This window comes from Rhipicephalus microplus, chromosome 9, assembly GCF_043290135.1.
Source record: "Rhipicephalus microplus isolate Deutch F79 chromosome 9, USDA_Rmic, whole genome shotgun sequence".
NCBI lineage: Eukaryota > Metazoa > Arthropoda > Arachnida > Ixodida > Ixodidae > Rhipicephalus > Rhipicephalus microplus.
The window spans coordinates 96,900,489-97,042,781 of NC_134708.1; the positions used below are offsets into that span (position 1 = coordinate 96,900,489).

General features: G+C 45.8%; 3 protein-coding genes, 2 long non-coding RNA genes and 28 other non-coding genes across 35 annotated transcripts in view; 4 read left to right on the plus strand and 29 right to left on the minus strand.

Annotated features, from left to right (window-relative positions):
* Positions 1-8,291: 8,291 nt before the first annotated feature.
* On the plus strand, positions 8,292-14,548 carry LOC142771422 (uncharacterized). The gene is made up of 2 exons (XR_012885911.1): positions 8,292-8,387; positions 14,203-14,548. It is a non-coding gene; the product is annotated as an uncharacterized LOC142771422 (long non-coding RNA).
* Positions 14,549-20,576: 6,028 nt separating this feature from the next.
* LOC142772040 (uncharacterized) lies at positions 20,577-47,059 on the plus strand. Its single transcript, XR_012886264.1, has 2 exons — positions 20,577-20,906; positions 46,415-47,059. It is a non-coding gene; the product is annotated as an uncharacterized LOC142772040 (long non-coding RNA).
* Positions 29,349-90,515, minus strand: LOC119163143 (uncharacterized). Of its 2 annotated transcripts, XR_012886263.1 has the most exons (10): positions 90,351-90,515; positions 88,524-88,629; positions 87,537-87,670; positions 82,479-82,617; positions 74,980-75,128; positions 71,717-71,840; positions 66,677-66,864; positions 65,813-65,930; positions 49,274-49,443; positions 30,056-30,145 (listed from the first exon to the last, which is right to left on the minus strand). XR_012886263.1 is itself a non-coding variant. In XM_037415088.2 (9 exons), exons 1-9 carry the CDS (start codon positions 90,409-90,411, stop codon positions 29,959-29,961), a joined length of 1,206 nt encoding a protein of 401 aa, XP_037270985.2. In that variant the 5' UTR covers positions 90,412-90,515; the 3' UTR covers positions 29,349-29,958. The 2 variants fall into 2 exon arrangements, 1 of the variants encoding a protein (XP_037270985.2); XM_037415088.2 differs by lacking the exon at positions 49,274-49,443 and having other exon boundaries at positions 29,349-30,145.
* On the minus strand, positions 52,596-56,014 carry LOC142772039 (sentrin-specific protease 1-like). The gene has a single exon (XM_075874118.1). It carries the CDS (start codon positions 55,394-55,396, stop codon positions 54,344-54,346), a length of 1,053 nt encoding a protein of 350 aa, XP_075730233.1. The 5' UTR covers positions 55,397-56,014; the 3' UTR covers positions 52,596-54,343.
* Positions 90,516-118,891: 28,376 nt separating the features above from the next.
* Positions 118,892-118,973, plus strand: TRNAS-AGA (transfer RNA serine (anticodon AGA)). The gene has a single exon. It is a non-coding gene; the product is annotated as a tRNA-Ser (tRNA).
* Positions 118,974-119,529: 556 nt separating this feature from the next.
* Positions 119,530-119,611, minus strand: TRNAS-CGA (transfer RNA serine (anticodon CGA)). Its single transcript has one exon. It is a non-coding gene; the product is annotated as a tRNA-Ser (tRNA).
* A 2,327-nt stretch (positions 119,612-121,938) lies between these two features.
* On the minus strand, positions 121,939-122,020 carry TRNAS-UGA (transfer RNA serine (anticodon UGA)). Its single transcript has one exon. It is a non-coding gene; the product is annotated as a tRNA-Ser (tRNA).
* A 2,785-nt stretch (positions 122,021-124,805) lies between these two features.
* Positions 124,806-124,887, minus strand: TRNAS-CGA (transfer RNA serine (anticodon CGA)). The gene has a single exon. It is a non-coding gene; the product is annotated as a tRNA-Ser (tRNA).
* A 152-nt stretch (positions 124,888-125,039) lies between these two features.
* TRNAS-CGA (transfer RNA serine (anticodon CGA)) lies at positions 125,040-125,121 on the minus strand. The gene has a single exon. It is a non-coding gene; the product is annotated as a tRNA-Ser (tRNA).
* Positions 125,122-125,273: 152 nt separating this feature from the next.
* Positions 125,274-125,355, minus strand: TRNAS-CGA (transfer RNA serine (anticodon CGA)). The gene has a single exon. It is a non-coding gene; the product is annotated as a tRNA-Ser (tRNA).
* A 152-nt stretch (positions 125,356-125,507) lies between these two features.
* TRNAS-CGA (transfer RNA serine (anticodon CGA)) lies at positions 125,508-125,589 on the minus strand. Its single transcript has one exon. It is a non-coding gene; the product is annotated as a tRNA-Ser (tRNA).
* Positions 125,590-125,975: 386 nt separating this feature from the next.
* On the minus strand, positions 125,976-126,057 carry TRNAS-CGA (transfer RNA serine (anticodon CGA)). Its single transcript has one exon. It is a non-coding gene; the product is annotated as a tRNA-Ser (tRNA).
* Positions 126,058-126,209: 152 nt separating this feature from the next.
* On the minus strand, positions 126,210-126,291 carry TRNAS-CGA (transfer RNA serine (anticodon CGA)). Its single transcript has one exon. It is a non-coding gene; the product is annotated as a tRNA-Ser (tRNA).
* A 152-nt stretch (positions 126,292-126,443) lies between these two features.
* TRNAS-CGA (transfer RNA serine (anticodon CGA)) lies at positions 126,444-126,525 on the minus strand. Its single transcript has one exon. It is a non-coding gene; the product is annotated as a tRNA-Ser (tRNA).
* Positions 126,526-126,677: 152 nt separating this feature from the next.
* TRNAS-CGA (transfer RNA serine (anticodon CGA)) lies at positions 126,678-126,759 on the minus strand. Its single transcript has one exon. It is a non-coding gene; the product is annotated as a tRNA-Ser (tRNA).
* A 152-nt stretch (positions 126,760-126,911) lies between these two features.
* Positions 126,912-126,993, minus strand: TRNAS-CGA (transfer RNA serine (anticodon CGA)). The gene has a single exon. It is a non-coding gene; the product is annotated as a tRNA-Ser (tRNA).
* Positions 126,994-127,145: 152 nt separating this feature from the next.
* TRNAS-CGA (transfer RNA serine (anticodon CGA)) lies at positions 127,146-127,227 on the minus strand. The gene has a single exon. It is a non-coding gene; the product is annotated as a tRNA-Ser (tRNA).
* A 386-nt stretch (positions 127,228-127,613) lies between these two features.
* Positions 127,614-127,695, minus strand: TRNAS-CGA (transfer RNA serine (anticodon CGA)). The gene has a single exon. It is a non-coding gene; the product is annotated as a tRNA-Ser (tRNA).
* Positions 127,696-127,847: 152 nt separating this feature from the next.
* Positions 127,848-127,929, minus strand: TRNAS-CGA (transfer RNA serine (anticodon CGA)). The gene has a single exon. It is a non-coding gene; the product is annotated as a tRNA-Ser (tRNA).
* Positions 127,930-128,081: 152 nt separating this feature from the next.
* TRNAS-CGA (transfer RNA serine (anticodon CGA)) lies at positions 128,082-128,163 on the minus strand. The gene has a single exon. It is a non-coding gene; the product is annotated as a tRNA-Ser (tRNA).
* A 152-nt stretch (positions 128,164-128,315) lies between these two features.
* Positions 128,316-128,397, minus strand: TRNAS-CGA (transfer RNA serine (anticodon CGA)). The gene has a single exon. It is a non-coding gene; the product is annotated as a tRNA-Ser (tRNA).
* Positions 128,398-128,549: 152 nt separating this feature from the next.
* Positions 128,550-128,631, minus strand: TRNAS-CGA (transfer RNA serine (anticodon CGA)). Its single transcript has one exon. It is a non-coding gene; the product is annotated as a tRNA-Ser (tRNA).
* Positions 128,632-128,783: 152 nt separating this feature from the next.
* Positions 128,784-128,865, minus strand: TRNAS-CGA (transfer RNA serine (anticodon CGA)). Its single transcript has one exon. It is a non-coding gene; the product is annotated as a tRNA-Ser (tRNA).
* Positions 128,866-129,251: 386 nt separating this feature from the next.
* Positions 129,252-129,333, minus strand: TRNAS-CGA (transfer RNA serine (anticodon CGA)). The gene has a single exon. It is a non-coding gene; the product is annotated as a tRNA-Ser (tRNA).
* Positions 129,334-129,485: 152 nt separating this feature from the next.
* Positions 129,486-129,567, minus strand: TRNAS-CGA (transfer RNA serine (anticodon CGA)). The gene has a single exon. It is a non-coding gene; the product is annotated as a tRNA-Ser (tRNA).
* Positions 129,568-129,719: 152 nt separating this feature from the next.
* On the minus strand, positions 129,720-129,801 carry TRNAS-CGA (transfer RNA serine (anticodon CGA)). The gene has a single exon. It is a non-coding gene; the product is annotated as a tRNA-Ser (tRNA).
* A 152-nt stretch (positions 129,802-129,953) lies between these two features.
* TRNAS-CGA (transfer RNA serine (anticodon CGA)) lies at positions 129,954-130,035 on the minus strand. Its single transcript has one exon. It is a non-coding gene; the product is annotated as a tRNA-Ser (tRNA).
* A 152-nt stretch (positions 130,036-130,187) lies between these two features.
* On the minus strand, positions 130,188-130,269 carry TRNAS-CGA (transfer RNA serine (anticodon CGA)). The gene has a single exon. It is a non-coding gene; the product is annotated as a tRNA-Ser (tRNA).
* Positions 130,270-130,421: 152 nt separating this feature from the next.
* On the minus strand, positions 130,422-130,503 carry TRNAS-CGA (transfer RNA serine (anticodon CGA)). The gene has a single exon. It is a non-coding gene; the product is annotated as a tRNA-Ser (tRNA).
* A 152-nt stretch (positions 130,504-130,655) lies between these two features.
* TRNAS-CGA (transfer RNA serine (anticodon CGA)) lies at positions 130,656-130,737 on the minus strand. Its single transcript has one exon. It is a non-coding gene; the product is annotated as a tRNA-Ser (tRNA).
* A 4,998-nt stretch (positions 130,738-135,735) lies between these two features.
* Positions 135,736-135,817, minus strand: TRNAS-CGA (transfer RNA serine (anticodon CGA)). Its single transcript has one exon. It is a non-coding gene; the product is annotated as a tRNA-Ser (tRNA).
* A 1,132-nt stretch (positions 135,818-136,949) lies between these two features.
* On the minus strand, positions 136,950-137,031 carry TRNAS-AGA (transfer RNA serine (anticodon AGA)). Its single transcript has one exon. It is a non-coding gene; the product is annotated as a tRNA-Ser (tRNA).
* Positions 137,032-138,786: 1,755 nt separating this feature from the next.
* Positions 138,787-142,293, plus strand: part of LOC119163142 (uncharacterized) — a 166,733-nt gene continuing 163,226 nt past the window's right edge. For both annotated transcript variants that reach the window (XM_075874134.1, XM_075874133.1), the window contains exon 1: positions 138,787-138,929. The gene's annotated coding sequence lies outside the window, so the exon portion shown is untranslated. The remainder of the gene's footprint in view (positions 138,930-142,293) is intronic.

Here is a 142,293-nt window from a genome sequence, read left to right on the forward strand (position 1 = left end):
CAGTGCTTTCGCAAGAAAAGATAGTGTCTCTTTCCTTTTCTTCGACCACAGACTCATCCATTCAGGGGAAGCTTGCTTGCCTTAACTGGTTTGTAAGGCAGGTAAGGTTCGCGGAAACTCACCTCACCCTGAGCTGCTAAGCACAAAACAAAGCTTAGCTGAGAGTCATGAGAAGGCGAGGAGATTACACAGCAAGATGGAAAGAGAAGATACTTTGCCTAATGGGTTATTGCGAAAGCCAGTGGGGAAACCCTTTTTTTTTAAACCATCCCCACTTCTAGTCGTACATTGAAGTAACGAGAAAACTCCAGCTAAAATATATAAAAAAAAACCCGACGTTTTGAAGCCAATCTCTCACCCCTGAGAAAGAAGCCGGACCAGCTTCGAAACATCGGGTTTTTTTTTTTTACCTAAATATATTTTACTTGGAGTTCTCATTCCTTCAGTTTCTATCCAAAACAGGCAGACTTATGTCGACCGTTAACCTTTGATTCCAGTCGTACGTTATATCCTCGCTGCTCCGACAAACCCCCTCACACTGAAACATTTAGAGAAAGAATGACAGGTGCGCAACCATAAACAGCCCCTATTCCTTCTTGGACGCTTATAGCTTTGGTGTGCGTGTGGGGGGGGGGGGGGGGAGGAGTACTGACGAAAAAAATGTTGCATCTTGGTTTGTTTGTTTTTTTTGCACCAGGTAGCTAACGACCTAGTCATTATTTTATTTTTGAGGAAGCAGCATACAATACAACACAATCATGCCCGCCTAAAAAGACGCAAACACAGGCGTTGTATTGCAACTGATGAGGTATTGTCGAAAGACTCAGCTTATGTAGGATAACACGTACATGTGCACTAACACCAGAGCATACAATCAAGACAAGTTTTTCTTGCAGTGTTTTGCAGGAAGACTTGATGAATGATGAACCATGAATGCACCTTACCTGATTTGAAACTCGGGACAGGTAACAGACTTTTTAAAGAACGCGACCCTGTCAAGCCATGGTTCTCAGATTTTATGCTGCAAAAATTTCATATTGAACCATTCACAGTGACCAAATTACAAGCGTAGGCGAATGTATTGACCAGCATAGTATCACCAAATTTCAAAATAGCACAGGTATTTACAGCAGCCAATTCATGTGGTACTCATTGTATATAGTGCTATCAGTGCGCACTCTTTAATATTAATATGTAGAGGCACGGGAAATCACTTGTTTTTGTATGTTGAAAGATTGATTGATATGTGGGGTTTAACGTCCCAAAGCCACCATATGATTATGAGAGACGCCGTAGTGGAGGGCTCCGGAAATTTCGACCACCTGGGGTTCTTTAACGTGCACCCAAATCTGAGCACACGGGCCTACAACATTTCCGCCTCCATCGGAAATGCAGGCACCGCAGCTGGGATTCGAACCCGCGCCCTGCGGGTCAACAGCCGAGTACCTTAGTCACTAGACCACCGCGGCGGGGCTATGTTGGAAAACTATATATATATATATATATATATATATATATATATATATATATATATATATATATATATATATATATATATATATATAGGTCGCTTGGCAATTCCAATTCTTTCACATGTGTTTTTTAATGGTCCTCCTTCAACGTTTATTGTATGAGCCGGACCACGTCGAATATTGCTCATTTTTAGTCCGAGTGAGTCCAAAGCAAAATATTTTTATATATGGTTATTGAGTTAGTCTGAGTAAGTTCCATTTATTTTGCCAACCTATGCCGTACATGGGATCTTTCCGTATTCCGCAGGGTGTAGTCTGAGTGTTGTTTGCGAAATTTACTATAACCTTGCTCGTTTGAAAGGCGAATTTGGTTTTCATGTTAAGCAAAATCGTTTGTTCCAGGTTTAAAAGCTGAACAATATTGCTGCTATTTTTCTGTCATACAAGCATCCAGAAATCTTGCCGAAATGATCTGTTTGCGTTCTTTTTGCAAAATCGCTTGATGCTGCTCTGGGCAACCCGGACAATGACGACGTTTCAATTTTTCGACAACGAATTGCACACAAGCTGTTTGCGATAAACAAGAAATCACTCTGATGTGCGATTGGAGGTAGAAAATATATAGTTTGCTATTTGTATGAAGGCTTGAGATAAATGTAAAGGGACAACTGCAAATGAGGGTGAAAGAGTGTGCTGGCGTAACCTCTAATTTAGGTAGGTACCTCATCTTCCAGTATAGCTAGTTGGCGCAGACAGTTTGATATTTCGGCGTTTCGGTAGTTAGGTGTTTTGAATTTTTGACTTGGTGCAGAAGACTAAGGCGCAAAAAACATATTGTGAACCGGGAAGAGCAGAAGAGAAGAAAGAACAGCGCCATTGACATTTTACACTTTCGGGGTCTTGTATAATCCGCTTTTTTGATTTTTCGGTGTTCTAAATTTCGGCATTCTAATAGTTCGTCCTTTTGATTTTCGGCGTTTCGAGTGCCACATTATCATAGCTTTAGTCAACAAAAAAATACGAACCCTACCCGGGTGCACTTAAACCACGTGCACCTCTCCGCTTACCGGGAAGTGATACCAACCTGTACAACAAAAGCAAAAATTCCATGAAAATAAAAAAAAAGTGTTACATGGCAGAGAAGCCACAGTTATTGAACTAACTCAATAGTATTTGAGTGACCATGTTTAACTACCCAGTAATCATGTGTTGGTTTATAATTGCAACTTATCCGTCGCGAAGCATACCTTTTTTATTTTCGTGGATTCTTTGCTTGATCGTTGTGCTCTATCAATTCATAAATTTTCGGGTGTAATTAGCGAGGTGCTTTACTCGTCGTTATCCTTTCACAGTGTTACGAGAGGTCCACGTGGTGCACTCTAAGGTATTGGAATTCCTCGTTGACTAAAGCTAATACTTGCGCGGAAATAATTTGAATAAGTACTTAGAGAGCTGGATATGCTGTCTAGATGTTTCTCGCGTCCACTCATCTTGTACTTAATGCTAGGATTGCACTTAATGCTAGGAACCACCACAACCAACCACCCTAATACAAACACATGCGAGTACTGAGATCAGTAGAACGCCAATTTAAAATTGTCTAGCTGACTAAAAACAAAAAAAGCTTTTTTGAAAAAAAAAACTTACAGTCGGTACACAGGGCAGGCTGCTAGCAAATGCGCTCTGGACACATCAATGGTAAATTTAGAACCTAATGCGGCGCGTCATTGGCTCAACATCATTCTGCAGAACACCACAGTCTAGATGCTGATGGTCTACAAGTCATTCAATTAGCAGAAGTGGTCTCTTACAACGTGCTTTATTTTTCCAACTGCGTCATGCGTATAGTCATCTATGCAGCCCCCTAGAATAGGTTTAATTGAAGGACTCATTGAAGAAGAGATACAAGCTAGCTAGTTTTCTTTTTGTACCAGCACCAAAAAGCACATCGGCACTACTGCTGCGTGCTCCACATAGCACCACTCAGTGAATAGACAAACGCCATGATGAAAAATAGCAATGAGCAATGTGCATGGTTAAACCCACCAACCTCAAGACTAGAGGGTTTCGTTACACCGGCCGTACAGACAACAGCATAAAGGCTTTTACTTGTCATCTTCGTGTTCGCGATGGTCAAGAGTTGTAGTGTGCAACATTTGTGCACCGGGCCCCAGTGCATAAACCGGGTTTTCAGCAAAAATATGTTGCTTCTTTTAATCAAAATATGCCAGAGAGAAAATGTCTGGTGATCGAATGCTTGGTAGTCTGTAGGAAGTCCTGTCACAGCGTTGATACGGCTTATTGTACACCATTCTATAGAAGCGGCAGTGGGGCTTAACATTCATGAACCATGGAAAAGCACGGACAGAGAACAAGTACTCCCACGTGCGTGCTTAGTTTTAAAAAAAAATGTCGGAGCGATTTCCTTTTTCTTGGCGCATCATTCAGGAGTATCATTTCCAGAAATCATGCGCGGCGAATAAATATATGTAGTACTTTAACCCAAATATATGCGACTAACAACCGCCTCATGCTTCAGCTATATAATGAAAATATACTAGAATTCCAAGACCAATAAAAGAAGCTATGGCATCCCCTGCACGCCTTTTTATAGCAGATGCACGTTACGTACGTTATTGCGACCACTAACAATTCCCTCTTGGAGTGAAACTGCGCGTGCTTGTGTGCGTGTGTCTGTAGAAGATGTTAAGATCGGCCTCCCTGGCTGGGCGCCGCTTGGACGCGGGGGATGATTGCAGCTAAGCCTACCCTAATTTCTTCCAGGTCAACGCTCTCGAGGTGCGCCAAGACGGTCATACTTCAAATTCTTCAACACAAAACGACAGTCATACTTCGAATTCTTTAGGGCTGTTGGCTCCCCTCGTCAAAAACTCTTTGGACACGCCTGACTGACTGACGGCCTAGGAAGAGCTGTTTGAAATCGAGGCTGCTTGATTTGTTTGACGTGCCAAGAGACGCGCTGAACAATTAGCCGAGAGCTTGAGATTCGTCATCAGGTATGTTTCCCACACTCTGTGGTGCTTTCAAGTCTTCCATTCTCAGAGCCCGTAGCCTGCCTAGCACTGCAGACCCTATTCTGCACGTGCGATGCAACGTTATTGCACTTTGCTGTGACCTATGTTGTGCTTCTCCCTCGCCATGTGACGAACTGAACGTGCACACTCTCCATTTCCTGGGTTGAAAAGAAGGCAGCCTTTGACTTTCTCCCTCTCGTTTTTTTTTTTTTTTATCCTTATTCGCTGCGCCGTGCTCCTTGCTGGGCTGCAGAAATTAGGCGCCTTCTTCTAACCATTACCCCCACCATCTGGGGTACGGAGATGAAGACGGCAATTTCTTTGGACTGCCCTGGACTGAATGGACATGCAATCTGTCCGTTTACAGTGATATGCAAGGCGGCTTTCCTATAAGGTTTATTTTTTAACCAAAAACTCTCGTTCACAGACTGCTTTTCTCCCTCATCGTGCCTTTACCTTTTCGAATTCCTGCGAATGCACGCGAGCACCCGAGTACAACAAAATGTCACCTCTCCAAATTCCAGCGAAGGCACGCGAGCACAACAAGATCTCAAAAAGGTGAATGGCAAAAATAAAATGAGCGAGAAAAGCAGTCTGTGAACGAGAGTTTTTGGTTGGAAAACTAACCTTACAGAAAAGCTGTCTTGCAGATTCTTGCAAACTGTCCATTTTGTTCTCCTGCAGAGAATTTTAGGAAGACCACGGCTTGAAACGCTAGCACCGTGACTCTCTGAATCAGCTCTTGGAAGCTCTCATCAAGCTTCCATGATGCTACCATCAACACATAGTATTACGCTACCTTTAGTGTGTAAATAGTGTATATAAACGTTGCTCTTATCAGCACCGGCTACTCTGCTTGACTTCTACCTGACACTTGGCTAGCTCTTTCGAATACATCAGGAGCAAGCAAAAGGGCACGGAGTTGCTAAGATGGAAATGTGCAACGTCACATCGTTTTTATTACGTGACCTATTCGTTCTCCGCCGCATTCGCCCGATCGTGTCCACATATAACTTTCCAGTTTTAATAGCGACGACATACCGTTGATTGCGGTCACGTCATTGAATGTCAATTAAACAGCGGTTGCATTATTTATTTGCAAATTACTTTTTCATAAAGTATGGTGAAGTAATTTATTATTTGGCCACCTAAGGAGCTTTCCAACCCGACTTACTTTTTTATCAAGACTTGAATATAATGATAAGTTTTATTTGGTTGATTTTGAGCATTACCTTCCCAACAGAAGTACATCTGTCAGCGACAATCATTCTTAACCTCTCCCAGTGCCAGTAGGTCCGTTCAGGTTACGTGATGAAAACCAGTTTGCTGGACTATGTCATATATGACATGTCGCTCAAATTTCGGTCTCTGCATTTTTTATGAATCCAGCCGTCTTTTGTAAAGTCTCTACTGGTAAGTTGTTTATAATTTTGTTTTGTTATTTTTAAAACTGGTGGCCTCAGACAAGCTTATTACGCCTCTTCTCACCACTGGATAGCCGTTGTTACGCGCGGCGCCTGGGCCGGCGGGGGAGGGCCGCGTTCTTTGTTCATCAAACAAGTCACCGAAGGGCTGCCAGCCTGCTGTCCGCCGTGTATCGTCCATCTTAGCCGGGAAGTGAGGTGGCATTCCGACAACATAATACGTTCGTCGAGACGATCAGAATGGTTTCTTGGTGTCACAGGTGCAAAGTGGTGGCCACGCCCCAATCAAAGACCTTGACTTGAGCGAGCGTGAGCGGCACCGTCACAAATGGTGTGTATGTCTCGTGATTCAACAGTGCATTCTGAACCCATTCCCTGATTTAGTCAAAACACACACTTTATAGTGAGCCACCCAGCTCATTCGCAATAGATCTCTTGCCCTGTCTGTACAGAATGTAATAAATCCTCTGTTAAGTTTGCCGTCTTACTCCTGAGTGCACATGCGTTTTCCTTTTTGTCTCTCTACACGCCCTTTCTTGCCCCTATTTCTCCACCCCCAGTGCTGGGCAGCAAACCGGATGCCAAGATATGGTTAATCCCCCAGCCTTCCTTTCTCTCTCTTGCCATCTTACTGCCTTGACATCTTCATCCCGGATATCCAATGTCTTAAAAGGCCGGTACAAATAGATATGTTAAAGAATAAAACAGATGGTGAATATTTTCTGCATGTTCAGACGCTGCATATAAGTGGTCATCCTCGATAATTATCAACTTTAACACCGCGGACAGGTGATGATATACGCTGACTAGGTTCGAGCAGGTATTATGCCACGACGCTTTTACTCTTCATTAAACTTCTCCCTTTCTATATCATCATTCGGGGCTTTGTGTAGTTCTTCATCTAACGCGCTGCATTCGTGCTGCACTGCTACCACTTCATTTCTTCTGTATATACGAACTGTTTCGGGCACAATTACAGGCTGCCATCTTGGACTGATAATGATGCCGTTTTGCATCCGTATGAATATTCGAATAGTGCTATGGTGAACTTGCACGCATCAAAACGCTGGGCCATTACATTCAACGTCGTATCACCATAATCATAGCTAATTACGACACAAAAAACAGATAAATTGCTTCTAAGCCTAAGATGACAGTGTCTATGCTTTACTGTAACTGTTACATTTATGTTTTGTCAATTTGTCCAATATGTCATTTCATGCAGCGGCCGCCGAACTCGTTCCGCTGTTCATAGTGGTACTCTCGGTCTCTGAAGCTCGATGAAGATAACTAAGAAGCCTGGTTTTTACTAGCTACATAAAATGTGAAACGAAGCTATAAATCACGATGAAAAAGAAGACAAATCTGTGAAAAGTCAGTACTGGCGCATAAATGGCGCGCCGATTGCGCCGATAAAAAAACGTCGTCGTCGTCGGCGGCGGCGGCGGCGACGGCGAAAACTATCGGCGGCGGCGCGCCGATCAGTCGGCGCACACCTCTAACTACCCATTATTTCCATGCTCGTTGAAGTGCCATGTTTTGCAACTCCCATGGATGGATGGATGGATGCTATGAGCGTCCCCTTTATAACGGGGTGGTGACAAGTATGCCACCAGGCTCGACAAAAAAAAAAAAAAACTTTTTTTTTTTATGTTGGCCTAATGCCTCTACTTCGATAAATTCTATCTTAATGGAAAAAAAGGTAAATTTTCAGCTTAAGTTCTCTGCCATTTACGGCACACTGTCCATATTTTTTTTTCCAATATTTATTTTTGTCCTTTCTCTCTAATTTTCTGCCACGATGAAAAAGAAGACAAATCACGATGAAAAAGAAAACAAATCTGTGAAAAGTCAGTACTGGCGCATAAATGGCGCGCCGATTGCGCCGATAAAAAAACGTCGTCGTCGTCGTCGGCGGCGGCGGCGACGGCGAAATGGACACTAGCGCCAAAGGTCCCTCTAGTAAGTATTGTGGGAAACTCTATGATACTGCTCGTCATTCCCATGGTCGCTGAACGATCGCAGCGCCAGAGTGCCCTCTAGCTATTTCGAGAAACTCTATGGCGCATTCAAAGCACTGGCGTTTAGAGACAGGGTGGGCAAAATAGAATTTAAGCGGGTAGAAATAACTAGAAGGAGGTTATCTGATTGGGGGCTAAAGTCAAGGCAGGAGTGAAAATTAAACCCTTCACTGCAAAGTACGAATCCTCAACCTCATCAATTAAAGGAAAAAAATAAATCTAGTTTTTGATTCATTAAGTATTACGGCTTAGTGGCGCTAGCTACCGCCTAATTTAAATGGTACAGTCATATCTATCCACCCATTTATTGTAAAGTCACTGGAAAAAATTTTAGAGTACCGCAAACCTTCCTCTGTGACGGCAAAGATAGGCTGCATGCGGACAACATTGAGCGGCGGTGGCCATTTTCCTTCCGAGCCGTTCGACGCATTGCTAGTAAGCGTTAAGGAGACCCGAGTTCTATGCTAGAATGTCGTGTTCCGTTCGATGCAACTGAAATATTTTTCGTGTGTTTCTGCAAGGGGATAGCACACGTGATTCAGGAGTATCGATTGTTATGAAAGTAACGATTGTTATGAGCGGTAGGCGCCGTAGCTGTATACGACATCTGCGGCGAAAGTTGCGATGCTCTCGAACGCTCTTCGTGGCATTACAAGGCTTGTTTTGCGTCAACTGTTCTGTTCGCAAGGTCCGGGGCTCATAACAATCGTACACCCACTCAGTGCATTCGTAATAAATGCTATGTACTTGCGCATTGGGTGGATCTTGAGGCTATGTTTGCGCGAGATTGTCATGTTTGCGGTTTGTGCGGTCGGTGTTCGCGTACTCGGCGTACTGAGATTGATTGTCTAAGTGTACAAGAAAGCAGATATACACAATGCTTGCTTGTCGGCAGGTTAATTTTGGTCATATCAGAGTCTTATTACGACACGGCTTCTCGTATTTACGTATCGGGGATGTACGACAGCAGCCGCTTATGTGGGCAGGTCGGAGTGTTGCGGTTACAGGCGTATTAGCTCTATGGGGCCGTAGTCGTGTGGCTGTGGGTGCTAAACACTAGTACCCTGGCAATTTGTCGTTCTCTTTAAAACGTGCCGCATGACCACATTCAATCTCGTTCAAGGTCGAATTTATTTACTGCGATCAGCTCCCTTCTGCGTCTCAGTGCGGATCAAGAAACCTGATCTAAAAAGCGCCGTGCAAAGCTCGTACTATTTTCGAACGCGCAGTTGCCGTTTACTCAGTTCTGTCAAAGAAATAAGCTATTTGAAAAGCTCATTATGAGAGATCTGGAATGTTTGTGGACGGACATGCGTAAACTGTGTGTGCAGTTGTGTGCCTTTATGACCAATTTATGCTCCTGATATTGTAAAAGTTGCAGTGTATTTGTAGCTATATAAATCTGTTTCACATTATTGTTTTGTCTGCATTCCTGGTGTGTGAACAGGAGTGCAGTTATTTTCAAGTCGCATAGTACTTTTGTAGATGACACACCTTCCCCCGAGGAGACAGGTTACCTGAATTACATAATTAACAGTACAGCATTTCAGATAATGGCCTGTAAGTTGATTGGAATGAGAGATATTAAAAGTGTAACCAAAGGAACACGCCAATTGGGATCACGTTTTTGGAGTTCACTCTCCTTTTACTGTACTATTGGTAGAAAATGACAGAGAAGAAAAATTAGAGACATAACGGCTATTGGGATCTTCAGGCTTTCAATATCTTGCTGAACCAGGTGTGGAAGAACAGCTACTTGCTTCTAGTACTTTTTACAGCTTTCTTTTGCTGGGAGGGCACCTTACTGATCTGCTCAATTGCTTTATGCAGCGGCCAAAGTTAGCACCTTCAGAATGGCAAGCGTATACAAACTGTGCATGCCGCTGTGTGCCTTGGCTACATTATCTGTTGCTTTTCATTAAGGATGCAATCACAAAGACATACGCAAAGGTAAACAGTCAATATTTATTTATTGATACACCAAGTACTCACATGATTGCGAGAGCACCTGAGAAAAGCAGATATTATCTGGACTTTCTCTGATATCCGCAGGCAACAAGGGTGTAAAAGCAAAAGCAAGATTGTGGGCAATCCACATGCACAGCGCAGTGCAGCTACATTGACACAAACAACAACAGCATTTTAACACAATGTCGAGCCATCTGTTGACAGCTACAGCTGTAGTGGTGGATCGAAGCTGCAGAAGTCATGGCCGAAGTTTATACATGGTAGCAAGCAACTGATACGAACATTATCAGACGTGCTGGCAGCAGTGTTTAACTCAGTAACATTACTACTGGAGAATTCTGGGCAAAACAAGGAAAGCATTGTCCTGGAGTTAGCATCTCAACAAAAGGACTACCTTGTTGAAATTTAGGGTCAAGGCTCTGGCTGCTCATGCTCGCCAGTTGTTATCCAAGTAAATCTTCTATGGAACTTCACGTTTTCTAAAGTGCAGAATCATGGTTAAAGAACACTGGCACAGTACGAGGTTCTAACATCACAATGGCCGCATATATCCTAGCTACAGAGCTCACTGTTAAGACCTGTGCAATGAATAACTTCTCATGCTTCAGTGATCATGGACATGCATAACAAACTCTTAAGATTAAATAAGTACCCTCGTATATTTTGCCCAGTACTATGCAGTTGCGAGTACTGAATAGTTTCCATTTGCTCATGTTACTGATTATTGATTTGTAAAGCACTGCCGGCTTGTGTGCTCTCTTGTCCCTTAGCTCAAGAGAGAGTTTGCAATCATTAAGCCCAACAAAAAATTTAATATCCAGAACATCTGCCCCAAACTGTGCAAATGCTTTTAAAGGTGCCATGTTACTGTAGCACTTCTATTCTCAGTCTAAGATTGTAACAATGTAGAGAGCCCAGCTTGATTATGCACAAACAATTCTGGACTCTAAGCTTACATTTTATGAAATTTCAAAATGCTACTACAACTCTCTTCTCACAAGCAGTAACTTCCATTTTGGCATGAAGCATCAAGGGTGTCACCCCTAAATTGTGTTGGCAATTCACTCAAATGCGTTGTGGAAGGCATAGAAAATCACTGAGAAAATACATTAAAATCAATGACGCATCATAGACAAGCTATTTACAGCTCTTGCAATCACTTCCCTTATGTGCAGTGTGTAAAAGCATGGCCTTCAAGAAAGGCTTGTGGTACCTGAGTTGCTTCCAATGATTTCTCAGAGTATTCGCTTCGCCACCACGCAGTGGTACCACGTCATTGTATGGTTAAATTGAAAAAATCAAACAGAAATTTGCTGCCGCAGCAACTTATGCTAATATTTTTTTGCTTGCTCTCAGATGTATTGTTTAACGTGCAATGCGTGAATGGAGTTGGCGAATTTGGTGCCATGGCCTCCTTAAATATAGGTTATCAATCTGGTTTTAAAATATCACATAAAGATGTAAGTTCACACCATTAATACTATATGCAAATGACACAGCTCTAAATAATCCTGTTGCAGAAGTAAATAGTATCAAAATGTCTTGCATGACGTACAAATAAAGTAGTGAAAATAAAACTGCAATAGTAATTAGCAATTTACAATGAATCAGTTAGACAATAAATGTGGAAGCTTCAGCTTTCTTCTAAAAACTAAAGTGGCTACATTAGTTTGAGAATAAGCCAGCTCATACACACAAAAATGCACAGAACAATGTATACCAAGCAATTCGCACAACTCTAAATAATGCTGTCAGCAGCAAATAATACTGATAGCTCTCGTATGACACTGTGCAAACAGAACTAGTCACACAGATAAAAAAAACCACAGATAAAAATCTTACAAAACACTACAAAAAATTATCTTACTTAACATTACTAACAGCTACACGCATTCTCACACTTTTTGATGCACGTTTTGCTTGCTGTGTTGCTTTCTTATGCATTTCTTCATTCTTTTTACGTAAACTAAACCTCAGTCTACACAACAAGCACTGCTGCACAACCTTATCAGCAATGTTATGGCATGCGGGTTAGGATGAAAATGCAGGTTCCATTGCCTGAATCACGTCAGCAACGTCCTTGAGTGGAAGTTTTCCTGCTACTACTGACTTCATTTTTTTCGAAAGTAACTCTCAGTGCATTCCATGAGGGACATGACTGATGCTGATGGTATGCATAAGGATTGCTTGTTTATTACATAATTCTTTAACTACGAAAGCAAGCCAGCCCGAGCAGCGTCAATTCCAGTCACAAAGCCCATACTTCTTACCGACGCTTCGAGCAATGTACCCTGCCAGGTACTCTAGCGATTTCTGCTCTTCTGGCTCAAGATTTTCAAGTATGGCAGGCATTTTCACATCATCTAGCTCAGCCCTCAAGTCTGGTCATGAGCTCAAAAATTTTGTTAAATGAACAGAGTCATCTGTGTCATAGCTACCATACTTGCTTGGCTTAAAAAACTGTGCAAGCACAATGAGCCTCAGCGTGTACTTAAATTCCCTAGCTCTGGGGACAGCGGACTTGGCTCTTATGGCACTAAATATATTCTCTAGGGCGTCCTGTGAGAAGCGACTCAGGAGAAGGAAATTCAAGCCTTTGGACTTGACAAACCACTGGCGAAGATTTAATGCTGTAGTAGTTGTTATTGTCATGCCAGTCTGCACTGGCTTCCACAATGCCTTAGGCCGGCTGTGGTCGAAAATGTCAAGTTTCCTGAACATCTCAATAAAATTGTGAAGAATTATTTCGATCTCCTTGCCCTTTTGTGGGCACAAATCACTCGAAGCCAAGGTTGGTGTCCTTGACGTCATAAGCGAAAACCACTTAAGCATCTGACCTAAAAACCAAGCCGTTGTTACAGCTTTCTCATCAATTTTTTTCTGCTCAACCACAAGCCGCAGAGCAGCAAGATACTGTGGTCCAACAAGGCACAACAACACAACATTTATTTTGTCAAAGTGGCTTGGGTTTAGATGTTTCTGCTTTAAACATGGGGCAAGCTTGAGGCTGTGCTGTTCATCAATTTTGCACAGCTGCTCCACATACTTTAAGCTGACCTGAAATGAAAACGGGTCATTATGGTCAAATTTGCTGCTTATGTAATCATAATTACACATGAATTTGTTGCATTATAAAAAATTCCAAAAAACTGTACATTACAATTTGTAGCTCATTTGAAACATAGTAAAAAAATTGCATAAATGAAACCATTTCTCTGCGAATCTTTACTATGTGTTTTCAGGTTCTCGCCATTTCAGACTAACCAGCAAAGTTCACAAGTAAGTTGAGAAATGCATATGACATGTAAGCTCTTATATTGTAGGCTTTTCCGAGTTGTGGCTGGCAGCTTACTAGTATCCCACAGGACTGAAAGTGCTGTATTCACCCTACTCGTATTTACCTATCGTGCATTTATTTCAAGCAAAGAAGCTCATGAGGAAGCTAAGGACTGCTCTGAAGGATAGAAAAAAGTATATAGATAACGTTTATCAATGCGAAGAGTAGTGCGAGTAGTAACCACTAACTGAAGAGAGTAAATCTTGTAAATCAGATAACAGAGGCAGTTTGAATTAGTGGCATGAAGTTGAGCAAGTTATGTCTGCAGTAGATAACAGGTCATCGATCGGTATAACAGAAGGGATGCAGTCAACAGCAGAGGAATAGAGGCAATGAAATGAGGAAATATTCAGGTATAAGATAGAGCCATATAATGCAACATGGGGCTCTCAGAATGTGCTGATCCATTTGATGTGTCTTGTTGACAGTTTGAAAGGCATAAACCATCAAACCTGCAGAAATGTGGATAGTGTGTGCTCTGTTTAGTTTTCACATTTCTCTTTCATGTACTTTAAGTTGTATTTGAACGTGGTAGAGCCCCTTGTGCAGGTATTCTGGCAGGGTTAGTTGGCAATTGCAAGCAGAAGCATTCATACAGCAGTGCAGCAGTGCACATTGGAGACATTGGAGGGAAACAGCTTGAAAGAGGGAAGACCAGGCAGAAAAGGACACATACAACAGCCTGGTCTCTGCCTGGTCTTCCGTCTTTCGCGCTGTTTCCCTACAATATGTCGTACCAACATGCTCAAGCAACCACTTTAGCACATAGGAGGCTTTTTATCTGCATTTGTCTTGAAGTGTTATAACACGTGGTCATTCAAAGAAAGCAGTCAAAGTAATTAGTTTCTCTTGGCGACTACGTGACCACAAAATGCCATGCACTGACTGCTTACCTAGCAACATTGTGCTTTACCTCATTCATTGGCAACTTGTTCTTAACCACAGTCTCATCATCCAGAACTATCTTCAGCTGCCTCACCAGATGACCGTGCAAGTTTTTCAGAAGGCGGGGTGCATCCGCAAGGAAGTGCAGGTTGCGGCCTTCATCACAGGCGTGAACACATGTGGTCCGAGGGCGCCCGTACTTGGTGGCCATTGTACTACACAGTCTCCAGACGCCCGGTTTCCACTCCCCATGTCAGAAGTTACACAGTCTACAGACAGACCAATTGCTTCACATTTCCTGATGATGTCAAAGAGTATGGCCAAGTTGACCTGGCTTGCATCAAAGGAGTCAGCTGAAAAAGAAATAAACATGTTATAGTTTCTGGTGTTTAATGCGCCAAAACTACGATATGATTACGAGTCATGGCCTAGCAGAGGGCTCTGAATAATTATGACCACCTGGGGTACTTTAGAGTGCACCAACATTGAAGAATACATGGGCCTTTAGTATTGCGCCTCCATACAAATGCAACCGCCGTGGCTGAGATCGAACCCGCATCTTTTGGGCCAGCAGTCGAGTACCATAATCACTGCTTCCCTGTGGTGGAAAGGCCTAAAGTTTTATGATAAGCTCGCTTATTTACTCTTGCAGTCTACTGAGATTCACTTAAATGGAAAGTGTACAATGAGAAAGAATGTGTCACTGTTGACTAGATAAACTGCTTTTGTTCTCTAGAAGTTACAGAGCAATGTGTTATTTACCTGAAAAGTGGTATGCTACAGTCTGTTTCCACTTGGACGTAACTCCTCCAAGCATGAACACCAGGGTGTGTGTTGCGAGACCGGCTCGTGCACTTGGGTCTGATGATGCTAAAGTAGAATGTCCTGAAAAGTAGTGCACAAGCATATATTTGTAAACAGCATTATAATATTCAGTAATCACTTAATAGATTAAAATAATAAATATACAATGCAGAAATGCTTTGTTGATGCAGGTAATGCCTGAACAAGACTAATAATTACTTGTGAGGTGTTATTTAACTGTCATTTAGTACCAAAACAGTACACATTAGCTGAAGGGTGCAGGTTCGGCCCCTATCAGTGGCAAGTTGTCTCTTGAAAACAAAATAACCTACTTGCCCTTTAGCGGAAATTTTCATACACATATTACCATGTGGCATTATGAATAGAAAGTGAGCTATTGATTTCACAGCTTATGAAAGAAGCCAGCTTCAGAGCACACTTTATGCCGAGCTGAAAAAATGTTGTTCTTTATTATTAGCTTAAGTTTCACACATTTTAAGCATTGCGCCTTTACACCAAGGTCAGACTGCAAGAAACAGAACCCGCATGAACACTTAGCAATGACAGAACTTGTAGTACAGTCATAATCGAGGGCTTGGGTGAGCTGCATTTAATCAAGCATTATGACAGCGTACGGATCCTCTGCCTTGAATGTTGCAACTTTTGCCGCAATTGCAGGAAAGACATCCTCAAGGATTCCTAGAATTATGCAGACTGTTGTCAACTTGCCATACAGTTTTAATGAGAGGCATGCATGAAGAGCTTTGGGACCAAATAAAACAGGAACTGAACTGTGCCAAAAGCAAGTCCGATAATAATAATAATAAAATAATAATAATAATAACTGCCAGGGTTTTACATGCCAAAACCACAATATCATGAAGCATGTCGTAGTAGAGTGCTCTGGAAATTTTGACCACCTAGGGTTCTTTGGCCTGCTGAATCCAATCGAATAAACTTAATAGTGAACACTCGGACAGTGATGTGCTGCCTTGTCACCACTAGTACAAAACCAGTTTTGCATTTTGGTATTTCCAACAACAAAAAGTTCACGATTACACTGCACTAATAACTTCCATTCTCATGCCCCAATTTTGATCATTATTTTTGTGCTCATCTCAGGATTCAGTACGACAGACACTCCACCGCTGCAGGATGCATATAAAAGGCATTTCAAGGCCCCTTTAGGTGAATAAAGAAGCCTTCTAATAATGTGGCTTGATATAGGCACTTCTTACATTTGTCGTACTGAGCTACGTATCATGTTCCACCCTAATTCCCCGTAGTGTATTATTCGCATTTGTTGGTTGCTTGAAGAAGACATACCATAAATTGCTGTAATGATGATCGACTGCTTCTTTTATACTGTTCCTTGTACGAAAAAGAAGGCACATACCTGGCAAGAGCTTGATGTTTTCAATGTTCTTCTGGAGCGTTCTGTCTGCGGGCAGTGGCCATTCATTGTCACGGAGGTATTCATATCCTCTCGATCCACAAGCAAGTTGAACTTTTACTGATTCTTGCACCGTACTATCACTTCATGCAGATCCCCTCATAGTTCTTTTACCAAGATAACGCAGTTGATCATCTGCAAAGATCTTCTTAAATGAGTCTTTCAGGCTTCTGCACTCTTTTTCGGCCTCTGCTCGTTTCTTCTGCTCCAAATTGAGCAGCTGCTTTAAAACCAAAAGCTCAATAAATGGGTCATTGTCTGCAAAAGTGCTCCCTCCCGTTATTTCGCCTTCTTGCACTGATGACGACTCATTCATTCGGTCATCTTCTGCTGCAAAATACGATTCCATTCATGACATTAGTGTTTAGTTCTAACACTAAAAACTATCAAGAATCTAAAATCAGGAAACAGGCAGCATTAAGAAGAGCACTTAAAGGATATTCGGGGCTACGTGCACAATGACCATTGTGATGGCTTTACAAATCTAAAAATAAAGTGCTTCAACAAGCATATTCAACTGAACCAGTTGATTCGTTTGTGGACGTAATGAAAACAGTGCAAACATTGGATAAAACAGTAACCACCAATTTCTATTTGTAACTTTACATTGAAAATAGAGAGAACTGATACACAAAAAAATTGAGCAGATAGCACACACAACTGCTATAGGTGTTGTTCAATCCACTGGCTGAATGATTCTCTACATTGTCATGCTGGCTGGAATATTGTTGGCGCAAACCAAAAACGTGGACAAAGAAGTAACACGGATCGTGCAAACATTGCTGCTTTAGCAAAGAAAGCTAGCACAAATAACACCTTAGAGCGTGACGACGACTTCAAAACCTGGAAGCTGTGGGAACTCTTGCACGAGGAATGCCCCATAGTCATTTGGCTGAATGCACAAAAGAACTTAAAATGCAATTACTGAATGCAGATTTAAAGCATACAGTGAGCAGCGCAAACTAGAGATTTTCAAAATGTGAGACTCAGACTTCATTTGATTTCTCTGTCTTAACAACTATAGTGCACAGCAGGGACAGGAACACAAAGATACAACGTGTATCTTTGTGTTCCTCTCCCTGCAGTGCGCTATTGTTATTAAGATCGATTACCAACATGCCCATGCTGACGTTCTTTCAATTTCTGCGGTTTCCTTGGTGTATTACAATGAAAAATGAAAACGAAAATGTTAAGAATAAATATTGCCAACAAATGCAGAAGACATCCATATTCCTCGTGTACAAGTAGCTGAACACCTTCCTAGCCCAACGCTCCTCCCTCATTTCTCTCAATTGCTTTTCAAAATGTTATCTTGCTGCTAGCTTCCCTGCCCTTAAATGATGTCCATTCCATATCACCCTGTTCTCCCTGATTTGGTGTATTCTCGTGAGCTCCTAAAGCAAGCCAATCTATTCCACATTCTTAATTTCTAACCTTGCTTGAACTTCTAATCTCATGCACAAGACCGCATTGGCAAACGTCAAACCAGGAACCATGACCCCTTTCTATATTCCTCTTACAACATCATACCTATTGTAATTCCACAGTACCCTATTTTTCATCACTGCTGCATTCCTGTTACCTTTAGTCGCTATGTATATTTCGTGTTCCCTTAGGTACTCGGTCCCATTGCTTACCCATACGCCCAGATATTTGTATTTATCTGTTATCTCTAGCGTGACCTCCTGTATTCTAAGCTCACTACCTAAGCCATTAATAAAAATCATGACTTTTGATTTTTCCCTACTGAATCTGAAATCTAACCTATCTCCCTCATTACCGCAGATGTCCATCAATCTCTTCAAATCTTCCTTGTTGTCGGCCATTATCATTATATCATCTGCGTACATCAATGCTCCTAGTGCTTGTTCAATGAGTTTTCCTTGTTTGACGAAAGAGAGGTTGAAGCCAAGTCCACTTCCCTATAATTTGGCCTCTAATCCTTGTAGGTACATCATGAATAATGAGGGAGACAGAGGACACCCCTGCCTAAGCCCCCGTTTTACCTCTGCAGGCTTGGATACCTGTTTTTCCCACTTTATAACTACCTTGTTACCTTTATAGATACCCTTTAAAAGATTAGTGACTACATGTCCCACGCCTAGTGTGTCCAGTATTCCCCACAATTCCTCTTGAACCACGCTATCGTACGCTCCCTTGATATCCAAGAATGCTAGCCACAGGAGCCCGTGTTCCTTTTCTGCTATTTCGATGCACTGCGTCAGTGAGAACAGATTGTCTTCCAACATCCTGTGTTTATGAAACCCATTCTGCAGTTCCCCCAGCACCCCCTCATCCTCTATCCATGCCTGCAGTCTTTCCTTTATATTCTGCATCGCCAGCCTGTAGACCACTGATGTCACTGTTATAGGACGACAGTTGTTTGTCAGCTTTGTCCCCCTTTCCTTTATATATCATGCTCATCCTGCTAACTTTCCTTCCATCAGGGACATGATCTATTATTGTTTTGCTTACTGCCTCTTTCAAAGTCTGTTTTAGACTTCGGGCCCAATGTCTTTATCAGCATAATTGGAATGCCATCTGGGCCTATTGACATACTACTACGAACCCTCTTCTCAACCCTTTCCCACCCTCATTTTGAAAATGGAGCCATTGCGCCACTTGATCCATCCTTGTCTATTGTGGTGCGTAAGGTACTTCTTTGTTGAAATTTTTCTGTCACGCTCATTCTCATATATTCAATAGCTTCGTTTATACATTGAATAGTGCCGCGGTTGATTTTTTCGTCCCCTACAGATGACCACCTGAACTTGAGAGTTTCTGGGGCTCATTCTCATATATTCAATAGCTTCGTTTATACATTGAATAGTGCCGCGGTTGATTTTTTCGTCCCCTACAGATGACCACCTGAACTTGAGAGTTTCTGGGGCTTGAAAGCCACTCTCACCCGCCACCAAGGCTTGCCTTCCGCCAAAGGTCCCCGCCACGCTACACTATGATGATGATGATAGTGGTGCCTACGTTAGAGGGATGAATGGATATGGCTGTACCCTTTAGATCAGGTGGTGGCTAGCACCACCAAGCCGTAATACTTAATGAACCAGAAACTAGATTTATATATATATTTTTTTCCTTTAAACAGTGAGGTTGAGGATTCATACTTTGCAGTGAAGGGTTTAATTTTCACTCGTGCTTTGACTTTAGCCACCAATCAGATAACCTCCTTCTAGTTAAGTCTACCCGCTTAATGTCTATTTTGCCCTCCCCGTCCCTAAACCCCAGTGCTTTGAAAAAACTCTGCGCCATCATCCTGAACTATAGGGTGAAGCCCGTTACAGAACATTATCAAGTGTTCGGCAGTTTCTTCTTCCTCTCCACACCCACTGCATACTGTGTCTACCCCTTCGTATTCGGCCCGATATGTCTTGGTTCGCAATACTCCCGTCCTGTCCTCAAACAGTGGAGAACTACCCCGAGTATTATAATAGATCCTTTGCTTGGCAATTTCCAGCTTAAAAGTTCGATAGATCTCTAGTGCGGCCTTCTTAATCATGCCGATTCTCCATATATCGGTCTCAGCTTCCTTCACCTTCTTCTTAACCGATATATATATATACATATATTTTTTTTTTTTTGGTTTGGCCCCTTGCTGTTTTCTAAGTATTTACCAGGCAATCTTCTGCTTCGCTTCCTTCATTTTGTATCGGCATTCTTCATGTGCAAGTAGCTGAATATCTTCCTAGCCCAAAGGTCCTCCCCCATTTCTCTCAATCGCTTCTCAAATTTTATCTTGCTGCTAGCTTGCCTGCCCTCGAATGATGTCCACCCCATATCACCTTGTACTCCCTGATTTGGTGTATTCCCGTGAGCTCCTAAAGCAAGCCTACCTATTCCACGTTGCTTTATTTCTAATGTTGCTTGAACTTCTGATCTCATGCACAAGACCGCATTGCCGAACGTCAGACCAGGAACCATGAACCCTTTCCATATTCCTCTCACAACATCATACCTATTGTAATTCCACAGTGCCCTGTTTTTCATTACCGCTGCATTCTCGTTACCTTTAGTCGACACGTTTATTTCGTGTTCCCTTAGGTACTCGGCCCTATTGTTTATCCATACGCCTAGATATTTGTATTTATCTGTTATCTCTAGCGTGACCTCCTATATTCTAAGCTCACTATTTTCGTTGTCATTAAAAATTTTGACTGCTGATTTTTCCTTACTGAATCTGAAATCTAACCTATCTCCCTCATTACCGCAGATGTCCACCAATCTCTGCAAATCTTCCTTGTTGTCGGCCATTAGCACTATATCATCTGCGTACATCAATGCTGGTAGTGCCTGTAACGTGATGCGGTTGTAGCGCCCTCCTTTGGGCACCGAACAAAACTGCAGAGCACATGACCTAAAGAAAATGAAGACGGCACTCGGTAGTGACACGTGAAGGCCCGGCTCCTGTTCCCAGATTCCCTGTAGTTTATCGAATGAGAAGAAGATGCCTTTTGTCTTCGAGTCGTCTTAGGTTGAATGCGCAACGGGCCCTGTGAGTTTTTATTTGTATTTATTTTGCAATAAGCCTCGATATCCAACCGTTCCGCTACAAGGACGTTGCACCAAGTGAACAGTCCTCTGTGTCCGGCTCCTGAACCGAAGGTCCCGGATTGGACCCCGGCAGCGTTGGTTGCATTTCAGCGGGGGCAAAATGCTTGAGGCCCATGGCTGTGACGGCCCGAAATTTGGGGGCCATTCATTACGGCGTGTCTCGTAATCATACGGTGGTTCTATGTAAAACCCACAAATTATGGCGTAGGACTCTGCTGGACCTTATTCAGGAATAGTCGTCCGGGGGGGGGGGGGGGTTAAGTATTGAGTGGCTGACTTTGGCAGCTGGTGTGGTCGATGTAAAGGCGTGTAAATATGGTATCACTCGAAACTAGCCCGTAGCCAGTTTTTTGTTTTTTTTTTTGGGGGGGGGGGGGGGTGACCTGTTGAAGGCTCAGAAAAACGCCTGTTTTTGTTAATGCCCTGTATAAAACTATAATTCTCTACAGTAAAACGCATGCCTCTAACCAAATTTCAGAAGCCCCCTCCCCCCCAAACCCTCTTCCTGGCTACGAGACTGACTTGGAAAGTTAAAGCTTGAAAAAATTTCGGGTGTCAGAACAGCCTCAATTCCCTGGCACTCTGCGTACGACTATATCGGAAGGGTCCTGCACAGGGATGGTCTGTCGGCATAGCGCCTGTATTGCGCAGCATTTGTCAAGGCTTCTTGATTCATATCAAATTTTTTGCGCGTCAATACATGGTAGCTATAGAAAGTTTTTGCTCCTGCCAACCACGAACTTTATTTGTGGTACGGGAAGGTAGGATTTTGATGCGGGGGGGGTTAACCCGTGTTGCATTGCAGCTTGGAGAGTGGGCGAGCACTTTCGAGCTGCGTCATGATGTAGCTTGCATGGAGGCAAGTGCCCCTTTGCATCCTCTGCTGACTGTCCCATTAAAAGCAGCTGGTCCCCAAGTTGCTGCAATACCGTCCCAAAGACCTCAATAAAAAAATGTACATACACTACGTATTCTCAAACGGTTTTGGTGCCATGCACACACTATAACCAAATTCAAAATGACTCTTTCTTAGGGAAGGAGTGCTTATGCACTGAAAACTAGGATGATGAATTTTTAAAAACTCATCTTTAAACCTAGGTAGTTGTATGTTTTGTTTGCCATATGAACAAAGCACAACATTAAGTGCCATAGAACATGCTATGGCATTTAATTACAGCAGAAAAAGTAAAGGTAATTATGTTCACAAGAACAAGGAAATAGATGCATGTAACTTCTTGTATTTCAATGATAAGGTCATTCAAGTTATGGGTCAAATTAAAACACTGTCATAAATTTGACTAACATAATGAGGACACACGCATAAAATACAGGTAGTGGCAAAGACTAAACTTACACTCAATAGATATTACAAAAATTATCTACTTTGAAGTAACTTATTTGTATTCAATACTTCTGTTTTGGGGTTACTATTGTGTAAAAAGTATGAGGTTACAGAGGAAACCTTTACAAATGAAAAAAAAAAGAATTGTTGCTATTAAAGCGTTTCAAATTTTTTTTTTAATATATAGAACAAAATCTGTCGGTCAACTTGATCAAACGAATATAACAACCATTGCCAGAGCCTCGATCACATAGTTGCAGTGTAAAGCGCTTATGCAGTGATGGAAGTGCTGCTCCGATTGCTCCAAAAAAAAAATGCCGCACCAAAGTGCAATATTTCCTAATAACTGTTCCAAACATGCACCGAAAGGATGTTGGCAAACTAAAAAGAATGAAGTCGAACCATGGGACTATCCCGTGAGCCTAAGCGAAACCAAGAGCAAGTTGTATACACCATCATACTAGTATGCTACTCAGTGGTGTAAATCCAGAAAAATCTCAAGAGGTGACATATATAAGGCCATGGTGTACAATTCATATTATTAATTTGGGTTGTATTTTTATTTATATAGAAGATAAATCATGCTTTCGAATAAAATTTAAAAAACGAGCATGGGGTCTGAGCTCGAGCAATTGCATTTATTCAGTCTCTTTTTCCATAGTTTCCATAGTTCACACAGCTGAGGTGCATTTAACACAGGTAACAAAAAGCCTTTTAAAAAGTTGATTGTGGTATAATCAACTGTTAACTCAGTTATATCACGAGCTAAAGCTGAATCTCAAGTGAGACACTTGCAAGAGGTGCGCTCCGCAGCCTCCAACACCAGAAAAGCTCGGACTTTTTTTACCCCCTCCCCCTTGATTTATACCAACTATACTGTTTGTACTACCTGCATACTAGCGTAATGCATGTTAATTAATAAATACATTTGTTAGATCCTTAAGTGATGTTTTAGACAGAAGGAGTTGTTAGGAACATGCATCTGTTCCAAAAACACCAATATCAACCTTAAGCTATAGCATTTTTTTCGGCTCCGAAGACACTCAAGGCTGCTCCAAAGCACCATTTTTTCTGCTCCAGAATCTGCTCCATAAAGCAAAGTGTCGCTTCCATCACTGCTAATGGAATGAAGGGCAAAATAAGAACGTAGCTAGAATAGATAAAAAGGACATTTATTTCACTTCGAATAAGGTATGCCAGCGGGTTAATTTACAGAGCCAGTGTGCATTAGAAATGCTACCTGCCCGGCCTATTGGCTCTCGATATTCTGCACTCGCGGTAAGGGAACATGCACGTATTTAATACCAAGGAATTTTAGGCCCGTGTGCTCAGATTTGGGTGCACGCTAAAGAACCCCAGGTGGTCGAAATTTCTGGAGCCCTCCACTACAGCATCTCTCGTAATAGTATGGTGGTTTGGGGACGTTAAACCCCACATACCAATCAATACCAAGGAATTGCCTTTTTACCGACCATTAAGTTTACTGTTTTGCAAGCTCTGAATGGCCCAGCAAACTGCTATTACAACCTCCCTCAACGGCTCAAAAACCACCGCGGCAGAATTTTGCAAGGAAAACTTGAGACGTCATGTTTGACATGATGCCGTCACATGGTGTAATTAAGTGACGTCATCCATAAAGCAGTTATGTATTTAATAATATATATATATATATATATATATATATATATATATATATATTCAATCTACAAATTAAATGAGGAAATGAAGCTTTGCCATTGAAAGGGTCGTACACATGTTTTTGAACACATTTTTACACATAAGGAAGCCATTTTCTGTGTGGGATGAGAGTTCCTTTTATTGAGACTTGACTAAGGTTGTTGAAATGCAGGGGATGAAAGGTTACGTGAAGAGTCAACTGGCAAGGCCTTTGACCAGGTGGTTCACAGCTAGATAGGAAATTGTGGGGTATAATCAAAAGTAGATTCTCAGGACTGTTATAAGTCACAATGTCAAACATGACAGGCCGAACATAAAGCCACATTCAAACGTATTCAATACAAGGGGAAAGGATGCAAATGAACACATTCAATTAATCCCTGTAATAAACTAGACAATAGGCAAGCAATTATCCTAATGGCTGGATCCCAGGGCCTCTCCAAATAAAAAATAAGGTTCTGAAGAGCCATTATAAGCAATTTGTATTAATGTTTTGCGTACACTGGGCAGTTGCTTTGTCGTATTTTAAAAAGGTGCTGCAACACTGTATATATAACTTGTCAATATTGTTGATTGGGCGAGTTGGTGATTCATGATTACTTGAAATACAAGTGCATAACATAGACAGGGACTAAGTCGGACAAGGACAAGTGCACACTACCAACTGAATGTTGATTCGAAAGCTGTGACATATATGTACTGACAAATAAAAGTTCCGTCTGCAGATAGGATAAGAGCAATCAACAAAGATGTTTAAAAAATAATGGGCTTTGGCAAGGTGGGGCACTTATAGTTTTAACTTCCCCATTTTGCCAAAGCCCGCCTTGCCTTGCCAAAATCATTTACCACCCCTTAGAGTTATTTGATCGAAGTGTGCTCATTCATATAGAATGCACCAACCAGTTCGGTGAAGTGGCATGTTTTGACAGCACGGGCATGAGTGCACACGGTTTTCTAGACTTATTGGGCGTGCATCCCAAGTCTATAAATGTGGATTGGAATGACAATGTGTATCTGCAAAAAAAAGGGTGTCGATTACGGTGTGTCTTCGCTTTTGAGCAATTTGTTGCTGACGAAGTTCGACAAAGTGGTTGATGAAGAAATAATGAGCACTGCCATGAAGAAAGTGTTTAGGTTTGTTAACTTTTTTAGTCTTATTGTGATATGCAAAGTTTTTTGTCTCAGGCCGGTAAGGTGCAGTCTGCTGTCCCTCTTTAGAGAACACCTGAATCCACTCTTATTGACTCACAAAATTCCATAATACTTATCCATCAGGTTTCTTGACCGGACGCTTACGTTTCATGTGGAACATACATGCTGGGTGTATGAGCAATGCGCAGGTAAACTGCTGTGGCTGTACACATCTGCTCATAGCAATCTTGTTAAAAGAGGCAATGTGAATAGCTGTTTCAGTGATGCAAATGACAGTTCTTGTGTTCTTGCGATAGAAGCCAGCTTCCACAATCGCATCGCTAGGCTTATGTCAGCAGAGTATCCTGAGCCGGTCTTGGTTTTCATGGCCGAAGGCATCCGTAGAAAGCAGAAGTATAAAAAAGGTGTAAGCAATGGTGCGGAAAAGCGAGACAACAGCAACCATGAAAAAGAATGAAATATCTGTTGTTCCTTACATGCATCATTTCACTATTCATTTGAAAACGATTGGGCAATGCATGGGAGGGCATAAAGTTATCTCAGCACAACACTAGCTTTCTCAGCTGGCAAAGTTGACGTGTGCTAGTAGATGCAATAATAAACAATTGTGCAAACCAAAGCACAAAACTCACTTTGTCAATTTATTTATTTATTTATTTTATTTATTTATTATACCTCAAAAACCCCAGAGAGGGGTGTTACATGAGGGGTGGGCAGTACAGGGTTTCTTCAATGTGCGCTTTGAAAAGAATGGGGCTGGAGTGGCGCACGACGTGGGACGGAAGGTCATTCCAATCCTTCGCTGTCTGAACGAAGAATGACCGAAGGTGAGCAGTTGTACGGGCATGCGCAGGGTAAACTGGGTTGTTGTGGTTCGTGCGGGAAGATATGCGATGCGCGGGCATGATAACAGATGCGTGGGACAGTGAGGGAAAAAATTTATGAAAAGAGCTAATCTAGCGACTTTGCGTCGCAGTTCAAGGCTGGGAAGATGGGCTTTAATCTTTAAGTTAGTAACGCTTGTGTGGCGCGAGTAATCGGAATATATAAACCTAGCTGCTCTATTTTGGACAGATTCTAATGTTTTGGATAGATTAGGTTGGTGGGGATCCCAGACGGTGCAAGCGTATTCAAGCTTCGGACGGACTAGTGTTTGATATGCTAAAAGTTTAACAGAAGGGGGAGCAAGTCGTAAATTTCTTCTTAGGTAACCAAGGACTTTGTTTGCTTCGTTAGAAATGTTTGTTATGTGGGAGGACCAAGTAAGATCTGGCGTAATGTTTATGCCTAAATATTTGTAGGAATTCACCAGGGATATTTCGCAACCAGAAAAAAAGTATGAAGTAGCCGGGTGAGATTTCCTGCGATGAAAAGAGATGACGGAGGTTTTCCTAATGTTCAAAGTCATGAGCCACTTTTTGCACAAGGTTTCTATAGTTATTAGATCATTTTGAAGGATCTGGGAGTCATTAGGGCAGTTAATAGGACGATAAATCACGCAATCGTCAGCGAATAGACGGATTTGGGACGATATATTGCTAGGTAGGTCGTTAACATAAATTAAAAATAGAAGGGGACCGAGCACCGTACCCTGAGGTACACCTGAAAGGACAGGACGCGTGTTAGATGATGTCTGGTTGGAGTAAACGAACTGTTCCCGGTTTGACAAAAAATTTCGTATCCATTCTAGAACTGCTGGGTCAATGTTTAAGCGGGAAAGTTTTAAAAAAAGGCGTTTATGGGGTACTTTATCGAAAGCTTTTTCAAAATCTAGGAAAAGGGCATCTACAGGAACATTCTGATCTATACTTGAGCTGATGTCGTTAATAAAGAGCGCTAATTGTGTGTCACAGGAGAGGTCTTTCTGAAATCTGTGCTGACTGGGATGAAAAAAGTTTACAGAAATCAGGAATTTGACTGTTTGAGAATAATTTATGTGTTCCATTATTTTACAGCACACGCATGTTAGTGATATGGGCCGGTAGTTTGAAGGTGAGGATGACGGACCTTTTTTGGGTATCGGAATGACCTTGCCAACCTTCCAGTCCCGTGGCACCACTCCAGATGTGTTGGATGCGTTGATTACAGAATCCCACTCTCATGTGGTACCTGTTATACTGGAAAAACTGGAAGATACCTCAATAAAAAATTGTGCGAGCATGCATGCAACGTGTGCAACAACAATAGTTTTCTAGCCCAACATGTCAGCAGATGTGGATGAAAGTGCTGCCTAACTGAACCAACTCTGGTTGGTATGCATAAAGGTGACCATACAAGAGTAATCATTGAGGCTGCAAGCATAGTGCGAGTCAACTCTACTTGTGTGAGTAAACTGTCAGTTGCTCTGTCTGATAAGAAGCTTTAATTTTTGTACAGTGGCAGATGTCATAGGCATTCAGCCATTTCGGCAAGGCAAAGCGGGCTTTGGCAAAGCGGTGCAGTTATATTTTTATTGTTTTTTGTACTCTTTTTGTTGTATGCTCTTATCATATTTGCTGACTGTTTTTATTTGTCAGTATGTAACAGCTTTCCGAACAAACTTCCAGTTGGTGGTACATGCTTGTCCTTGTCGGACTTGGTCCCCGTCTACGTTGCGCTCGTATTTTAAGTAATTGTATATAAGGATGAAGTTTCTTTTCTGCAACCTTATTTTTCTCGAACTTCTTCACTACAAACAATTTTTGCGTATCCTCAGAGCTACGACAACGCACCTCCTGCTCTCATCACCAATTTCAAGCCATTCTTGTATGTCTGAAGAAAACTTGCACTTGCAGAGTCACTTGCAGGCTTCAAAAAGGTATTATAATAAGCCATTTGCTTTTGAGGTCTGTCTCAACTTCTGATACAGAAGGTGGGTGCTGTAATTCCGTAAGCAATTTGTGCGTACTAAATGGTCTCACTGTTTAGGTCAGATAGATGCTATTAGTCAATGCTTTGAATAGTCTGCTAATCCTTTACAAATATACTTGAACAACTTCAACCACATAAGTAAGACTAGTGCAATCATACTATGAGCTCCATCTTGGTGTGCACAGCATAAAGGAATAAATCTCGACTTTAAGCAGTGTAGCAGGCTGCATTGCTGCACGGTTTCCACTTCATTAGACACTCAACAATCATTCCCACTCTGTGACACACTCAAGTGAACAATATGCATATTTATCTGGTGTTTGATATATTACTAATGATATAACTGCTACTACTATAGTACTAGAATGCAAGGGTTATTTCCTAATTGTAAAATCAGCTGTTCAATCAGTAAATCTCCAACAGTAACAAACTAATCAACACGCACCATTATAACGGTGATCGAATGGGTGTACCGCATAATATAGAGGAACATGTTTTCATGCAAGCTCCCATAGGATCATACACAATTACAAATAAACATGTATTCTTTAACCCCTAATGCACATTATCATTTACGAAGGTGAAGCACTGTCCCATTTATTGCAGCTGGTGCTGACTGGATGATTCGATATTCTAGGAGCCAGCGGCATGACATGTTCTTGTCCTTGACAGTGACGGTTGCATTGTACCAGTCAAAGATGCTATCATGTTCGTGCGCACGCTCAGCAATGCCTCTGTCGTCGCCAAGAAAAAAGAACATGTCATTCCGCCGGCTCGTAGAATCTCTAACCATGCAGTCAACGCCTGCTACAGTGAATAAGACGATAGAGACTATGCCTGCTTTCTATGCATGCTTGTTGAGCCACCTACTGGCTACATAATTGACTGCATAGTGTCCAAAACAAACACCCCATATGCGGTTATAGAATGTTAGATAATAAGAAGACTGTCAGTAACAGTGTTTTATTTCATCAAATGCCTGACCAAACAAACTTGCACTGAACTCTTGACCAGATTATCATTTACCGAATATCAATTTCATTCAAACCTCTGCTAAAAATCTGGCATATATTTCTTTTGCTGAACACAACTGCAGACAATGCTGCTTATACACACAGCTTGTCTCGAGCCAAGTCCTGAAATTACACTCACAATACCTTTTTCAAAATATTCATCAATTGCTTCTCTAGACTGAAGCCATAAACAGTGGCTAACATGCTCATTGTCAGCAATGTATTTGTACTTTCTTCAAAATCAAGGACCTTCAATGTGTTATGTCTTGTTTATTGTGAAAATGTCATACATATCTTCGTACCCACATGCAGGTAAAAACTCTACAGCTCACAGCATATTATACAACAATTGGTAGTTATGCCATGTTTATTGTGAAAATCTTCTACATATCTGCACTCCTATGCATTTTTCAGCTCAGAGAATTATACAACAATTGGTACCTTTGGGTACATCGACGACATTATTGCATGAAAAAAATCAGTGACTAGAAACTGTGGAGCAAGTACTTTCTCCTTCCCTTACAAAATAAACTGGGAGATCGCAGCAGTTGTCGAGAGCAGCAACAGCAACAGCCTAACCATTGGCGTTTCCGCCTTTGCTCTGCCTGGCCACCTTGCCAGAACCATCAATTGCTTCTGTAGACTGAAGCCATGAGCAGTGCTTAACATGCTCATTATCAGCAATTAATTCATACTTACTGTAAAATCGAAGAACTTCAACATGTTATGCCACACCTATTGTGAAAATCTTCTACATATCTCTGTACCCATATGCATATGGAAAACCTTACAGCTTAGCGTACTAAACAACAATTGCTAGCCTTGAGTACATCAAAGACATTAATTTAATGCAAAGACAGTTCGTGACAAGAAACTGCGAAACTACGTTTTTTTTACCTGATAAACAAAAAAACAACAACCAGGAGATCACAGCATTTGCCGAGGGCAGCCGCAACAGCCTAGCGACTGGGATTTCTGCCTTTGCTCTCTCTGGAAGCTTTGTTTCCTCTGGCAGAGCACAGAGACTCGTGCCTTGCCAACATCAGCTGCTCCATCGAATCCACGTGGCCATTCAGCTCCACTACCTTATCGCAGTGAGTGCGCAGCCGGCCTCTCTGCATGCACAGCTGGTACCGGGTCAACGCTCTGAAAATTTAGAAACAATATGTCACTCATCTAGTTCAAATCAAATCAATCTTCATTTCCTAATGTGTCTTTTTCTTCAACAAGTCGGGGGTCACGCAGGCAAAAGGCAGTTAAAAGAACCACTTGAGAATGCCCAAGGGCCCATATGTACATGACAGCAGTTTCAGAATTCAAACCTTTAACAAATGATAGTACAAGAACAGCAGGAAAAGAACAAAAAAATTTGCAAAATATCATATAAATAGAAGAATAGAACAAACAGACACAGCGCAAACTAAACTATGTATCAGCACTCAAGAATACAATGAACAACAAATGCGATAAAGATAAAGATCACAATACAAAGTGTCAGGATTTCAAAAAATTGACTTGAGCCAAACACAAGGCACATTCGTGTACACACACACCCTGGCATCAAAAATTCACAGCGCTCACTTCAGAATGATTCATTTCTAACACTATATACATGGGGAGCATGCGCGCATTAATGTCATAGAAAGCCAACAGCATACACTATCAAGATGTACAGTTTATCATCTCGCAGCCTAGAACCAATAGGATGGGGTTCACTAGGCAACAAAAATAGGGAAGGGGCACTTACACAATGATCCTTTTTTTTTTTTTTCTATGAAAAAGGCCTCTAACACTTCAGATGCAATTTTTCTTCTGCTTCTGCCTAGAATACTTGATTTCATTCTGGTGACATATTATACATATTAAAAAAAGCACTAAAAACAGCTTAAACACGTTACCAGGCATATTAGCCTACTCTGTGAAATTAGTTAATTAAGAATACTAGTGAACACAGACTACAGATGGACAGAACAACACAACAGTAATAATGTTGGGTGTTTTACATACCAAAATCATACAATTGCGAGATAAACTCTTTGACCATCTGATTTTCATTATTGTACACTGGCATCGCGCAGTACAGAGGTCCTTCCTATTTTGCCTCCATCAAAAGGTGTCTGCCACAGGGATCGAACCCGTGACATTCAGGTCTGCGGCTGGGAGCCATAACCACTGCACCACAGCACAGCTGTTTTTCAAGCACCAGCAATATGCGTGACAGTACCTACGGCGAATCTAAAACAGCGTGCAGTCAGCAACAGCTGTATTTTCTTGCATATCACCCACCTCTGCTTGTAACGCACACCCCTAATGCTAACTATACAAAAAGAAAAGAATATGCATCTAACTTTTACATCTAACCCATGCACCCCACGTATTAAGCAGATTTATGTTTTTTTTCCCAAATGGTTACATGCGAGAAAATATGCTATATCTGTAGTGCAAGCTCACATAATGAACAGCCTGGCTCTGCAAGATTTATGTACTTTAGAACACATAACATGGTGACACACAGGTCCATTCAACTACATGCCTCCACACAATCACTCGGACAGAAATGAGCATTCATAACTGTCACACATTTGCAACTGTGCAGATACCTCTCACTGCAGTAAAAAATATTAATAAATAAAAAAATGTTTTGTCATTTGATGTGCATGGCATTTACAGTGGCATAAAGTCCACGTGTATTACAAACACCACTGACCATTTGGAAATGGTCATTAATACATATGTTACTAAAACAGTGCTTCAAGATTACCTGAAATAGACTTGGTTTTGTGATTGCAAAAGTGTTGCTTAGGGTTATCTTGAGGCACATTACTATTAATTACCTAACAACTTTTTACTTATTAAGGGCAATAGGTTGAACATCAGACATGTCCAATTTTGGCTCAAGTAAAATGGAATCAAAGAATTAGGATGCCTTGAAGATGTCTATATGAGCAATGTGCTTTGCCTGATAACTAGCAATATATAGGTATACTTGCTCTAGAAAGGTAAACTTTTGCTAGCACCTTTTGCATGACCCACACTGTGAAACGGCTAAATTTGTCTAAAAATCGGAGGTCTCGTATAACTATCCTCGGTTTAACGTACCGCACAAGACTATGATATCATCATGAGTAATGCCGTGGCAGAGGGCTCCGGAAATTTCGATCATGTGCTGTTCTTTAATGTGAACTGACATTACCCGTTTGGAGTTTCGCCTCCACGCAACTGCAACCACCACGACCGGAATCGAAATAGCTACCTGTTAGGACAGCATCGTAACCCCTACATCACTGCGGGAGACACTTTTAGTTAAAAGGCTGCAGTAAAAAGTACATATCCTGCGAAGGCCTGGGCAGTCGAAAAAATGGTAGCAAGGTAGAGGAGAGGGGAGGGGGAAGAGTTTGATCAAAATGTCAGCTAATGTTGCTATTAGAAAAGAGTTTCTAAAATGTCATACATGGGTCAATTTTGAAGGGTATTCGATGTCAGGTTTAAAAAACTCTCTCGGTGCTGAGGTCCATAACTACTTAAAACTGGACACCAATTCTGAACTGCACAGCTTTTTTTTCTGTGGTATGACTTGTTTTAAAAGTCATTAATATCATGTGGTGTCTCTTGAAAGGAAAAATTTCTTATAACAGTCATGTCTCAATGACCCATTCATCGACATACTTAAGAAAATTAGGCATGCAAATCTGAAAAGAAAAATTTCCTAGAACAGTCATGTCTCAGTGACTCATTCATCGACATACTTAAGAAAATCAGGCATGCAAATTGCAGACCTCCCTCCAAGTGTGTGTCTGTGTCTGCGTGCACCTGTGTCTCCGTGCACAGGCCGGGCAACTTGTCTGTGGGTCCGTGGCATAATAAAAATCTATCTGGGAGACTTGTATGTAATAAGTACATCCAATTACTGTCCTCTAGTTATGTATAACTAGGGCCTCACATATGAATGCCCTTAGCGACCAGCGGTTATCCTGTCTACGCGCTACATGCCCGGCCCATGTCCATTTCTTCTTCTTGATTTCAGCTATGATATCCTTAACCCCCGTTTGTTCCCTAATCCACTCTGCTCTCTTCTTGTCTCTTAAAGTTACAACTACCATTTTTCTTTCCATTGCTCGCTGCGTCGTCCTCAATTTAAGCTGAACCCTCTTTGTAAGTCTCCAGGTTTCTGCTCCGTAGCTAAGTACCGGCAAGATACAGCTGTTATATACCTTCCTCTTGAGGGATAGTGGCAATCTACCTGTCATGATTTGAAAGTGCTTGCCTAATGTGCTCCACCCCATTCTTATTCTTCTAGTTACTTCAATCTCGTGGTTCGGCTCCGCGGTTATTACCTGCCCTAAGTAGACATAGTCTTTTAGAACTTGAAGTGCACTATTACCTATCTCGAATCGCTGCTCTTTTCCGAGGTTGTTGTACATTACTTTCGTTTTCTGCGGATTCATTTTAAGACCCACCTTTCTGCTCTCCTTGTCTAACTCCGAATCATGAGTTGCAATTCGTCCCCTGAGTTACTCAGCAATGCAATGTCATCGGCGAAGTGCAGGTTACTAAGGTACTCTCCATTAACTCTTATTCCTAACTGTTCCCATTCTAGGCTTCTGAAAACCTCCTGTAAGCACGCGGTAAATAGCATTGGGGAGATTGTCCCTCTGCCTTACACCCTTCTTGATTGGTATTCTGTTGCTTTCTTTATGAAGCACTATGGTAGCAGTTGATCCCCTATAGATTTCTTCCAGGATGTTTATATATACTTCATCGACGCCCTGATTCCGCAGTGTCTGCATGACGGCTGATATTTCTACTGAATCAAACGCCTTCTCGTAATCTATGAAGTCTATGTATAGTGGTTGGTTATATTCTGAGCATTTCTCTATTACCTGATTGATAGTATGAATGTGATGGATTGTTGAGTAGCCTGTTCCAAATCCTGCTTGTTCCTTTGGTTGATTGAATTCTAATGTTTTTTTTTACTCTGTTAGCAATTACCTTTGTAAATAGCTTGTATACTACAGAGAGCAAGCTGATCGGCCTGTAATTCTTCAAGTCCTTGTCATCTCCTTTCTTGTGTATTAAGATGATGTTAGCATTCTTCCAAGACTCTGGTACCCTTCCCGTCAGGAAACACCTCGTAAACAGGGTGGCTAGTTTTTCTAACACAATTTGTCCTCAATCTTTCAGCAGATCTGATGTTACCTGATCCTCACCAGCAGCTTTGCCTCTTTGCATGCTCTCCAAAGCTTTTCTGAGTTCTTCTATCATCACTGGTGGGGTGTCATCTGGGTTACTGCTAGTTCTTATAGTATTAAAGTCGTGGTTGTCCCGGCTACTGTACAGATCTCTGTAAAACTCCTCCGCTATTTTAACTATCCTATCCATATTGGTAGTTATTTTGCCTTCTTTGTCCCTTAGTGCATACATCCGATTTTTGCCTATCCCAAGGTTCCTCTTCACTGCTTTGACGATTCCTCCGTTTTTCAGTGCATGTTCAATTCTCTCCATGTTATACCTTGTTACATCAGATACCTTACACATATTAATGAACTTCGAAAGCTCTGCTAGTTCTATTTTGTCTGTTGTACTTGAGACTTTCATGATTTGACGCTTCTTAATGAGATTCTTCGTTTCCTCGGAAAGCTTGCCAGTGTCCTGTCTAACTACCCTGCCTCCAACTTCCACTGCACACTCCGTAATGATACTCATCAGATTATCATTCATTGTATTTATGCTAAGGTTGATTTCCTCACTAAGAGCCAAGACCTGTTCTGAAGCGAGACTCTGAATTCCTGTACTTTCCCTCTCAGTGCTAGCTCATTGATTGGCTTCTTGCGTATCAGTTTCTGTCGTTCCTTCCTCAAATCTAGGCGAATTCGAGACCGTACCATTCTATGGTCACTGCATCGTACCTTGCCAACCACTTCCACATCCTGACGATGCCTGGGTGTGCACTCATTATAAAGTCTATTTCGTTCTTATTTTCGCCAGTTTCCTCGTTTTCGGTAGAAGGTATTCAAAATCCGTAAATTATTGCGTTCTGCGAATTCTACTAGTAGCTGTCCTCTGGCGTTTCTAGTGCCGATGCCATAATCTCCTACTGCCTGGTCTCCAGCCTGCTTCTTCCCTACCTTTGCATTAAAGTCGCCCATCACTATAGTATACTGTGTTTTTACCTTACTCATTGCTGATTCCACGTCTTCATAGAAGCTTTCAACTGAAGCGTCATCATGGCTGGATGTAGGCACGTAAGCCTGTACCACCTTCATCTTGTATCTCTTATTCAGTTTAATTATGATACCTACCACCCTTTCATTAATGCTATAGTATTCCTCTGTGTTGCCAGCTACATTTTTGTGAATTAGGAACCCCACTCCCAGTTCTCTTCTGTCAGCCAAGCCCCGATAGCAAAAAACCTGCTCATTCTGTAGCACCGTATAGGCCTCGTCTGTCCTCCTAACCTCACTGAGCCCTATTATATTCCATTTAACACCCTCTAGCTCCTCGAACAGTACAGCTAGACTTCCCTTACCAGATAAGGTTCTAGCGTTAAATGTTGCCAAGTTCAGGTTCCAATGGCAGCCTGTAGTCCAGAGATTCTTAGCACCCTCTGCTGCGTCGCAGATCTGACCGCCGCCGTGGTCATTTGCTTCGCAGCTGCTGGGGACTGAGGGCCGGGAGTTATTTGACGTATGCATGTGGGAGGTAGTGGCCAGATACTGCTCCAGGGTGGCCAATCTTTCTCTGGTGAGGGAGTGCGTTCCCGGCGGTGGTAACCGGTGAGGCCGCACCCCAGGCCTCGTAATGCTGTTCTATCACCACGCGGATTTTTTTTTTATCCGGTTGGGAACTGCGCGGCACTGGGGTTTGAACCACGGACCTTTTGCATGTGAGGCGGATGCTCTAACCAAGCAAGTGGGTTAGGGGGAGACAGAAGGTTAGGTGGGCAGATGAGATTAAGAAGTTTGTGGGTATAAATTGGCAGCAGCAAACACAGGACCAGGTTAACTGGCGGAACATGGGAGAGGCTTTTGTCCTGCAGTGGACGTAGTCAGGCTGATGATGATATGAATGCCAGCTGCAGCTATGTTTCCATTTTTTATAATTATGCAACAAAAAGACACACATGCCAGAAAAACTCACACCTAGTGCATTTACTGCAAACACTAAGACTGTGAAGGCAAGACTACATTATCCGAATAAACAGTTGAATGTCTTTTCTATCAGAGAGGTTCTTTGAGGTGACACATTTCAAATAAAGAACATACTAAGTAATAATAATATTGTGGTTTTAGTATGCTAAACCTCGACAATTGGTATTACTTCTAATGGGGTGACTCGAGTGTAAGAGCCTGATTAGGAATCCCTATTTTATCGCTGCTCTATGGCATGAATGGAGGGAATTAAAGCACCGCAAGGCGAGTTGTGTCAAGCAGAGAAAGTATCTCAAAATATGTTTGGCCCAATCAATAAAGCACATGGCAAGGAGGCAATTTGCAAATCTCAAGCGTTCTAGTGGCACAAAGCCTGAATGAGGGGCTGGAAAACACGTGTGCGGCGATTTGTGTTCCAGTTGTCTATTAATGACAGTCATGGACAACAACGTCAATTGTGAACACTGATCAATGCTTAGGTATAGATGTCCATGTCTAATTCGTAAATGTTTGCCAACAAAATTTACTGGTAGCAGTACAGCTCTAACACACCATGTGTGGACAGCACACTGCTCAAAATAATGAGCACTCATCCAAATTTATATGAATTTCAGGTATTTTTAGATAAATATTTGTGACAACTATAGTTTTGCTTGTTAGTTGGCCCTTATTATGTTCGTGTGCAAAGAGTAGTGCCCTTCCTGTAACACACTTGAGCGAGAGTTAACGGTATGATTATATAAATAAAAATAGAGACCTGAATGACTATACTTTCCAAAGTACTGAAGTGAGTCAACAGTAACAGAAACATTTTTTAAAGAACGCCTAGTAATGTAAGCTCTTTGTTGGGATAAGACACAAGTATCTAAATATGATAAAGAAAAAAAAGGGTTCAGGCACCCGTGAAGGTGAATATCCTCAATCAAACAATGTGCAGTTATCATAAATTATAAAACATATTTTGTAGCAATAGTGTTCAGTGACTGCAATGGAATCATTCATAAGGAATTTGCCTCCTCCAGAAAAATTATAAATGTAACTTTTGACATTGAAGTTCTCCAGGGAGTGGGTCAACGCATACCAACCGTGCGTAAGAGCTCAACATTGCAGCTTTTGCGTCAGGATGGTACTCTGTTGCATACACAACTCACTGCCACGAAATTTTCGGCAAATCAAGTCATAACCACACTATCACCACCTTCGCCCACCTAACACCGCTCTCCCTGTGTGTTGTCCCCATTTAAGACGTTGAAAAAACAGCAATATGACACCGCAGAAGATAATCGGAAGGTCTGAGACAAAAGTGTACAAAATGAAGTTTAAGAGAAAAGGCTGGCAAAATGTCTACCAATATTAGGAATCTCTACGTAATCATGTTAAATGTCAACGTTCTCATTCTGGAGAATACTCGAAGCATCAAAATGTTTACCCATTAATGTTTTTTTTTAAAGGGGGGGCATTTTTAGTCTCTTTATAATTCAGGACATACTCTATTATGTGTTTTCTGTAATGCTGATAAAAAGCGAAATACACGAAAATGTGATTACTAAGGTTCCAAGCAATGCACCTCTCCTGAATGTTTTCATTTTTCAACCAAGGACTGGCAGCATGAATGAGATCCTTCTGAACCTTGAAATTCGAAGTATGGTATCATTGAGTCCGAGACTTGAGAAAAGGCACATCAGATGACCTTTAAAACAATTAATGCATGACAACATGTGAATATTAATATCACTTTTGCCAATTTCGTTATGTTTGTTCATAAGCAACGATGCTTTACGACCACAACAAAGAACACAGTTGACATTGAAAATCTATAGCCTGGATGTTAAGCAAATGAAATGGCGTTCAAGTCAAAGCAACGGCTCTTCAAAATAATTGTTCAAAGCACCCATTGGCTCACGTGTGCACACCTATTTAAGCATAGTTACCTGAACAGTAATGAAGCGTGCAAATTAATCATCGTAGCTATCTGTGCATGTACCCCTCATGTCAAGGTGGTGTGTGACTGCATCGCGATGACGCTCCCCTCCCGAGGCCATGATAGTGGTCTATCGCATAGTTAAGTAATCTTTTACTTCCAACTCACTTCACTGCTTCCTTTAATAAATAAGAAGCATCTCCTGGGTTCTTATTGGAGTGGTATCTCATGATCTGGAACAGCTAGAAAAGTAATGACCTTTTCACCACAAAGCCTAAGCTTCGTATCTTGGGTGCTGAGAGCAGAATTTTTCTTTTCGGCTCATAGATTTTTCTGCTCATAGCACTTTAGGGGCCCGTGATGTCATATGCTGTTGCATGCTGTCAGCATCGCCTGGCTTAACACAAATAAAACCATGCACAGCGTAGCCATCTGGAGGACATTGAGTGTGCAGTCGGGCTAGAGAGAAATCTTGCTCTTGGGTGAGTAATATTTTGAGTCCGAGTGAGTCTGGCTCGAAAAATTTTTTTGAGTACGAGTTCGAGTAAATTCAAAGTGCAAGACATATTTCATAAGTTTCTTGATAATATTCAAGCGCCTGGTTGCTGTCTATACTTGTCGCTCGCCGTCTCCTCTGCGTCGTTCTTCTTCTCCGCCACCAGGAAACTAGCATCCGCGGCCAATGGAGGTGAGGTCGCCGGATGATCTTTTCAAAATATACCTCTGCCTATTGTTATGCTGAAAAACAAAGTGAATGTGTTGATTGATGCCCCCCCGCGGTGGTCTAGTGGCTAAGATACTCGGCTGCTGACCTGCAGGTCGCGGGATCGAATCCCGGCTGCGGTGGCTACATTTCCGATGGAGGCAGAAATGTTGTAGGCCTGTGTGCTCAGATTTGGGTGCACGTTGAACTCCAGGTGGTCGAAATTTCCGGAGCCCTCCACTACGGCGTCTCTCATAATGATATGGTTGTTTTGGGACGTTAAACCCCACAAATCAAATCAAGCAAATGTGTTGATTGATGGAATACCGACAATGGCGTTAGTTGACACTGGGGCGACTGTGTCTGTGATGAGCCTCGCCTTCAGAAACCGCTTAGGCGGCAAAATTATGTTTTCATGGAACGATACAATCACTTTTCGTTAATCCTCTTTGTGTATGTGTTGTCAGCGTTTCATCGGCTGGAAAAGTATTTGTATCTGAATTTCTGGTTCTATCTCGTTCGGACGATGTCATTCTTGGTATCGATTTTCTGGAGCAATGCAGTGCTTCCGTTGACTGCGGTGGTGGGGAAATATCATTAAACAATTTGTTTCTACTGTCGCTTTCCGAAGAAGATTACCGTGAGAAAGACAGGAACCCACTTAGTGTGATTGATGAAGTGATAGCACCATCTTGGTGCCTGACACCCGTTCGAGTCTCTTCCACAGCGGTTGATGCTATTTGTGTTGACCTCGTAGTGGGGCCTCTACGCAAGAACTGTTTTAAGAAGGACATACTTGTACCTTGTTCTGTTGTGTGCATGACAAAAAAAGTAGCAACATTGTGGGCGCTGAACTGTTCTGCCACGCCGGTTGTGCTTCCTCGCAGGATGAAGGTAGCTCTCTTCGATGAAGCCTCATGCAACTCGATAGCAGCGCTAGTTACGCACCTCACCACCTCTTCCTCTCCTTGTGATATTCGCCATAAAGAAGATCTAATGCTTGGTATGATCAGCAAGACTCTCAGTACAATGGAACAGCAAGTTCTGGTGCAGGTCCTTTCTCGGCATCTTGCTGCTTTCGACTTCAAACATAGAGATGCAACCTTCAGTTACCCTCGTTCCACGCTTGTCACAGAATAGACACCGGCTCTGTACATACACTCCATCCGCCAAAAGTCCCACCGAGTGTCATCCTCTGAGCACAAAGTTATCACCGAACAAGTAAAGGACATGCTGAACAAAGGTGTCATGGAAGAGTCGTCCAGCCCGTGGGCAGCCCCGGTAATTCTTGTCAGCAAAAAGGATGAATCCTGGAGATTCTGCGTAGATTACAGGCGTCTAAACACTGTGACAAAGAAAGATGTATATCCCTCACCATGAATTGATGATGTCATAGATTGCTTGCATGCCGCTTCCTATTTTTCAACGCTTGATTTGCGGTCCGGTTATCGGCAAAAAGCTATGGAACCCGGCGACAAAGAAAAGACTGCTTTTGTAACTCTGGATGGCCTATTTGAATTTGATGTCATGCCTTTTGGCCTTTGTAATGCTCCAGCCACCTTTGAAAGATTTATGGACACAGTATTACGTGGTCTAAAATGGGAGATATATGTATGTGCTACCTTGACGATGTTGTGATGTTTGGCCGTATGTTTGATGAACATAACAACCGTCTCAGTTTTGTTCTCGACTGCATCAAAAAAGCTGGGCTGGTTCTGAATTTAAAAAAAATGTCGCTTTGGCAAACGTCAAACTCTAGTGCTGGGACACTTGGTCAACAAGGATGGCGTTAGACCCGATCCTCGCAAGATAGAAGCAGTGCGCTCTTTTAAACCACCACAGTCCGCACGAGAACTTCTTTTATTTGTCAGCCTATGCACATATTTTCGTGGTTTTCTTCCACGATTTGCGGAGATCATGTACCCGCTTACAAGCATCTTGCGACAGGATGCAACTTTCAGCTGGACACCACAGTGTGATGCCGCATTCTCACAACCTAAGTTTGTACTAACGTCAGTTCCACTGTTGCATTACTTCAATCCATCTTGCCCGACTGAGGTCCACACGCACGCTAGTACTATCGGTGTAAGAGCAGTGCTTGTACAACGTCACAATGACACAGAGCATGTCGTGGCATATGCCAGCGGATGCCTGAGCAAATCTGAACGCAATTACACAGTTACGGAACAGGAATGTCTGGCAGCTGTTTTCACCGTACAGAAGTTTCGTTGTTATCTTTATGGGAGGCCATTTAAAATAATTACCGATCACCATTCGTTATGCTGGCTGGTCGGTTTGACCCCTCTGGCCGCCTCGCCCAACGTGCGAGGCGGCCAGAGGGGTCACGCAAACCGACCTCAGGAATACAACTTTATGGTGTCGTACAAAAGTGGCTGTCGTCACGCTGACGCAGACTGCCTCGCCCGGATTTCTCTTGCGACTACCGACTGCGATGCTGAGAATTTTGACGATTGCCTCGCCACTGTTACAAGCACGTTCCCCAGCACGGCTGACTTCCAGAGAGAACAACGCAACGATCTCCACGTGGATCCTCTTTTTGCCGCCGCACGTGCCTCTCAACACAGTGGTCACTTTACGGTCCGAGACAAGTTGCTCTATAAAACTAACTACTCCAAACCTGGAGCACGTTTTCTTCTAGTTGTTCCCGAGAGCCTTCGCCCCAATGTTCTACGTGCTATGCATGACGATGCGACATCCGGTCATTTCGGCTTCATACGAACGCTGAACTGCATGCAGGAACGCTTTTACTGGCCCAAGATGTACGAAACAACGATGCGTTGCGTCGCTAGCTGTGAGACGTGCCAACGTCACAAGCGCCCAGCCACCGCTACACCAGGTCTCCTTCAGCCATTAACACCACCCAGCACAACTAGGAATTGACATTATGGGTCCATTTCTGTTATCTAACAATAAGAACTGTTATATATTCGTCTGCGTAGATCATCTTACGCGGTACGCCGAAACTGCAGCCATTCCCTCTTCTACCGCTGCATCCGTAGCAGCCTTCCTGCTCCACTCCGTGGTCCTTCACCATGGCCCACTGCATGTTATTATCAGCGCCCGTGGCCGACAGTTCACTACTGATGCCATTGAAGAATTACTACGCATGTGCACGACACAGTTCTGTCATTCCACACGGTATCATCCACAGACGAATGGCCTTGTTGAATGGACAAACAGCACGCTGACCAACATGCTTGCCATGTACGTTTCTTCCAATTACAAGTACTGGGATGAAGTGCTCCCTTTTATCACGTACGCGTACAACACGGCGAAACATGAAACAACGAACTTCAGCCCATTTTATCTTTTGTCACCAGGTTGCCATTAAGCCCTCTAGACACTTTCTTACCCGTTATTCTATACAATGACGACTCTGTATCGAATACCCTGTGCCTCAGGAAAGAAGCCCGTCGAATCGCTCGTCTTCGGAATCTGGCCTCTCAACGTCGTTCGAAGGAACGTTATGACGACCGTCACAAACCGGTATTATTTGAAAAAGGTGACTTGGTGTTGCTTTGGACACCGCAGCACAAGCGTGGATTGCGTCAAAAACTTCTGTCACGATATTCAGGCCCATTTGTAGTTTTGGAGCACCTCAGCCAGCTCACTTACGTAATAGCTTGTCTTTTGTCCAATGGTCGACGATCGAGCAGAACCCAGCCCACTCACATTGCTCGCCTGAAATCTTTCTACCCTCCTTGTGCATCATAACCCGCCCTACTGGCTTCGTCTGATTGCGGGAGAAAGTAACGGACTAGTAAAAGGCAGAGAAGGAGAGGAAGACGAAGAGTCTTGGCAAGATCGCAGTGCGCTGCCGCAAGCGACCATCCCTCAGCTCTTGTAAATAAAGCCATTTCATCACAGCTCGCTGTAACAATATAATAGTATCCATGCCACACGGGCATAGAAAATGATATTCGATTGCAAAATCATTCAGTTCCCGAATGACATTTGACTTGATTATGTCGATCACAGCACCATGCTTGTGAGCATTAAGTGAGTAGCACTAAAAAAACAAACAAACGTTTACAAGCTTCATATACATCAGATAATAAATAAATGTATAACTAAGCATATTACACTCCCATTAGACTTAGTTTGTTACTTTGTTTCACGATGTTGCAACTGACCATGCCAAGCTAGCCAGATCCACAGCGTAAAAAAAAAAATAGTGCCTGTTGCATTTATTTTACAGCATCTACCAGCTGAAGATAAGTTTTTAAGCACTTGTTTAGGTGATTAGTGTAAATAACATACGCGGGAAGTTTCCTTCCAGTCGAATCAAATGTCGTTTTATACAATTACTTCATCAGCTGTGCCATCCAGAGTACGCATTTCTCAGTCGAATGAGTTCTGGCGATGGCATTAGGTGACGAATGGTGTTTGGGCTAATGCCATTTCGTTCATTTGTGCGGCATCGTGCGAATGACATTCAATCTGAAGGCATTAAGAGGTAAATGCCGTTTTCTCTGCCCGTGTGGCATCGGGTATTAGGTGCCTGGGCTGTCGTATGTCGTATACTGTTGTCGCATGGTGCAGCGCAGGCAAAATCACATAAAAAAGGAAAGATGAGAAAAAGAAACAAATAAAGGGAAATATAGAAATACAAACAGAAATATATAACACTGAAATGAAGGAAAAAGACAGAAAAACTGCAAAATACAATGAGAAGAGGAAATACGTGAAACTGAAGAGAAACAAAGGCTGCTTAGCTTCACATTTCTTTTAGGCTTGCCATCACTACTGCGAGACTGGCTTAATTTTTAAATTTTCTTTAGTTTTTTCTAAACAGTATTCATGGGCAAAGACTCAATTTGAATAATCTGTTAAATGACTAGCTACAATTTAATCTGGAAACTGCTTACAGCATTGCATATTGCTTAATCTAGCTATCTGATCGTATGCACTTTCTGCTGAATCTTTTTTTTCTTGTCATTAGAAATAATAGGGAGGCTGCCTTGTGTGCCTCTTCAACCAAGTTACCTACAATATTATGGCATATTTAAAATAAGCATTAGAAGCTAAACAAGTCTATTCAGTTTAGTCAGATCAGGACATAATTACAGCAAATAAAGTCCCCAGTCATGTTCGTTACAACTTAAATGTCAGCTGCTGCACAAAGTGCTCTGTTCATTTTGGTGAAAGCTGTGAATAGTGTAGCCAATATACCTAGGCATTGAATAATGTTGATTATGTGATATGTACAAATCGAACTGCAACCTAGTATAAAGAAATGCAGTAAATTAGACACAAAAATTAATGTCACACTGGAAAGCAAATCAATGTATATTACTTAGTGAGAATAGCTAATTACTGGATTCATTGAAGATGCACATATCATTTTTAAACAAATTTCAGCATTCCACATAAAAACCATACAGAAATTATGAATGCAAAATTGGGAAACGCTGAATACATTTTTGAGCACAGTCGTAGATAAGGGGGAGTTGAGGAGGTTCTAAAACCGCCGAAGTTTTTTTCATCTATCTTTTTGGATGACGCTACAGCATTTACATACCTTCACAACGACCACCAGTGGCTAAAGTTAGCTGTTCCACACTGAAACCCCACCCCTCAAATAAAAATTCCTGGGCACAGCCCTGCTTTTGAGCACATGAAGTCTTTTGATGCGTCAGACTTCAATAGCGTATATGATCTCTCTAGTTCGCGTTGTTCCCCACAGTGATGCTAGCAGGTGGACTGAGAAAAAATCGGCGATCAGCAATGACAGAGACTTGTGGCACAGTTGTCCATGCCTTTCCCGACCTCCAACATGCAACTACTGAATAAGCTGAAACCAATGAACGCGACTCAGGCTTCTGGAAAAACTAGTCCATGCTTCTCCATCTGAATTTTCCTTTTTCAGCCCTCTGTCTCTATTGTGCCATTTAGTGGGATGGAACTAAAAATTGCTCAGCAGCACAATCTATAGCATCTTATTTTTAGTTCTCTGGCCACTATAGTAACTTGATGCTTATGCACTCATAATTTCTTGTAAGCCTTATAGCTGTCACCACGTGCCATGCTCATGTGCTTTCATACTGTTACAAAGAAAATCTGCAAATTACAAAGTCATCTTTAGGGGCTTGACTCAGCCCATCCGCTGGTCTTAAGTAAGCAGTGTGCAGAATCCTGCAGTGTAAATGATTTGAGATGAACACCACTGCACTTTCACGTAAACATAAGCCTATGCACACATTTTTTTTCTTTTAGCCCTCATCAAAACGCAGCAATCTAGACTGATATTGATCCCATCAGTCCACCCTATTGCTACCCTGCTGCTAGTGCCCAACTGTATTCCCATATACTCGGGCATGCATTTTAATTCTACATTGCATTTCTTTGCCTGCAAAGTAAAAATATCGCAATGCAGCATGTCTATGAATAACAAGAGAATATCTTATCCAGCCACTAATGCAAAGCGCTTTCTACGCCACCTATGGAGATATAAAACTAAATTATCATCTGGACCTCTCTCTACAGGCGACCGTGATGGGAAATGCAGATTGAAGCATATCTACAACAGCAAAAACTGCTGGAAGGGACATGTTTGTTCTTGTTTACTTCCATGCGACAATAATGCACACTGCTTCAATACACATTCTTCTAACCCAAACCACCCAAAATAAGGTGCAAGCTACAGAAGTTACCTGTTTCATTCATTTTGATTGGGTGGGTGAACATCAATATTTGGCAATGTTTTCCATGTGGACTATATGTCAGTCTAGAGCTATAGGTGCAATCTTGTGCAAATCTTCCGCCTTTGAGACTGAAATGTCACTGACTTCTGAAGTTGTACTCAGCTATAGAGCTTTAATGTGCAGATAATTTTTTTGTAAGACTTTCTACAACATTCTTTTTTTTGTTGTTGTTGCAAAGAGAACCCGAATTCATGAGCATTAGTGAAAATTTGCCAGAGTTGGCAAACATGAGATGCGTTCGATGTAAATAATGTGGTTCAGTGGGCACTTTAGCTGAACTGTTATTGTAATGGGCTGGCATACTTGCCAAGTTTTTGTTAGGGACTATGGCCCACTGTATGTAAAAATCCGTTAGCTTTTATAACTCAACATATACTAAGTGAAAATGGTGGACTTAACTATTACATGAAGGAAGAACACAAGCTGCGAGAAACACCAAGATTTTGAAAACTAAGCAATATTTTAAACGATAAGGTTTCATTGAAGTTAACTAACTAAATGAACATGAAACTTCTGTGAATCAAATTAAGGTTCAGATGACAGAACGTGTATATTTCAAATTTTGAATCAAGTCCTGTGTATTTCGCTGTCTTCATCTTCATTCATGTGAGCGTTGCATGAACTAAGAAATAAATACATAGAGACTAGCTATTTTTTTATTTATAATTTAACAACATTAACCATTAGTGATTTCAGCAGAGTCTCTGATACATAATGACAGATATTTAGCAGCTGTCTTTATTCCCGAGTTAACACATGGCCTAGTCTGTCCTGTCCTTTGTCTGAAGTTCTTTACAGTTAGCGGTGACAAATTATAGATTACCAATTAGCTTGAACCTACACGTAGCATATCGAAAGCTTTGTGATGTTCGATCTAAGATCGCACATTATGAAATTGACATATCTTTATTTTTGCAGACTCGTGAAGGATAACAAGCAGGCATCATTCATCATTGAGGTAACGGAGGATGTCCAAGCATGCTGCTTAATTTCGGGAGCACCCTACATACCAGCCCCTCTAAGCCGGTGGAATACGAGGTCTGAGCACTGCGTCACCAAGGTGCTGACGAGGTTTAGAGACAGACGAAGCGATAATTTTATGGGAAAATGAAAAGCATGTTGCAAGTCTCAATGTACTACCTTGCATGAGAGGTCTTGAATGGTATTCTGTTCATTTTATAGATGCATTCTATAGATGCACTGCCTTGTGGCAACATGTTAATAATGCAAAAAGTAGTGCGTGGCAGTGGAGGAAAAAAACAAGGGATGGCACTTGGAATCTTTGTTCTCTTTCGCTGAAATAAACGTCAGCGTTGGAATGCACTGCTTTATTTTTTCGGTCACATTGTCCTTCAACTTGGTTCATCCTAGAAAGACATCTTCGCAGATTTTACAGCATATGCATAGCAGAGTTCCAACCCTAGAAATGGAAATCCAAATGGATGCCTAGTTTAGAAAAGCTGATGCACACATGATAAAGTTTTGAATGACTTTCTTCCCAGTCTGTCTGGATGGAGCACCGCTGTATCGAACAAAGGCAATAAAGAAAGTAGGCGAAATGTCTATGCTCCAGTGCTTTGTTATTGGGTCCCCTGCATGAGTGATGCATTTGAGTTCTGCAAAAACTTGTAGTTGTAGTTATCTGGCTTGTTTTTGAACATCTATTCTGGGAATGAACATTTCCATAATATTGTTTATTTATAGCTGCATTGCACTTTCATTGTTAATTTTCGTTTACTTTCTTTTTCGTTTCTTATGTTTATAGTAAGAGATGTCTCCTGTTGCAAAAGGACAACTTAGAAATGTTTTCTAGTCCCTTCCCCGGTCACGAGGGGCAAATGCTGAAGTGTAGCTTCAAGTCTCGAGCAAGATAGAATGATAAATTTCAAGAAATTTCGAAATGACTCACTCTGCAAAGGTGCCACGGTTGGTGTACGCAGGCACAAATTTCCGGGTGAATTCCCAAAGAACCAGATACATTGGGAGTTCCCGGCTATTAGACAACTTACAAGAGGCTATAAAGATCACTTCATGAGGTGTTGCCAAGTTGGTCAGATCTAGCTTTCTCATGACGACCGCCCCTCACGCAAACACAGAGTTCGTTAGGAGGTACAAACATGAAGATGGTATCTCATGATTCATCCTCATGCCAATGACATGTAGCAATAGCCAAAAACTAGTGGTATGATAAAAAACGGGGGGCACAATTAGCTGTAGGCATGTTTTCATGGGTATAATAAACGAGTGCATCACCGACGCCCTATTTTGTACACCCAAATGCAATCTAAGTGCTGCACTCTCTAACACATGCCATTAAGTAACCTATGAAGGAAAGACGTGGAAATTTAGGGGCTCATTTTCCTTTGTTACACAAAATATGAATGAGAAGTAACAAACCATTCTATGCCAAGAGAAGTATAAGTGATGTCATTTGTAGTATATATATAATGTACGCGTGAAGAAAAAAAAGTGGATAAAAATGATAACCTTCCAATGGCAGGGAGCAAACCTGGGACTTTCTAATAAAGGGTTCAAAGCTCTCGCAACCAGCCACTGCAGCACAGTTGGTAGAGCATAGGACGCGTTTTTGATGATTGCAGGTTCGGTCCTCACCACCAGCATGTCATGTGGGTAAATTCTACACGTAAAGACCACAAGCAGAACAACGTGGCACAGGGACGCTCTTTCCTTCCGCTTTGTCGTTCTTCTAGTTGGTGTATTAGGCTTCTAGAATTTATCCTCGTAATGTACCAACTAGCCTAGCAACAAGTACATTTAAGCGACGAATTATCTTTCCATCCCTTTCTTTCTTCACACTAACATTACAATCACTACTTACATCCCCTACACTTTCCTAGGCATTATTGTAAGAGTTCGTTAATATTAAACAAAGTAGGTTACACTATATAGAAATGGTGGGAAAAGAGCACGGATATGATTCAAATATTTGAAATTCTTACAAACATTGGTATTAGTGAAAGAGAGGCCTGTATGAGTAAGAAATTGACTTTTCATCCCAGCTCTGCAAAAATAAATGTCCAGTAAAGTGCAGTGGAAAAGGGTGAATTATAATTACAACCAGCTGTTTGTACGAGTTTTTCATTTTATTACTTTGAAGACTTTGTTAGGGGTATTATATGCATAAGGGGTGGTTAGCATTTTTGTACAATAAAAGCAGGTTTTTCACTTGTTTGCACAGATGGAGCATGGTGGCACAGGTTGTTCGTCTCTGGCAGCCTGAGGGAAAAAAATGATGCTTGAAATGTCACTGTTTGTGTTCGAAGACAGGCTGACGACGCCCCGCCGCGGTGGTCTAGTGGCTAAGGTACTCAACTGCTGACCCGCAGGTCGCGGGATCGTCTCCCGGCTGCGGCGGCTGCATTTTTGATGGAGGCGGAAATGTTGTAGGCCTGTGCGCTCTGATTTGGGTGCGCGTTAAAAACCCCAGGTGGTCAAAATTTCCGGAGTCATCCACTACGGCGTCTCTCATAATCATATGATGGTTTTAGGACATTAAACAACACATATCAATCAATCAATCAACAGGCTGATGCACGTGAGATGCATCTGTAATGCAAGTTGATCTGACCATGTGCTGTCATCAGCTGCTATTGCTTTCCATTCTATCTAGATTAACCATCGAGTGTAGACGTGTTCAGCGTTGATGTCAAGTTACAGTAGCTCTCTCCTTTCTTCACGTCAAGTGGCACACACTTTCCCAGAGACGACAAAACGCTTACACTGAACCAATCAACAATAGATTGGGATTTTACGTACCAAGATCGTGATCTGATCATGAGGGATGCTGTAGTGGAGGGTTATGGAAGTATCTGCCAGCTGGGTTCTTTTAACGTGCGTCTTTCCGACGCTATCAAAGTGCGGCTGCCGAGACTGCGACTCGTCTGCAGTCGAGCACCATACCCACTGGAACACCATGGTCCGTCAATCTAAAGGAAGCACAACTTTTCCATTTTAAAAGAACGTAGGCAGGCAAACATGGATACAAAAGCTCTGAAAAGTTTACAATGACACAAATGTCGCCTCAATAGACGCAAAAACTTGACTGCACGTTGCAAGTTTTGTATACTTTCTTTTACGCTGCTGTGTGCCTACTCAGTCGACTATTAGCATTTGTGCCATCTTGGCCCCTTTTCATGCGTTTGTCTTTGCACGCGTACTTTGTATTAAGATAAACCCTCGACGAATAGTGTTGTACAGCAGTTTCGTTTTCAGTTATGAAACCTGCTTCATCACACCCAGAGGTTGCAATATCTGAATATGAAGCATCATCGCAAATAAAACTAGACCTTCACTCAGGACCCAGCTATGTCTATGATTGTGGGGAGGAGACTGTCTCGGTGGTTCACACCCGGTGCTTCATTTTGCTGGTGTCCCAGGCCGGCCACGCCGACACCACGACAAGCTCAACTTTCAGTCATTCCCAATTTTTCGCTGCATTCTCCACTTCCACGACATGTACCAGTTTAGGGAAGCGGGAGGTTATTTTGACGCATGTACACAATTATACGAATAAAACAAACTCCGCAGCCACATTTAGTCCGAAGTTTCTAATGTGAAAACTAAAAAACTAACCCAACGATTCGGGACCAATTGGGTCCCTTCTTTCTTCTGGGGTGGCTGTTTGGTCGACTCCTTAGCTGGCATCTTTTCTTGATGATGTCCCCCTCTCCATTGCTCTTATTTGTATGAACTTTCACCCAGTCAGACAGATCTCTGTCAAACATATTCACCTTTGAATGTACACTATTTGCGATAACTGTTGGCACCTTACAACCTAAAACCACAATATGATCACGAGGGACACTGTTGTAGTAGGCTCAGAAGTGTTTTTACCATCTGGCCTTAATGTTCACTTAAATCTTGCTACAAGGGCGTTCATTGTGCTTTGCTCTCATGTAAATGGGGCTGCAGTGCAATGGCCAGGAATCAAACCCCCACCACCGAGCTGAGCAGCCCGATTATTATTATTATTATTATTATTATTATTATTATTATTATTATTATTATTATTATTAATTATAATTATTATCACTATTAATTATTATTATTATTATTATTATTATTATTATTATTATTATTATTATTATTATTATTATTATTATTATTATTATTATTATTATTATTATTATTATTATTATTATTGTTATTATTATTATTATTATTATTATCATTATTATTATTATTATTATTATTATTATTATTATAGTGGGAAAATTCATTGGGCAAGTTGGTTAAGCTTCATATCAATAATGCCCGAACAACTAGGCAGTAAGATTACGAAGACTCGTATTACTGTGCCTGTGGCATAGTGGCATACAAAAATTTGTGCTCATTTTAATAAACTCTTCATCCGCAAGTACGCGACTGTCCAGTTTGTCTTCCCTCGTACGTAGGTTTGTTGTTTTGAATCATTATCATCACAATTATTGTTATATCATTATTATTGTTATTGTAATTGTTGTAGTTGTTGGTAAAGAGCATAGGACTTTCTTCAACAGGTACAGGGATCAGCCCTATTTTTTTCAACGAGGAAGTTGCCTAGACGCACAAGAAATATCAATCTACACCAACACAAATATATGACTCTGACTGGTAAAAAAAAAATCTGATTTACAAGTTGCTTGACTGCAGCAGATGAAACAGCATGTCATGTTCTGGGCGGCTACTAAATGCCACACTATCCTAAGGTCATGCCAGCAGTTCAAAGGTCAACCACACTTCATGCCTCCAGTCAAACTCCCTCAGTTTCCAAAGAATTCATGGCTCGACTAATTCATACAATAACTCCTCCTTGACATTAGCCATTGTGGAATTGAATACTTTACCGGACTGTGTTGTGACTGAACTTAACCCCATCAAATTTCTAAAATTTGTTGAGCGCTGATGCATAGCAGACAGAGATATTTTGTCTGTTTTTTTTTTGTTTTTTTAAGGTGTTATTCTTCACGTGCATTTTCAGTGCTTGGAATTTCACCTGTTTCTTTGCAAACACTATTTTTATTCTATTTGCCTAATTAATCACTGTTCAAACGTTCCTTTTCTTCTATGTATGCTCACCCCTTATGTAATATCCCAACCGGGGCCTTTAAGAGTAAATAAATGATGACAATTATGATAAAGATCATCATCATTAGTCCTAAGATGAGCTGGGGAAGGCAAAGAGTAAAAGAAGAAGCCATGCGACCTTACTAATTATACAGATTGCCAAGAGACGCTACAGCCATGCAGTAAGAGCTAATTTAGATGTTATGGAACCAGGAAAATTGTGCAAAGTAATTGAATGCCAAATTATTGAAGGCCTAAAAACAACCAATTAGCAACTGTCTATTACATCAATGCATTTGTACCTTCTTGATGAATACATAAACCCTGGTTTTACTTTGCATGAGTGTAAAAACCACAATTTGCACCACTTGTGACTTGGTTTGACAATGCAACCGCAGGTATAAAATTCGCTATCCTAACTAACCAGAAAATGTACTAACCCGGAACATTACTTGCCTAACCGTAAGGCTTCCGCTGACGACAGCGGTAATTTAGACTGCACTGCCTCGTTTCGGTTGCCTGCAAACACTTTTTTTTCACACCAAGTCACACATTTAAGGCACTTCAGGCTTGACCCGCTTCAAGGGTTGTCCTAATTAACAGGGCTGCGGTCAAATATGACTGAGTTAAAGGAAGATGCGCTTCGAAAAAAAAATTTCCCTTTGATCTGTAGCCTAAGGCAATGTAACTTTTTACTGTTTATGTAAGCTTTTGTGCTGATTATAAATATGTAATCAGTTTTATTATATAAGTTGTATAGTTTTCCCTTTGTACCATGACAATGTGTGAAATATAGCTCTTTTTGGGCACACTTCTTGTGCCACTAAGCTTTTGAAATATGAGTCAGTAATGGCTCATATTTCTCCACATAAACTGTAGGCTGCCAATAACTACCAAGTGGTATGATGCACATAAACAAACGAGAAAAAATGTAATGTTAAATGCTCAGCCCATACAACTGGTTACTTAACATTCATAATAGTTATAGATGTTATATCAACATTAAAAAAAAAATGATTGATCTATTCACATATTCAGAAGTATGTGGTGAAAATTTTATTTTGATCTGGCTCTCGGAAGTACCAAAAATATGACGTCGAAATTCAAGGAGTTGCCCCAAATTGCATCTAGATGCAATTTAATTTAGAATGACATTGAAAATTGCATAATAAGCCTTGAAATGACAGCTAATATGTATGGCAGAGATGCGCTTTTACAATAAATCTTCCGTTATGGAAGCTTGAGAGTTCAGTTTGTTTTTCTCCCTAAAGCCCCTGTTAGGGTATTACATTAGGGGTGGAATATATCGTGCAATGCAGAATTCAAAACATTGAAAAAAGAATTGGGAAATGTTCATACACTGTGCATATGAAAACATGCATTAAGTAAAGACACGCACTGAAGAGTTCATCAATTTGGCAAAAAACAACACATAATAATTGAACATATTTCGTGAAAATATTACACTGAAATAACACTGTACACAAGAATAAGACACAACGAACACTGTAGAATTACAGACACGTATTAAGTGATAACTGTACAATCAATGATAATAAATCAGGCAAAACAGAGCACTGAGCAGTTTTGAATGTCTATAATGGTCATTTGTTGCTACTATGGTTGTTTTAAGCATGTTGCATTGTGGTGAACTCCTCATGAGAAATGCAATGACAGACAGTGAGGGGACAAATTCCAGGTATCTGAAGACAATGATCTCTAACTTTTTTTTTTCTGCCAACACTGGGCTCTTTAAGAGCGATTTCAGCCTGAGTTCACAGCCTTGATATTTTTTCGTCGTGTAGAGGTACTATGCTCATGAAAGCAGTTAAAAACGAAAACACGTAATTTTGAAAAAATTGTTTTCCAACTTGCATCTCGCTTATTGAGTGTTTGACACCGTTGAAAATGCATATGCTGGCCAAGACCAGAGAGCTCGTTTGAATTATTTCAATTAACAAGTGTCAATGCTCAAGACATGACAAAAAAGTAAATTATGATTTACAGGCTTTTCAGTACCTTGGCAAAACTACTAACACAATAGAACTTTTTTACAACAGCAAAGTAAGCTTTAGTATTTTGCCGTATTAATGGCGACATTCGATTTTTATTGTGTGTGTAAACAAGATGCTAAAATGCAGTTTGCATTCTATATATAGTGAAAAATGTAGATAACTCTCTTGTCATGAGCACGCATAATCAACACACCCCAACATGTTCGACTAGAAGCTCGTGTCACCTTGAAGCACGACAGGCACAACCATTAAATGGGTGGACAGGCAATGCAGGGAAGCACACAAGCATTATGAAAGGGTCTATTACATGCAATATACATGAAATAATATAAGAGATATAACGACATCTCAAATGGTTGTAATAATCATGATATTCAAACGTTTCCTTTGACCCTTGAATATATTTTCATATTATTGACACCGAATTAAGAAACTCCACTATTCGAACATTTTTGGTTAACACCTATCAGCACTATATTTAACACAATGCCACTTCGAACAAATGTTTTTATATCTCCTAAATACATGCAGCCGTAGCAGATATCGCAGGAAAATCCAAAGTGAACTTTGGCATCGTGGTCTTCATTATTACTTTAGAATGCATGGAAACACATGAAACAACAAATGAGTAAGAAGCCCCAGAGGCAAAGAATACCACTCGTTCACAAGCAACTGATTGAGCTACACAAAGTACGCACTCGCGAATATATTGCACTCTTTATCCCAAAGACTGCTGCAGTTTTATTTAATTTTTTCTATACATGGTTCAGGCCAAGATGGTTTTGTGGAGCAGCTCGTACGCTATGCGCCTTCGAATGTACGGTACCTGCTCGGGGCCGAACGTGATCGGCGCGTCTCTGGTAAGGCACTCGGCATATTGACACAGGAACGCGCCGCAGTCGTCACTGTTGGTCTGAAGCGGCACCTTCGCGATTTCCGATCTCCAGTCGTTCCAGTCGAGCTCGCAGTCGCGCTTCAGCCGACTCTCGTCGTCCAAGTACATTTTAATCATCATGGTTGGGCTTACGGGAGACTTGGACGGGCCCAGACTGTCGTAGTAGACGATGCGACGCTGGCGGAAGTCCACTACAAGCAGGCCCCAATGACAAGTCATGTGCAGCGGGACGAGCAAGATGTCGAAGGCGAAAATGTCCACCGCTCGCGTCCAACGCGAGACGCCCCCGTATCCGCAGACCATCAGTTTCTCCAAGAAGAAGGTGCTGAAGGCGTACACGCTAGGAAGGTCGTCCCGCTCCGTAGAACGCGCCGCGATGAGGTTCAAGTAAAAATTCACCACCTCATCGTTGAGCCATTGCCCATCGGCCAACGTGTACAAGTCTCTTCTTTTGATCTCTATCCGAAAGGCCGACACAAGAACTTCGTCAGGCGGCGTCGGCACCATTGCACTTTGCACCTCTCGCTGCATCACCCGCGTTAACCTGGCCGGGATGGACGACTGGGTATCGCATTTTGTTCGACGTTTGGAAGCGCAGGACCTTTGCACCAGCTGACGCTTCAGCTCAATGAACGAGTCCACCGTGGCAGTCACAGACCATTTGCCGACGTAGTCCGGGTCCGGGTTTCGAGTCGACCGCACAGGGCGACTGCTCGGACGTCGCCCGAAGGTCTCGTAGACCGAAAGTTCCAACCCGTAGATGGCCATCGGGTCCACGCAGTCTCTCAGCTCCCGCAGAAGGCGAGGCGGCCGCTGCTGATCGTGCTTCAGTGCGGCTCCGACGCCTTCAGCACTGCTACGCCGGCTGCTCGGTTTAACGCCGTCGGGGCGCCGTCGGCTGCTCGTTGTCGCTTTCGCCGCCATTCGCTTCACTTAGACTGCCCAAAAAAGTCTTCTTAAATTCCGTCAGCCACGCGATCAGCGCACTGATTTTGTGGATCGAAGCGCGTCTCTTTCGGACCAGCTGAACTGGGAGACGCACTAGTGACCACGATCGACCAAATATGGTATGTGCGTGGAGAGACGCGGCATAATTGCGAGATTGATTGAGTGAGTCTTGAAAGGAGGGAAAGAGGCACTTAATTTATGGCTGCCTCATTGGCGACACGCGCAGTGCGATTGTTATAGGCATGTTGACGCCATCGAGGCTCCGCCCTCTACACTTCGCTCCAAACATGGCAAACGTGATGTCACACTTTTTTTTTTTTTCCACTAGCCTTTCGTCGTATTTGTACCGTTGTGCCGTTGCGATTAATGTGGCGAACTCGGATGCCGTCCAAGAACAAAGCGACCACGCTCGAAACTTTGCCGCGGTATCGGGAAACTTAGGAGCGTCAAATAAAGAAGAGTGTTTCGGTTTAACGTGCTCTCGCTCTTCGCGGTGCAGATTACGACTGAGACGTAGTGACTGTTTTTGCTTCTAGACTGATCTTGCCCTCCTTTCGATTGCTTGGCCGCCTCAGGAGAGGCCGACTACAGCTCACTGGAATGTAATGCGAAAGCATCTGTGTCGTAGGGTCGTGAAAATCTAAGTTGGCTGATCAAAAAAAAAAAAAAAAAGCAAGGAAGCTGCAAGAACTATCACTCCTCTATTCAACATGGTTTGATAAGGCGAGAAAGCTACGCCACAACGAATAGGTACTCTCGCGTTTCGGCCTCCGTCAGGTCTTCAAGGCTGTTAGGACCGATTGTTTGCTGTTGTGGCGAGGAAACTCTTGTGGTAGAAAGCTGTATACGTGTTAGGGGGTTATTAGACAATTAAGTATTGCACTTGCAGTGCTTAAGAAATCAGAGTGAAAATTAAGAGACACTGCATGCGTTACACGCAGGTTTTCTCTGTTGCTCTTTTTCTCTCTGGAAGTTCTTTATTTCAAAAGATTTGGAAATACGTCAGCTTTCTGGGCAATCGGTCCGGTGGAGCGCAAAAATGCTAAAAAGTCGTTTCCAATAACATCTTAGAAATCAGCTCAACTTTACGCTGCAAGAATTATTTCGTATAACGGAAAATTAACAGCTCGAAATGATGATTCATTGGCAAACCAACGCGCTTCCTTGCTTTTATCGTCCACAGAATTAATAGTTCCAAAGTGAAAAGAATTTCTCAAATTTGTTGCACGTGTACATTTTGTAGGTAGCTTCGGGACTACCTACCTCACTTTGTTTCAAGGCTTTGCATACTTGTAATTTTTATTTTATTTTTCAGTGGTCCATACCTTATTTCACGAGAATGCAGGTATAGATTTTTTCTCGGCAACCACTTCGCACCGTTTGTCGCATTTGACATTGTCTGGGTAGCTGCCTTCATTCCGTCACTCATCTGCGTTTTATTTTCAAACAATATAATTTAAAACAGCACAGAGAACAGGAGCTAAAGTGAAGTCGCTTCTCACTTTTAAGGGCGAAGCTCCACAGGCTGATGTTGAATTCCAATGGCGGAGTCGGTGCAGCCGACCGACTTCGCGAGCGAGCACTCGACTCTGGCGTAGAGCAAATCCTCCAAATCCGCCATCGAACACACAACCCGCCCTGTTGGAGCAAGGCGGAAGCTGCCGCGTTACCCAAGATACCTTGCGCGTGGTCTTTTCCGCTGTCTGTTTCCCACGTGGTTTACCAGCATCGCCGCATCGTTCGTTTGCTTGTTCAGCGCTGTTCACCTGTGTGGAATGGATATCACGCCAAGCGTGCAACAGCTATTGTCCACGATGTCTGCTGTCGCTATCGAGTAGCAGAAGCATTGCCGCACACTTTGCTGCCGAGCCGTCCACGCCGTCCGCCATTATCAACACAACTTGCGTGATGCTTGCGCGGCTGGCCGTGCCTCCAAGCAGGCAAACGTGTTAAAGGAAATGCGTCACGCTGAGTTCCGGTCCACTCCACCGATTTCGGCGGAGCAGTTTTTTCTGCTCCACGGAGGGACTCCCGCTCTGAATCCCCTCCTGCTCTCTCATTGGAACTTTTGACTCTCGCTCTCACTCTGTCATTGGAACACACTTGCTCTGAAAGGAGCAGAAAAACTTGCTCCGACTCCGCCATTGGAATTCAACATGAGAGTCGTGCGTTCCCGATGTATGTAGTAGTAGTAGTGGGTAGCCACCTCTAGTTTAGTCTTTGGAATGTCCGCTGGATGGCGGTACTTGCATATAATAAATCAACGCCTTCTCTAGGAAGATGCCTGCCGCATGAGAAAAAAAAAACAACTGCCACACCCTTTCCCTCCTTCATTTTGAAAATGTTCTCGGTTGCTAGCGTCATTTGTGGCAGACGGTGCAACAACGCAACACTTTGCATAGCCTCCGAAACAGTGATGCACAGTTGCAGGTCTCGAACAACTCTCGACTGACGCGCCCCTATGGGCCGCAGCTGAAAAACGCTAAGTTGGTACCGCCCGTCGCCGTAATGATAGTGTCGGTCGCGAGCGCCACCGCGCAGAGCTTGTTCAAAACTGAAGGCAGGCAGGCCAACTTCGCTGGGAGCGCGAGCCATTCCTCAGGCATCTTTCTAGAGGAGGCGTTGGATAAATATATGACCAAAAGATGCGAGATGGCGGTACTTGGAGTGTTACTAGATGGATGGACAGCAGCACGGACAGATGGACCGACAAATGGACGCTTCGCCCCACTCATCATCGTTCACTCCATAAATTTCTTTTAGTAGCGTTAGCTACACTGGCCAAGCCAAAGCGATTTCACGTGCACGTACAAGAGCCGTGCTGCGCATGCGCCTGGAACAGTGACTGCGCGCGCCTTGCCGGTCTGTGCATTCCAGAGGAGTACAATCAGACGCATTCTGATCGTACCCGTGGCTTGTGCACCGAGGCGAGCCACGCTGCTCACTCTGGTCGCGTCAGAACCCAAGGCAACGCTTGGTGGCACTGCGACTCTGGAAAGGGAAATTGGGGATGTACATCAGGCGTTTTTCCTTCTTTCCGCCGCACTATCGCTCGCTTCCGTTAATGGGCAGGGCTCTCGCGCTGCACTTCGAGCGCTGCGCACCGCTTGAAAAAAAAAAAAAAAATCTCCTAACTGGACAGGTACTTCGAAAAGTGAACGTAATCAAATCAGAAAAGTTTGTCAATCATGTTTACGTTGTGTAGCAGACGACAAAGATGCCCGACTTGACGTGAAATGCATTTCCGAAGCCCGCGGCATTACCATATACAATAGGGCGAGGGAAGCTTCCTTCTTTCCTTCTGACCTAAGTTAAAGGGGCCCTAAAACACTTTTCATGCATGGAATGAATTTACTAAACGAGCTTATTGCCTTACGAAAATTCCCAGAGGTGCAGCTTGCACTTCTGCGTCACGTCAGGCAGGCGGCGGCAGCCAGTGGAGCCCTGGACTTAGGGCCCCACCCATCAAGCTCATGACCCCTGTACCACACCCTTGCAAATAAAGTTTTTCCTTCCTTCCTTCCTACGAAAATTCAACGCCAAAAAAGTTTTGAGAATCCGTCCAGTACGAGCGCAGTTACAATGCCTTGTCACAGGCATTGTAAATCGCAGTCTTTCTTCTCTCGTCTCGACGAAAGCGCTCGAAGCTAAGCAAAGAGGGATGGAAGGGGCAAAAAAAAAAAAAAACGTCATGCGCGCCTGGTGACTTTGGGCACTTCTTTTTCACCGAATACACTGCTTTTTCAACGAGTTTATTTGTCGGTTTTATTGAAACGCCAGGCGCGCATCTAATGCGCGTCTAGTGCATGCCAGTTGGTACAAATACCCGCGCGTATGCACGTATACAGAGGAGCTGGAGGTTGTAATCAACGCACCTTAAACATTTCACGGTTGACCAGTTCACGCTTGAGCCGAAACGCACTATTTCGAGACACCTCACCAGCAAAACTCTCCGTTTTCAGGAAGTTCCGAGCACCGCATCACAATCGCCTGGCATCACGATTGTCCAAATTAAAAAAAAAACGTCATCGCAGTGCTGCTAGTCAAGCGTTCATACCAGTCTGGCTGTAGTTTTTTCTTGCGTGTGCACAAGCCGGCTGTAATCAATCGTCACAACGTCACTGACAGGACGCCACTAACCACGTCACTGGATCATGTGGTCACTGACAGGATCCAGCAAGAAGCGCCTTCACTGTATCACAGCCCGAACAAAACGCATTCGGAGAAGTGGACAGTTATAACTGGACGAACTACGATGTACGACGCGAGACGCCATGGCTAGTGGTGTAAAATCACGTCCTCTGTATGTTAAATATAAGCTACACAACGTTGCCAGTTGAGTAGCACACATCCCGCTTGCTCTTGTGTTGTGCCATTTATGTTCCTAAAGGTAACCATGTAATCTACGACTCATTTCGTTCCATTTCGTTTCATTTACACCTATTCACCGTAGCGATTGAACCCTAATTTTTGCCTTTTTATGAAAGTTTTGAACCTTCTAGGGGGCGCCCCAGGAACATAGGTAAAAAAGAAAGGAAAAGGTGACGTTACCTTCGAAACTTGTTTCATCTAGGGACTTTGCGCTGTGCCAACGCCCCCTAAAAAACTATGCCTGGGTCGTCGCTCTATTTTCAGTTGGGAGCCTCCTGCCAGCACGCTATCTCGGAGGCCATGCCTTCTGTCTTGTGTTGCGACCGGCCGCCGCGTGAGACTGCTGGCCTTTATACCGCTCTTCACACGCTCTTCACGTGACATAACCGTACCGTTCTGCCGGTACTAAAAACTGCACATATATCTCTTTTTAAAAATTTTCGGACCTCAGGGCTGTTTACTGGCCCTTTAAGGGCTCGTTTTTTCTGTTAGGCACAATATTATTGAGAACTAGCATACAATACTGCCGGAGAGAGTATAGTGGATGTCATTCGAAGTAATTGTAATGTAAATTTGAAAAAGAAAACTGGACGAAAAGATGAGTTGCTGCGGGCAGGAAACGAACCTGTGACCTTCGACTAATGCGTTCGATGATCTACCAACTGAACTGCCACGGCGGCTATCCACCCGTCCACTTTATGGGGTATATATGCGTCTTAAACGCATATATACCCCATAAAGTGGACTTGCCGCCATGGCGAGTGTGGAACACTCTTGCCTGTTTGGCGTCACGTAGTTAGTGGTCTTATTACGAGATGGCAGCTGACATCATGAAAGACTTGACGCCGGTCATTAGTGCCATGTTTGAAACGTTACGTTTAGCGGCGCCCCCATACCTCAAGCTAAGTATATTGTGGCATAGCCGAGCTATGCCACTGCTTGATTTTTTTTTCTATCCCAGGCTAGCTTTTCATCTCCGGGAAAAATAAAATTCCCACGTTTGTTCGTATTACAAGCTTAAAGTTTGTTATAATAGACGCGAGCATACTTTGCGAATTTGCTGCCGCTGATGGACATGCGCTCTTTTCGATTGAAGATTGTCGTCCTTCAAAATGCTCTTTGAAGGTTTTCTAAAATCGGAGCTTACCGGATAAATCCGAATTTTCAAAAACCTTACAGGGTGGGTGTTTATCAAATTTATTTAGGATTTATCGGAAAACACTGAGCCCTAATTATAATATCGCCCTTCCATCCAGCATATGGATTGATAGTGTTTGAATGTAGAACAAAACGTGTAAGACACGGCACCGACAATTTCGAAGGACAATCCCTGTTGACAGTTAACAGCGTGTAACACCATAACCACGGTAAAGGCGCGTTTACACTAGAGAGACACGACACCAATTTTGGTCTCCCGACTGTGTATTTTGTCTTGTAATCGTCTAATGCACACTGCAAAGGCACAAACAGTCTGTCGAAGACTACGCCCACGCCTTGCTCACAGCCTTTCGTTGGCCAATTCTGTAGTCACACTGCAGGCTAAACTTTCCCGCCTGCACCTAATTTTCAGCTATGCTCCTTGCTCTGTCATTGTCCCTCTCCGGTTACGCTGAGCAGCGCCCGCCATAATCCGCGGCATCGAGAGACCAGGCTGCTTAGACACAAAAGGGTAGCTAAGAAAAGACTTCCGGTTGGTGCTCAAAATGCCTGTTCAGACACCACGAAATGCCTATTCAGACACCACTTCGAAAAGGGCATTGTTATCTCCCCCAAGATTGCTCCCTTCGTGGTCGTTTGAAGCAAAGAGATGGGGCAAATTTTCGCTTAGCCGCAGATCTCCCAAAGACACACCCACGACAGGTCTGCGGATGCGTTTTGCTACGACGACATGCTGTCTTTTGAGGCGCCGTCGTCGAGGGAGCCAGAGCCACGACCACCCTGGCGGTGAGAGCGCGCACTTCTCAGCTGCTCCCGCAGACGAGAGTTGCAGCTGGTGGAGGCGTTGCGTGCGCGCATCGTCGTAACAAGACCAAAGGGCGCTGGCGGGACTGCTGCGTATTCTAGTGCAACCATATATAAACAAAGGGAGGGCGTATAGAGGAAAGGGAGGAAATAGAAAAAGGAGGCAGCGTTGCATCCAAGTGGTCAGGCAAGCGAAATTCTGTTCTCGCTCTCCTGTCTAGTGCTGTCGGACTCGTTTCTAAACTGAACGGCGCGTCTCTGCTATATTTATTCGATAGTGAAGACAACCATCAGTGGAAAACAGGGACAAAGGGTCTAGTTTGAACGGCATTTTGCCGGAAATAAAACGAGCGTATTATGTAATATACGGCCCATGTAAACTGTTTTTTTTTTTTCATCTGGCCCACTGAGCGTTTAGTCATGCACTTCAGGACTAACGAAGTTCTTATGCGTCCATCCATCTGACCACCACCATCAAACTCCGATGCCACCGCGTGAAGTGAATGATACGATTGGCAGGAATTTTTTTTTCTTTTTGTAAACAGTTGCGTGTAAAGGAAAGTTGCCTTGTCACGAGGCTTGTGCGGGGTCACGTTCACCTACGCCTCTGAGCTGTTATAAAAGATACTCTCACGGTGAACACTCCATGCAGAGTTGTCTCTGGTCAACTTAATTGTGCAAAAGTCAATGTTCTTGTTACCGACAAAGCAGTGGACTACTCGAAGCTTAGCTTTCTGGAGTCAGACGATGCGGTAAACGTTTTTTCTCACTGGCTGCCATGGCTGAGTAACATCGGAATTTATTATTGAAAATTGGGCAAGCTGGTAACAATTGATTGTTCAAGGTACAAACAATGCGACAAACGAAGACAGAGAAATAGGAAGACACAGGACGAGTGCTGTCCTGTGTCTTCCTATTTTCTCCGTCTTCGTTCATCGCACTGTTTACCTTGAACAATGAATCCGAATTTCTGCCTTGCTAGAGAAGTATCAAACGTCTTCGATTTTCACTCGTTGTTTAGTTTGCCTAACAACACCGTTTCAGTTTTTCCGCTTGCCTGTGTCGGCCTAAATTGATGGTGTCTGTTCAACATCGATAATTGCTAGGCTTTCATGGGCCAAACAAGATATTTTGAGGTACACTCTCAAGAAAGAGCGAACCCGCAGGTCGCGGGTTCAAATCCCGGCTGCGGCGGCTGCATTTCCGATGGAGGCGGAAATGTTGTATAGGCCCGTGTGATCAGATTTGGGTGCACGTTAAAGAACCCCAGGTGGTCGAAATTTCCGGAGCCCTCCACTACGGCGTCTCTCATAATCACATGGTGGTTTTGGGACGTTAAATCACACATATCAATCAATCAATCAAAAAAGAGCGAGTAAAAAGGGTGTCTTTTTGTCCCACAACAATAATTGTCAACTATATTGCGTTCCATCCTTGTGCTATCACCCCGCGCCTGGTACACTCCGGTCACGATCGACATGCCGATGAACAGGGTTACATTGCATTCTCGATAGGAAAGTGGCCAGTGCCGAGTTTTCAAGAAAGGAAGCGCACGCAAGCCTAATGACGATTATTGTTGTGGGACAAAAAGGCACCTTTTTTACTCGATATTTTTTAGAGTGTGTGCGTATCGTGATTATGACCGCCTGGGGTTCTCCAATGCGTACATATATCTTGGTTCATGGGTGTTTTTTTTTATATTTCACCCCCATCGAAGTGCGGCCGACGTGGATCGCTAATCTATTCCGTGCCCTCAAGAATAGTAGCGCGACACCAGACGTGCTACGCTGTCACAGTGGTTTGCTTGATCAACGTCCCCGTGCGTACATACTGCGGACAGGGAGTACAAACTAGGCCAGAAAAAAATGACGCAGCTACCACTTACTCTGCTTTAGTTTTTAGTTTCGTTTTACTGCAGATGTTGGCAGCTTGGTATCGTCGCAGCACGCACTTGTCAATGAGGGCATGTCAGCCAGCGCTAGAATTAGCCCAACCCTACACGCAATCAGAAAATGAGGACGAGGGAGCTGCCATCACGGCACAGCGCTGTCCCTTCATATATGCATAGACGCAGTCCACTATGTAGGGCTTTTCTCCGTTTTTTAGTGATTTTTATATGCGAGTAGCCTCCAGACAAAGTTATTTTTCTAAACCACAGTGCAGTAGTACGGGAGGAATGGCTTTTCGTTCCAAAATGATGCACAGCAGCGGCGCAGGCGCGTGCTCCCACAGTGGTACACTGCGGTCGGTCGTCTGGGCGTGAGCAGCTAACTTGTGTCGCGACTCTCCGCCAGGTGCTCTTTTCCGGTGTGCCACCTATCCAGCGCTGGTCCCCTGACCACGTGGTCTGGCGACTTCGTCGGCGGGTGACTCGTCGGCCGATGGTCTGCGTCTACCTCGTGTCTTCGTCGGGGTCATATCAGTGTCGTGTCGCTCTAGTGTAAACGCGCCTTGAGCCTTCCAGCCTGCACGCAAGGCTACAGCCTTCGCTACCGCGTGCAAGCCACAGTATTTCGCTCTAGTACGAGTAAGCGTGTGTGATTGTGTGACGGTGATATAATCATGCCTAAATAAGTAATCGTTAAGTTAATCGATCACATTTCTCTAACTGCTCATTTACTTTCCTGGCGCTGCAATCGCCCACTGCGATTGATTGCGTTTTATAGAAGATAATTTTTTGCGTTTAAACAAGATCAGTTACTTATTTCGGTAGCCCCGTCGCGGTGGTCTAGTGGCTAAGGTACTCGGCTGCTGACCCGCAGGTCGCGGGTTCAAATCCCGGCTGCGGCGGCTGCATTTCCAATGGAGGCGGAAATGTTGTAGGTCCGTGTGCTCAGATTTGGGTGCATGTTAAAAAAAAACCCAGGTGGTCTAAATTTCCGGAGCCCTCCATTACGGCGTCTCTCATAATCATATGGTGGTTTTGGGACGTTAAACCCCACATATCAATCAATCAATTACTTATTTCGGTAACGTGTACAGCTGTGACAGTAGTGCGCCCTCGCTCAATTTGAGGGCCGATGGCACGAATGTTTGCGTGTCTTCACGTGCAGATTCATACATGCCATGGAGTGACGTACATATGCCAATCTTATTCACAGTTGAAACAGCCACTACAGCACCAGCGGCTAAAGTGCGGCACGGTCTCGAGGACGCGGCTTAGATTCCAGGCAATGGCGGCCGAAGTTAGGTGATTCTACAATCAGTTATAACCAATTCACTTTGCTTTATTAACGCAAAATGTGCGCGTGATTGATTGATATGTGAGTTTAGCGTCCCAAAACCACCATATGATGGTAAGAGACGCCGTATTGGAGGGCTCCGGAAATTTAGACCACCTGGGGTTCTTGCAGCCAAATCTGAGCACACGGGCCTACAGCATTTTCGCCTCCATCGAAAGTGCCACCGCCGCAGCCGGAATTCGAGCCTGCGACCTGCGGGTTAGCAGCCAAGTACCATAGCCACTAGACCACCATGGCGGGGCAGGTTCGCGTGGCTTGTATCAGGCCCCGCCGTGGTGGTCCAGTGGCTAAGGTACTCGGTTGCTGACCCGCAGGTCGCGGGATCCAATCCCGGCTGCGGCGGCTGCATTTCCGATGGAGGCGGAAATGTTGTAGGCCCGTGTGCTCAGATTTGGGTGCGCGTTAAAGAACCCCAGGTGGTCGATATTTCCGGGGCCCTCCACTACGGTATCTCTCATAATCATGGTGGTTTTGGGACGTTAAACCCACATATCAATCAATCAATCAATCAATCAATCAAGTGGCTTGTATCAGTTCAAAGTCTTGATCTACGGCAAAGCCCTTCGTAGCACACTACATGTGCAGGTACGCACTACAGTGTCGTGAAACTGGACTTGATAAAAAACTCCTTAGGGCAGCGTGCTAATAAAACAAACTTATCCACGCCCAAGCGTATACGCACAGACAACAGCTTAAAACGCTTATGCATACGTTTCAAAGAAGCTTCGCGTAACTTACACATCCCGACGCTTCGTCTAATTTGTTCAAACAAAGGCGTTATTTTTGTTTTCTCCCTCTCTCGTTATCATTGCCGTACCTGCAAATGCGCCTGGTGTCCTCGAAGCGACCGGTCGCATTCATGAAGGAGTTGGAGCAGCGGAAGAAGTGTCCGATGAAGTTGTACCCGTCGCAGCTGTTATCAGCATCCGAAGCACCTGGAGTGAGGCGCACAAAAGCGAGATAATAAACATTGATTAATTGATTGATTGAATAATTTTCATGAGTGGCCGAGGGCCGTTTGGGGTAAAGGAAAAGCGAACACAGAAATCTAGGAACCTCACTTTCAAAGCTGTACTGGCACGATTTTCAGACATCGTAAAGGGAACATTTTTGTTTCCTTGGTATGCAGTGTTGACCTTATCCACACACCGGAGTCAGACAACGTGAATAAAATAATATCTCTTACGTCAAAGGTATCAACGCTGAGACACAGCCCGCCAGCCCCTTAGCAACGGGCATTATCCCAACTATAGTCAAAACAGTTCCGCTGAGTTTGAATGAACTCAGTTTCCTACGTGCAGCCTATAGTCATTGGAGACAATATAATTGAGAGTTGTTTCCGTGTACCACGAGCATATGGGAAATATGCCGCTAGTGCGTCGAGAATCTCTGTCTTCCCGTGACGCCACACTGCCATGACACGTCCCAGGGAAACTGCACTCTCGATATCGGAACCAAAAGAGTAATTTTAGAGGGAATGCAAAGAGCAAAACTATTTCACACGCGTTAGTAATGTACAATTTGACAATCCCGAAAACGTGCACTCTTACAGCGACACGACGCTTAGCGAGAAAACGCGGGAAAAGAAAATGAGGGTGATTCGGAAAGATACATATAATTCTCCTGGGGTTAAAAGGGCCGAACCCACCGTACATGACAGCGAGGCGATGCGTCTGCTCACCGTCTTTGTCGGTGAGGAGGGACACGAGGGCGACATTGCCTGCTTTGTTGTCTCCCCGACACTTGTCCATGAACTTATGCGTGAGGAACTCGAAGAACTTCTCGGCGTCCTTGTACAGCTGGTCGGGGGGAGCGCAGCCGTACGTCTCCAGTGAAGTGTTGTGGCACTTCTTGTACCTCTCGATGTACCTGTCGGACAGGGTTTTGCCGTTGGACACACATCACAAAGAGCCAATACGCGGCATGCTAAACGTATCCTAAATCGCTTGGGCACTTCATTTTAGTGCCAGATTTGCAGCTAAAAAGAAAAGTGATATTATGGGTAAAGTTGTTATAGCACGAAATAAATATAATTTTGTTTAAGTGAAAAATAGGTACAACAAAAACGATATTTTCTTCCCTTCTGCTTGGTCTCCAAGCCACACTCTCAAATGAATGATAAATTATTACACTTTTATTGCGCCTACAAACAGTTTGCCTACGATAGATCGAGTTTTTTCCAGAAGTAACTTTTGGGCTAACATTAAACGTTGGAGCTGTTTCATCTTGAAGCCGTCGAGCGACATAGGTACAGAGTTACAATAATTTTTAGTCCAGCTTCAATTACCGCAATATGATCGAAAATGAACAGTCCAGCTCTATTATGCGGCGGATATTTCTTTGACGAGCTGTGTTCAAGCATTAGACTTTGACGTCCGTGGTGTCCGGTTGAGTTTTCTAGTGGAACAGGCAGCCCCAATCACGCAGCCTAGCAGATTAAAAAAGAACCAAGAAAAAAAAGGCAGGTGCCATGCGTTGCCGGAGTTAATTGATGCAATGCGAAGCAGCGAGCAAGGAGCCAATTATTCTGTAGATAACATGCACATCAGGATTTACGTATTCAGACCCGTCATTTATGTTCCTCATACAGTCCCGTCACGCAATACCAATATTGATCTATATCAAGCGAGTACGCTATGAGCGTTGGATGCAAGTCATGCTGTACATACCATGTCATGTTATTTTTATATTACCACTTGTCATTTATGTTTGTCATACAGTCACGCCGTGTAATACCGAGCTTGTCGCATGTCAAGCTAGCGAAATGGCCGTGAGTGCACCATGAGCGTGGCATGTAAATTATGTACATCACGTGGATTTTGTTATTTTCTATTTGCTATCTGTAATTTATGTTCGTCCTATAATCACGTCACGAAATACCAAATTCTATGTATATCAAGTTAGCGAACGGCCGCGAGCGGGTCATATAAGCATGGTTTGTAAACCATGTTAAACATGGCAAACACGTCAGGATTTTCATGTTACCACCTGTCATTTATGTTGGTCGTGCAGAAATGTCTCATCACACCAACTTTTGGATATATCAAGTTAAAGAAACAACCGCAGGAGCACCGCAGCCGTGATGTGCAATCCGTACCGTTCACGAAAAAGTTGTCATTATCTTGATCCGACCAATCGATCATGTTTGTCAGACATGTTATGCTATACCAATTTTAGTATGAACGATACCGTCTCTAGAACACAATGTCGTAGGCGGCTGATCAGACAGACGGACGTACAGACAGACGTACGGGCAGGCAGACGGACAGACAGACAGACGGATAGACAGACAGACGGATAGACAGACAGACAGACAGATATACAGATAGATAGATAGATAGATAGATAGATAGATAGATAGATAGATAGATAGATAGATAGATAGATAGATAGATAGATAGATAGATAGATAGATAGATAGATAGATAGATAGTGTAAATCCAGGCGCTCAACCGACAAGGCACGGGGCGTGAAAAAAGGCAGCACGTTTATATAATGCATTCCCATAAATGCGTAAATGGGCTATAGCTACATAAATGAATTCGTAACTGATGTGTGGGGTTTAACGTCCCGAAACCACCATATGATTATGAGAGACGCCGTAGTGAAGGGCTCCGGAAATTTCGGCCCCCTGGGGTTCTTTAACGTGCACCCAAATCTGGGCACACGGGCCTACAACATTTCCGCCTCCATCTGAAATGCAGCAGCCGCAGCCGGGATTCCATCCCGCGACCTGCAGGTCAGTAGCCGAGTGCCTTAGCCACTATAGACCACCACGGCGAGGCAGTTTGTAACTTCTGCCAGTAAAATGGCCTTTAGAGTTCTAAAACATGCAGTGCATGGTTCTCGCTGCCCTCACACACCACATTTGGTCGTGCACCACTCGACGTGAACCACTCACAAGTTGCTGTCGTCGAGGAGGTCCGACGTGTCGCTGTCTCATGGAGTTGCCACGCTACGGGGTGCACTGCCATATAGTACCTTGGTAGTCGCTGGGACGGCCGCTTAGCTGTGTGGTCGATGTCCAAACCGGCGGTCGGTCACGCTCGAGAACACCGGTAGGTCGGCCCAGGACGCCTGAGATTTCCTGGCTCGGGTCACCGACTCGCCCACAGGTCTCGACCGTGACCGCAAGCACCGTCGTCGCCTGGCGTATAGCTCGTCATTCGAGTTCGTCCGCAGTCCAGCCGTGGCAGGTTGGACACAGGTAGCTGCCACGAACCACCATTCTGGCACACTTTCCCGATTTGCTCCTCGAGCGTTCCGAAAACCGCCTTCCTCGTGTTCCCTCACGAGCGGCGCCCACACGCACCACCCACGCACTTTCGTCGCCTTCTGTTTCCCAAATTCAGTTTTCACTAAACAATTTCCCCAACTCGTCACACTCCCCCACGCTTCCAGAACGTTGTGTCGCGGACAACATTTATCTAACACGACACAGCGGCACACCAAATCACCACACGCCACCACCACGCACATCACTGCACAACCACTGAGGAATTGAGCTCACACACACCACCGCAGCTCACAACGAGGCGCCGCACACACTACGGCACCGTTGAGGAAACACGCACACAACGCGGTGGGTTTCTCGTTGTTTTCACTCGGTCCTCTGTGTGAAGTGACGACAGCCGCCAAGCTCCAGCTTGCCATAGGCACTGATGTCTTCGTTAAGACGTCACTTGAACACTGGTCCTGCGACGTCGACGGTGCTGGGACTGCCTACCAGAGTCCTTGGGCGTGGTCGAGCGCGGGTTCGGACATCCACCACACAACGAAGCGGCCGTCCCAGTGACTGCCGTGGTGGCGCAGCACCCGTAGCATCGACACTTCACGAGAGACATCGTACCACCTCGACGACAACGACGGCTGAGTGCGTGGTCGAGTGGCGCGCGACTATATGCGCCGTGTCAGGGCCGCGAGAACCGTGCACTGCATATTCCTTAACTGTGTAGACCATTATACTAGCAGAGGTTATGAACCTAAATGTTCATTTATGTAGTTGTATACCCCATTTATGTATTTACGTAAATATTATAAGAACGTTCCGCCTTAGTCTAAACCTTATCTATTGTGGGTTGGATGCCCGAGTTCACAAAAACATATCACAACAGACCGACAGACAGGTTATCGGCCATCGTATCGACATGCAAGAATAAAGTTGTCACTCACTCACTCGAGATGCGAGCCAAGATAAGTTGCCACGTGTTGCCTCCTGCTCCGAAAATCAAGTAGTAACTTCGCGGCTCACACACTGTGCGAGTTAAATATACCGCACACGCACCTACTTATGTCCAAGTGCAAAACGCCGCGTATAATCAGCAGCACTGCAAGCGATAATAAAGAAAAAAGCGTAGCGAGGGCTCAAACTCCTTCTTCCCCGAAAATTTTGAATTTTGCTTGCTTGCATATACACGCACACATTGTTACGACCGTCATCATTATTGAAGTTTTTCGGCCTTTGTGAACGGGAAGAAAATATTTCGACGCATTCCAAGGAATGGTGTGCCGTCAAGGCGGGTTGATTTCCTCTCAACAAAACCTGAACGAGGGGTTCGAAACTGGTTCGCGCAAAGAAAACGCACGAGCTAAGAGAGGCTATTGTGAGCTCGACTCAAGAAAGGCCATTGTGTTTGCTGCGAGCAAGGCTTTCGAGGCAGACAAGGAGGCAGCTGGGCCATTTTCGAGGTCACCAAGGATCTGGGAATCTCGGAACCAGCATGGTATTTGCAGTTCAGGCTGAAAGCTGAAGCCAAACTCGTTATGGCTGCACCTTGCCAGGAGGAGCAGAGCGCCGGATATTCACAGCTAAGCCGCAGCTTCAAGCAAACAACGAGGAATGGAATGTGTGGCTGAAGAAAAGGATAATGCACTATCTGCTGCAGCCCTTGCCGGAGCCCGCCTCGGCGACGAGAAATTAGTTGACTAGTCCTCCTCCCCCCCCCCCTTTCTCCATAGGATCGGCTGATTGGGGTGGCATATTTTGACGATACGCTAGCCCACCACTACATTGTTTTACCCAAACAGTCAGGCAAGTTTGACACGTGTACTAGCAGCCGGTTTTTCGAACCTCATTCAGCTGCCAGAAGAATCTTGGAAACCAAAATCATCGTACGTGCGCGAAACTTGGTGACGTGTGCGAAAACGTCGGTGCAGTGCTTTGGTGATCATATTTGGGCATCGTGTAGACTTGCGCCCTCTCCACATGTATTGTGTGGTGTCTTTCCCCTCCTTCGTGGGTGGACCACCTATCCCATGGAACACCCTATTGGCGGGAGCCGCGGACAATGCGCCCAGGGTTGGCAAAGTGGCGCTATATAAGCGGAAGACTTGCATTTTTGAGGTTCTACAGTTCAACAGCTCTCATGTACAGTTCTGATCACTTGATAACCTCCTTTTTAACTCTCAGTTACTAACCATGTAAATAAATTGTCGTTTTTACGAGCGCCTCATCTGACTTGTTCGACGATGGGTCCTAGGACGGGGGCCCGCTACCAAACTGAGACCCGCAGAACCCGGAGTCGCAACAACATATACACGCACACATACAAACGCATGCACGAATGTATATAATGTATCCCCCCTCCCCCCCCCCACACGCGACAAAAAAATTCTGGCAACGCCCTTGATGAAAAAAAAAAGTTCCAGTACCATATTGTACTTGTACCTCCACTCGTACAATCTATCAGTGCACATGTCGTTGCAGCTAGGGGGCACTTACGAACACTGATTGATGCTGGAATCCTTCCGGGCTATGTCCATGATGTTGGCAAAGTGGAAGCCACACAGGAACATGTCGTTGATGAACCTCTGACGGTTGCAAGCAGTCGTGCCCTTCTGAAAGGCTGAAACGGTAGTTCAGATGCCTGCTTTGATCACACAGAAAGTGTTCAACTGTGGCGCGTCAATACTGCTCTTTCACAAAGCTGAGACTCGAGAGAACCAATGGAAAGATTGCAGTCTCCTTCAGAGCACCCAGCATCATAGATTGGGAAGTCAAGCGGGCAGCCGTTCCAGGACGAGTCAGTATATTTCAGCTCCATTATAGGCCACAAGAGCGAGAAACCGACAAGCAGCTGCAGATGGTGTTATTCGTTCCACTATACTGCTCGCTGTGACTAAATTCATGGTCCCCATCCCTGAAGGAGCATTGCGTTTGTAAGAATGCTTGTTGTAACCCGAAGGTCGCGTGTTTCATTACAGCCGCTTTTTGGTAAGCCTTCATTCTGACATTAAGTTGGTAGATAAATACAGATAACTAGTATTACATTATCTATAATAATAATAATAATAATAATATAATAATAATAATAATAATAATAATAATAATAATAATAATAATAATAATAATAATAATAATAATAATAATAATAATAATAATATTAATAATAATAATAATAATAATAATAATAACATCTGTGTTTTTACATCCCGAAGCCACACTAGGATTATCGAAAAATCCGGCAGTTCCCACGTACCTAGGGAATCGACGTTATGCGAAGCATGCGGAGGGAAGGTACCGAGTTGTAATTTTTTATTGAGCGGCACGTTATGAAATCACGCTAAGTATACGTGCAGGTGTTGCACGCGGAGACATGTGGTGAAGAGTTGCAGATGTTTATATAACCAGTTCTTTGCCCTTGCGAAACGATGCCAACAGGAACGTGAGAATTAGCAACCCCAGATGCGGTAAACTGACATGGAGCGCTGGTGCTCGCGAGGATGGTAGCCCTGGACACTGCTATATAAATAACCTTCAGCGCATTGTACCTAAATAAAGTTGACGTTATCCCGACGTGACGGCTGAATCATACACGAGTACATAAGTAATGTTCATAAAATTTGACAGCAAGCGCTGCAACCACAATTCACGTTTCACGAAAATTAGGGTCTCTTTGAAAAATTTACAGTCCCGAGACCCGGCGTGGTTTTATCCGAAAACAGGCAATAAAGAAAAAAAAAAACCCGGCGTGGTTTTATGGTAGAATGCTTGCCTGCTACGCACAATGCTTGGGTTCGATTCCAGCTGGGACCATGACATTTTTTTTTTTTGCATTCGTCGGGTCAACGCTGCCGATGCCGGGTTTTTACTAACACTCACGCGTTAAAATAGTCCATCTGTCTTTGAGTCGTTCCTTGGTATATACGAAGTGTCAATCACCCGTGGTACATACCCGCATACCAGTGGCACATACCCGCCCACAGGTATGCGCCATTGTCCCGCCGGTAGTGTTTGACGATGTACGCGATGTGATTGTGACATTATTCATGTCCTGGCCAGGGCGTCATATTGGTAAAATCATTTTACCCTACCGTGCTAATTTCGGTTCGCGCCAAATGAAGGGGTGATGAGAGCACCCGACGTAAGCGACGGACGGACGGACGGATGGACGGATGGATGGATGGATGGATGGATGGATGGATGGATGGATGGATGGATGGATGGATGGATGGATGGATGGATGGATGGATGGATGAATGGGTGGGTGGGTGGGTGCTTGCAACACGTTAAAAATGATTCGCATTTGAAAACACCGTAGTGGAGGGCTCTAGAAATTCTGACCATCTGGTGTTCTTTAACGAGCACCGACACCGTACAGTACACGGTGCTCTACAATTTCGCCTCCATCGAATTGCGAGCGCTGCCGCCGGGATTGAACACGTGACCAGCAGTCGAGCGGCGTAGCCACTGTTCCACCCAGGCGCACATATCAAGCCTTCATTGAACTATAGGTACTTATAATGTCTAACTTTGGGAATGTCCTGCTGCTTGCTGTATATCACATCGACTCTCCTTTCTTCATTAGAAACAGTGACCCCGCATTTCTATGCGCTAAAGGTGCAGCCTGACTATTTGAACCGATTGTCCAGAGCCATACCCAGGAATTTTTTTCGGGGGGAGTTTATGTGTAGAACGGCTAACTCTAGAAACTGGTGGTTGATGTAAATTCGTGCATATACTTTAGTATGAGCCGGAAAGCTGAAGCAAGGAAACTTTTAGGGGGCCCACCACGGTCGAGCAGTGGTTATGGCTGCTGAACCAAAGGCCACGGGTTCGATCACGGCCGCGATGGTCGATGGAGGCGCGAAACGGTAAAGGTCCGTGCACACTGTGCCACGTGAGTGCACGGTAAACGCCGGATGGTCAAAATTTGCGGAGCCCTTCACTACGGCACCCCTCAACATAATAGAGTGGTTCGGGACGTTACAGCCCAGATATTATTATTATGAATAATATTTCGAGGGGTATCAGAACCTCCTCTACCCCCCCCCCCCTTCCTCCTGTTGCAGCCCTGCCACCATTTTCCCCTCGTGTTCGCCAATTCCGATAAGTGTCTTGCATTGTCCGCAAGTGAAACAATATCGTCCGCATACACTGTCGGGAAGCCTTTGTTTCGAATAACTTATTCCAATAAAGAGAGGGGGTAGGGGTTCAAAACACCGCCTCTCAAATCGAATTTTTTTCTTCTGTGCATGTACCAGCCTGCCTTAAAATGCACACGTACATATGTATTGTCAAAAAAAAAAAACTAACCCCCCACCACAATCAGAAAAGAAAGTTCACGCAAACCTTAAGTCACTATTCTGCAGTCGTCGTTGCTTTCCTGCAACAGCGGGAGATCCTGGTGCGAATTTGTTGAAGTGTGCCGCTCAACTGTCGCTATACAATACAGCAGCTGCTGTTGCAGATGCTGCCATCTAGACAACGCCAGGAGAAGCTCGTGGCAGCGTGTGCTTGAGATGCGCGTGGCGCCTGGTTAGAACGCCTTTTGGATAAGCGTGTGCCCACGTGACTGAGCCTCCTGCCTTCTGGCCCATCCTTGATTACTGCAACAATCCCTTCAAAGCATCTGTCTGCCATGATGTCATCTAGCCCGGAGAGAAGGGTCAGTTACCCAACACGGAAGGGCTCGCCGTTTTCCGAGCCTTATCCTGTGGCGGCCGGGCTCCTATACGAACGCGCGCAAGAGGCGTGGAGCTCACCTGCTTTATTCAGGGCGTCGCAGAGGAGGCGGTACCTTTGAGTGACGCCATCAGCGATGAACTTGATGTGGGGCGCCATCTCGTATCCCGACGAGCAGCGCGCCTCATGCTGCGTCTCACGAGCGCACTGGTCGTACGTGTCGACTTCGCTGTAAAGTGAGAGAAAAAAATATATATATTGTAGTGGAGCATACGCACCAACGCGTATGCGCCTTCGGAAGACAACGAAAAGCCCGTGCTCTGCTTGCGCGAGAGTTTGTGCCACCTCTGCCAGACTTGCCGTACGCCCACTTTCCGTTGCGACCTCGCTGCGACTTCTCGGCTCGAATAAACGTCATCACATTTGGTGGAGGCTGCTGAGATCCCCAAGAAGACCTGGAGCTCCGCTCTCGCAAGTTGCCTGAAAGACTACCGCGAAACATGACTGACGCAGTCGCCAACCAGCCCGTCCCAGCCCAGCCAGCACCATCGGCTGCCCCGTCTACCTGCCCCGGCGCTACTCGCCAACGGGACCCACCAATCTTCAGCGGAAGTGGTGAGCAAGACGTCGAAGACTGGCTTTCCTTGTACGAACGCGTAAGCGTCAGCAACAAGTGGGACGACGACTCTAAACTCGCTTACGTTATCTTTTACTTGGCAGACGTAGCTAAGCTTTGGTTTACCAACCGCGAAACGGCCATCGCCAACTGGTCCTCCTTTAAGACCCTCGTAACAGAAGCGTTCGGCCGACCAGAGGTCCGCAAGCTCCACGCTGACCAGCGTCTGCGCCACAGAGCCCAGCATCCTGGCGAAACGTTTACGAGTTACATTGAGGATGTGCTCGACTTCTGCAGGCGTGTTAACCCATCTATGCCCGAAGAAGAGAAAATTCGGCAGATTCTCAAGGGCATTGAGGATGGCGCATTCCAGATGTTGCTAGCGAAAAGCCCGACCTCGGTGGCAATCCTCGTAAGCCTGTGCCAGAGCTTCGATGAATTACGCCGTCAGCGTTCCATCGCCCGACAGAGTGTCTCGCCACCAGATTCGATCTCGGCTGTCGCACTCGCAAATGTCAACGTGCGCCAAGAAAGTCTGTTCAACCAGATCAAAGACTTCATCAGGGAGGAAGTCGCCCGACAGCTCTCCCCGCTGCCGCATAGCGACGTGCCCACCGCAAGTCTGCCTTCGACACTGCAGCAGGCCATACGCACTGAAATTTGCGATGTCCTACCTACAGTTCAGGCCCCTTACGCATGCACTTCAGCAGCATCTAATCTCTCAGCTGTCAGCTACGCACCACCTGCACCATCTTTACCTCTCAGCTACGCAGCCGTGGTTGCGCGACCCCCACCGCATCCAGTATCCTTATCGGCTCCACCTCCTCCGGCAGCGCCTCCGGTTTACAGGCCCTCACCTCGCTTTTTCCGTCCATCTAATGAGTGGCGCACCCATGACAACCGTCCTATCTGCTTCGCGTGTGGCATCGCTGGCCACATTGCACGCTACTGCCGCCGCCGTCCCACACCTGCGTACGCCTCCTTTGGAACTCCTACCTATGCGTTGCAGCAGGCCACCACGTCTGCATACGAACAGAGGCACTCTGACTCGGATCGTCGCCCATCGACTTCTTGTTTCCCATCTCCTCGTCGCCGATCGCCATCTCCTATGCGTCGTAGACCACCTCCTGAGGAGGGAAACTAATCAGTGCAGTTCCAGAGGCAAGAACTGCAACTTCTGCGCAATTATCAAGGCCTCCATTTTCGCCGCGAAATGTTGTTGATGTCAATGTTGAGGGAGTCGCCACACAAGCGTTAATTGATACTGGGGCCGCCGTTTCTGTGATGAACGCAAAATTTTGTCGCAAACTGAAGAAAGTGACCACATCTCTCTGTGGCATCGTGCTGTCCACGGCTAGCGCGCAACGCATTCAGCCCTCGTCTGTGTGTACGGCGCGCGTCGTAATCCAAGACGTTTTGTACATCGTCCAATTTTTTGTACTACCATTTTGCTCTCATGACCTCATCCTGGGTTGGGATTTCTTATCAGGTCATGAAGCTATCATCGATTGTTGCCGTGCGGAAGTGTCCCTAGTGCCAAGTTGTGAATTTCCACCGCCCGACCATTCACCACTGCTCTGCAAACTCATCGCTGACGACGACATCACCTTGCCTCTGGAAGCTTCAGTCCCTATTAGCCTTTCATGTGTGGCGCAACCTGACGCTACGGTGGTGTTTACGCCATCCCCTGTTTTTACTGAACGCAAGGGCATCGTGCTCCCATTTGCCGTTCTTACGATTGCGTCTGGTTTAACCGTAATGCTGGTTACCAACCACTGCAACTACCCCATTGGCTTGCTTCGTGGTGAAACGTTAGGATATGTGCAACCTGTCGACCATATCAATGATATTATTCTTCCCGACGAAACGCCATGTCAGATTGCCGCAATCACTCAGGCGTCTGAGCCATCAAGCTCACCAGCGTTCGACAATGCTACTGACGCAGACCTTCCCCCCTCGCATCGCAGCCAACATGTTGCTCTCCTTAACAAGTTTCGCTCTTCTTTCGACTTTCAGAAACCTGCTTTGGGCCGCACCACGACTGTCACTCATACTATTGACACCGGCTCACATTCGCCTCTGCGACAGCGTCCTTACCGCGTTTCTGCCGAAGAGCGCCGCGTCATTACGGAGCAAGTAGATGACATGCTTAAACGGGGAGTCATACAGCCTTCTCAAAGCGCTTGGTCGTCACCCGTGGTTCTGGTAAAGAAAAAAGATGGCACCGTTCGATTTTGCGTGGACTATCGCCACTTAAACAAGATTATAAAGAAAGACGTCTACCCGCTACCACGAATAGACGATGCTCTTGACTGTTTACAAGGCGCCGAGTACTTCACATCCTTGGATCTGCGTTCTGCGTATTGGCAGGTGCCAATGGCTGAATGTGATCGCCCTAAAACAGCCTTTGTAACGCCGGATGGCCTGTATGAGTTCAAAGTCATGCCATTTGGGCTCTGCAACACGCCTGCGACGTTTGAACGCATGATAGATACCATATAGCGGGCCCACAGGTGGAAAACTTGCTTGTGTTACCTAGATGACATCGTAGTCTTTTCAGCTGATTTCCCGACACATCTTCGTCGTCTCCACGAGATTCTGACGTGTCTAGCTTCTGCAGGCCTACAACTTAACACCAAGAAGTGCCACTTCGCAGCCCGAAAACTAACCATCTTGGTACACGTCATCACAAGAGACGGTGTTCTTCCGGACCCCGATAAGCTTCGAGCTGTCGCTGACTTCCCAATGCCCACATCACTGAAAGCCCTAAGAAGTTTCGTTGGTCTTTGCTCTTACTTTCGTCGCTTCGTGCGCAACTTCGCGTCCATCATTGCACCTCTGACTAGTCTGCTTTCCAACAGCAAAGGTATATCTGCATGGTCACCTGCATGTGACGACGCATTTCACCAGCTGCGCCGCCTGCTGACCTCGCCACCTATTCTTCGCCACTACGACCCCGCTGCTGCCACAGAAGTTCACACTGATGCAAGCGGCGTTGGTCTTGGCGCAGTTTTGGCACAACGGAAAGGCACCCAAACCGAATACGTAGTCGCTTATGCAAGTCGCACTCTTAAGAAGGCTGAATTGAATTACTCCGTGACAGAGAAGGAGTGTTTGGTCATAATCTGGGCGCTTACGAAGTTTCGCCCGTACCTTTACGGCCGTCCTTTCGACGTGGTCACAGACCACCACGCTCTATGTTGGCTGTCCACCTTGAAAGACCCGTCCGGACGTCTGGGCCGTTGGGCACTTCGATTGCAGGAGTACGACATCCGTGTCGTATATCGTTCCGGTCGCAAGCATGCGGACGCCGATGCACTTTCCCGATCGCCATTAACACCAGATGTGGCTTCTCTGTCACCCCCTTTTACCACCTTGTCACCACTCGACAGCACTGACATGCTTTTGGAGCAGCGTAAAGACCCATACCTTGTCTTGTTAGTCGACTACCTTACCGATCCGTCTTCTGTCCCTTCCACGAGAGCGCTGCGCCGGCAAGCAGCCCACTTTTCCTTACGTGACAACATTCTGTACCACCGCAACTACACGCCTGGTGGTCGGAAGTGGCTCCTTGCTGTCCCAACTCATATGCGCTCTCACATCTGCATGAATTTTCATGCAGATCCCCAAAGTGCTCACGCAGGTGTCCTGAAAACCTACGAAAGGCTGCGCCAACGCTATTACTGGCGAGGAATGTATCGTTTTGTGCAGAAATACGTTCAGTCTTGCACCACTTGCCAACAGAACAAAACACCTCCGCGGCACTTTACTGGCATGTTACAGCCGCTCCCGTGCCCGGCTCGCCCATTCGACCGCGTGGGTATAGACCTCTATGGCCCCCCTCCCATACAGTAGATCTGGAAACCGGTGGATTATTGTCGGAGTCGACCATCTGACACGCTACGCTGAGACTGCAGCTCTACCGGCAGCGACCGCCCACGAAGTTGCACTCTTCATTCTCCGCAGCTTCATTCTACGCCATGGTGCTCCGCGGGAATTACTCAGTGATAGGGGTCGAGCGTTCCTGTCGGAGGTCATCCAAGCTATCCTCGCTGAATGCAACATTATCCACAGGAAATCTACCGCATACCATCCACAGACAAATGGTCTTACTGAGCGGTTCAACCGCACACTTGGCGACATGCTGAGGATGTACACCTCATCCGACCACACTAACTGGGACGCTGTATTGCCCTTTGTTACCTTCGCTTATAACACCGCGACGCAAGCGACTACCGGTTTTTCCCCGTTCTTTCTATTGTACGGCCGCGAACCTTCCCACCCACTCGACACTATACTACCGTACCACCCTGATGCATCTGAGTGCTCCCCGCTTTCGGAAGTCGCCAGATACGCTGAAGACTGCCGTCAGTTGGCTCCGTCTCTGACAAGTGAGGCTCAAGGTCTACAAAAGACTCGACACGACGACGCTCACCGCATAGCTCCTACATTTCGTGCTGGCTCCCTTGTGTGGCTTTGGGGGCCCCCGCACGTTCCTGGCCTTTCTTCTAAGCTTCTGGCCCGGTACCATGGTCCATACCGTGTCATTGACGCAACCTCCCCGGTGAATTACGTCATCGAGCCGTTAACACAATCACCAGATTTGCGCCGTCGAGGACGCGAGACCGTACACGTCGACCGTCTCAAGCCCTACTACGACCCCCTCATTGTGCCTACTCCCTGAGTCGCCAGGATGGCTACCCTTCACCCCGGGGGTATTGTAGTGGAGCATACGCACCAACGCGTATGCGCCTTCGGAAGACAACGAAAAGCCCGTGCTCTGCTTGCGCGAGAGTTTGTGCCGCCTCTGCCAGACTTGCCATACGCCCACTTTCCGTTGCGACCTCGCTGCGACTTCTCGGCTCGAATAAACGTCATCACAATATATATATATATATATATATATATATATATATATATATATATATATATATATATATATATATATATATATATATATATATAGGCCGCTGTGATAGCTCAGTGGTTAGAGCATCGAACGCGTTATTCGAAGGTCGTAGGTTCGATTACTGCTCACGGCTGGTTATTTTTTCATCCACTTTTCTTTCTTCTTTCTTCCTATTTACATTCCATTGGTTCTAATAACTTCCCCTGTACATTCCTTGGCATTACTGTCTGTTAGATCTCATTAATATTGTGTTAAAACACGGAAAAACGAGCCCTTAGGTATACACTTCTTTCCCTTATTTCATTGAACGAGTCTCGTACTGGCAGACTTGGTGTGTTTAGGTTGTATAAGAGGGACAATTAATTAGCTGCCCGCTCATAATAAAGTTCACGTGCTACGTGACGCCAAACTTGCGAATAAGAGTGTTTTCACACTCGTTGTTTGGCTTATAGATGGCGCTGACTGTCACTCCTACTTCTAAATTCACATATAAACCCAAAAAAGTGGAGGGAGGGAAGGCCGCTGTGATAGCTCAGTGGTTAGAGCATCGAACGCGTTATTCGAAGGTCGTAGGTTCGATTCCTGCTCACGGCTGGTTATTTTTTCATCCACTTTTCTTTCTTTCTATTTACATTCCATTGGTTCTAATAACTTCCCCTGTACATTCCTTGGCATTACTGTCTGTTAGATCTCATTAATATTGTGTTAAAACACGGAAAAACGAGCCCTTAGGTATACACTATATATATATATATATATATATATATATATATATATATATATATATATATATATATATGAAAGTAGATGCGCTTTCACATAACTGTTTATTGTGCCGACGTTTCGACAGGAACCCTGTCTTTTTCAAGGCATTATGCCTTGAAAAAGACAGGGTTCCTGTCGAAACGTCGGCACAATAAACAGTTGTTATGTGAAAGCGCATCTACTTTCATATTTATAGCCTTGCGGCAACCGAAGTTATTCTTCTGTATATATATATATATATATATATATATATATATATATATATATATATATATATATATATATATATATATATATATATATATATATATATAGGCGGTGAAACGAAACTAGAGGGTACAGCCTTTGATCTCAGAAAAGGGAAAAAAAAAGAACATGCGCAACAAATGCTAAATACTTCAAGTATGCGTTACAATGCGCAAATGTATACAAATACGCTACGCACGCCGTTTCCTTGATTACAGAACGGAGCTATGACTGGGCCAGCGCATCTTGAAGTAAGGCAAATCACAGCTCCGATTGTGATAGCAGTGCTCCTTTCTTTTTGTTCGCCAGTTCATGTTGTTACGTTTTAGTGAATAAGGTTGTGCGCTTCCGAACAATTGGATGTTAGTGTTAGCAGCAGTTGATATTCAGAGTAGTTAAGTGTATATATATATATATATATATATATATATATATATATATATATATATATATATATATATATATATATATATATATATATATATATATATATATATATATATATATATATATATATATATATATATATGTGTGTGTGTGTGTGTGTGTGTGTGTGTGTGTGTGTGTGTGTGTGTGTGTGTGTGTGTGTGTGTGTGATCAGGATCCTACCGATACCATTTATGACCACTGTGGGTGATTTTTTTTTGTCAAGTCAGGAACACTTTCTTTTCCTGCGGAGCGGTGCCCTCTTTAACCCTACTGAGTGGCTCGGCAACAGACATGATCCCCCCCTTTCCCTTGCCCCTCCGCCTGCGCCATCCTGAGAACGTGGGTAAGACGTCTTCTACCCCTGTCGAGCGTTGTTTAGTAACTGTACTACAATTCGTATGCTTTTATCGTTACTTCATCTTGAAATTTTTTTCACACACGAACAGCTCTACGGAACTTTTTTTTTTGTTGCAGAACAGAAACGGAACAAACCTTTTTGCGGTGGAACGGAACAGCGAAACGAAAAACATTTCGTACCGACAATCTGCCAGACGATGGTGCTTAACAACCGAGCGACGATTGTGCAGAGACGAAATTATAGTGTGGTGACTTACGGACAGATTGACGTGAGTGACACGGTGTCGTGGTTCTGAAAGACGCGAACGGCGCTGTCGTAGAATCGGCTTCCGCAGCTCATGAACTTCTGGAGGGCTTTGCCTGGATGGCATTCCTTTTCGATCCCGCTGGTTTCGTCTGCAATCATGGAGGAAGGAAATGTCTGCAGTGACGACTCCGGGAATGAGGACCCTCAAGAGGTGTACGCAGATTATACACTCTAAAAGAGAGAGAGAGAGTCGAAAGAGGATTCTGACACTCTTGGGGAACTCACCTGGCCCCTTTTGGAAGGCAGAAACAGAAAAAGAGAGTTGCCATTTAAAAGGGAGTCATGTAGACCCTCGCGAAGCGCGTTTCGATTGCCTTCCCTGTCAAAGGCACCGCCGTATAGGCCGTACATATCGCGCTTTTGCTGTTCGGCGTCGCTGTGGCGGGTTCCCCTCTACCCCAGGCGACTTGTTGTCGCGTGTGGAAGTGGTTAGAAGATAAGAAAAGGCACCTAATTTCTGCAACCCGGTCGGGAGCACGGCGCAGTGCCTGCTAGGAAGGGAAAAGGGAGAAAAGTGGAAGGAAGAGAAAAGATTAAGTGAGCAGTGGCACGGTCGTCATCAGCACGAACAGCAGTCCGGAAGCAAGGGTGGCAAGGGGCCCGTCCTCAGCGGTAGATGTGTTGTCGCGTGTAGCCGCCAGTGCCTTTGCTGCCTTCTCTCTCTCTCCTCCGTCTGTGAATGCGTATTGTTGATTGCGCTGGTCGCATGAGCGCCGTGTTCGAGCGAACGTGCGCGTAGACAGTGGCGGTCACGCATGTCTCTGTACCCGAAATGACGCTCGGATGAAGCTTTCTCGACGGATCAAGTCATTCATGGAGACACGGACGTGTGCCTGCCAACGGTGAGTGTGCTGTTTTCGTAGGTACTAATGGCACAACGCTCGCTGCGCGTCTGCAGCTCTGCGGAAGTAGGCTGACATGCGTTCGCGGGCAGGCTGCAGACGTCCAATTAAAACTGTTACTTTAGGCGGTAAGCTATTGCAGCACTCATACAATGAATTATGCGATCACTTATCAAGGGTGACAAGTCGCTAATCGCACATTCTCTCTGCACTGCTGAAAGGGCTTGATATCGGGTGAATTTTAGGCTACGTCGTAATAACTTTTCTATCGAGCTTTCAGCATGCTTTTGTGGGTGCAAACTAAAAAAAAAAACACCTATGTACCGGGACGTACTACATAAAACAGCTTTTGTAGACGTTAGTTTGAGGTGCAAATATGGCGCGATGCTGCCAGCACGTACGCAGTACTCATTTAAAATGTTTAGGAGACGCCTCACCAGTGACGGGAAAAGCTCTAGACTTCCGACGGCGTGCGTTGTTTTCTCTCGTTTTTTTTTGTTAGTTTTGTTGTTGTTGTCGTGCTTTGCTTATATCTGCGATGACGATCGGCGCTATAACAGAATGGAGTGAGTCTACACGACTATGGCAGCTATAAGCGGTAGCTCGAGCGTAAGACATTGCTGATGTTAATGTAGATGGCGTCCGTACGCTGGATGGATGGATGGATGGATGGATGGATATGGCTGTACCCTTTAGATCGGGCGGTGGCTAGCGCCACCAAGCCGTAATACCTAATGAACCAAAAACTATATTTATTTTTTTCCTTAAAAAGTGAGTTTGAGGATTCGTACTTTGCCGTGAAGAGTTTAATTTTCACTTGTGTCTTGACTTTAGCCACCAATCAGATAACCTCCTTCTGGTTAAGTCTACCCGCTTAATGTTCATTTTGCCCTCCCGGTCCCTAAACCCCAGTGCTTTGAAAAACTCTGCGCCATCATCCTGAACTATAGGGTGAAGCCCTTTACAGAACATTTGTTCGGCAGTTTCTTCTTCCTCTCCACACGCACTGCATACTGTGTCTACCCCTTCGTATTTGGCCCGATATGTCTTGGTTCGCAGTACTCCCGTCCTGGCCTCAAACAGTAGAGAACTACCCCGAGTATTATCATAGATCCTTTCCTTGGCAATTTCCTGCTTAAAAGTTCGATAGATCTCTAGTGCGGACTTCTTGATCATACCCATTCTCCACATGTCAGTCTCCGTTTCCTTCACTTTCTTCTTAACCGATAGTTCTTTTTGGTTTGGCCACCTGCTGTTTTCTAAGTATTTACCAGTCAACTTCCTGGTTCGCTTCCTCCATTCCGTATCGACATTCTTCATGTACAAGTAGCTGAAAACCTTCCTAGCCCAACGCTCTTCCCCCATTTCTCTCAATCGTTTCTCAAATTTTATCTTGCTGCTAGCTTCCCTGCCCTCAAATGATGTCCATCCCATATCACCTTGTACTCCCTGATTTGGTGTATTCTTGTGAGCTCCTAAAGCAAGCCTACCTATTCCACGTTGCTTAATTTCTAATCTTGCTTGAACTTCTGATCTCATGCACAAGACCGCATTGCCGAACGTCAGCCCAGGAACCATGAACCCTTTCCATATTCCTCTCACAACATCATACCTATTGTAATTCCACAGTGCCCTATTTTTCATGACTGCTGCATTCCTGTTACCTTTAGTCGTCACGTATATTTCGTGTTCCCTCAGATACTCGGTCCCATTGCTTATCCATACGCCCAGATATTTGTAATTATCTGTTATCTCTAGCGTGACCTCCGGTATTCTAAGCTCGCTACCTTCGTTGTCATTGAAAATCATGAATGCTGATTTTTCCTTACTGAATCTAAAATCTAACCTATCTCCCTCATTACCGCAGATGTCCATCAATCTCTGCAAATCTTCTGCCATTAGCACTATATCATCTGCGTACATTAATGTTGGTAGTGCCTGATCAATAAGTTTTCCTTGTTTGACTAAAGAGAGGTTTAAGCCCAGTCCACTTCCCTCTAATTTTGCCTCTAATCCTTGTAGGTACATCATGAATAATAAGGGTGACAGGGGGCACCCCTGCCTAAGCCCCCGTTTTACCTCTGCAGGCTTGGATACCTGTTTTTCCCACTTTATAACTACCTTGTTACCTTTATAGATACCCTTTAAAAGATTAGTGACTACATGTTCCACGCCTAGTGTGTTCAGTATTCCCCACAATTCCTCTTGAACCACGCTATCGTACGCTCCCTTGATATCCAAAAATGCTAGCCACGCGTTGGTGTCGTTTTAGCGCTCGTACTCGCATGTGTTAAACCGAGTCCAAGGACATGTTACGTTTGTAAATCCCGCGCTAAATAATCATTCGCGGCGTGTCCCTGACTGCCAGAGGATGGGCTTGTTTGTCAGAATATGCCAGGGCCTTATTCTCAAAGAAAACTTTGAAGCGAGTTATCAAAAAATTGCTTTGATACGTGTAAGCCAATGCCTATATATTGCAGGTCCGGAGCCATGACTTTTTTTTTTTCGGTGGGGCGGAAAAGGGGGCCTTGAAAAACCCGTATATTCAATATTTATTACTTGCAAAACACCTTGCTTCATCCGAATGTACCGGTTTACTGTGCCAGTTTGCTTTTGTTGTTTTGTTATGTGCTTGTTTTGTCTGGGTAAATGACTTATTGTGTAGGTTTTGCCATCTGTTCACGATTCTGTTTCTCGTCTTGGCATCACGTTCTTCTTTTCAGGTTGATTTTTTTCGTGGCTACTCACTCTAAACAGGAGCGACAACATTGCAAGCCACAAGTTCGATTCCTCCAGCCATCGCAACTTTGACTTATTCATAATCATAAGCAATAAATATGGAAACATAAATCAGATATCTGCAGTTTATTTTGCGCGACTTGACACCATGTACATCACACATGTTTTGGTTGGCTATACTCATAGAAGCATGTAAATGAAAATAACATCATTGGAATTCACAAAATATCTTACCGCGCTCTTCGTATTGCTCTACTGAGCTTTAGACGAGTGTAATTAAAGTTATGCTACATTTTTTGCAGTTGCTGTGCACAACAGTGAGTATTACTGTAGATGCTTAAAGAATACTTCACTATTTCCAGCAGTAGTCGCGCAAAGTAGAGCATGGGTCGATTGAGTAGCTTAAAATAACCATGAAGTCGCTTGACCCACGTAGAAGCGTCAATGGCAAGAGTCGCCCGATTCCACGAGAAGTGGTAATGGGATCCTTCGCACTAGAGTCCTTTCACTCTTCCTTAGAGGGTCAGAGGACTCTCCCTGAGGGCGCCGACTCTGGCCCCCCTAGAGAGTCACCCTGTCTTCTAAGGTGCGTTGCATACGTGGCAAGTGAAAACCAGCCGAAAAAATTCAGGTATACTCAGGTTTTTTTTTTTTTTAGTGTACGGATATCAACGCGACCTCCAAGATCGGTGACGTGCGTGCACGATTTCTTAAGTCACGCTTGCCCTCCCACTGGTTCCTAAAACTGTCACGTGAACATGAAGTTATGAAGACATCAATGAGTTAGGATTCGTTCAATACATGTTTCAGCAGTGTAAACATTCTCGGTTGCTGGTGCAATAGTAGTTAGAAAACAGTGCCAGAACACATTGGCATGTAGAGTTTCTGGAGACGAAGGCACGCTGCACACAACTGGGAGTGGACTAAAGAAGTCATTAGGTCACTTAACTTTTATGGCTGCAAAGAATGCAAAAGACGCACCCTAATTTTATGCATATACGATCGACGTAAATTAGTGTGTGAGGTCACTGGTTACTTTTGCAAGTGAAATTCTCATTGACTTAACTCTCTCAGCTCAACGAAATGTAACGTATTGTGTAAAGACCAAACCACAGCAGCGTCTGGAAATATTGCAATTGCAAAGGATCGTAAAGTTGTGTTCTAGGTCTACAGCACGTTTAAAATCTACAGCTCTCCCTTCAAATAACGAAAAAAAAAAGAGCAGAGTGCTGTTTTTCTCAAACTTAACTGTATATAGCGGCTCATCTACAGAGTTACACCAGCGCTTTCGTGCAATTGAGAACTATATACAATTGTACGATATTTAAGCGTTACTGGAAGTCCATCTAGTGGAAAAAAGACTGTTCAATTAAATTGTACGTATACGAAGAGGGGAAAAGCTGTAAAGATAGAGAAACATTTCTCACTCAGGCAATCGGGAAAGTACACCTGCTCCATTCTAAGCAGCAGTGAATCGTTGAACCGCGCTGCCCCTGCCACGTTAGCACAGTGTGAGCTCTCCCAGCTGTCCCTCAGGCAGGTCGCGAAGTCTGCGAAGTCCCTGCGGAGAAAAAAAAAGGTCAATAGTGACGTATCGCTCAGAAAGGTGACGTCACAGCCTGCTCCTAATGAACGAAAGAAAATTGCACAGTACTTTACTGATAGCCTGCTCTATCAAAGTACTTGCCCTAATCACAATCATCATTATTTTACTCACTGACATTAAGAAACGTCTGTAGAACCCCAGGTGTCCACCGATTCTTTTCAGCTATGGCACTGTCTGAGGCCGGCATGACCTTCAATTTGGACTTGCACGTGATGGCATGCGTCTGCATTACACGATCTTTTGCATCACCAGTGCACTTCGCACACTTCTAACACTTGGCCCACCCTGGGTCTCCAGGACCCAGCGTTTGCACCGGTGCTATCCAGCACTGCCCCGGACCAAGATAACCTATGATTTTGACCTACTCATGACGTCCACAGCACCTGCATCAGATACGGTCCTCTACATTACCAGTACACTTCACAGAATTATAAGCGCCACCTCTCTTGATGACTGGCACACTCCCCGATCCTTGGTCACTCCCTTGGCCAGTACATCCTTAATCTGGTAGCCTAGGCAGATCTGGTGGTCAGTGACGGAGCTCCGAGCAAGATCTCGGGGTTTTAAACTATTAAATCCATTCTCTCTTCTCTCGCTTCCACTAACAATCAACATTTTAAACAATAGGTCCCCCAACATTACACCGACGCCGGGAGTGGTACTGTTGGGCAACTGCTATACAGCACCGCAGGTGTTACCGCCAACTATTGAAATAAGTCAGTGTTTTTCCCGTTGACGTCATAGCATTCTGAGGTTGCAAATTCAGTTCTCATGTTTTGCGAACTTCACTAATTCAGAGATATCTTACCTGCAGTTTTCCGTGAGGTCACCCAGCACCGCCTTGACTTTCAGTTGGAGGTGGTGCAAGCACTGGATTTTCAATTCCGGATACCTCTCGCCGTTACACGAAAATCCTGCGAGCCCGAGAATCGGTGAACAGTTTCTCCGGTGCGAATCATCAATTCGTATTGGAACCTCCGTCCACACCGTAGAAAAACTCTTTTCATTCTAGAATAATTGTCTATACTGCCAACCACATTGTCACGCACTTCGGGTGAGGCCCCGCCGATCCAACATCGACGTGTGGCAGACTCGCAGGCTTCCACTTTACGCTTCGGCCTGCGACGCCTGAAAGGCCTCGAAGTGGCACATTTCAAATTTATTTGCAGGTTGGTCGACCCGTGCAGGGTTGCACGTGTGGTGATGTGTGGGCCTGACCGACGCACTCATTGAGCAGACACGGAGTTTGATTACACATAAACAAGCATTTAATTAAAACAGGGGCAAAGGCAGGAGATTACAAAAATACAAAGGAGGAAAACTGATACGCGCGATAGAAACAACAGCTATATAACAAAATGCGCTAAAAACACTACAAAAGATACAGGCTAAAGACAAATATGCGGAATGTTAACAAAATAACAACAAGATGGAAATCGTAAAAGAGGGTTACAAGGAAATAATTACAGAATGATCATTGGTCGCGCTTTTGAATTTCTACGTGCGTCGCAGCGCACACAACTACAAATAATAAAAAAGGCTGGTTATAATAATTTAACAGTTAAACAAAAGTCTCAATAAAAAGTTCCATACGGACCAAGCCAGCTCTTGGTACACGTAGGGGAGTTGACGGGTGCCGCTGGAGATCTCGCCGGCTTGGTAGACGACGAGGGTGCCCGGAATCGCAGCCGTCTCAATACGTTGCACGGGTCACTCCATGCTCGCCGCCTACGCGAGACTCGCGACACCGACGACCGCACTTGTTGCTGGCTGCATGCCAACTGCCTATTCCGATGCAGTTCAAACCTCTTCAGGGGCGTACACGTGCTCCCGTCTCATCTGGGGGTAATTTTTCTTTTTTAGACCGCCGGTGCCCCTGTCGGTACAGGTGCAGGGTAGACGAGCCGGCGCCACGCTGGGTCGTTATAGTCGCTGGATGTCGTCCCCCCAACACAAAAGCGCCCTTCCTTGGAAGATGGGCCCGCGGATGATCCGAAAATTGGAGTCGTTTGTGACACACATCAACCCAACCGATCACAAAACGAGACAATATAATCGTTCCCACAAAGGTTTCCCCCCAACCAATTAATTTGGCTGTAAATCAATGATATTCAAGTTATATTCATAATTTACGGACCCAACTGACAAGAATGTTTTGGTTAATGTGTCTAAAATATATCTTTTGTCTTTACGGCATGAGACTTTTTTTAGTGAATGACTGTTTTAGAGAGGAAAGATACCATGCTCCGCTCGATTTCTAAAACGGAATGACAGCATTAACTGCGAGAGACGTGACTTACTTTCAAGTTCGATATCTGTGTTTGCATACCATCATCAATGGTACAGCGTCATCTAGGGGCAAACACACCTATAGGGGCGCAAGTTTGGGATGATGGTCCTAATTTACGGTAGTGAGTGAATATTTTCTACTTCGTCCTAGTTTAACGTAGAATCGTCGGCTAGACTGTCAGGGGCACCTACCTGATTATATATTTTATATTTCCACGCATGAAAACCCGTATGTGCTCATGAATTAATTAGTAATCATCAACGAGTGCAACGAAGCCTCTGTATTCTCACGCATTTGTTAAAACGACGTGCTTCCCGGTATATGCCTCATGCTGCACTATTTTACCTGTGCACGGGAGCGCCAGGAAAGCCGTGATGATGCAGATTTGACACGCTAGAGCCTTCATCGTCTCCGCAGCGCTTCTTTGCGGCTCGAACTGCGGAATACCGGCACAGCGCAAGCAAACACTTGCACGTACAGGGTGCGTACCTTGACACCGACAATGGCGCCTTTCCTTCACTTCTTCTGCTTTGTTGCCGGCTTGTTGAATCCCACGTGAAACGCGTCTGGACCCCCTCTGAAAAAAGAAAAAAAAACATGAATTATAAGCATGGCAAAACTTAAAGAAAAAATTACCACCCAAGCACTCCGTACAGATCAATCGCTAAGTTAATCTTACGGTTCATTTAGTCTTTCTCAATTACTGATAACGTCAGTACGGACGATGTTTGCCTACCGCTTGTCCCCTTACTCGTTTTCATTCAACCAATGAGGAGTAGTAGGGATTTTTTCATTTCTGCGGTCTATACGCGCCGAGAGTTCTTTATACAAATACGACGAACGAATCTTAACGCGGTATAGCCACAGAGCACGTTTCACAGGAATTCCGATGTTGGCGGCGGCGGCGTCGTGAATGGCGGTGAGCGAAAAATTAAACATCGCTCCAAGTCGACTGTCAATCCAAACTTTCATGTTACTTGTGACGAAAAACTCGTAAAGACGACGCCATCATGTACCCTACGAATCAGCTTCTTTGTAGCAGCGCCTGGAATGTACATATATGCAGGCTAACCAAAAAAAAAAATAAAAGGCCTGTTGTTGTCAACGGGATTCTTCTGTATGTCAAACGAAAATTCCTATTGAAATATCATTACTGAAAGATAAAACTGGAGCTGATTATAACCATTAACTAGGCTAGACCTGTCTTGTAGGGGGCAATCGTACGTCCTGGTGGGTCAACTTGGCGCTCTACCAGGTTGCTGATGAGAATCTCGCGGGCCCTCGCAGAAAGAACCGTGTGCATGGTTGAGATCTGCTTCTCCAAGTGTCACGAGGCATAGAGTTTCCTAAAATTAACCAAAAGGAACCCTGGCGTTGCGATCTTTCAGCCACCATAGGAATGATGGATAGTACACGGATATGCTTATGCTTCGAACGCATTTGTGGCGTTCTTTATTGTTTTGTTTTGGTTTTTTGCTTCGAATGAAAGAACTGACCGTTGTGAACTTCTTGAGCCCATTCGAATCGGCGAGCCCAGAAAGGTTAAAGCGGTGAAGCGGAACTGCTGAACATTTGCCGAACTTCGTCTTGCGACAAAGTGGATTCAGGTGTTGTGGAGCCAAACGGAGCCAGAAGAATGAATGAAGATTAGACAGATGTACGCACTACCCTGCTTGCTGAAGCAGTGCGCGTTGCAGCTCCAATAGACAGTATACAGCACCACAGTTCCCTCCAGTGTATATGTACGAGGATCCCAGTGACGTAGGGTACCTCGATGCCCGCGTTCCTCGGCACAGGTTAGTGACCGCCATGGTCCGCGCGGTCGTCATAGGGGGTCTGACGGGGAAGCTCTCCTATAGTGTGATGTTACCATAGTGGGTCAAACAGTGGACGCTATCATCACTCTACGAAGGAATTCACAATCAACATTAAATTAAAAAACATAATCTCAAAATTATTTTAGCTCTTACTAAATATTAATCATAAATCCAGTATGTATAATTCGCCCAACTCTTGGTCGATCCCCCTGAGTGGGTAGGTGCCAATATTCTAAGAAGCATCATCATCATCATCTTTAACGGTGCCATCAAGGCTCCCCATGCTGCTCAAACAAAAACCGCCTGTTCTTTCTACAAACTCAGTTAATTTCAGTCGGGATAGTTAATTGGCCCTTATATTAGGCAGACTTATACTCCAATGCCTTAAGTTTTTAAGATGATCTCCTGACGTGAGCCACAACCATCAATTTCGGAACACTTCTCTGAATATTGGGATAATCGGAAGAAATTGCTTGGAAGAGACAGGCAGGCAGGCAAAGAACTTTATTAATATCCGGAGGTGGCGCTCCATTCCCCTTAGGGGGCGACACGGGTAGGCCACTCCCACGACGGGACGGGGAGGTTAAACTTCACGGCTATGTCATGGGCCCTCTGGATGGCCCTAAGCTGGTCTCCTTTGTGCTGGCTTGTGAGGAGACAGGTCCAGTCCGCCTCCGAAGAGGAAGGCTCGCTGCTCTCGAGCAACGCAGGGCATTGCCACAGCTTGTGTAGAAGAGTACATTTGGGATGACCACAGTGCGGGCACCCCGCGGATCTATGCCATCTATGTATTTAGAGCAAGTTAGAGGCGATGCATACGCCTCCGTCTGTAAGAGTCGTAGAGTTATGGACTGAGGTCTTGTTGGGTATTTCCGCCGCTCCAACTGGTAGTGTTTGCAAATTTCATTAAAAGTTAGCAACGGGTCTCTGAAGAAACAAGTGACGTCCTCAGCTTTCGAGTGGTTCTCCCCGGCGTGGAATGTGAGACCTCGCGCTCAGGAGTGAGCCAACTCGTTGGCATTAAAGGGCCACTCACCAGGTTTGACAATTTTGAGCTGACAAGCGCAATGCGTAGACGAGGCGTTCATGATCACGTCTGCCAAAATTTGCAATGCTACGCGCCGCGGAAATGGGTCAAATTTCAAGATGAAAGCGGCACCCCCTCCCCTCTGCGACTCCGATATCGTCGCCGGCACTGTGTCGGATCATCAAGTTTTAACTGTCCTGGGAACCGCACACCCTTCCCGAGGCTGTAGAGCATCTCCATTTTTCTCTATCGCCTTCAGAAGAACCCATGTGAGCGCTGGGCCACTGGGCCTAAGCGTCCACCCAGCTCGCCTGTGCGAGTACGGGTGACTAGGGCTAACGGCGGGACCCCTTCCACAACAATACGGACGCTAGCACTACGCCAACTGCTAACGTGACTACTACCAGATGCGTTCAACCTGCATTCAGCCCCAACGACACCCATGTTAACACGGAATCTCTCGACCTTGACGAGTTCACCTCGGCAAGCGAAGATGAAGTTGCCGTGCACCATCCTACATCGTCTGCATCGCTGGGACCGGCGAGCGACACCGACGCCAACTGGAAACTGGCGATTTCCCGTCGCCAGCGTCAACGCCAGAAAAAATTCGACAAAGCTCGAGCAGAATTGATGCAGCCGGCCGGTCCTGCAAGCACTCCACCCAGCCACGTCAACGCCGGGGCAGCTGCGGGTGCGAGCGCTGCTGCTGCGCAGGCAGACGCGGCCGGCGTCGCACCGGCGCGAACACCACCACCCGTAACGAAGCCGCGCCAGCTACGACGGAAGCTGCCGCCGCTTCCACGCACGGACATAAAGATCATCATGTGCCCGAAAAAGGGCCTGGCCATTCGGAACTTCACTACGCATCAAATCTCCCGAGCCGTAGCACTGGCGGGCAATTCTCGACAACATTGTACTGGTGATCATTTCATTATACGTACTCGCCCCGCGTCGAACATCATCATTGCCAGCACGCCACATGTTGAGACGGCCGAAATTCTTCGTCGGATCACCACCCTCACGCTTGAGAGGAAGACCTACGAATTCAATACCTATGTGGCGGCCCCTGAGGGCACCTTACGGGGAGTTATTCATGGGATAGACCCTGGCACAACTCCGGAAGAACTCACCGCCAACCTCCGCGTGCGCACGCAGGGAGTGACAGTGCACAGTGCACGAATGCTTGGTGCTACCAAATCAGCCGTGATCACTTTTGAAGGCCCCCTTCTGCCCCGATATGTTCTGTATTACGGTGGGGAGGTGGCCTGCCATCCGTACAAGCCGACGCGACAAGCCTGCCAAGTCTGCTTACAACCGGGGCACCGCTCAGACGTATGACCCACGCCAAACACTCCCGTGTGTCGGCAGGGTGGTATCCTCAACCCCGTTGACGGTCACCCCTGTGCTCCCAAATGCCACTTGTGTGGAGATGCCCACTTAACGGGCGCGAAAGAGTGCTCTCAGAGACTGAAGGCCCCGCGCCCACGGCCACCTCCTCAACCAGCAGCACCAGCCAGGGGCCGCAACCCCCCTCGTAACCCACCCACTCCCAAACGCAGGTGGTTCAGCAAGGAAAACCAGACCTCATGCAGCCACTCCCGCTCACGCTCGAGGTCACAGTCCTTCCCGCACCTCCCTTCTGTGGAACCTGGCCAACAGCAGCAGCCAAAGCAGCGACAGCATCCGAAGAACCAGATGACCAAGGGGCCGCAGCAGCAACCCACCTGTAAACAGTCCCAGCACGCCTCCAGCAAACATAATGAGAAGCCCAATCCCACTCCATCAGCCGGTGCCGACATTAAGGTGAGCTGGTCAGCAAATGTAGATCCTCCCATCGCTCCACTCAATACCCTGTCCACCGCATACGAACACCTTCTCGCGGGAAACATAAAACTCAAACAGGAGCTGGCGGCCGTCAGGGCACGTCAAGCAAAGGACAGTTCTCAACTTCATGCCCTAATGGCACGTCTTGGATCGCCGCCCGACTCCCCCGAATAAAAAACCCCAACCTCCCCCAAGAGACAGAAGACCCCTAAAACAGCGCTATCAATTCCTGCTGCGTCGGGCACCACAGTCACACGCGAAGAGTTACGCGAAATGTTCTCAACGCTCGCGCAGCAGCTATCGCAACAATTCAGTGTCGTATTCACGCAGTTTGGATAACGCCTCGACTTTCTCGAGACACGCTTCGAGGCGCAAATTGCTGAAACAGGCGAAAAAATACGCAGGAAGAGGGCCACTCGTAGCTCGCACGCCACGACAGATCAAGGTTACCATAGACTAGGATTGGAATCACATGCATCCGAAATCCTCGCTACACCCGCATTGACACCCAGCGCCCTCACCCTCACTCCTACATCAGCGTCGCAAGCCGAGATTCCGATACCCACGCCTTTCCACTCAACGAATTAACCATGGGCAGCACAGCCCCACTCATTGGCGAACATTTAGAAGTCTGGCAATGGAACTGCCGCGGCTTCCGCAGAAAGCGGAGCCTCCTCCAACAGTACATCAACACACACTTTGCTCGGCCAGATGTCATAGCGCTTCAGGAGCCCGGAACGCCACCCATATTTTTAGGTTATGAGTCCTATAATAGTGAAACAAAGGGCAAAGCGGCCATCCTGATTGACAAAGCGCTAACCGCAGTTGGCTTAGACAATATTCCAGACACCAACATAGAAAATGTGATTGTAGAGCTAGTTCTCAGGCAAAACAAGAAAGGAGAAAAGTGAAGTATCATCATTGTCAACGTATATGATCATTGTCAACCCTGTATGAGCCTGAGAAAGGCTTACAGTATTAAATAAATAAAAAAATTGCCCGCAGCTTCCCTCGGGGGAACACTGAGGAGGATGCGGACCATATAATTGGTTAACGGGGTGTTAAAGTGCGACTTACTTGGGTCGATGGCTAAATTGGTTAACGTGGTTGTGAAATGGGGTGTTAAATTGCGACTTACTTGGGTCGATGGCTAAATTGGTTAACGTGGTTGTAGGAGGGGGTGTTAAATGAGTGAACACGTACACACGTATGCGAAAGGGCGGCGCTGGTCGAAGGGACGTCGATCATTGTGTTTGTGGATTCGTTGGAATTCATTTCACCGCGACCTTGGACGTCGACGCGCCGTACAAACCAACCGACGAGCGGCAACTGAGCGAGCGAGCGCCGACCTTGAGTATATATACAGCACGACGGCGCATGCACTGTCAGCTGTTGAATGTTCTCGAAGCGCGACGCCACATGCGCGTCCACTGGAGAATCAGGAGAATTGTAGATGTCGAACGCGGTTTGTAGAGGAGGAAGGGTGCACAGATGGTGGAGGAGTGAAGCGCGCGCGGTGTGTAGAGGAGGAAGGGATGCACAGATGGTGGAAGAGTGGGCGACGGCGCATGCGCGCGCGTCAGCTGTCGAATGTTCGAGAAGCGGTGCGGACGGCGCACTACAAGGCGCGAGTATAAGATGCTCCGCATCTAATATAGCGCCCCAAAGCAAAAAACCACTGATTTCCATGCCCTCGTCCAAGGTGCCTGCCGATTGGCCCAGGGAAAAGAACTCTTACTGCTCGGCGACTTCAACGCTCTCGACGAATGCTGGGGTTACAACCGTTCGGATGTCAAAGGCAAACAACTTGCGGCTGCCACTAAAAATTTTCAGCTTGAACTGCTTACGGATCCCGCGTTCCCTACCCGGATCGGCAACAGTGTGTGCAGGGACATTTGCCCCGATCTCACCTTCGCCCGTGGCCGTGCAAACTATAACTGGGACAACCTGCAGGAATCCTTGGGCAGCGACCACTTCATTCTCCGCACAAAAGTTACAGAGAGCCCAGCGCGTCGGTCTATTGGAGAAGCATGCATCACAAACTGGGACGCCTTTCGTCGTGAGAGCGAACATTCACTCGACAGCCTCACAAGCCTCACCGACTGGTGCACCCAACTTAAAGAAATTCGAGAGCGTTGGACCACCACCATTAACAGAACACCTGCACTGCCGGAAGTGGACGGCCATCTGCTACATCTGTGGGAAGCCCGAAGGAGCCTCATCCGCAGATGGAGGACGCAAAAACATAACCGACGCCTCAAGCTAAGGATCGCCACACTCACCACTCAGGCAGAGCAGTACGCTACAGAAATGGCGCGACTCAATTGGGCCCAATTTAGCGACTCTCTTCGAGGCTCATTGGGCACGGCCCGCACGTGGCACATTTTGCGCGCTTTGATGGACCCCACTCGAACAAAAAATGAGATGAATAAGTCAGTCATGCGCCTCATACACGCCTTTGAGGGTACTGACGATGAGCTGCTGGATCAAGTCCGGCGAAAATGCTTTGGTGATTTCTACACCCGCATCTCAAGCTGCGTATCGTGGACGTGCCAATGACACTGTCGACCGACCAATAACGGTGGACGAAGTTTACGCAGCCATTCGCAGCAGCAATCCCAACACAGCTGCTGGGGCAGACGGAATCACGTACTCCCTTATCAGGAACCTCAACGACAGCGCCGTACAAGAAATCACGGCGTTTTTCAATGATCATTGGCAACGTGGCACGCTTCCTCCTGAATGGAAGCACGCGGAGGTCATAATGATACCGAAGCCGGGCAAAAAACTTCAGATCGAAAATCTCCGACCAATATCCCTCACTTCCTGCCTTGGTAAACTCTTCGAGCGCGTCATCACTAATCGCGTGCAAGATTACCTCGAGGACAATGACCTTTTCCCGCACTCAATGTACGGGTTCCGGGCACATCTTTCAACGCAGGATGTACTGCTACAATTAAAAGAAGTCATTGATAACGCCCCCCAGCAAGGAGAAAACATTATCTTGACTTTAGACATTAAGGGCGCATTTGATAACGTTAGCCACCAGGCCATACTTGAGGGCCTCGAGGCCCTTCATTGTGGGCAGCGCGTCTACAGTTATGTTCACGCCTTCTTGTCGGACCGCACTGCCACAGTCGGTCTCGGCTCCATTCGATCACATGTTATCAGGGTTCCGAACAAGGGCACCCCGCAGGGCTCAGTGATTTCCCCGCTACTCTTTAATGTAGCTATGGTTGGCCTGGCACATGAACTCCACCGCATCGATGGCATCCATCACGCAATGTATGCGTACGATATCACCGTCTGGGCCACGCGGGGGTCCCTTGGAGAAAAAGAATATAACCTGCAGCAGGCAGCCACATGCGTCGAACAATACGCGCAGGCACGAGGCCTGACCTGTGCAACAGAAAAATCTGAGCTTCTACGAATTTATCGACGCAAGCTCCCACCATCGACGCAGAACAACCAAGGCTCCCGCCTCCAGGTCGTCCTTGCTGGCAAACAAATCCCAGAGAAATCCACCATTCGAATATTAGGCATGTGGGTACAGTCGAACCGCCATGTGAATCACACACTTTCCCTTCTCCGCCCCACTACACTGCAAGTGGCCCGAATGATATCTCGGGTAGCCACTCGTCGCCATGGCATGCGCGAGAAGGACACCCTGAAACTCATACGTAGCCTCGTGGTCAGTAGGGTGACATACAGTTTGCCCTGCCAACGCCTCACCAAGAGCGAACAGGGCCAAGTAGACGCAATGCTCCGCAAGGCCTACAAAGCGGCACTCAAGCTACCACCGGGTACTCCTTCTAGCAAGCTCCTCGCATTGGGCCTACACAACACCTTTGAAGAACTTTGTGAAGCGCAACTCGCCACACAACTGCAACGGCTCACGCAAACACCTACAGGCCGTGACCTGCTCCTACGCCTTGGCTACATCAGCCAGTTTCACGACGCAGCTCGTCGCAAGCCCATTCCGGACCAACTTCGTGCCACTTATAAGGTCGCTCCCATCCCCCGCAATATGGATCCCCGACTACATCAGGGCTGGAGGGAAGCCAGAGTGGAAGCCCTCGAGCTAACTTATGCACACAAAAACACTACGTACTATGTTGACGCCGCCAACTACGACCATGCAAACAATAAAGCTGTAGCCACAGTCGTGGACCACACACTCACAGAACGTACCAGCGCTTCCGTGCGGTGCCGCAACATCACCGATGCTGAAGAAACTGTCATCGCGCTCGCTCTCGCCCTCGGATACAGACAACGAAGGTCGCTGACAGTTCTCACGGACTCTCAAGCAGCTTGCCGCAACTACCTACAGGGGTGCATCAGCCAACCCGCTCTCAACGTCATCATGAGCGTTACAGACACTGGCGAGCATTCCATTACACATCCACTCAGAATTTGGCATCGGATTATATGGACTCCGGGCCACATGAGACTGGAGGGGAATCAGGCAGCGGATAGGGTAGCTCGAGGGTATGCGAGCCGAGCACCTTCCAACTCCGCCCCTGAGGAACTCGTTCCAGTCCCTTGCGACTATTCGGCCATCCTAAACCATTACAGAGGACTTAGGAAAGCTTAGTCGCTACCACACCGAACACTAAATAAAGAGGAATCGGTCAGCTGGAGGCCAATTCAAACCGGCACGTTTCCAAATTTCCACATTCTGAGTAAAATGCACCCCTCGGCATACTCTCCTCTCTGCCCATGGTGTTCAGCTAAAGCCACTCTGTACCACGTCACGTGGGAGTGTCAGGCCATTACAGCCTCACAACCAGTACAAAATCCAACAGCGGAGCGATGGGAGGAGCTGCTGGCCAGCGAGAACCTGGAAGATCAGTTGAGTATGATCAACCGGGCCCGCAGAGCGGCTGCTGCAAGCGGAGCCCTAAACTAAGCCCCCCCCCCCCCCCCCCCCACCGCAAGCCAAGCATCTCCGACTACTCGGAGCTTCGCCGCAGAAAATTTCATGTAAATAAATACGTTTTTACCCCGTCACCCCCCTCCCCTCTGCCGGCGCACGCGTACAGAATGAGGGCATGACGTAGGCGTAGGAATGGCTAACGTACACGGCAATGCAGTGACGTTGGTCCTCTACCTAGACGACTCTGCTCTGACGTTGTCAGCTGTATATCACGTGATATGGCAAAAATTATTTACCACAACATGCGTAGTTTATCTATTTGTTGGTTTAAGAGATGAATAAAACTTGAAATAAATAATGAGACGCAATAAAAAATTGTGCGCGTTTTTCTTACGTTTTTCCCGTGAAATGCTACGAGATGTGGGGCTAATGTATCAGCGTTTCGCATGTGTTCGGGTCCCCGCGGTCAGCGCATTGAGCAGACGACCGCCATGGAACGCTCCTACGCGTTCGCGCACTCATTGTGCTCATCTACTCTACCGCGTCTAAGCCAGCGTTTCCAAACAATCCCGCAGAAACTGGCAGAAGACCACAAAGTAACGCTGGTCAACAAAGCCCGTCCCCAGTCCTTTGATTTTGGCAGTTTTTGCTCACTCCCGTGGGCGTATTTATTTCACGTCTAAACCTTAAATAGCACTCTCGAGTGCAGCCCTTTTTAGGGCTCTAAGGTTTAGCATGTGATTTCTCAATGCCCCCTTTTTCTTCTTTTTTTTATTATTGTTTACTTTAGTTTCAATGGCACCACCCTGGATGGTCCCTCAATCCCATCGCTAATGGCGGACGGCCTGCCTGAGGGCTTCCCGTCAGGTTATGCTCTCGACTTGGCAGAAAGAGCCAAGGCCTGCGACCTACTGCTCAAAACCGCGGCACAGGTTTTGCACACAGGAACGGCCGGCCGACCAAGCCCGCCGCGTCCCTCACCTACCTCCAGCGCACGTACCAGGGCAGGGAGACTCAAGGCAGCCACAAACCTGCTGTCCAAACCTCCGCAGCAGACCGCGAGCAACGCTGATCCTAGGCTCCGCGCACGAAGGACGAAAAACTTCCCACCGAAAAAGCGCGCAGTCACAAGAAGGCAGACAGCAGCCGCCGCCATTTTAGGGACGCCCGCCATCCTGCAGAACCGGTCTCCGTGCCAGGAGACAGGAATTCAAGCCAGCAGCAGTAATGAGGTTGGCTACCCAGAAAAGACAGAATGTGAGCTGTCTCCCTCCCCTCAGAAGAGCGACGCAGCCAGCAGTGGTTCTTCCCCCATCACTGAAACGTCGTCCCCCACCTCTTCCTCGTCGTGGTCACACAACACGCCGGCCTCCTCTCCCAGCACCTCTGTAGAAGAGAGCAGCCCGGAACACAAAGAGCAGGGCTCCTCCTCCCCTTTGGTGACTGACGACACAGGGACACCTGGAAAGGCAGCCCTCTCTACACCACAAGCCGAGGGAGAAAAACAAGTTTTCCTCTCGGTCCCGAGTACACCTCTTTCCAGACCGCCTAATCAGCTACGCCGGGAGGTAAACAAATCCAGCGCATCTCGAGAAACGCAGCCGCGCCCCCTTGATCGCAACAGCTGTGTGCTGGGGCCGCCCGAGGAGCCATTTCCCTCACTGCCATCCACAGGGGCTCCAAACGGCACCAAACTCTGCGAACCACAGGTTCCTACTATCAACACACGGCAGAAGAACCAGGGGGTACAAAAACCTGCGGTTTCAACCCAAAAATGTACCCCACCCACTCAGCTACCTGCGAGACCTGGGTCTACTTCCCAGCTGGAGACCGTCCTCTACAGGCCAACCGCCAGGAAAACCTCCTTTCGGTCTGCGACACAAGAGGCAATCTCCGCACAACTAGCGGCAGTTGAGGGGGCACACCGCGTGCGAATTAACTTCGGCCGCAATGTTATCGCTGTCGACGTTGCCGCGGGAGCACCGCTCGCGCCCCTCCTCGCAGTTTCCGACATCTGCGAGATTCCCGTGCGTGCCAGGCAGGCGTCAACCAACACCTGCAGTGGAATAATCCACAATGTCGACCCAGCACTCACTGAGGAGGAACTACGCGACAACATCGCATCGCAGCTCCCTGTACTGCAATGCACGCGATCCGGACGCAATGTCGTGATCATGTTCTCTGGACGTAAACCTCCACAGGACATCGAACTTTACAAACAACGACGCCCGGTTCGTGCTCGCCGCCCTCGTCCTGTGCAGTGCGAACGGTGCGGTCGCTACGGCCACACGGACATCACCTGCACAGCACACGAACGTTGTGTGCGTTGTGGCGGGCCACATCCGCGTGCCGATTGCACCGCGCAGCGCCCGCACTGCATATTCTGTGGCGCTACCCATCTGGCCACAGAACCCCGCTGTCCTCGCTGGCAACAAGAGCGTCAGCTACTAGAGGTCCGCGCGCAATCGGCCCGCCCCATGACACGCCGCGAGGCCTTTGCAGTTGTTCGCAAGAACAACCCCATGGCACACAAATCTGCCACTCGAGAAGGGTTTTCATATGCGGCGGCCGCTGGTGGCTCTACTGCTGATGCATCAACGAACACTACCACCGCTCCAGAGAACTCCTCGGCGATCTCGGTGCTCGCGGCCGCAGTTCGTGCCGCGTTGGACTTCCTCCCTCGCGACTGTCCGGTTCGCCCGCTCTGCATAGCAGCGCTGGCTACGCAACAAGCTCTGACACAGCATGGCGAGTAAAAACTGTGCACGGCGGCCGCGCATCCTTCAGTGGAACTGTCGTTCTTTGCGCCGCCGTCACAGTGAGCTCGCTGAGTACTTGCTGCTCAACGAGTACGACATCGACGCACTACAGGAGGCTTATGTACGCGGAAGCGAATGTAGACTCACTGGTTACTCGAGCTACCACTGTACAGCGAGGTGTCAAGTGCGCGATTGCGACTTAGATGTGTGCTGCGACCCCACACATCCTCCCGCCCGTTCTTACGCCTCCATCTACGTGCGCAATGGACTCTCACATTGCACTGTTGATGTTTCCGACACCTTGTGCAGTGAGGTTGAATGTGTGGCGGTTAAAGTGCGCCTCGGGCAGTGCGACACAGCAGTGGCGTGTGTTTATGTCCATCCTGTCCACAGGTGGGACACGACATTTGTGACCCGTTTGGTGCGACGCCTACAAAGTGACTGTGTGATCTGCGGAGACTTCAACTCGCACCATACGGCTTGGGGGAGTGACCACATAGACTGCAGAGGCAGAGACCTGTTGGATGCCATTGCTGCGACAGGCCTGCTTATTATAAATACGGGCTGTCCGACTTTCGTCCGTCGCTGCGTAAAGAGCAGTGCCATAGACCTTTCACTTGTGAGTGACCATTGCCGGTACGAATGGAAGAGGGAGGCAGACACGTGGGGCTCAGATCATTACCCCCTCCACCTAGAGCCACTTGATCGGCGCCGCGCGGGCACGCGCACATACACTGTCACTGACTGGCCACGTTTTCGGCAACTTTCGGCTGCCTCCCCACCTTCCGGTGTCGCCTACTTCTCGCACGTCGCCCGCTGCGTCGAAGCGGCCTCGCGCAAGTGCACAGTGCCAGTGGGAACACCAGCTCCGGACATAAAACTTCTTAATTTACGCGCGGCTCGCCGGAGGCTCCAGCGCCGTGCGACTAAAACTGACCGCAAGGAGCACTGGACACTGTATAATCGCCTTGACGCCGTGTGTTGCCGACACGCACGGCAAAGACGCGACCGCTCCTGGGGCAGTCTATGTGTCACGCTGGACGACCCGCGACGCTCCGCGCGTGCGTGGAGGATATTCAGTGCCGTCCTCTGCCCCGTTGAGTTACGTTTCCCAGCTCTCGCCATTGCTGTTGCACATTGTATCACTTACCAGCAACTGGCCGAGCTACTGGCTGACACCCTCTGCCTCAGCGCTCCTGAAAGCTTGCCCGAGGTTCCCCAACTCCCGCTGCACCATCGCCGAGAGTGGTACAAACCTCGCCGCTTTTTCCTCACCACCAGCATGCGCAATCAAGTACGTGCTTTATGCACTGAGGATTTCACTCTCGGGGAGTTGCGCCTGGCTTTGGCGTCGCGCAAACGGCGCTCAGCGCCAGGCGCTGACGGCGTGACATACCAGATGCTTCGCAACATCGATCAGTCCCAGCTCCCAGTGCTCTTGGCCGCCTACAACGACGTGTGGCGCACGGGGATAGTGCCGCAAGAGTGGCGCGAAGCCATCGTCATCCCCGTGCTCAAGAAGGGCAAACCCGCCTCGGAGCCAGCGTCCTATCGCCCTGTTTCCCTTACCGCCGCAGCGGGCAAGCTCTTCGAGGCCATGGCACTGAGGAGACTTGAATGGATTGCCGAGGCACTGGATGTTTTCTCGCCTTCGCAGTGTGGCTTCCGCCGTTCGCGTGCTACTGCCGACGCCCTTGCGGACGTCATCGCAACGCTAGAGGAGGCACAGCACAAAGGAGAGGCCGGGTACCTCATCCTGTTAGACATCAAGGCGGCATTCGACTCCCTGCCACACCCCACCATCTTGAACGCGGTGCGCGATCTCGGAGTGACCGGTCTCCTCTTCACGTACATCGCTTCCTTCCTCGGCGGCAGAACGATGCGTGTGCGCGTCGGTGGAGTCCTTAGTGAGCCGCGTCCCGTGAGTGTCGGTGTTCCGCAGGGTAGTGTGCTCAGCCCCTTCTTGTTCAATCTCGCCCTGGCTGACATCGACGATTACATCCCCCGTGCTCTTCCCTGTGATGTGCGCGTGGCGGTCTACGCGGACGACATTGCGGTGTTCGCGACGGGACCTGTGCCCAGTGGCCGGTGTACTCGCACCAGTGTCCAAACCGTCCTGGATTCTATTGACGCGTTCATCACGGGCAGGGGGATGACGCTTTCACCGGCGAAGACGGAGGCGATGCTGCTGCACCCCAGTTATGGCGCCCAGCGCCACACACCGAAGTTCACTCTCCAAACGATCCCCATCCCTTGGAAGAGGCGAGTGACCTACCTCGGAGTGCAGCTGGACCAACGCCTCAACTGGTCACCAGCGGTCAGCGACCAGCTTCGAAACGCGCGAAGGGTCGCCTCCGCCGCTAAGCGCTCCTTGCTCGCGGCAATGGATGCACACCGTCCCTAGCTCTCCGCATCTACAACGGAATGGCTGCGGCGCGCATTTTGTACGGCCTTCCTCTCGCAGCGCTTACGCGTTCCAACTGGGAGACACTGGACGCAGCGCATCGTATCGCGATTCGCCAGTTTTTCAGCTTGCCCAGATCATCTCAAATCGGCCCAACACTTGCTGAGGCGGGAGACATGCCACTGTCACTCCGGGCCGATCTTCGAGCGCTAAATCACATAGAGCGTATGAAACGCTCGCGCCACGGACAGCAGCTGGTATTCTGGCTCTCCTCACTTCCGCACTCACGGATGGGGCAATGCGCTGCGGCATTCTACGCCCTCATCCCGAGCTCACCGGATGTGAATGACTATAGTGCCCCGCCCTGCCACCATCGCCCTCTCAAGATTCGGACACAGTTACCGGGAGTGGCAAGCAAGCGGACGACGCCAGTGTGTGCACTTCGGCACGAAACTGCTGCCACTTTTGACGAACTCGCGGGACGACTCCTCGTCTTTACTGACGGTTCAGTGTTGAACGACGGGTGTGCCGCGGCTGCGTGTGTGGTGCCTTCGCTGGAGCTTCACAATCAGTGCCGCCTCGCCTGCGAGGCATCGTCGACGATAGCCGAATTCGCCGCGCTTGACCTCGCCGCCGATGCCCTCATTCAACTGAGAGCTCCGTCGGCTGCCGTTCTCTCGGACTCACGTGCTGCTCTCCAACTACTCGCGCAGGACGCCCGCAGACCTCCGGTTGCCACGCGCATCGCGCGAAAGCTCGAAGCAGTGCAGGACCTAGGATGTGATCTTGTGCTGCAATGGATACCAGCGCACGCTGGAATATCCGGCAACGAAGTGGCCGACGAGCTGGCCAAAGAAGCACACTCTCCGGGAACCCCTGTGACTACAGCGGTGAGCACATTCGACGTAGCAAGGCTTCGCACACGGGGCTCTGTCACCGCTCGCCACCCGGACCCACGAGTTGCGGCAGGGCAGCCACCACGCCCACTCCCGAAAACAGGATTTTCGAGAGAGGAGCGTGCCCTCCTTCTCCGCCTGCGCATCGGCTGCTACCGCACGGCGGAACGGGTTCACAGACAGTCGGGACGTGGAGACCCAAACTGCCGTCATTGCCCACAGCCCGAAACACTCCATCACATTATCTTCCAGTGTGAGGAGTATTCGGACGCGCGCAGATCACTATTCGATTCTTACAGCAAACTGGGACTCTGCACCAGCACTGTTGATGTGATTCTTTTTCCCCGTGCGCACGCATGCCTGGTGAAGCGCGCGCAAGCTGCCCTCATCACCTTCCTGAGGACTTCTGCGCTATTTGAGCGCTTGTGAACTGAAAGAACATTAGTGCCTCCCCATCGATGTCCACTGGACTCGTATTAGTGAGTGCTACGGTTTTCCGTACAGTGTTTTCCGTACAGAGATTACGCGCTTCGGCGAGTGCTTCACGCGCTTTGTACGACGCGCCAATCAAACCGTTGTCCTCCTCTCGATGACGATACCTCTCCGGCCCTTGGGAGCCTTCCTAGTCAGCTGTGCATGGCGCGTGGGGGCTTGTGAGTCCGTTGCGAAAGCAGAACGAATGACCCTCGCCTTTCTTTTTTTTTCTCTCTTTTCCAATCTTTCCCTCCCTATATCTTTTATTCCCCATATCCCATTCCTGTGCTGACCTGTTGAGGTGTCCTCGTAAGGAGAGACAGTTACGGGTCGGCACCTTTCTTTTCTTTTCTTCTGTTATAACCACTTATATATATATATATATATATATATGCACGGGGGCTGGGCTTGTTCGGGCACGTCATGCGCGCGTCACCACTTGGTCGTATGCCGGAGAGTGTGGGGGAGAGATTTGGCTTGCGAAGGCTACGCGGAGGAGCGGCAAGGGTTTCGAGATCGCCTCCTCTCACCCTCGTTTCGCGCCGCTCCAAAAAAAAACCAGTTTTCTCCGCTCGTAATGAACTGATTCGAAAAATGTTTGTGGCAAAACAATCCTCATCGGACACCCAACAACTTCCACTGTCTAACTAAAATTCGGTATGGGGTCTGGTGAGTGGCCCATTAAGGATGGTTCCGTGTACGTGTCGGCCAATGTGTGGCGGGGGAACTAGATTATGTGTTTTTGCCATGTGTTTTTTGCCCCTTGGAAGAGACACAAGAGTGTCGCCCGACGCTCATGCTGCACTCCGAAAATCTGTCTATACCACTTTTCTTGAGTTGGTGGTTTTGTGCATCGGCTTGACCTGTCAACGGTAATATGCATGCCTATGGTATAGGCACCGTCCGCTGACCAGGGGAGCCGACACTAGCCCATGCTAAATTCACTGACGTTGGCCGTTAGGGGCACGCTGAAAAGAGACGCGCGCGCACGTCCCCGTGTATCCCTGCTGCAATCCGCCCATTCACGCGGGCAGGGAGACGCGGACATCGCATTCCATTTTGACTGAACCCAACCGATTAATGCGTTTTTTCTCCGCTAGGCATTGCGTTTTGGCGCTTCAGTCACTCTGGAAAACTCGACTGCACCGTGCCTATACTGCATTTTCTGCCATGATCGGCATCTTGCCACCCGCTCATGTACCGTCGCCCCGCCACAGGACAAAGTTTCGTTCGCATGTACGCGACAAAACATCCCTCGATACAACGACAAACACAGAACTTACACACCGTATGACCGCAGAAAGACTTTCAGGGGCGAATCTTCTTGAAGCGGCACCCGTTCGTCCCTCGTAGTCGTAGTCATAGGGTGTAACAAGTGTTACATTTTGGCCTGCAAGGTGGTGCCGGTAGGAGATTTCTCCTGTGCTTTGTTGAACAATAAAAAGTTCGCGGCGTGCGCGTTAACTAAAAGCCGAATGCTCCTGTCTCTCTTTCCCCATTAGCAGCCATTGGCATTACATCGAGCACTATCTGACAGCAAAAGGTCGCTACGTTATACTCGCTGGGCGTAACCTCCTTGGTTTTCGAAAGGTTTAGCGAGCGTTTGGTCGCAGTGCCATGAATACAGTGAACTAGAATATACCAAGAACTCGAAGCGGTTAAAGGTAGGAAGTAGAACGAAGCGCAAGCCGTAAGAAAGTGCGCGTGTGCCACCCCTCGTTTAGTCCTTGGAATGTCCGTTGGATGGCGGTGCTTCTATATGGGAAATATATGATAAAAAAATGCGAGATGGTGGTACTTGGAGTTCTGAATAGATGGACGAACGGACACACAGACAGATGCATGGATGGACGCATGAACGGACGCAGGCGCGGATGCATGGACGAACGCAGGGACGGACGCACGAACTGACGCACGCATGGACGGGTGAATGGACGCATAGACGGTTACACAGACGTACGCAGGAACGGACGGAAGCAAGAACGAATGGGCGGACGAATGCTTCGCCCCACTCCGCATAATTCACTCCGTGGATGTGCTGCCATTTTTTTTTTTTTGCACTGACCTGTGAACCCTGCAGGTGCAGTTAAGAGCAAACCTCATAAGCGCGAAAATGCACGCGACAGCGACGAGCGACGCTATGAGCGACGAAACAGGGCGTTCGCACGACGTGTCGCGTGCTCGTTTTCGCGCGATCGCTCGATTCTCCAGATTTGGAAACCGTCGCTCGTCGCCCGGAAGTGCTGGGCTCAGGCAGCCAATAGCGAAAAACCGTGAAAGACAAAGACTACATAGGTGCATGTGGCCCTTCCCGAGTCACGTATGCGCAACAAGAAATAAAGCAATGTTTATTACGCATGTGCATATAAAAAAGTGCTGCAAGGCAATAATAAACACTTTCCGTTTCATCACACAACAATATATCTTATTTTTAAATTGCACACCACTCGTACGCGGTTTTCTTGGTGCGAGTAGACGGCCTCATGCCAGCAACTGTGGAATTCGCTCGCCGAAGCCGTCGCGTGAATGAGGTTTGCCTGCGCTGGCGACTGATCGCGCGAAGACGATCTACGTCGCTCGTCGCTGTCGCGTGCATTTTCGCGCTTATGAGGTTTGGCCTCATGCGTCGCCGTCCCACGCTAAATAATTCACGAACTTGTCTGCACCACGATAATTGCACCATATTTCAGCAACATACTAATTATCATCTAAATTCCAACCCAAACGCAGACAGCATCCTATATAACCTTCAACGAACATATATACATGCTTAGTCGAGTGCTCAATCGTCACTGCACTCGCGCACTTATGTCGTGGCAACGGAAACCGCTGCTTCTTGACATTCTGGATGTCGTCAGTTTGCGCCAAAAAGTAAGAAAAAATGAAGAAACATGAAGTAAACTTACCGTGGTCGTCTCTATCGTGGACCAGCATGACATCGGTTGGTTGGTTGGTTGTTCCTCGGAGTCCTGGCGCAACGCACGTACCACGGAGGATCGGCCACGAAACGAAAGGTGCCTCACTTGTGAGATCGAATTGTTTTACGAGCCGGGTTATTTACTTAAATAGGGATATTTAAACAAATAAATGTTGCGAAAATGCCACCACATGTTGTAGAAGACGCAGTGGAGGACACCATGCGCCGAGTGCACACATCAGCGATGAGACGTGTACTGTCTGCACAACGCATCGCTCACTGGAAACATGAAGGCCTGGAAAGAACCAACGTTGGTCTGTGCGTCTCGCGTTTGGAACTGGAGGTGCGTCTAGAAGGCCGGACGCATTTGGCGTCTGGCCTTGCAGGCAGACGCAAGGTGCGTCCGCCTGAAACGCGCGTCGCGTTTAAACGCGCGTCTCACATGCCAAATGCGAGACGCGCAACCAATGTTGGACTGTGCGTCTCGCGTTTGGAACTGGAGGTGCGTCTAGAAAGCGGACGCAAGGGGCGTCCGCGTGAAACGCGCGTCTCACATGCCAAACGCGAGACGCGCGTTCCTGACAGGCCGTGGAGTGGCTGACGATTAAAATCAACATTATTGGGGAGCTCGTCGTCGAGTTCACCGTGTTGCTCGTTTTTCCCTCTACAGTGTGACGCGTTTTATGTAGCTTTACAATGGCGCTGAGCTGACAGTGGAGAGATCTTGTACGCGTTTCACATTCTGACGGAGGCGCTCCCTTCCATCGAGTCCTACGTCATTGGCCCATTTGAGTTGTGACGAATGCCGTGACACTCTAAGTTACGTGATCCAGGGCGTCACGTGACTGTTTTCATTTTTTTTCTCGGACTGAGGCGAAGGAATGGTAGGAGCGACCGTCCGGAATCACAGTGTAAGAAATACACCGAGTCCGGAACGAAAAAGATGGATTGCAATGCTGCCAGGCGGCATGAATTGGAGTGAAATGTAAGCGCTTGGCACCTTCTCATTATCTGGCCACTTTGAGAACATGGTGTTTCCTTTCTCTGACATGTTTGTGCCTGTTTGATAGCGGCAGCGTCGTGGTGGGCCTTGTGAGCTTGCCTGCACCACCAGGCATGCCACTTGTCGGTTTTTGTTTTTGTTTTCTGGGTAGGCCCTTCATGGTTAAGCGCATCATTGAGCACCGGCTGCAGCCACTGCCCGTCAGCGATGTTGAAGCCTTGCCCCAGATCGATAGCATTCGCGGCGAGCTGGGGATGATTCCCCATGAAGGCCAGCACCATCGCACACTGACTCTCAGAAACGTGGAGGAGTCGCTCTTGTTGGCCGCCGGCTGAGGGCGATTTCCGCCATGATTTCACTCGACTGAGCCAACGGCTTCGAAAGTCGCGCCGTTTGAATTTCAATAGTAGTGGAGGCATGAGTAGAGTAATTGATTAGAACAAGGTCGTACCAAGCGCCACCCCTAAACGTCCCGCTAAATTGCGGGGTTGCCTAGCGTCATTTAAAAACAAAAAGGAAAAAAATATGTTTCAATTGCGCAGCATTACATGTTCAACGTATGAAAATGCGTGCCAGCACATTTTAGTAGTGAGCAATAATAGTTAAACATTCCTTAACATGTTAGAAACACGTCCCAGCTTGCTATACAGTACACAAGGAGACATCAACTTTGTGACTCAGGCCCTCATTTCCCTCATTGTCTGTTCGCTTTCCCTCGTCCTCGGGACCGATGCAGACTGCCCACTTTTTGACGTAAAGAACGGATCGCCTCCATTCAAATTTAGAACGCGTACAAGATAGCACCACAGGCTTCTACCTAAAAAAGAAAAGTCAAAGCATATCCACGGAGTGAATGATGATGAGTGGGACGAAGCGTCCTCCGGCCATTCGCCCATCGGTCCATCCGTCCGCGCTTCCATCCGTACGCCCATTCGTGCTTCCGTCCATGCGTACGTGCTTTTTTATATTCGTCTGTTAGTCCGTCTGTTCGTGCATGCTTCCGTTCGTCTGTCTGTCCGTCCATTCGGCTCTGCTTCCGTGAGTCCGTCCGTCCATGCTTCCGTCCATCTGTCTTCCCACTATCTATCTATCTATCTATCTATCTATCTATCTATCTATCTATCTATCTATCTATCTATCTATCTATCTATCTGTCTGTCTGTCTGTCTGTCTGTCTGTCTGTCTGTCTGTCTGTCTGTCTGTCTGTCTGCCTGTCTGTCTGTCTGTCTGTCTGTCTGTCCGTCTGTCTGTCTGTCTGTCTGTCTGTCTGTTTGATGCACGGACGGACGGAATCAAGAACGAACGGACGGCCAGAAGCGCGGACGGACTGATGAACGCTTCGCCCCACTCATCATCATTCACTCCGTCGATATGCTGTGATTTTTTTACATTCCCCCGGTCCGTGCGCACGCCTGTCAACCACTGTTCTTGCGCAACGCGTACTACGCTCTTGTGGGCCGCGTAAGAGAGCGAAGCCAATCGTCTCTTGCAGACCGTATTATTGCATTGCCGGTTCACGTGTGCTGCTGCACTCTGCTGCATTCTCTAACAAGGACCGTTGTGGGATATCCCGCACCAACAAACATGTAGGCCATGACACGTCGAGGTTGAGAATGGATTTTCATTGCATTTTTCCGGGTCGCCGAGGCGGCTACTCGGGTGCTCCGAAGAAGTCCGTCGTTTACCCCTCCCGAGGATGATGATCTCCGCAGAAAACGAGGGAGCGTAGCCTCCGGAGGGTGGACAAGCCTCTGAATGAAACTTCCCCGACGTGCGAACATCGTTTCGAGCCAAGATATATCCTGTGCGATTATGTGCACGTGATAAATGGCAGTGAAGTGAGCATTTCCCGAGGATAGCCATCACTCGTTCCTGATGCCGTGCTAACGCTTTTTTCAGGTTGTCCACGCAGTAACTGACCTGGTAATTTTACGTTTGCGTGAACCAGTAAGCAAACGCGCGTTAGAAGCAACCACATCTGCAGCTCGGCAAGAGTTTGCGACGGCCCGACAATGCTGCCGAAGCTCGCATGGACGGACGGACGGACGGACGGACGGACGGACGGACGGATGGATGGATGGATGGATGGATGGATGGATGGATGGATGGATGGATGGATGGATGGATGGATGGATGGACGGGACTTTTCAATCATGCAAATTCTCCACATGTCAGTCTCCATTTCCTTCACTTTCTTCTTAACCGATAGTTATTTTTGGTTTGGCCACCTGCTGTTTTCTAAGTATTTACCAGTCAATTTCCTGGTTTGCTTCCTCCATTTTGTATCGACATTCTTCATGTACAAGTAGCTGAAAACCTTCCTAGCCCAACGCTCCTCCCCCATTTCTCTCAATCGCTTCTCAAGTTTTATCTTGCTGCTAGCTTCCCTGCCCTCAAATGATGTCCATCCCGTATCACCTCGTACTCCCCGATTTGGTGCACCCCCGTGAGCTCCTAAGGCAAGCCTACCTATTCCACGTTGCTTAATTTCTAATCTTGCTTGAACTTCTGATCTCATGAACAAGACCGCATTGCTGAACGTCAGACCAGGAACCATGACCCTTTTCCATCATATCATATAACATCATATATATTGTGATTCCACAGTGCCCTGTTTTTCATTACCGCTGCATTCCTGTTACCTTTAGTCATCACGTATATTTCGACGCTGCCACCTGGCGATGCCACCAGGTGGCAGCGTCGCCACCTGGCGGCAGCCGCGTGAAAACTGACGCTGCAGAGCCCGGCCGGTCGCGCCTCGAGGGTATATTCTAGTTCACTTTGAACGGATTCTTGGAGTCAATGGGACGTGAAGAATTTAGAAGGTACTGTCTGTCTGGGCATATCTTTCTTTCATTTCCTGCCGCGGGCCTTGATATCCCAAGTCATTCACGACGTTGCGTCGTAACTCGAAACACAGTTCTCTCTCTTTTCCGCTCTCGTATGACATGCTTTAGCTCGAGGAAGAGAATACAGCGATCTTAAGAAAGGAGGAATAATACCATGCGCAGCCTTTCTCCGAGGAAGCCGTCCATTTAATTACTACTCGGATTGGTTATAAACTAACTAAAGAACATGCGCAGCCGCACATCTTCTGTCAACGTTATGGTATATAGCCTCAGTTCGGCAGCGGGACTTCCGGCAGAATCACAGCGGGCGCGTCGGCAAAGGCGATTCTTCGAGGTTGTTCGGCACTACCTTCAAAACATGGGACTCAACAGCTGGCTGTAGAATGTGCGTGCTCCTCGTCACGTCTGATGGTTACTGTAACAAACACAACTACTACGGAGCACTGGGCTTGGGACGGCTTACAGCTCTCCCATAGTAGAGTACCGAGTACTCTTAAATCGTTAAGCACTCTTTCTAAACAAAGTTACTACTACCGCCAGACCAGGGAACACGTCTCTCCACTTTCTACTCTCTGCAATTTCATTCCTCTACCTTTAAGTTCCTGCTGAAACGCTATAGCAGTCCTCTGCAAGCAGGCCTAATATGTGTACTAATTTCTTATGAAACGAGCGATTATTATTATTATTATTATTATTATTATTATTATTATTATTATTATTATTATTATTATTATTATTATTATTATTATTATTATTATTATTATTATTATTATTATTATTATTATTATTAGAAATGACTACGTTTTTTGTCTTTAGTGACCTCCCCGACAGTGTTTTTTTTTTTCTGTGTGACGAAACGCAGGCTATAGACGAAATGTCCTAAAGTCACTTTAACGCTGTGCACCATTTGTACATTGACTATTTTTCTTGCTTCTTTCATGCCGGGTATGATATGTCGAAAGATTGCTTAATCCTTATCTCAGCATTCTCCTGTTTAGGTGGTACTGCTTCCGCTATAGTTTGATTCTTGTATTTTATTGTGCTGTAAGTGTAGTGTAAACGAGTTGCATGACTTTCCTTGATCATTTTACCTTACGAGCTCCCCAATATGTATGTCATCTCTCGTTTGCCGATATGCTAGGCCTATAGTCACCTGAGCCACCGTCTGGCTTCGACAGGCGTGTTATCTGTGTTGTACGCAAGATGACAGTAAAGATTAAAATTAATATTAATATGAATACTAATAGTATGATAATATTATCTGCTGTCTAACATTCCAAAAGCACGATATGATTATGAGGGACGCCATGTGGATGGCTCCGAAAATTTGCACCGCACAATAAAGCTTTTTTTTTTTCATTGAAATGCAGCTGCCGCGACCGTATTCGAATCCGCGACTTTCGGGTCAGCAGCCGATCACAGTGACGCGGCGCACGCAATTAAATAACGGGACACTGGTTCTGTGTTGGCACCACGTTCGGTGTCAAGATATTTACACATACGCAGTAAACAGCCACTTATATTAACCGGGATAGCGGGATCGAAGTGCGCATGCGCAGTAACGCACGTGCCCCGTACCGCTCACCGTGCGCACGCTATTTTTTCAGATTTAACGTTACCGTGTTAGCGTAGTTTATGTAGTGTACGTAAAACACGGCGGCGGTTTCGGACGCCCGCTTCGATGTGATTTTGGCGTAGTTGTTGAAAGATTCACTTCGCTCGCAGCAAAGAACTCTTTCAAATGGCTTCGATTGGCTTCAGTTGGCTTCGATGACCGACTATTACGGATAAGTTAGCTTGGTTTTTGAAATAGCTTCCGATTTCGAACGTCTCTAGGCCTAACTAGAAAATCTATGTAAACAAATCAGCTACATGTATGTTTTCTTGTTGTGTGCGTGGTTCAGAGCTATTTATTTTCATTGTTACTAAAAGAAAAACTTGTGACATTGCTTTGAGTGGTGAGTCCAGCAAGCATTTTAGTTTTCTTTTCCTTTTCAATGTTCTTTAACATATTCACCCTCGAATAGGTGGCGCCTCCATCTCAGCTAAGTCACAGAAACCTCGTAAACGCTATCCCGCTAAACTACAAAGCACTGTCCGCAACGAACGTGTCAGGCACGTTAACGCTATTCCCTCAACCCAACCGCTATACGCTAACGGTAAACTATAACTGTCTAATATCGAGGCAAGAACTTGCTACCTCAATGTTCATAAGCAGCACTACGAGTTTACTAGACCACTGGAGACTGGCAGCTGAACCCTGATAGAGTAAATTAAAATGTAAATAATCAGTTTCTATTCGGAGCCCAAGTTCGCCAGAATGGGCGTACGAAATATTATTTGGGAAAAGGCCCCGGGGTCTGACCCCCACTAATTATGTTCGTGCGTCAATTTGTATGTCTGCATTTATTTATTTATTTTTTACATATACTGCAGCCCTATGTTGGGCTATAGCCAGAATAGGAGCGTTATTAAAGCCAGTAAGACAAAAATAAAAAAACACAAAAAATTAGTTCAAGTAGTCGATCAAATACACACACGTACAAAATGCAAACATCTCGTGAAAATATTCTGAAGACCGCGATCCCTGCCCCCGCTCCAGCAATATCGAATGCATGCCTTTATGTATTATACCACATGGTGTAAGCAATACGTTGGGAAATACGGTATACTAACCATGGTTGAAGTGTCAGCATACATAGCACATTCTCAATTTTCCCGTTTTCTCACTGCGCGGCTCCTCATACGTCACTCAAACGCTGTAACTATCACTAAAATTAACATTGCACCGCTTCGTACCGCAGTGGACGCAATGGAGTAGGTAGAGTCGTTTCAACGTGCGACTGCCCAAAGCGCAGCCAATCAGGAGCGTGCGCACTGGCTCTGGAAAGAAGCACGGAAATCCGAACGTTTGTTCCGGATTGTAGAGTTTCAATAGAGCCTGGTTTCATCAAGGAATCTCAGTTATCGCGAACAACGGGGTAATAATAAGCCAAGCAATTTTTGCCGATTTCGCGACTTTTCAAGACGTGGTCCAAGTGCCGCCGAGCGCTGCCATGAGTGTGTTTGTGAGCTCGTACGACAGATGACGCTAGGGCGCCACAATCCCACTAGTTGGCTTGCCTGATCGTCCTTGATAAAAGTGCTCTTCAATCGTTAACGTAAATTAGGTGAAAGTAATTTTAAATATAAAGCCTATTTTTGTAAGTTTCTTGTCTTTATAGTGTTTATTAAAAAAATATTTCTTTAAACAATATTAGGGACCATTCAACGCACGGTATGGCGCTGTATGTGGGCGAGGATTCGAGAAAGGGGACGTTTCGCGGACGCTGACGTCACCTCTTAGAGACTGCGGTGATGCGAGTGTGCGGAGCTGCGCCACGCATTTCACAGCCGGCAACGCCTTAGGCAACGACGCATTTGTAATTTCGATTCCGGCCGAAGTAAACATTTTTCGCTCGCAAGTTTTCATCCCACACACTTCAATTGAAACAGAGAACGCAAAAGCATCCGCATTTTGTCGTAAATAAGTGCGTTAATATACGAAACAGGCGACTAAAAACACTCATATTGCACCGGCACGTTTGTTGTCAAAAGACGTAAACATTGTTGTTTTCACAGAAAAGAACGCCACATCAGATGCTTTTATGCTCAAGTATCTTACAAATATGTGATGTTTAACATTAATTGCATCTTGAAAGTTCAAATAATAGGCTTGAAAGCGATGAAAACACGCTTCAAAGGGTTCGCTATGCCGTGTTTTTGTTTTAGGCTTAGTACAACGTACAGCTGCTCCGTTTTTCACGCAGTACCCCTGCGACAATCTCCGGGCGGTGTGGGTCCTCCTCTCCACGTCCGGAAATAGGCGGGGCCCGCCAGCGGTCCTCTCCCGCCATTGAAAGCGAGCCTTGCGCTCGTACAATGTGAGTGAAAGGGCAACACCAGCCCCTCGGTAATATAAACACAATCATAGCGGTGGCGCGATGGAGAGGAGAGGCAGATGGTCGATGCGGCTGGCAGCGGCTGTCAGGCGAGGAATTGCCTGAATCGGCAGGCAAACCGTGCCCCGTTTTCCTGCTGTTGACGGCGTGGTTTCGCTGCTGCGAACACCGTCGTATGACGAGGGTAGAGCTAGGCAATGGTGATTATGCCACCAGAATGCCGGTCATAGAAGAGCAGGAAAAAATAGCCCAAATTTTGTCTGTGCATTCTTGAGACACCATAAGAAACCACAGGCATAAGGAGACTGCTCATAAATGGGCGAAATAGCATGGGCCACCACTTAGTAAGTCGAATGCACTTCACTGAACCTAAGCGCGTGGTTGAGTAACTCAATTGCGAAAGCTTACCTAAGCGTGATTGGCCACATTGCGTTTTTTTTTTTTCGGGCGCGAGCGCGAATTTGGTCAACCACGTGACCACAACGAGTTATTCCGAATCTTGATCGGTATTACGAAAATTGTGTCGCTTACACACATGTGTCAGTAAATTTATGAGGAAGTACATTCATATTAGCACATTCGAAAAGTAGTTCATTTGGACCCACGAAGACGGGTGCAGTGCGGCGCTCTGCAAAAGAGCTTCGCGAAGGATGTTTGAATTTCGTAATGAGCGATGATATCTCGGCCGGGATTCAGAAGTCGACGACGTCCCTCCTTTCCCTCTCGCGGCAAGGCCGCCCTGTATGCCACGAGCCCTCACCAACAGAGTACGGGAAAGCAAATACACATAAAACCGGTCGTGCCAGCTGTCTGTGGAGAAGGAAGGTCTGGGTCGCATTTCGAACCAAGCGCGCGACTCTACGGGGCGTTATCAGGAGCCACCAGCTGCTACGCTGACGCTGCGCGCCTCCCCCGTCCCTTTTCTGCTTTCTTTCTTTTTGGCGGATTCGAGCAAGGACGCGTGGCCACCCTTCCCCATGAGCAGGTGTGTTTGCAAGTGGCCTGTCTTGTGTGTGGCTGGTTTTTCAGTCCACGTGCTCAGAGCGTCCAGGTGGAGGTGCGGTGGTGTATGAAACGTCGTGCTACTTGAGACACCAGTATGCACCAGTCAGTGGCGCAACCAGACATTTTTTTTCTTATTCCTGGTGGAGGTTCACACATTTGTATGGTCGCGCACTTGTACATTTCGGTGATTGTATAAAAAATAGAAAATTTTCAAGGCGAGTTGAGCACTAGGTGCCCTTGGTTGCACCTATGGCGCCAGTGTCAGTTGCAGTTGCGAATGATTGCCCAACACCTTACGGCACGATTGGAGGACGGGGCGAATGAATGGGCTCGTTGCAGCGCACAGAATGCTGGCTAGAGACCACAGTGCAACCTTCACGAAAGGAAACAAGTCTGACAGTTTTAGTTACGTGACATTTTCAGTTTCCTTCGCCTGTTTGTAACTTGCAGTTTCTGTCGTTTTCCCAATCGATCAGGTTGCCCTGTCGGTCATTTTAAAGAGAGAGAGAGAGGGGGGGGGCGGGGGGCAAACATTTTATGTGCAGTAAACTCCTTTATCTGTGACACTTTTACTGGATCCATCTATGACTGCAGTTCGACAGAGTCAATAATGAAAGGGCGGTAGTAGAGCATACTAGAAAAATATTACAGTCTCTGTAATTTTTCACATTACCGCATGCGAAAACGAATACCCTAGGAGTGAAGAAAACCTGCTTTTTAGCATGAAGGGGGAAAAATGACGCTTTCAAATAGAAGAATATGACTTCTCTGCGTCTAGATAAATTTTACTGAATTAGGTAGCTACCTTTTCATTTGAAAAAGGCAAACGAAAGTATTCCTTTTTTTCATTTTGTTGTTCATTTTAGGATACGAGGAGCCGAGCATTCTACTGCTTGACCGTGTTGTTGCATCAGTTACACCGAGCCCCAGCGGAAGGTATTGGGGAAAAAAAAAAAGGAAAGTGGAAGCTTATTGCTATGCGAACAATGACATTGTTATCGCGTCGGCGCTCTTGAGATGTCGGGAGCACAATCGAACGTTTGTCGAGGTACTTCAGCGACCGATCGCCTACTCTTGCGCCCCTCAACGTGTGCGCAGTCGTGGCCGAGTGGTTAAGGCGATGGACTAGAAATCCATTGGGGTCTCCCCGCACAGGTTCGAATCCTGTCGACTGCGAACTTTTTTTCAAAAGCCCGTTTTTTTTTCTTATTTTATTGCGGTGACTTTTCATCGTCGTTAATTTCCGCAGCCTTGACACTTGTCTATTCAAACAAAAGGAATCGTGCGAAACTCCACCGCGTTTTATCGGCACTTCGGTGTGCAGGCAAGCCAAGCGAAGCCGCTGGCCAAGACGCTCGCCCGTAATTACGCCCGTAAGCGTAAGGCTTAGAGTAATTACGCCCGTAATTACGCCCGTAAGCGTAAGGCTTAGAGTAACGTAGTCGTGGACATTTTATTGGAGGTTAGATAAGGGGCATGTACGTCGCGTGCGCGTCCGTCCTTACGACGAATATGTTTATTGATTTTACTCTTCACATAAAGGGCTACCTCGCTTTTCGCGTACCGGAAATAACCACGTGATTCCGATTGTTGCAATTATGGCTATATAAAGTAAATGTCATCGCGAAAGCTGGCGCTTTCGCAACCTCAATGTGGGCTAAGTTTTAACCCGCGGAGAAAAAGTTTTAAAAATATGAAGTTTCAAAATTATGCACGCACAAAAAAAAAGTTACGCAGCCGACAGGATTCGAACCTGTGCGGGGAAACCCCAATGGATTTCGAGTCCATCGCCTTAACCACTCGGCCACGACTGCCCGATTGAGTTGATGCCGTCGTGCAGATGCAGAGTTAGCTTGGCAATCATCGCACCAGATGTAAGAATAAAAAAAAATGAAGAATACGTGTTGACAACCGTTCAACAGTTATCACGTTACGCATAGATCAAGTAATTCGACTTCGACATCGTAACATATAGCTTTGCAAATCGGTTCTTTAGCTGTTTTTTTTTTTCGTTGACAAAGTAAACACAAGTAATCTCGCATTCACGAATATTGATGTCACAATATTGATGGGGGTACTACGACTGAAAGAATTAACTCCCTATAGATATATGAAGAAGAACACATTTTTACTCTGTTTCTCTTCCTATCGGTGTACGAGATAAACCCTCTACTACGTCTCCTTGTCTTAAAAATTCAGGAAGCCGTGAACGTCAAGGTTATCTGGATGACCAGAGACTCCATTGATAAGACATGCCGAGAAGTGTATACATGTCTGATAAGCGAGACCGCCAGGGGTACATTTCATCTCGCAGCACGTTCCTCCATCAGGGATTCGGGGTTATCTGTTATCGCATGGAATTTGGTTGAAGGAAGGGGATGCGCGATAAGTGTCGATGAGTGCACATGAATACATATAACTGATCGAAGCCCGTAACGGGCTGTTTATTCCAAGCCTACAATCAATCTCGCTCCCGCGGAATTTGTGTGCATAGCGCCGTGAAGCATATTGCACTTGGCAAACTCGGTAAATATGATCAAAACTTCAATAAATTTAACCTTAATGCGAAAGCCCTGCATGTCTCACGTGAACGTGGCCTCGAAGGAAAAGTCAGCTGGGTTGTGCTATCGCAATCATCGGCCTTTATTGACTAAACCACAAATTTGGTTGAGCAAAATATGACTTCAACAAAGCCAGAAAATCAGTGGAAGATAGAATATTGAAGTGATGAAAAGTTCTAGGAACGCAGAGCGTCACTGGAGGCGACGTTTCCACAAGCCGACTTGTCATCTACAAGGCTACAGCCTTCTTCAAGAAAGTCGTAGCCTTGAATAAGCAGCAGTCGCAGCCTTCCAAGTTCATTTCGTCGTCGCATTCACTTCGTATCCCAGTCGTATTAGATGCGTCTTCTTTTTTTTCTTCTTTTTTTTCTTTCTCGGGCTTCACATGAGGTGAGCAGCAGATTTCAAGGTCAAGCGAGACCACCTTGTTGATGGTTTTCCTAGACGTCCACTGTATTCATCATTATAGGAACTTCGACGTGGCTTCTTTGTCGTGATTTTGACACCGTTGTGAAGATACAAGTTTTACTGAGGCCGTTAAGGTCATTACTCAATGTAAAGACGACAAATTAGCCCCCCGCCCCACCCCTCTCTGGTGTGCATGCTTAAAATTAATGCATAAGACTGTTAGCATAGTTAATTAATTTAACGTTATAAGCTCAAATGAAGCGAAAGATTGAACAAACAAGCGGGATCTGGCACACCACGTATAGCCTTCATGTTTTAACCGTATTCTAAGCCTATACCGGAATGAAACAGGAGTTTTTCAACAAATGAGTACTCAGTTGGGTGATGTTGAAATTTTATAAGATTTGTGAGGCATTAGAAAAAAAAAAGCATTCGCATTTACGAATAACGGTTGTGCGATACGAAGGTTGAATGGAATAGAAAGTCTATTTGCAATCGGTATTCTCAACCTCCAAATACGAGTGCACCCCTTCTAATTTGGTGTCATTACCTCTCCCTTGGAAAGTTGCCCCTCCCTCCTGAATAGAGCAATGAGAAATCGCTAGGGTTTTACGTCCCAAAACTACGATGAAATTATGAGGAACGCCGTAAAGTGGAGGGCTCCGAAAATTTAAACCATCTGTTGTTCTGTAATGTCTACCTTAATTCAAGTACACGGGCTTCAAGCTTCTCGCATCCATTGAAATGGGGCAGCCCCAGCCGGGATTCGATCCCGCAACCTGCGAGCGATTGATTGATTGATTTGTGGGGTTTAACGTCTCAAAACCACGATATGATTATGAGAGACGCCGTAGTGGAGGGCTCCGGAAATTTCGACCACCTGGTGTTCTTTAACGTGCACCGAAATCTGAGCACACGGGCCTACAACATTTCCGCCTCCATCGGAAATGCAGCCGCCGCAGCCGGGATCCTGCGAGCGAGCCGGCGGGTACCGAAGAAAGAACAATGCTAAGACAGGGTTCACATGGAGCTTTAAAGATAGTTCTGTAAGTGGCAAGTCGAATCACCAAAAAGAGGAAGAAGTGATTTTGTTGGAGCGCACAACCACTTTGAGGTTACCGCATCGAGTGGTCCAATAAAAGATCTTAAACGAACATTTAAAAAAAGCTAAACGCAGTCGGCAGGATTCGAACCTGCGCGGGAAGATCCCAATGGATTTCAAGTCCATCGCCTTAACCACTCGGCCACGACTGCACGCCAGGGAATGCTTTCAAGGCAATAAGCGTTGCCTCACTTGCTTCGCCAAGCACAATGAATACAATAGGTGTTACGTCAAGTGGGACGCAATAATGTAGTGCTCGAGTTTTCATTGTCTGTATCTGTAATACAACATGACAGATGTGGTATTGTTTTTTTTTTTTTTACGCGAGACACGCGACTGTGGTCAATGACGTGTTTTATAGTGCACTGCTGAGGTTCTCGCGTTTTTTTTTTCTGTTTTTTATTCATGTTCGAAAGGCCTGTACTATACCTATACTCCGTTTCAGAGGTTTCCTTCAGCACTGTGTAGGCTACAGGTCCCTCAGCCAATAAAAAGGGCGCTCAGCCCTTCCACATGTATTGATTCGTGCCGTGTCGTCTGTCCACCGTATTCACGGCTAGTTAGTATGGCTATTTTATTAAATTAAAAATGCAGTAAAACTATTAAACAAGCAACTACACCGGGAACTTCAATAATCGTGAATTTGTTGCTCTGCTAGAATCTCATGCCGGTGAATAACCTCACTTTGTGGCTGTTTCTCTCCGACGCTGTTCGTGGCTCTCGTATGTCTGTTTCTCCGTCTACGCGTGCCTTCACGTCTCACACTTCCACGGTCCTTTTCTCTCTTTTTTGTTTCCGCCGGCTTTCTTACAACCCGTAGCTTTGGCAGCGCTGAACCAAAGTAGTGAAACAGAGTACAGATGTAACACATGAGTGTAGCCAGGTCAGGGAGGAGGGGGGTTCCAACCCCTCCCGAAATTTTTCAAATTGGCTTGCGTATTATCGCGCACACATTGCAAGCACGCACGAACACACAAAGTTTGGTTGAACCACCGCCGAAAAAGTTTTATGCTACGCTACTGCATCAGCAAACAAGAAAACTGATATTTTATGTCAGTACGAACTATCAAATAAAATCATGTGATGTCACTACTGGCGTCATCATGTCATGTGATGTCACCAAAGTTTGCGACGTCATAACACGACATCGTCGTCTGCTCAAACGTTGGCCAAAATATGGAGGCGCTAGAAAGTCAATATGGGTGCAGAAAACTCTCGAAGGTGAGAGGGGGGAGGGGGAGAGACAATGCAAGTGACTGGCAATCGGTGAGTAATTTCAGAAAATGCATAAAAGACCGTGTCACTTTTAAAGCTATATACTTAAACAGGGCCTTTTTTAAATGGTTATGATTAGCCTTCCGAGTGCGCCTTAACAACCTCCGTTGCGTTGTATTTTTTTTCTTTTCTTTTTAGTTTAAAGTATAGTGAAGTAGTTAACTACTGTCTGAAGCAAGATTTTGAACTTGTAAGCTCCTCCTAGTCATATGTAAAGCAAAAGGTCGCATTATGTATTAAACAAATAAAACAAAATAACTCAGAAAAGCTGCAGCATTGCAGTTCCAGGACATAAAGGTTTTAATTGCTATCATTTACTCACATTTTCCATTCTGCCTGATTTACCACGTGAGGCGCGTGGACGAAATAAAGTTACATAGCACTACCGTGGAGGACTGTTTGGGCTGCGTTCTGTTCTGATACTTGGTATGGTATTGTGTACAATAAGTGCAGACAGACAGAAAGACATATTTATTTACAGAAAAGCAGGGAGGTCGGCCCGAGCGATAGCATTGTATATCCTGCTACTCTACACCGGGTGAGAAAAAATGGGTTGAAAAAGCGTAATGGATGACGATGGTGACGTAGAGAGGTGAGTATATACAATCCTTTCTAGCTGAGAAAAATGTTATAGCCGCGAACATAGTTCAGTTGCTTTTTAAAATCCTGTAACCGCTCTTATGACCACAGTTGTGAGAAATACATGCTAATAGTACACATGCCTGATCATATAGCCTTACGAAGGTAAAGTCATTCACTTAAAAAAAGTTATTGATGGTCTAGGAGAACGAATACGTGTAAATTAGTGACAGAAGTGAACATAGGCTTCGGCAGGATTTTCCCTTGCGGGGTGCAAAGCCGGGTAAAGTCCTAATGGGGGGGGGGGGGGGGGGGGCAGTGCACCTTCTTGGCGACGCTCATGGAAGCGAATGTTTAGCCCTCGTAAAAGCCAAGAACTATAACTGTTCTGGAATGCGACCTCATAACAAACGATGACGATAGTTAGAGCGCGAGAACAGAACGACGACAAAAAGACAATAATTCGTTCCGTTCTCGCGCTCTAACTATCGCCATCGTTGGTTATGAAGTCACATTTCAGAACAGTTATAGTTCTTAGCTTTTACGAGGGCTAAAAATTCGCTTTCATGAGCGTCGCCAGGGGGGTGCACTGCCCCCCCCCCCCCCCTCACTATGATTTTACCCGGCTTTGCACCACGCAAGGGAAAATCCTGACGAAGCCCATGTTCACTTCTGTCATTAATTTCTACATATTCGTTCTCCTAAATCATCAAAAACTTTTTTAAGTGGATGACTTTACCTTCGTAAGGCTATATGTTCAGGCATGCGCATTATAAACATGTACTTCTCACAACTGTGGTCATAAGAGCAGCTATAGCGTTTTAAAAACCAACTGAACTATGTGCACGGCTATAAAATTTTTCTCAGCTGGAAGGGATTGTATATACTCACCTCTCTCGTACAATAACGATCGTCATGTCATACCAACTAGTCCAAACTGCCACACTTCTATGTTCATAACCAAGACGGAAAATCCTGAAGCGCGGGCGCACACATTTGGGACCCTTATGACTACAGTTGCGATTTCGACAACTGGTGATTCTTGATATTTCGCAAAGAAGGAAAAATTAAAAAAAAAGTCTACGCAGCCGACAGCATTCGAACCTGTGCGGGGAAACCCCAATGGATTTCGAATCCATCGCCTTAACCACTCGGCCATGACTGCCCGTTGGAAGGAATCCTGCCTAACCAAAACTAATTTGGTAACCATTGAACACTGTTTTGCCATGATGTAATTCACAGCAGATTAAGTTGCAATTTCAACAATTGGTGATTCTGGATGTTTCGCAAAGAAGGAAAAATTAAAAAGAAAGGTTACGCAGCCGACAGGATTCGAACCTGTGCGGGGAAACCCCAATGGATTTCGAGTCCATCGCCTTAACCACTCGGCCACGACTGCCCGTTGGAAGGAATCTTGCCTAACCAAAACTAATTTGGTAACCAATGAACACTGTTTTGCCATGATCTAATTCAGAGCAGATTAAGTTTCCATTTCAACAATTGGTGATTCTGGATGTTTCACAGAGAAGGAAAAATTAAAAAGAAAGGTTACGCAGCCGACAGGATTCGAACCTGAGCGGGGAAACCCCAATGGATTTCGAGTCCATCGCCTTAACCACTCGGCCACGACTGCCCGTTGAAAGGAATCCTGCCTAACCAAAACTAATTTGGTAACCATTGAACACTGTTTTGCCATGATGTAATTCACAGCAGATTAAGTTGCAATTTCAACAATTGGTGATTCTGGATGTTTCGCAAAGAAGGAAAAATTAAAAAGAAAGGTTACGCAGCCGACAGGATTCGGACCTGTGCGGGGAAACCCCAATGGATTTCGAGTCCATCGCCTTAACCACTCGGCCACGACTGCCCGTTGGAAGGAATCCTGCCTAACCAAAACTAATTTGGTAACCATTGAACACTGTTTTGCCATGATGTAATTCACAGCAGATTAATTTGCAATTTCAACAAATGGTGATTCTGGATGTTTCGCAAAGAAGGAAAAATTAAAAAGAAAGGTTACGCAGCCGACAGGATTCGAACCTGTGCGGGGAAACCCCAATGGATTTAGAGTCCATCGCCTTAACCACTCGGCCACGACTGCCCGTTGGAAGGAATCCTGCCTAACCAAAACTAATTTGGTAACCATTGAACACTGTTTTGCCATGATGTAATTCACAGCAGATTAAGTTGCAATTTCAACAATTGGTGATTCTGGATGTTTCGCAAAGAAGGAAAAATTAAAAAGAAAGGTTACGCAGCCGACAGGATTCGAACCTGTGCGGGGAAACCCCAATGGATTTCGAGTCCATCGCCTTAACCACTCGGCCACGACTGCCCGTTGCAAGGAATCCTGCCTAACCAAAACTAATTTGGTAACCATTGAACACTGTTTTGCCATGATGTAATTCACAGCAGATTATGTTGCAATTTCAACAATTGGTGATTCTGGATGTTTCGCAAAGAAGGAAAAATTAAAAAGAAAGGTTACGCAGCCGACAGGATTCGAACCTGTGCGGGGAAACCCCAATGGATTTCGAGTCCATCGCCTTAACCACTCGGCCACGACTGCCCGTTGCAAGGAATCCTGCCTAACCAAAACTAATTTGGTAACCATTGAACACTGTTTTGCCATGATGTAATTCACAGCAGATTATGTTGCAATTTCAACAATTGGTGATTCTGGATGTTTCGCAAAGAAGCAAAAATTAAAAAGAAAGGTTACGCAGCCGACAGGATTCGAACCTGTGCGGGGAAACCCCAATGGATTTCGAGTCCATCGCCTTAACCACTCGGCCACGACTGCCGGTTGCAAGGAATCCTGCCTAACCAAAACTAATTTGGTAACCATTGAACACTGTTTCGCCATGATGTAATTCACAGCAGATTAAGTTGCAATTTCAACAATTGGTGATTCTGGATGTTTCGCAAAGAAGGAAAAATTAAAAAGAAAGGTTACGCAGCCGACAGGATTCGAACCTGTGCGGGGAAACCCCAATGGATTTCGAGTCCATCGCCTTAACCACTCGGCCACGACTGCCCGTTGGAAGGAATCTTGCCTAACCAAAACTAATTTGGTAACCAATGAACACTGTTTTGCCATGATCTAATTCAGAGCAGATTAAGTTTCCATTTCAACAATTGGTGATTCTGGATGTTTCACAGAGAAGGAAAAATTAAAAAGAAAGGTTACGCAGCCGACAGGATTCGAACCTGAGCGGGGAAACCCCAATGGATTTCGAGTCCATCGCCTTAACCACTCGGCCACGACTGCCCGTTGAAAGGAATCCTGCCTAACCAAAACTAATTTGGTAACCATTGAACACTGTTTTGCCATGATGTAATTCACAGCAGATTAAGTTGCAATTTCAACAATTGGTGATTCTGGATGTTTCGCAAAGAAGGAAAAATTAAAAAGAAAGGTTACGCAGCCGACAGGATTCGGACCTGTGCGGGGAAACCCCAATGGATTTCGAGTCCATCGCCTTAACCACTCGGCCACGACTGCCCGTTGGAAGGAATCCTGCCTAACCAAAACTAATTTGGTAACCATTGAACACTGTTTTGCCATGATGTAATTCACAGCAGATTAATTTGCAATTTCAACAAATGGTGATTCTGGATGTTTCGCAAAGAAGGAAAAATTAAAAAGAAAGGTTACGCAGCCGACAGGATTCGAACCTGTGCGGGGAAACCCCAATGGATTTAGAGTCCATCGCCTTAACCACTCGGCCACGACTGCCCGTTGGAAGGAATCCTGCCTAACCAAAACTAATTTGGTAACCATTGAACACTGTTTTGCCATGATGTAATTCACAGCAGATTAAGTTGCAATTTCAACAATTGGTGATTCTGGATGTTTCGCAAAGAAGGAAAAATTAAAAAGAAAGGTTACGCAGCCGACAGGATTCGAACCTGTGCGGGGAAACCCCAATGGATTTCGAGTCCATCGCCTTAACCACTCGGCCACGACTGCCCGTTGCAAGGAATCCTGCCTAACCAAAACTAATTTGGTAACCATTGAACACTGTTTTGCCATGATGTAATTCACAGCAGATTATGTTGCAATTTCAACAATTGGTGATTCTGGATGTTTCGCAAAGAAGGAAAAATTAAAAAGAAAGGTTACGCAGCCGACAGGATTCGAACCTGTGCGGGGAAACCCCAATGGATTTCGAGTCCATCGCCTTAACCACTCGGCCACGACTGCCCGTTGCAAGGAATCCTGCCTAACCAAAACTAATTTGGTAACCATTGAACACTGTTTTGCCATGATGTAATTCACAGCAGATTATGTTGCAATTTCAACAATTGGTGATTCTGGATGTTTCGCAAAGAAGCAAAAATTAAAAAGAAAGGTTACGCAGCCGACAGGATTCGAACCTGTGCGGGGAAACCCCAATGGATTTCGAGTCCATCGCCTTAACCACTCGGCCACGACTGCCGGTTGCAAGGAATCCTGCCTAACCAAAACTAATTTGGTAACCATTGAACACTGTTTCGCCATGATGTAATTCACAGCAGATTATGTTGCAATTTCAACAATTGGTGATTCTGGATGTTTCGCAAAGAAGGAAAAATTAAAAAGAAAGGTTACGCAGCCGACAGGATTCGAACCTGTGCGGGGAAACCCCAATGAATTTCGAGTCCATCGCCTTAACCACTCGGCCACGACTGCCCGTTGCAAGGAATCCTGCCTAACCAAAACTAATTTGGTAACCATTGAACACTGTTTCGCCATGATGTAATTCACAGCAGATTAAGTTGCAATTTCAACAATTGGTGATTCTGGATGTTTCGCAAAGAAGGAAAAATTAAAAAGAAAGGTTACGCAGCCGACAGGATTCGAACCTGTGCGGGGAAACCCCAATGGAATTCGAGTCCATCGCCTTAACCACTCGGCCACGACTGCCCGTTGGAAGGAATCGTGCCTAACCAAAACTAATTTGGTAACCATTGAACACTATTTCGCCATGATGTAATTCACAGCAGATTAAGTTGCAATTTCAACAATTGGTGATTCTGGATGTTTCGCAAAGAAGGAAAAATTAAAAAGAAAGGTTACGCAGCCGACAGGATTCGAACCTGTGCGGGGAAACCCCAATGGATTTCGAGTCCATCGCCTTAACCACTCGGCCACGACTGCCCGCTGGAAGGAATCCTGTCTAACCAAAACTAATTTGGTAACCATTGAACACTGTTTTGCCATGATGTAATTCACAGCAGATTAATTTGCAATTTCAACAAATGGTGATTCTGGATGTTTCGCAAAGAAGGAAAAATTAAAAAGAAAGGTTACGCAGCCGACAGGATTCGAACCTGTGCGGGGAAACCCCAATGGATTTAGAGTCCATCGCCTTAACCACTCGGCCACGACTGCCCGTTGGAAGGAATCCTGCCTAACCAAAACTAATTTGGTAACCATTGAACACTGTTTTGCCATGATGTAATTCACAGCAGATTAAGTTGCAATTTCAACAATTGGTGATTCTGGATGTTTCGCAAAGAAGGAAAAATTAAAAAGAAAGGTTACGCAGCCGACAGGATTCGAACCTGTGCGGGGAAACCCCAATGGATTTCGAGTCCATCGCCTTAACCACTCGGCCACGACTGCCCGTTGCAAGGAATCCTGCCTAACCAAAACTAATTTGGTAACCATTGAACACTGTTTTGCCATGATGTAATTCACAGCAGATTATGTTGCAATTTCAACAATTGGTGATTCTGGATGTTTCGCAAAGAAGGAAAAATTAAAAAGAAAGGTTACGCAGCCGACAGGATTCGAACCTGTGCGGGGAAACCCCAATGGATTTCGAGTCCATCGCCTTAACCACTCGGCCACGACTGCCCGTTGCAAGGAATCCTGCCTAACCAAAACTAATTTGGTAACCATTGAACACTGTTTTGCCATGATGTAATTCACAGCAGATTATGTTGCAATTTCAACAATTGGTGATTCTGGATGTTTCGCAAAGAAGCAAAAATTAAAAAGAAAGGTTACGCAGCCGACAGGATTCGAACCTGTGCGGGGAAACCCCAATGGATTTCGAGTCCATCGCCTTAACCACTCGGCCACGACTGCCGGTTGCAAGGAATCCTGCCTAACCAAAACTAATTTGGTAACCATTGAACACTGTTTCGCCATGATGTAATTCACAGCAGATTATGTTGCAATTTCAACAATTGGTGATTCTGGATGTTTCGCAAAGAAGGAAAAATTAAAAAGAAAGGTTACGCAGCCGACAGGATTCGAACCTGTGCGGGGAAACCCCAATGAATTTCGAGTCCATCGCCTTAACCACTCGGCCACGACTGCCCGTTGCAAGGAATCCTGCCTAACCAAAACTAATTTGGTAACCATTGAACACTGTTTCGCCATGATGTAATTCACAGCAGATTAAGTTGCAATTTCAACAATTGGTGATTCTGGATGTTTCGCAAAGAAGGAAAAATTAAAAAGAAAGGTTACGCAGCCGACAGGATTCGAACCTGTGCGGGGAAACCCCAATGGATTTCGAGTCCATCGCCTTAACCACTCGGCCACGACTGCCCGTTGGAAGGAATCGTGCCTAACCAAAACTAATTTGGTAACCATTGAACACTATTTCGCCATGATGTAATTCACAGCAGATTAAGTTGCAATTTCAACAATTGGTGATTCTGGATGTTTCGCAAAGAAGGAAAAATTAAAAAGAAAGGTTACGCAGCCGACAGGATTCGAACCTGTGCGGGGAAACCCCAATGGATTTCGAGTCCATCGCCTTAACCACTCGGCCACGACTGCCCGCTGGAAGGAATCCTGTCTAACCAAAACTAATTTGGTAACCATTGAACACTGTTTTGCCATGATGCAATTCACAGCAGATTAAGTTGCAATTTCAACAATTGGTGATTCTGGATGTTTCGCAAAGAAGGAAAAATTAAAGAGAAAGGTTACGCAGCCGACAGGATTCGAACCTGTGCGGGGAAACCCCAATGGATTTCGAGTCCATCGCCTTAACCACTCGGCCACGACTGCCCTTTTTTTCTTTATTTCCGGTAAACTTCACAAACGGGTTACTAAGATATATTACAATTCACTACATACAATACAAAAAAAAAACTTAAAACATAACTATAACACATCGCATCCTAGAATTCCTTCATGGTCAGTAGGGCTTCTACCCTTTCTACCCACAAAGGTACACATTCGTCTGTTCTTACTACCTCAAGTAATCTTGAGATGCTTTCCTTAAAATACTCTCTTGCTGGTCTTCTGTCTGGGTCACAATGAAATCCAGCCATTCTAGAGCGCCATATACTGTGCAAGGCAGTCATCATGATAAAATCGAAAGGTAATCCATCCTCGTTCTCTATTGCCAAGTACCTGATACCATGAGGATCTAATGGAAACTCTTTTTTGATTGTCCTTTGTAATACGTCCCAAAAATAAACTCCTTCCCAACAGTGCAGGAAAACATGGTCAATAGTTTCCGGTTTCTTACAGATTAGACAGTGAGATCCCCAAGGCATATAAAACCCACGCTTCTCTAGGAAGGTTCTTACAGGAAGTGTTCCGGTGTGTAATTTGAAAAAAAAAAAAAAAAAACGTTTTCGCACTTGGAGCTGCTGGCATTTTTTTTACTCGTTTAAGTACGTTCTGACCCTTGCGTGCTGTATATAGCACTCTGTACAGTGGGACGGGGAGCATCGTGTCACATAAGTCTTTGTACAGTTTCTTCTTTCCAACAGACCACAGGTAGTCAGTTGAAAAGCGAACACACAAAAACCGCACGCTGGCCACTACTTTCATGTATCCTTGCACAGCCCCTGGGGTAACATGGGTGCTCACAACAAACTCGGGCAACAGTCTACTTAGTCTTGTTTGACACACTGTTAGTAGGAAAGGATCTCTTGTCTCACGAAAAAAGAAAAACCTATTTACTAACTGCTTGATAAACAGATGTCCTAGCCCAAGGCCTCCACACTTCACCCGTCTAAACAAATTCGTGCGACTGCACCTTTCCCAGTTAGACCCCCACACAAATATTGCAAACACCCGATGTAATTTTTGCACATTGACCCGGGAACAGTACAGCACTTGCATCACATACCACAGCTTAGACACAAAAACCAGTTGCATGCAGTAGCCCTAGCAAACATGGACAGATAAGTTACATTCCACCTATTCGCTTTTTCTTTAATTTCTTTCGTTTGCTGTGTCCAATATTCGTCAGTACTTTTGTATGACTCGAGCGGTACTCCAAGATATTTAACTGGCGTTCTTGTCCATTTAATGGCTGCGAAAAATTCTGGTGTTGAAGGCCAATATTCATGCCAGAAGCCGAGGCATTTACCCCAGTTTATGTGGCTTCCTGTAACTTCGGCGAAATATTTAGAAACTCTGATTGATTCTTCGATACCGACATAGGTAGTGCTACAAATCGCAACATCAGCGTATGCGAGTAGTTTGACCTCTGAAGATTGTACTCTAAACCCATTAATGATGTCATTCTGCAATATCGACTGACATAAAGTTTCAATATAGATGCAAAACAAAAGTGGACTAACAGGGCAACCTTGACGCACTGAGCGCTCGATTCTTATGGAGGGGCCCAATGTCTTGTTGATAATTAGTCTCGTACTACCGTTCCGATATGCCATGGCTACTCCGTCAATAATTATCTTACCAACATTAATGTGCTTCAATACTGCAAACAAAAGAGCGTGGGAAACGCAATCAAACGCTTTCTCTAGATCCAGCTGGAGTATGGCCACACGAGCATGACAGGTGCCAACACATTCGAGCACGGATCGCATTTTATGAACGTTTGTTACTATGGACCGACCTTTTATTCCACACGTTTGGTGTGGACCGACGATATCTTTTATTACTGACTGAAGTCTGGCCGCCAAAATTTTCATTAATATTTTGTAGTCTACGTTTGTCAGTGCGATTGGCCTGTACGCTGTGACGTGCCTGAGCTTTTCAACCTCGTCTGTTTTCGGAATCAGAACGGTACGCGATTCACCAAAGGATGGTGGTAATTTCTTTTCCTCATATGCCTCATTAAAAACGCCCGCAAGTATTGAAGACAATTCGCTTTTAAAACATTTGTACCACTTGGCACAAAGACCATCTGGTCCTGGAGATTTCCCAGGATTTAACTTATCAATCGCCCGTTCAACTTCAGATGCAGATATAGATAATTCCAAAGCGTTTTTCACTTCCTCACTCACTTGCGGCATGAGTCCTAAATATTCGTCTTTAAATCTTTCTAGGTTTGCCTGTCTACACGCAAAAAGGTTTTCAAAATGACTTGAAAATACGGATAAAATGCTGTCCGTATCAGTTACTTCGTGACCATCCTTCTCTATTTTCTCAATATGATTCCGTCGAGCGTTCGTTTTCTCCACCCCTAACGCTCTTTTGGTTGGCGTCTCTCCAGCCGCTAATGCCTCAGCCCTAGCACCGACGAGAGCACCACGGTAGCGTTCCTCGTCATGCTGTGCAAGTTTCTGCTTAATATTGCGTATGTCAATTTTATACTCTCCCGGTTGTCTGCACTCCAAGTCTACTAGTCTTTCCAAAGTCTTTCGGAGTTCTTTTTCTTTCTTTTTCCTTTCATAACTCAATGCGCAAGAACGATCAATAGCTTTTATTTTTATTTGCTGCTTGAACTCTTCCCATTGTTCTGCAAGTTTAGTTCCATCATCCATTTTTATTTCATTGATGCAGTTCATAACCTGATCTAAGAAATATTCGTCAGTGATCAAAGTGGAATTCATCTTCCACAGCTCCCATGAGAAAGTTCCACCTTGTGTTTTCTCTCCCATATCACATTTAACTAAACAATGATCGCTAAAGTGTATTGGGTAAACAGCATATGTCTTGCAGTGGGCTATTAATTCTAGCAACACGTAAATGCGATCAAGGCGCGCATGGCTATTCCCCTGAAAATGGGTGAAACGCACCTCCCGCGTTCCCTCCATACAGCTGCCCACGTCTTCTAACTCGAATTGAGTAAGTACGTCCGCTAGCGTCCTACAACTTTTATCGTAATTGGCGCGTCCATTTGCTCGATCTCGCCCATTGAGGACGCAGTTAAAATCACCCAGTAATACATATTTCCTTTCCAAAGTGAAGTGCTGCTTTAGGCTTGAAAAAAAATTTGATCGCTCCTCGCAACTGGTTGGTGCATAAATACACACTATACGCCACTGACATTCATTGAATACAAAATCACAGGTAACCAATCTACCAGACGGGCAAGAGAAGGTATCTTGCACTACCAGACCCGGTAACTTCTTAATGAACAAAACACAGCCAGCAGAAGTGCCTATTGCTTGAGTTACAATTGCGTGGTAACGCGCCGTAAACCTCAGCACCATGCCCCGGGTCTCCTCCTCACCGTCTACTTTTGTTTCTTGTACAGCAAGTACATCCAGATCATGATCCACAAGTAGCCTGTAGACTTGGCTCTGTTTCCGCTTGGCGGCGAGACCTCGAACATTTAACGTTGCCACTCTAAGTTTCGGTGCAACAGCCATGTCTACACAGTGAAGAAGTTAGCCCGGGGCATGGTGCTTACCTTCAGCGTCTAGCATAGAGCTAGACATCTTCGAAGCCCCCAGGTGGACCCGTGCCACTGGAGGACAAAGGTGGCCAGTGATTGTCCGATATCGGGTTGGGACGCAGCCTTGTGCTGCTGCGTCTGAACGAAGTCGCCTTCGCAGGTGGCCCCTCTTCTTGCTTTTCGCTGGACGCCTCACGCCGTCCTGCAGACTGCTCGCGGGGTCTTTTGCTTGGCGCCCCACCACTGATACTCTCGCACGACACTGGAAGTTCGGTTAATTCCACCGGCTCAGGCTCCTTCGATGAGGTGCTTGTGAAGCCTTCTTCGGTTTGGCCGGCTGGCTCTTGAGTAACCACCTCCCCAGATGCTATGTCTGCTTTGGCTGTTGGTTCATCACCACCAGTCGGTGTAACTGTACCTGTTGAAGGTTCAGGGTTCACCGCGTCACCTGCGCCTTTCGCCGCGTCTTCAGCCTCGGTCACGTCCATCACCAACTCTGCTGTGTCGTCACCTTCGGCTGATCCGATAGCCGATGCGTACGTGCGCATGCACGCATCTTCGCTGTGGCCGAACCGCCGACAACGCGAGCATCGGGGTACCTTACACTCTCTTCTAACATGGCCAGTACCTTGGCAGCGCAGACACTGCATTGGCCGACCAGGTGCAACCACAAGTGCCAGTTCACCAGCCACCCTGATTTGATGGGGGAGATCTTCAACCTTCACGCCACTCTTGAGCTTAAGAAGCACAGTCCGTGTGGTTGAACCCTTGTCGCTGACACCTTGAACACGCCAATGCTCCCTTGTGACTTGTACGACCTTCCCATAAGCCGCCAACGCCGTTCGCACGTCTTCATCGTTGACGCCATACAGCAGCCAATGAAGACGCAGCCGCACCTGCTGATCCTGGGGGTCTACGATGATGCAGCGTCGGCCCTTGACTTTCAACTCCTTCACATCCAGCAAGCGTTTCGTAGCGTCCGCGTTGTTCATGGTGACTGCCCAGACATGATTTATCTGGTAGGCCCCCAGTGCCAACACCTCCGGCAGCAGTCCTGTAGGTCCGAGCGCGTCTCGGAAATCTTCGACTCGATACGGTCTGCCGCGCACATCACCGTGTAAAAACACGGTGTTTTGCGCGACGCGTCCCTTGGGCAGTGGTGGCAAAATAATCTCATATCCTGCGTCTTGGTCTTCGGTCATCCTGTTACCGCGGCTAGTATGTGCCGCAAACGCCGCTCCTACGGAGCACATGATTCTTGCGTCCGACGCGCGTGAGTGCCGACGAAAGAATGATCGGCCACGACTGCCCGTTGGAAGGAATCCTGCCTAACCAAAACTAATTTGGTGACCATTGAACACTGTTTTGCCATGATGTAATTCACAGCAGATTAATTTGCAATTTCAACAATTGGTGATTCTGGATGTTTCGCAAAGAAGGAAAAATAAAAAGAAAGGTTACGCAGCCGACAGGATTCGAACCTGTGCGGGGAAACCCCAATGGATTTCGAGTCCATCGCCTTAACCACTCGGCCACGACTGCCCGTTGGAAGTACCCCTCCGTACCCAAAACTAATTCGGCAACCATTGAACACTGTGTTGCCATGATGTAATTCACAGTAGGTTAAGATAGCCCTCTTAGATTATCATTTTTCCTGAGGTGTGTATTTATCATGATAGGTTGAATTAGGGCATAGCTCTAAGCAAGCACTTTTCGTTATTGCTAGATTTAGGCTCTAGTTACGACCATCATGGTGGCCTTTCTTCTAAAAGCCTTACACTTGCTTTCTTTCTCATCACATACAATGGCCTTCTCGTAAGCTTGAAAGCTGACGCGTGGGCGCGATACCGGCTTCTCCAATCAAAGCGACACTCACCATCCCAACTGATGCTTTTATCATCTCCTATATCGTCGAGTTTTTTAGCACTAAACTTACAGTAACACTGTAGCGTGTTTTTACTTTTTTTTTCGCTTTGCCTTTACGTTCTTGCAACAAATATAGTTTTTTTTTCTCTCGAAAATCCCTTTCTAGCCACTACCATCCCCAGCGACGTGAAATGTCTACGATGATTTCCTCTCCGAGTTCTTCCTTTGCAGATGACAACAGATAGGATTGCGGATAACATGAGTGTCGGCGGGGGGGGGGGGGGGGGGGCGATAGCATGGGTGCTGGTGTGGCTTGAGGGCGGAATGTGCCCCTTTTTCACCCCGCTGCCGACTCCCGCGTTTGATGATGATGATAATGATGGTGGTGATAGTGGTGGTGATGATGATGATGACTTGTTTGTGTGTTTGAGACTGAGCAGTTTCTGTCAGGCGGGCTCTTTTAATGTACCCTCACAGAAGCATCGGTAAAACGAGAAAATACACTGCACAGACGCACGAACGCGCTCAACAGTGCCAGTACCAACGAGTACTTGCACTGCCAGCGAGTGACGTAACTGGTCAAACGTTGCAAAACTAAACCTTTCAGGGATGGTGAGGTGCCATTGACGAAAATATACGCACACCTGTGGAAACGTCGACGATCCTGCCTGTCTGACGTATGTTGCAGTTAGTACAACTTAATTATTCATTTTTATCTGCCTCGCGGCATTCCGCATAAGCGATGCCGCAAGTTAAAAAAATTCATCTGTAAAAAAACAAAGAGCAGCTTGAAAAAAAAAAAAAAATTCGCAGTCGACAGGATTCGAACCTGTGCGGGGAGACCCCAATGGATTTCTAGTCCATCGCCTTAACCACTCGGCCACGACTGCCGGACGAGAATTTCGCGCGGAAGGGGTTGGGTCACGCATTACCTGAAGACTCGCAATTGTGTAAGTACAGTCGTTCGCCTGTGACATAGTATGCTCGGCCATTCTGCTGCATTCTTATTGTTCGCGTCACAGTTACGAAACAGTTACTTCGCTTCTCCGCCCCACAGCGACGAAACCGAGTTACCGTCGGGGTAACGCTGCTGGCATGCGGAAAATTCGCGCTACACTTGCGGCATGTAATTCGAAGTAAATTCAGACTCTTCTGAAGTCTGTATATCTGAAAAAAAAAAAAAAACGAATGCATTTATATGTGTCATTCTATTTATGGTAATAAAGTCATATTGGCTACTCTCAAATGTCAATGGTTTTTTTTTTCTGCGCAGCTCATAGAATCTATTGCGTGAAAAAAAAATAAAACAGCCCGGGGCATTTTACAGGGTTTTGCACCCACGACAACATACGCTTGTTTAGGGCGAGGGCATGCGCTCAATTTATCTCGCCGCTTACGCAGATGGCTTTGTGCCACAATTTTTCAAGTTTACCAGAGGTAGAGGCAAGCTTGAACGAAGGTCTAAAAAAAATGTATGTTTTACCGCCTATTGCTTAGAGTGACTGCGAAATTTATTATTTTAAAAAAGTATCATTAAATAAATAATGACCCATACATATGTCATCTACCGTTAGTGGTGCAGTAACATTTCATTGAGAAATGTGTAGCTGCGGTATTTTGTAATCAGCACGTACATCTCTAGATGGGGAAGTTTTCGTGTGACAACTGTGCTCAGAACCGACTTAATAACTCAGACATTGTTTTAAAGTAAAAAAAAAATTGCAGAAAGCGGGCGGCATGAGTCACGGCAAGAGCGATAACAGATTAATTGGGTGAAACGTAAAACACGGAGAAGCATGCACACAATCGTGAGTCGCTGCCAAGTGCTGGCAAGTTCAATTAATGATCGATCGCTTCACCGAACGAATTTGACAAGTCTCACGTTTCAGAGGAACGAAAAAGTGAAAGAAAAAAAAGATGACTAGAATTCTCACACAAACAAATAGAAAAGCATTCATCGTCAGCATATCTCGGGATAGTTTCGATTCACGTAGGCGTGATATTCGCCACCTTGGCAATGGCGATTTGTCAGTTGTATATTTGCGCAGCCCGAGAAAGATTGTGGCATAGGCGGCAAGATTCGCAGCCCCGTTTACTGCACGCGCGATTTCATGTAGTCGCAAATATCAAAGTATGCATAATTTCATACGACCGAAAGAGCTGTCACAGTTTGCGGTGCACTTGGCGCGAGAAAGCGAGCAAGGGTTCTGCATGTCTGCAGGCCTGGCAAGTGGGAGGAAAACCCGCCTCCAGATTTGAAGGTGCGGCAACGATAACCTCTTTAACAGTTGTATGCATGTCAGCCAGCCCACGGTTGCAGCTTTTTACAAGCTTCAAGCCGCATAAACAATGACACCCTCCCACATGGCCTCTGGGCCGTTAGTGGTACACGATCAGTAAATGTCTTAAATTTTTTTTTTTACCTTTCTTTCAACACGCTCAGTTTTATATCCTCATGTAGTCAACAAAGTTTCACCACTCTAGTTTCGTTCTTAGACTCGGTAAAGTGATTGCTCAACAAATACATACGCATAATGCATTAGCACAGCTGTGTAGCGCTCATCTGCTGCGCGCGTAGCCGAAGGAGAGCGCGCTCGCCTAGCAACAATGTGCGCGACGGCCGTTGGTGTCCGTGCGTACGTTTGTATTTTCAGATGCGGAGATGGGCGCCAGTGGAGAGGCTGCGTTTTCTGTGTGTTTCAGTGCGCGTTTCGACTACTTTGGTGTGCTTGGTCGCTTCGATGGGCCGGATTACTTCACCGAACGTGCATCACGGATATCCGCTTAGGTAAGCGTCGCTGTCTTATCGATTCCACTGCCGTGGCTGCGTGCGCGAACGGGAACACGAAACCGCGGCTCTGGCGGAGGTGTCGAAATGCACTGCTTCATTCCGCCCAGTTATTCGAATGGTTTTGAACTATAACCGGTTACAATGAGCTCTTCGCCTAACCTGCAGCAGTTCCTTCGCAGATAACGCTGGGGCCAGCTTGAAATCGCGGTGCGGGTGGTTTAAGATTCGTTTGCAACTCGTCCCCCTATGCTTGAAGGGCGGGAGTTTCAAAGGTTGCTTCTTCTCCGTGGTTGGTTTGGTTGGTTGCGTTTGAACCGCGCACTGTCTTCGTAATAAGAGTGTGATCGGTTTCGTTCTGTTTCGCAGTAAGTATACAGCTGAGTGGCTGAATTTTGTTCCTCCGTTAGAAACAAGCAGTACGCACCGTGAAAACACAAGCAGCGTTATGAGGCGTTTGGGACCCCCCTGTCTTGCGTAATGGTGCTACATGCGGCACATTTGTGCTGATTAAGCGAATTTATTGTGTCTTACTTGGGGCGATATATTTTTTTTTTTGTGCCTGGTGTAGCTTTCTAGGTGACGGCGCTGCCGCTGTACGCGTGGCCCCACTCAGCTTGTAACGATGACTTGGTGAATACGTCCTCGTTCCATTAAAATAGAAAATAATTTCACCTAAGCACCTCATAGTAGTCGGCGCTGGTGACATTTACGAGTCATCCGATGAGGAAAATGCCTTTACAGCATGACTGATAGAAAATGAAAATAAAATGAAAAGCTATCAAACTAATCCGAAACTTCCGAAAGCTTAAAACGTCGTTTGGCGCTGTTATAGATGAACGTGTTAAGCCGTAGCACTGTAGCTTTTTAACTACTTGCACTGTTTTGTTTGTTTAATCTACCGCTCCCTCATGCCACTGAAGGTATTCAAAATAAATACCTAGTGTATGGATGTCGTGCAAAAATATAGAAAAAATATGATAAAAAAGATCTTCAGGCGGATTCACTGCTTTCTCCTCCGCTAGCTTCTGCTCACCGAGTAGGCGGCAATCGAGCATTGATTTATGACATTCGCTGTGTGTTATCCAGAGAGTAAGGTCAGCCTCCTGTAAAAGAGCCTACGTCAGTTTTGTTTGTCTCTGTCTTTAGGTTGCAGTGCAGTACTGTAGTGTTGTCAGCTCGCTCATTTTTTTTTTTAAGGTGCCATAATGAAAAACAACAGCTGCTCACATGGGACAGGGACACAATGAGGTGACAGTTTGACAAAAATGAGTATTAATGTTGCATTCGTGGAATTGGCCCTTGCACTTCTATTATGTCGTACACAGCAATGCTAGCACTTGTGCTGGCCCTCATTGGCTAGTGGTAGTAGCGGTAACAAATTGATACTGGGAACCTCATTTTCTTCTGGAAAACGCTGTGGTGTGTCCAAATGCGTAGTATATGCAGTATGGTAAAGTAGTTCACGCGAGCGAACTCTTAAATATTTAGAAGTAGGGGAGAGAAGATTTGAATACACCTGGCTGCGCCAAAGTCATATGAGCAACCTAATTGATTATCTCACATGCACACATATACTGTAAAATCTGGTGTGATCATACAAGCTTATGAGACACAATGCACGTATGACATACAAACTATTGATTGATTTGTGGGGTTCAACCTCCCAAAACCACCATATGATTATGAGAAAAGCCGTAGTGGAGGGAACCAGGAAATTCGACCGCCTGGGGTTCTTTAACGTGCACCCAAATCTGAGCACACGGGCCTACAACGTTTCTGCCTCCATCGGAAATGCAGCCGCCGCAGCCGGGATTTGATTCCGTGACCTGCGGGTCAGCAGCCGACTACCTTAGCCACTAGGCTACCGCGGCGGGGTGACATACAAACTATTGCCCGACTATAACATTTTCATTTTCCCACACATTTAATTCACCTACTCCTGAACCTTTTGGTCAACGAGCCAACATGCAAAAAGAAATCATGGCTGTTTTCAGCACCCGATGCTAATCCCGTGTTCCCAGACACACATCGTTTGTTCCCAGAATTCACAATCAGAGTGTTGTGTCATGTCATGTTGAAAGTTGCCAAGGAACTGTGCTAAGAACTAATGACACTCTTCTCGTGGATTTAGCAGTTGACTTTATTTTGAGGCAGTGGTCTTTCAGCTGCATTGCTGGCTTAGCGTACTAGCTTTCATACTGCATCTAAGCTTGACAGAGAGCATTGCTTGTCAGTGTCCCTCATAGCAAGTTTAAGAGGGTATTGATTGCAGCACAGGTGATATAGCTATCATTTCAGTATAATTACTAGTATGGCTAGTGGCTTGTTTGTGTTATTCAATGACGAGCTGGTCTAAATTAGGGTTATGTCTACTTCTGCATGGGCAGATGCTTACAAATGTAAATGGGTTCCAGAAGCTTGGCTTGTTGGTTATGTGTACTTCAGGGAACAGTGCAAAAACAAGAATAGGACGTACAGAAGAAGTGATTTGTGCTTCTTAATTTCTCTGTCCTGCTGTTTCTTATGCTGTTTCTTGAATACATAAGAATATGTGCAGATTTAGCTTGATAGAGAAAAGTTTACAGCAATCTTGCACATCTTCATGAAAGCTTCACAGAATTTCAGAGCAACAGGGTGGCCAACGTGATGAAAAATCATTGAGCAGGTAATGTCACTGGAGCCAAAGTGCCAAACGAGAAGACCTGCCTTGACATAGACAGTCGGCTTGTCAGAATGCCTGCTCCAGTGTCATTCCCTGTTCACCGATTTCTGTGAAAACTTGGGCAATTCTGTCCTTTGAGTGTTGAGTTTGTGAAGTTGTTTGAAACTATGTGTGTGAGCTTTGTGCTTATGCTCTAAATAATGTTAATTCCTATTTGCTCTGTCTCTCTTGATCGTCGCTCATTGTCACAAAACACTTTGCGATTACCTAGTGGGAGCATTCAGAGCCTCACAATGTTCCCAGAATTTGCGAGCAGAATGTGCGGTCAATGCATTCACCAAAGTCATACTGAAAGTTCACTGTTTCTAAAGTATAATGGCATCTAATTGTGTTTTGACAGAGTGAAAAATTTTCAGACAAGAATTTTGTACTGGTTCATGGGCATCGCCAGGGGGGTGTCAAAGGGGCACTTGCCCCCCCTCAAGCTACACTATTGTTTGCCCCAACCCAAGCTACATTAGCACCCTTTTCTCTACCCCAGCCATTACGCAACAGGGGTTTGCATTCCCCAAAACAATATCCTGCCGAGGCCCATCGTGTCATGGTAATAAGCTATGGCTTAGGCAGCACCCCGAGAATCTCTAGCCACCGCGAGGCATGCTTGTTGTACATTACGACCAATTGCATGTTGTCATTACA

What these genes read in the sequence shown, in the direction of transcription:
- LOC119163143 (XM_037415088.2), bottom strand. Translation starts at nt 90,411, where the DNA reads ATGAAGGCTCTAGCGTGTCAAATCTGCATCATCACGGCTTTCCTGGCG. An exon ending in GACCTCACGGAAAACTGCAG is followed by an intron (nt 87,671 to 88,523) that starts GTAAGATATCTC and finishes TTTTCTCCGCAG; the next exon opens with GGACTTCGCAGACTTCGCGA. An exon ending in GTACTTTCCCGATTGCCTGA is followed by an intron (nt 82,618 to 87,536) that starts GTGAGAAATGTT and finishes CCATGATTGCAG; the next exon opens with ACGAAACCAGCGGGATCGAA.
- LOC142772039 (XM_075874118.1), bottom strand. Translation starts at nt 55,396, where the DNA reads ATGGCGGCGAAAGCGACAACGAGCAGCCGACGGCGCCCCGACGGCGTT.